Source organism: Tenrec ecaudatus, chromosome 18 (genome assembly GCF_050624435.1).
Source record: "Tenrec ecaudatus isolate mTenEca1 chromosome 18, mTenEca1.hap1, whole genome shotgun sequence".
Lineage (NCBI taxonomy): Eukaryota > Metazoa > Chordata > Mammalia > Afrosoricida > Tenrecidae > Tenrec > Tenrec ecaudatus.
This window is the reverse complement of record NC_134547.1, coordinates 10,555,019-10,681,746: the sequence shown is the minus strand read 5'-3', so window position 1 is coordinate 10,681,746 and position 126,728 is coordinate 10,555,019. Positions and strand designations below refer to the sequence as shown.

The 126,728-nt window shown below is 49.0% G+C and overlaps 2 protein-coding genes, 2 long non-coding RNA genes, 3 other non-coding genes and 1 pseudogene across 9 annotated transcripts; 4 read left to right on the top strand and 4 right to left on the bottom strand.

Annotated features, from left to right (window-relative positions):
• Positions 1 to 4,097: 4,097 nt before the first annotated feature.
• EHD2 (EH domain containing 2) lies at positions 4,098 to 29,187 on the top strand. 2 transcript variants are annotated; one of them, XM_075537317.1, is made up of 6 exons: positions 4,098 to 4,255; positions 6,549 to 7,016; positions 8,323 to 8,420; positions 16,741 to 17,153; positions 24,446 to 24,610; positions 27,497 to 29,187. In XM_075537317.1, the coding sequence occupies exons 2-6, from the start codon at positions 6,613 to 6,615 to the stop codon at positions 28,049 to 28,051; spliced, it is 1,635 nt and encodes a 544-aa protein (XP_075393432.1). In that variant the 5' UTR covers positions 4,098 to 4,255; positions 6,549 to 6,612; the 3' UTR covers positions 28,052 to 29,187. The 2 variants fall into 2 exon arrangements, with proteins under 2 accessions (XP_075393432.1, XP_075393433.1); XM_075537318.1 differs by having other exon boundaries at positions 4,124 to 4,255; positions 6,513 to 7,016.
• Positions 29,188 to 31,937: 2,750 nt separating this feature from the next.
• NOP53 (NOP53 ribosome biogenesis factor) lies at positions 31,938 to 41,713 on the top strand. 2 transcript variants are annotated; one of them, XM_075537315.1, is made up of 13 exons: positions 31,938 to 32,281; positions 35,582 to 35,646; positions 37,036 to 37,144; positions 37,497 to 37,696; positions 37,940 to 38,010; positions 38,588 to 38,683; positions 38,779 to 38,883; positions 39,072 to 39,254; positions 39,554 to 39,729; positions 39,978 to 40,044; positions 41,156 to 41,232; positions 41,313 to 41,369; positions 41,642 to 41,713. In XM_075537315.1, exons 1-13 carry the CDS (start codon positions 31,953 to 31,955, stop codon positions 41,646 to 41,648), a joined length of 1,542 nt encoding a protein of 513 aa, XP_075393430.1. In that variant the 5' UTR covers positions 31,938 to 31,952; the 3' UTR covers positions 41,649 to 41,713. The 2 variants fall into 2 exon arrangements, with proteins under 2 accessions (XP_075393430.1, XP_075393431.1); XM_075537316.1 differs by lacking the exon at positions 41,642 to 41,713 and having other exon boundaries at positions 41,313 to 41,373.
• LOC142432961 (small nucleolar RNA SNORD23) lies at positions 40,097 to 40,203 on the top strand. The gene has a single exon (XR_012781034.1). It is a non-coding gene; the product is annotated as a small nucleolar RNA SNORD23 (small nucleolar RNA).
• Positions 41,714 to 77,702: 35,989 nt separating the features above from the next.
• On the bottom strand, positions 77,703 to 77,866 carry LOC142432932 (U1 spliceosomal RNA). Its single transcript, XR_012781014.1, has one exon. It is a non-coding gene; the product is annotated as a U1 spliceosomal RNA (small nuclear RNA).
• Positions 77,867 to 81,662: 3,796 nt separating this feature from the next.
• Positions 81,663 to 106,022, bottom strand: LOC142432314 (uncharacterized). Its single transcript, XR_012780878.1, has 5 exons — positions 105,641 to 106,022; positions 102,189 to 102,263; positions 101,582 to 101,632; positions 99,363 to 99,489; positions 81,663 to 97,939 (listed from the first exon to the last, which is right to left on the bottom strand). It is a non-coding gene; the product is annotated as an uncharacterized LOC142432314 (long non-coding RNA).
• LOC142432887 (U7 small nuclear RNA) lies at positions 90,814 to 90,875 on the top strand. Its single transcript, XR_012780984.1, has one exon. It is a non-coding gene; the product is annotated as a U7 small nuclear RNA (small nuclear RNA).
• On the bottom strand, positions 98,922 to 99,094 carry LOC142432944 (U1 spliceosomal RNA; annotated as a pseudogene).
• A 4,969-nt stretch (positions 106,023 to 110,991) lies between the features above and the next one.
• On the bottom strand, positions 110,992 to 124,491 carry LOC142431541 (uncharacterized). The gene is made up of 5 exons (XR_012780843.1): positions 124,381 to 124,491; positions 123,328 to 123,446; positions 120,771 to 120,826; positions 118,405 to 118,531; positions 110,992 to 113,767 (listed from the first exon to the last, which is right to left on the bottom strand). It is a non-coding gene; the product is annotated as an uncharacterized LOC142431541 (long non-coding RNA).
• Positions 124,492 to 126,728: the final 2,237 nt, after the last annotated feature.

The window sequence follows — 126,728 nt, the reverse complement described above, 5'->3', positions numbered from 1 at the left end:
ACCTTTGGGCAGACAGACACTTGTACGCTGAGTGAAACAAGCCGGGGAGAGGGATGAGCCAGGAGCAGAGCTCCCTGACATTTGAGCGTGATGATAATGGTGGGGGTGATGACTGTCATGTTACAAACGGAGACAGTGATCCTTTGCCACGAGACCAGAACTGAGAGCTGGGGTCAAAGATCCTGTAGGAGCCGCCTGATCTAAAGGTGGAAGAATATGCGGAACAGGATTTCGAATTTGCATGGCATCTAAAACCTTCTGGGGCCTGAAACTCTTGCCCCGAGGTAAACTTTAAACTTGGAGATACCCCAAAGTCTTCTTTTATATCCAACAACAGTTTAGCTAACTGAGTCAGGACTCTGCCTGGAGCACCCTGCCCTTTTAAACAACGATTTCTCTGGGATCTAATTGGCAGGAGCTACTCGAAAGGTTAGATAGGAACCTTCCTGGATATGGGGGAGGGACAGCTCTGAAAAGGAGGGTGAGGATGGCCGCAAATTTATCATCTATCTCTCTGAACTGTACAAGTGGAAACCGTTGAAATGGGATATGCGATGCGTATTTTCAACTACAAGAAAATGAATTATTGTTTTTCCCACTTCATGAGCATCTATCGGTTTGGCAAGTACATAGTTGTGCTTCAAATAGAGACAGGTAAACAGTAGAGTATGTTCATGCCTCTATTTGAAACACAATTGTGTACCAGTGTCTACAGACTCTATATAGTACAGGGTGAGGAGTGCTGGCGGCATAGTGGGCTGCACATTGGGCTGCTGACCACAGGGTAGCAGTTCAAGCCCACCCGTGGCTCCCAGGAAGAGAGATGAGGCTGTCTACTCCCCTAAACAGTGAACATTCTTGAAAACCCATGAGTTGGACTAGAACCAGTGGCAGCAAGTTTGGTTTTGGTCTGATACCGTTTTGGGTTTTACATAGGAGCGCCAAGACTTCTCTAGACTCAGGCACCTTGAAGGATTGAACCCCTGGGCTCAGGGGCGGAGGACCACAATCTCGGGAGACATGTAGGTCAGCGAACATCGCCCCCAAAGACGGGGCTTTGCCTCCTACTGTGGTTTTCAAAGCGAGCGAGTGACTATCTAAGCCGAAACTCTTGCTATCTCTCCGCCCAGAGCAGAGAAGAGTGAAAAAACGGAAAGGCTCACGTTTCCTGAACCAAACTGTAAACATAAACCTGAGTTTCTGACACACACACACACACAGAGAGAGACAGAAGACAGAGGAGGAGGAAGAGGAGGAGGAGGAGGAGGAAAAGGAATGGCACTCGGAAAGTCAAAGCAAATAGAGGAAAGAGCTAGGAGGCAAAGAGCATTTACAGAGGTCTAAATAAAAGCATGTCCATATGTACATATATTTATATATGAGGATGGGGAAATAGATCTATGTGCATATATTTATAGGTTTAGTATTAAGGTAGCAGATGGACATTGGGCCTCTACTCAAGTATTCCTCTCAACGTAAGACACTTTGTTCTATTAAATTGGCACTCCATGATGCTCACCTTTCTGACATGATCACTGAAGACAAAGCGGTGCACAAGCAAATGTGGTGAAGAAAGCTGATGGTGCCCGGCTATCAAAAGATATAGCGTTGTTTGGGATCTTAAAGGCCTGAAGGTAAAAAAGCGGCCATCTAGCTCAGAAGCAACAAAGCCCACATGGAAGAAGCACACCAGCCTGTGTGATCATGAGGTATCAAAGGGATCAGGGATCAGGCATCTTCAGAACAAAAAATCATATCATTGTGAATGAGGTGGGGAGTGCAGAGTGGAGACCCAAAACCCATCTGTAGGCCACTGGACATCTCCTTACAGAAGAGTCTCAGGGAGGAGACGAGTCAGTCAGGGTGCGATGTAGCAGCGATGAAACACAACTTTCCTCTAGTTCTTGAATGCTTCTCCCCCCCCCCACCCACCCACTATCATGATCCCAATTCTACCTTACAAATCCGGCTAAACCAGAGAATATACACTGGTACAAATAGGAACTGAAAACGCAGGGAATACAGGTGGATGATCCCTTCAGGACCAGTGGTGAGAGTGCCGGTACCAGGAGGGTGGAGGGAAGGTGGGTTGGAAAGGGGGAACCAATTACGAGGATCTACCTATAACCTCCTCCCTGGGGGACGGACAACAGAAAAGTGGGTGAAGGGAGACATTGGACAGGGCAAGATATGACTAAACTATAAATTATCAAGGGTTCATGAGGGAGGGGGATCAGGGAGGGAGGGGAAAAATGAGCTGATGCCAGGGGCTTAGGTGGAGAGTAAATGTTTTGAGAATGATGAGGGTAATGAATGTACAGATGTGCTTTACACAATTGATGTATGTATAGATTGTGATAAGAGTTGTATGAGCCCCTAATAAAATGATAATAATTTTTAAAAAGAAATGGAAACTCAAGGAAACAAGTAGTCCAAGGACCACTCCAACCAAGCCCTCCACTCTCCTGAGACCAGAACTGGATGGTGCCGGCAACCTCTGCCGACGGCTCTATCGGGGACCACAGAAGGGGACAAAATAGGACAAAATTCAAACTCATCAAACACAAACGGATTTACGTTTCTATCTTGGGAGCGCTTGATGAAGCCCCAGAGACGGTGGCCCTTGGACAACCTTCAAGCCAGGAACTGCACCCACACACACCCTTAACCCCCCCCACCCCCCATGAGCACGTTCCGTCAACAAGCCCATAAAGTAAACAATAGCAGCGGTAAGGAAGAGCCGCCTGAGAACAATGAACCCTGCATGATCGGAAGGGCAACATTTGCCCCAAATCAAAACTCAGAAGGCAGGTATGGGCAAAGGGCACAGGGAACGCCCCCCCCCACGCTACCCCCCAGAATGGAGTGGGGAGAGGGCACTGTGGGAGGTACAATTGTTAGGACACAGAGGTGTATGAATGGTTGCTTTGAATGCCAGTTTTCTCTGGACACACTGAAACCACAATAAACATACATTCTTATTATTATCATCATCTATTTCCTTAAAGATCATTTTATGAGGGGCTCTTACAGCTCTTATTCTGGACCCTATTTGTACACACATTATTTTCTAAACACTTCCTGTCTAGTTGAGCCCCTGGGATCAGCTCCTCTTCCCCTCCCCCCACCCCATGATAAGTTATAAATCATTATTATTTTCCTGTCTTACACGGACTGCTGTCTCCCTTCACCCCTGTTTCTGTTGTGCATCCCCCCCACATTTCTGTTGTTTATCCCCGTGAGGGAGGGGGGGCTATGTATCAACCATTGCGATCTGTTCCCCATCTTCTCCCCACTCCCCTCTTCCCTCCTGGTATGCTACTCCCATTTCTGTTCCTGGATTCCGTGTGCCGTGAGCAGTTATCTGTACCTGTGCACATGCTCCGGTCTAGCCCGAAGGGAAAGGCAGGACTGGGGTCATGATAGTGGGCGGTGAAAACCTACTTTAAAAAATAATAGTAACCGGGGGGACTGGCAACAGAAAGTGGGTGAAGGAAGACATCAGTCAGTGTACGACATGAAAAAAATAATAATTAAAAAAATCATTTTATTGAGGGCTCGTGCAACTCTTATTACAATCCATCCATACATCCATTGTGTCAAGCACATTGGTACATATGTTGCCATCATCCTTCTCAAAACATTTGCTTTAGTATCAGCTTCTCATTGAAAAAATAATAATTTAAAATTTATCATGGACTCATGAGGGAGGGAGGGAGGAAAACACGAGGAGCTGATACCAGGGGTTCAAGTAGACAGCAGATGTGTTGAAAATGATGATGGCAACATAGGTACCAAGGTGTTTGACCCATGCATGGATGGATGGATTGTGATAAGAGCTGTACGAGCCCGCAGTGCAATGATTAAAATAATAACAATAATTTAGGAGAAGCGGGGGAACCTGAGGTTGGCGGGAAGAGGTTGGGGCGTTGCGCAAAGCCCCCCAGCCTGGAACCACAGGTGCAGACGGCAGGAATCCGTCTTCCCCAGGGTGCGCCACCCGCACTGTCCACCAGGAGGCCCCGGAGGCCGGGCGCCCTGCTGCTGCGGGTGGGGGGGCGGGAGGGGGAGCCTTGTCCCGCCCTAGAGCCCCTCCCTCCCTCCCTCTGCTGGGCTCCCGGCCCCACCCGGCTCAGAAGGCTCTGGACGGGACCGTGAACACAGGCCTCGCCGAGCGGGCACTTCTGTGATCGCAGCGGGACCCCCACTCTCCGTGTCTGCACGCCCTGCCCAGCCTCCGCCTGCGCACCCCTAGGTGAGTGTGCACACTCCGCGCGCGCTGCCTGCGGGAGCCCCCGAGGCTGCCCTGGCTCCAGATCACCCCAAGCCCCTGGGGATCCCCAGTCTGTAACGGTCTCTCCTAGCCTCTCCTGTCCCTAACCAAACCCTCCCAGGCTCCCCAACTCTCCCTAGCCCCTTCCAGTCCCAGGCACCCCCAGTATCCTTCCCCCTCACTTTCTCCTCTCCACTCCTGATGGTCCCCAATGTCTCCCAGTCTCCTCAGCTTCCCTGATCTCTCTCAATCCCACCCACTTCTCCTGACTCCACCACCCCTTTCTAGCACCACCCCACACCTCCACCCTCAGCCAGGGAGACCACCCCCCTTCCTTAGAAGTCTCCCTTGACCCTGCTTCATTCGGACCCTCCTAGGGCCCAAGAGCTTCCTACCTCATGGCTGCCCTTCCAGCTTACCCCCAAGCATCCTCTCTCTGAGATGTCCCCCAGAGACTCCCTACCTGGGGGCCGCCCATGGTTCCCTCCACAATCCCAGGAGGCCGCTCTCGCTTCTGCACACCTCACCAGCCCCTACTCCCCCCCACCCCTTCATCATGATGATTTCAAAGATTGTAGCTATTGTTTTTGATGCTCCCGTGAGCCCATCTGGGAGTGAGCCCCGTGGAAGCTCCTCAGTATCAAATCCAAGCTCACCCATTCTTTCCTGACCCTAGCCCTGGAATTGGCTGATTCTCCAAGGAGCCCTGGCTCCTTTTAGTAGGGAATGGTGCCTAGAGACTGCAATCAGACCAAAGGCTGATTCTTTGAGAGAGAGAGAGAGAGAGAGAGAGAGAGAGAGAGAGAGAGAGAGAGAGAGAGAGAGAGAGAGGGAGGGAGGGAGGGAGGGAGGGAGGGAGGGAGGGAGGGAGGGAGGGAGAGAGAGAGAGAGAGAGAGAGAGAGAGAGAGAGAGAGAGAGAGAGAGAGAGAGAGAATAAATAATATTAGACCTATCTTCTAGGGCCCTTATAAAGAGAAAACGGGTTAATTCGTGCAAAGTGCTTGGATCAGTGTCTGGCATGCAGTAATCACAAATGGGTGTTATTATTCTTGTTAACGCCCAAGGCTTCCCATGACCCGGGTGCATCCAGGCAACTGCCTCAGACGCCCGTCTCATTCTTCTTTGGCCAGCATGCCAGGGCCTCTCACCCCGCCAGCGCCTGGAGAGTCACATCTCTGCCCAAATGTTTCTTTTCCTGCCCACCCTTCACAGAGCAGCTCATTAGTCAGCCCAGCCTCAAGCTTGGCTGGCCCTGTGGCTACTTCGTGTTGCCCTCTCTGGGTTGCCCACCTAGTCACTGCTCGCCCTCTCCTAACTGGGGGCTCTGGGGGAGTCCGGGGCCGTCTCTGGTCCATTCCTGACTTTTGTCACACTTGACACAGAGTGACTTGGATACACATTTGTCAGAGGATGGAACGGGGAGTGGGGTGGAGAAGGGCCGGAAGGAAGGCATTTCTTCCAGGTCGGTTCTGCCAGCTTTCCCTTGGTCTCCATGACTCCCCCTTTTCTTTTCTTCCTCCGGTCGGTCACCTCTTCCGCTTCTGCAAGCTGGTTCATGACAACCTCCTCTTTCAGCTTTCCACCATTTCCCCCGCCCATTCTACCACCAGCGAGTGCCCCGCTTCTTACCGCCCATCCTACCGGTCATGGTCTCCTCCTTCCACATCATCTACTTGTTCCACCCTCCAGCATCCCTTCCAACCCTGCCTCCTCCAGCCCTGTTCTCCACCCAGGCCTCCATCTTCCTCCATGCGCCCTCCCTTCAGTGGCCCTCCACCTCTGCCCCCTCCCCCATCAATGTTCCCTCCTTCCTCCCCCATCCCGCCCCTCCGTCAAACCCGTCACCTCTGCCCATTTACCCAGCATGCTCTAGCTCCTCTTCCTCCATCCGTCCCACCACCTGGGTCCCCCGCCATCCTCCATCCACCCCCACTTGGTCTCGCTTCTTGCTCCTTTTCTTGTCAGTCCACATTGTTGTCTGCTTGGCCACTGCTCCTGGGTCCACCCCACCACCCTTGTCCCTCTCCCTCTTTCCCATCCACCGCCCTCTCCCATCAAAGCCCCCAGCCTTTCCCAAACATTCTACCTTCCCTCTCCTTGTTCTCCTCCTCCAGGCAGCCCACCACTGCTGCCCTCTCCTCCCGCTCCAAGCATTTTACAAACCACATTCCCATCATTCTGTGGCCATCTCGCTGTGTCTCTGTCTCTCATCTCTCTCCTTTCCTCCTCCTCCATCAGGTAGCCCATCGCCAATGTCCTCCCCTCCTCCCACAGGCAGCAGCTCTCCACTCACCTGTCCTCCCTGGTCGGCGAGCCTAGCGGGCAGCGAGCGGCCACCATGTTCAGCTGGCTGAAGCGGGGCGGGGCGAGGGGCCAGCAGCCCGAGGCCATCCGCACGGTGACCTCGTCCCTCAAGGAGCTGTACCGCACCAAGCTGCTGCCCCTGGAGGAGCACTACCGCTTCGGCTCCTTCCACTCGCCGGCGCTGGAGGACGCGGACTTCGACGGCAAGCCCATGGTGCTGGTGGCCGGCCAGTACAGCACGGGCAAGACCAGCTTCATCCAGTACCTCCTGGAGCAGGAGGTGCCCGGCTCCCGCGTGGGCCCCGAGCCCACCACCGACTGCTTCGTGGCCGTCATGCACGGCGACGCCGAGGGCACCGTGCCGGGCAATGCCCTCGTGGTGGACCCAGAGAAGCCCTTCCGCAAACTCAACCCCTTCGGGAACACTTTCCTCAACAGGTGCACACACGGTCGCCCCAGGCTCGGCTTTTCCGCCATTGCCCCCTCTTCTCATGCTTTCCTCCTTCCTGTTTCCCTGCTTGGTTTGCCTCGAGCCCAGTCCCATCAAGCCCACCGCCATCGAGTCGATGCCAACTGCTAGCGGCCCCGCAGGACAGAGTAGAACTGCCCGGCCAGGTTTCCCAGGCTTTAAGTCTTTAGGAGCCACCTGCGGTGCATCATTCTGGTGGGTTCGAACTGCCCACCTTTTGGTGAGCCACCTAGTGCTTTCACCACTGAGCCTCCAGGCTGGGTTCATTTCCTAGCTCTGCTGCTGGCCAGCGGGATAGCCTTGAGCCAATGGCTTAACCTCTCTGTTATCCTCATCTGGAAGAGGAGGGGGATCATCTGCGCCTCCTAGTGCTGCTAGAACAGATTTACCAAAAGGGGGTGGCTTTCAGAGACAGTTTATTTTCTCACAGTTCAAGGATCTGGCCGCCTGAATTCAGCATGCTTGCTCTAGGGAGGCTGTCTCTGTCTGCTCCATCTCGGTTTCTCTAGCATTCTTCTCTGCGATTCTTGGACTCCAGCTCATAGCGACCCCACAGAGGGTCTCTGAGGCTGTAAACCTTTTTTTTAAAAAACCAACAGTCTTATTAGCACTTCATCCACACGTCATACAGTTCAGTCACATCAAGAAGAATTGTGCAAGGATCACCACATGCAGTTCTAGAACATTCTTTTTCCATGTACTCATTGTTATTCATGTAGGTCTTTGGTTGTTTTTTTTCTGATTGTGGCAAAAAAATGAGGCTGTACATTTTTTTTTGAGGCTGAGTACTATGTATTTTATTGAGGGTACATGACAAGGTGGGGCTCTCTAAGCCCCTCCCTCCCCTTCCTTCAGGGGCTCTGGATGGAATATTCTCAGTGTGTTGGGGGATTGAGTTTGGACCAAAGACCCCGCAGCAGCTGAGGGCCTCCCTTCCTCTGAGGCTATACATCTTTCTGGGAGCAGACAGCCTCATCTTTCTCCCTCGGAGCTGCTGATGGTTTTGAACCGCCAATCTTGTGCTTAGCAGTCCATCCAGCGCTGACACAGCAGTGCCATCCGGGCTCCTCCTGCACAAAGGAAGGGCTCAACAAACACTCGCTGTTATTTACTATTATTATTACTATTAATGTGCCATCTTCATTCTAAACTCTGAACTTTTCCTTCTTCCTCTCTCTGTCTCCGAGTCTCCTCTGTCGGCCTTGATGCCCCTGCTTGGGTTTCTCAGCCTCTTGCCCCGCCCAGCGTTGACCCTGACCTTCCCTCGGCCCCCAGGTTTATGTGCGCCCAGCTCCCCAACCAGGTCCTGGAGAGCATTAGCATCATCGACACACCGGGCATCCTGTCTGGCGCCAAACAGAGAGTGAGCCGCGGTGAGTGAGGCCGGACTCTGGGGTGGGGGTGGGTGTGTGTGTGGGTGTGTGTGTGGGGACAGTCAGGGCTCCTGGATCTGAAGGAGGAGGGGCAGGGTTTCGGGACTCCCCAGACCTTAGGACCTTAAATAGGAGGGGGCCAGGGCCCAGGACACCTGGGTCTGAGGGAGGAGGCTGTGTGTATGTGTATGTGTGTGTGTGTGTATACACTCCTGAGTCTGAGGGAAGAGGGTGTGTGTGTGTGTATACACTCCTGAGTCTGAGGGAAGAGGGTGTGTGTGTGTGTGTGTGTGTGTGTGTGTGTGTGTACACTCCTGAGTCTGAGAGGGTGGGCCAGACTCCAGGATCTGAGGGAGGAGGCCACCAAGGCCCAGAGCTCCCAGGTCTGAGGGTGGAGGGATTGGTTTGGGGGAATCCTGAATCTTAGGGCACAAAGGGTCTGAAGGGGCAGGGATGGGTGGGTTAGAGTCAGACTCTCCATTTAAGGGAGGAGAGGACTGGGGGCTGGGACTCCGGGTTCTGAGGGAGGAGTCACTGGGGCTTGGAGCCCAACGAGATGGTGAGCTCCCTGTTGGAACAGAGAGGGGGAGGCCCGTCAGCGTGTCCGGGCTGGCTGGTGGAAGGATGGAGACACAGAGATTCAGAGGGCGAAGCTGCTAGGCCACAGGGCGAGGAGAACCCCAGCCTGGCAGGGAGGCTCCCCAGGCGCCACGTCTGGGGCACAGATGTACCGGAGGGGGGTCTGGGCTGGGGGCCAAGGCCGGGCCTGGAATTTATAAACAGCTGTGCAGGGGGAGCGGCGGGAGGTGCATTCCAGCGGGGCCTCCACAGGGAGCCAGCCCCACCCTGCTAGGGTACACCCAACCCCCCCACCCCAAACCTGCCCCCACTCCACCCACCCTCCGGCCCTGAGGTCAGGAACTGGGGCAAAGGAAGCCGCAGAGTGGGGCAGAGGGGACCAAGGAGGCAATCACGGGGGCAGGAGCAAAAAGGGTGACATGTCCCTGGCTCCTGCCCAGCAGTTGGAGGCCAGGAGAGGGGAGGGGGGGTGGTGTCCCGCGGGAGAAAAGCAGGAGGCAGCTGGCAAAGTGATTGGGAGGGCAACTGGCCAGCCCTCCAAAGGGGGAGCGAGGGGGGGTTAAGGGCGGGTCTGCAGCTCCCGGGGTTCCCAACCAATGGGAGGGACCTGGAGGTGCTGGAGAGGACGGGTTTCCAAGCCAAGGGAGAGGGCGGAGCTTCAAAAAGTTCTGGAAAATGGAATTGAAAGACATTGAAGTTTGCTTACGGCTTTTTGAAATACGTGAGTGAGTATGTGTGTGTGATGTAGCAGTGGATGCACATGCACAGGTCTCTCCAAAAACAGAAAATAAAACCCCAAGTCCAGGGACTCCATCCCGACTCAGCGTCCCTGTGGGAGCGAGTAGATCGGGTTCCCAAGGCTCATCTTTGCCACCGCAAGTGAATGGCTTCCTCTTTCTCCCTGGCTGGGTTCGAACCACCGACCTGTCCTTGGCAGCCGGTGCTAACTTTAACCCCTGCGCCACCAGCCAGATCTAGGGCTCTGTCCCTTTTAAGCTGTGGGACCTTGGGCAAGCCACCTAACCTCTCTGAGCTGCGGTGAACCGGGGGTCGTTTGAGGACCCGTCTCCCCGGGCTCCCTAGTAGTTGGTGCAAATGCCCAGTTGCTAGCTGCAAGGTCAGCAGTCGCAGCCCCACCCAGGGGTCCCACGGGAGAAAGACCCGGCACTCTCCCTGGCTCCTGTCTGGATGGCAGCTGCAGGGGGAAGCCCCACTCCGTCTTGGACGCCACACTCACAGCCCTGGAGGTGATGCCCACTCCTCTTGCCCCTCCAGGACCGAGGAGAGCGGCACTGTGGGCTCCTAAGGCTGCATCTTTCCCCCTGGGCTCAGTGGGTGGGTTCGTACTGCTGACCTTGCGTTCAAACATCTCACAAACTCTCTGCCATTGAATCGATGCCCACTCACTTTGACGCTCTAGGACAGGCTAGAACTGTCACCGAGAGTGACTGAGACGGTAACTTTTTTTTTTTTTTTTGAGATGGTAACTCTTTACGGGAGTCGAAAGCCCCGTCTTTCTTCCCTACCTCGATTAGGACCAGTGGTTTCAAACTGCTGACTCTGAGGCTGCTGGCGGACCACGAAGCCGGGAGGGCTCTTCCTAGCAGCCTCCGAGCTTGTTTGAAAACCTAATGAACTCCCTTGGCCTTGGAATACACCCTGATTGGCGTCAATCCCTTGTGTTCTGAGAGGGGCCGGACTCAGTGGCTTGCCCAAGGCCCCACAGCTAAAATAAAGTCACAGAACCTAGATTTGGTGGTGCAGGGGCTAAGTCATCCCCACACCTTTCTGCAAAGACTTTCACTGAAGGATGAAATTCACCGACCAGGGATGACAGTCAGTGCGAAGTAGCTCGAAGTTTGTTTTTCTCATTGGACATCACTTTGGTCACATCTTACTGTGGTCTAGATAAAGGTTCACAACACATCAGCTTGCTGTTTAATCATTTATACACATTTTGTTTGTGCAAGCCCCTCCGTGGAACCGCTTTGTTCTCACTTCCTCCCTAGAGCCCCGAGTTTCCACGGGTCCCTCTCTCCTGCCCCTTGCTGCCTTCTGGACTGCGCTTTGGGGCCCTTTCTGGTCTCTTAGAGCTGATTGCTCAAAGGTACATGTTCTTCCTGCTAGTCACTGTTCACTTGCTAGGCCTGTCCACTCTCTAGCTTTGAAGGGCACCGAAGGGCCATCGGCTCAGGGGTCCCACCAGTCTCTGGCAGACCAGAAGGTCTGATTTTTTTTTTTCAAAAGGATTTGGGTCTTCATTTTTCTCTCCCTCTATCCAGAAACTTCTCTTGCAATCCCATTCAGAGCATTAAGTGACGGAAGCCGGGCACCATCTAGTTCAGTGGTTCTCAACCCAGCAAATGCCGCGACCCTTTAGTACAGTGCCTCAGGTTGGGTTGACCCCGTAGATGGGCGTATCTGCATGTGGGTGGAACCATCTGGAGACAGATAGATGAGCGGTGTCCAGGTTCCTAAGACCATCGGAAATATGGTCTTAGGGGACCCCTGTGAAAGGGTCATTTGACCCCCCCAAAGGGGTCGCAACCCCCAGGTTGAGAACCGCTGATGTAGTTCTTCTGGTCTCCAGCTAGTGGAGGCAATAGTAGGTGTGGTCCACACTAGTCCTTTGGACTCTTATTTTTTCGCACTTTTTCTTCACTCTTTTTTGCTCAAGATGGAAAGGGGCCAATCGGCGTGTCTCGGATGACCGCTCCAATACTTTTAGAAATCCCAGGATGTGGGACATAATCTTTTATCGACCATGTTCTGCTGCTTGACCCAGCTGGGCCCCAGGGGCCAAGTAACTTCGAATGGTGATCCAAGTAATTATTGGGTGCGTTCAGGGCTTCATGTACGTCTGAGTCGCTGTGTGCAGGGGCTGGGTGGGTCTCTCTCTGCCAAGGCTCTTTCCCATGATGACTCAACCTGCCCCCCTTCCCCCTCCCCTCCTGTGCCCCGTGAGACACATTTTCCAAATCTGGGCTGGTGTGTGTGTTTGTGTAGGCATTTGGAGAGGGACCTCCCCAGCTGCTCTGGTGACCTGGCCCTTCCTCCCCCAAAACAATACCCTCCACCCCCAGCCTGTCCCTCCCCCAGGGGCCCTGGAATCAACTGCTTCCTTCTCCCCCTCCTCCCCTTTCTCCTCCTCCTCCATATCCTGAGACCAGAGGACCAGCTATGAGACTCTGGAATCTGGAATTTGGATTCCAAGCCCGATTCTGGCATCTTCTTGTGTCCTAGGTTCTAACCTCTCTGGGTCTGTTTCCTTGCCTGGAAAATGGATTTTTTTTTTTTTGAGGGGGAGCCCTGGCAATACAGTGGTTAGAGCGCCCAAATGCCAATCAACATGGGCAGTTTGAATCCACTAGACGCTTTGAGGGACGGAGACACGGCGGCTTACAGCCTCAGAAGCCCCGTGGGACCCTTCTGTTCTGAAACACATGGCTGCCGTGTCGCCCGGCGTTGGGACCGACTCCACGGCAGCGGGTTGGGGCTTGGAGCGTGTTTGTAAAGATGGCACAAGAACCCTCAGAGAGACTCCTGCAGAAAGTGTACCCTGAATCAGCAGTGCCTCCTGTTTTCCAGTTGTCTCCCTCCCCAGGTCCTAACAAGGCATTGCCTCCTCCAGAAAGCCTTCCTGGGTTGCCCCCACCAGCACCACCTCCACCCACTGCCCACCGCCCCAGACTGGGTCAGACTACCCTGGGATCAGGACTCTGTCCGTGAAGGCCGGCCTCGGGCTCTGGCAGCACTGTCCCCAGCAGCTGGGCACTGCTTCCTCTTTTGTTGACTCATTTATAACCATCTGATTGGCTTCTAATTCACATACCATACATTCAATAGTTCAATCCTAGTGGGGGATGGATGCTTTCTGGAAGCCCAGCTGAGGCCCGCTCTGCCTCGGTCCCTGCACAAACCAGAACTCACCCTGGCTGTTTGCTCTCTCTAGGTGTCCAGCAGGAAATGTTGTCTATCAATTCATTTTTTTTACAGGCATGTAATTCACACTGCATCCAATTCAGTGGTTCGATCTTATGGGTTTTTATACGTACAAACCCGTTCTCCCGAGGCAGCATTTACACCATTCTACCAAAAACCAAACCAAATTTTCTACCATGGAGGCAATTCCGACTCACGGCCACTGCAGAGAAGAGGGCAGAACAGCAGCACAGGGTTCCCAGGACTGGCATCTTCTGGGCGCGGACCACCGCACCTGGCTCCCTCCCGCGGAGGCTGCTGGGTTGGCGCTCCAGCCTTGTGGTGGCCTGCTGAGCGCTTTGGCTAATGGGCCACCAGGCCCCCTCCTCGTTCGATACCGTGCATGGCCTGTCGTAGGTGCTTCATGTCTGTCCAGTCTTTGATGTTCTTTTCATGGTCCCAGCTGACTTGTGAAGTCATTCCTGCGTGTCCTGAGTCCGTTTTCACAGAAGGGGAAACAAGGTCAGAGGGGTGGAGGGATTCGCCTAAGGGGGCACAGCACATGAGGGCCAGGGCAAGGATTCAAACCCAGTTCCCCATGGCTGCCGAGTCAGGGCTCTTGAGGGCTCCTCTCCACCTCCCCCAGCTCCCCCTTTTCCCCACCCCACCCCCACGCCCTGAAAAGCATTGCAGAATGAGAGCCTGAGCCCCTGATGGCTTGAATGAATGAGAGCTAGAACGTGAAGGGGAGAGGAATAAATGAATGAATGAACACAGGGGCCAACCACCGTATGGGTGCCCCATGAAGCAGAGGTCTTGTCAGTACCCTTTCAGCTGACCCCTCAGCACCCGGGACAAGGCTGGCACCAGAGGGGTCCCAGGAAACACTGTTAATTGGGAGATAATGTTCCAACCAGGGCTCAGCATGAGCGCTTTCCATGCTGGATTGAGATGAAATGTGTGTGTGTGTGTGTGTGTGTGTGTGTGTGTGTGTGTGTGTGTGTGTGTGTGTGTAGCAGTGAGCAATACCTATTTGCAGTCATCTAGGAGAACCCTCGACCCCTGGTGGGGTAGGGACCCGTTAGGCTGCGATCTGCATGGTTGGCAGTTCAAAACCACCAGCAGCTCCACCGGAGGACCATTGCGCATTCTACTCTTGTGAACAGTTCAGTGTCTCGGAAACCCCACGGGAGGTCGCTATCAATCAGCAGCACCTCCACGGCAAGGAGTCTTGTTTGTTCTTAGGAGAGCTTTGGTGGCGTAGTGGCGACCCGTTGGGCTGAGACCTGAGTCAGAACTGACTCGGTGCCACCTAACAGCAGCACCAGGGACCTCAGGAGGAGCCAGGTGGGGCTGTGGGCCACCAGAGCTGGACTGCCAGCTGTGAAGTTAGCAGTTCAAACCCACCAGGAGCACTGAAGCTATCTACTCCCATAAAGATGGATCGTTTCCAAAACCCTATGTAGGGTCACTGAACAGCCCTGATGGCAGGGTGGTTATGGGCTGGGCTGCTAACGCAAGGTCAGCAGTTTGAAACCACTAGCAGCTCCATGAGAGAAAGATGAGGCTTTCTACTCCTACACTTGATACTAACCAAAGGCCAAGAAATGAACAGGCTTTTCTACTCCTGTCAAGAGTTACAGTCTCGGGAATCCACAAGGGCAGCTCTACCCTGTCCTACACAGTCACCGTGAGTCAGAATTTACTTCATTTTTTTTTTGGTAAAATATCATTTTATTGGGGGCTCTTACAACGCATCACAATCCATACATCAATTGTATCAAGTATGTTTGTACATATGTTGCCATCATTCTTTTCTAGACAGTTACTTTCTTTTGAGCCCTTGGTATCAGCTCTTTTCTCTCTCCCTCTTCTCCCCAACCTTGTGACCCCTTGATAAATTATCAGTTATTTTTATTTTCATATCACACCCTGACTGCTGTCTCCCTTCCCCCATGGTTTCTGTTGTTCATCCCCTGGAGGGTGTATGTGTGTGTGTGGTTATGTGTCGATCATTGCGATCTGTTCCCCCGTCCTCCCCTCCTCTCTCCACCTTCACCCTACCCTTCTGGTATCACTGTTCCCATTCCTGTTCCTGGATTCCATGTGTTGGGGGCTTAAATCTGTCCCCGTGTACATGCTCTAGTCTAACCCGCAGTGAAAGGCAGGACTGGGGTCCTGATAGTGGGGGGTGAGGAAGCCTCAAGGAATCAGAGGAATAATGTGTGTTTTATCGGTGCTTTACTGCGCCCTGGTTGACTCATCTCTTCCCTGTGACCCCTCTGTGAGGGGATGTCCCACTGGCTACAGATGGGCTTTGGGTTTCTGCTACAACCCCGCTTGATCTCAACAATATGGTTTTTGTTTGGTTGGTTTGGGTCTTCTGATGCCTGTTAACCAATCCCGTTGACACCTCATGATTGCACAGGCTGGTGGTGCTTCTTCCACATGGGCTTGTTGCTTCTGAGTTAGATGGCTACTTGTTTAACTTCAAGCCTTTAAGATCCCAGATGCTTTATCTTTTGATAGCCGGGCACCAACAGCTTTCTTTGCCACGTTTGCTTATACACCCACTTTATTTTCAGCGATTGTGCCAGGAGGGTGAGCATCACAGAATGCCAGGTTGTTAGAACAAAATGTTCTTGCATTGAGGGAGGGTCATGGGTCAGAATTCGACTGGAGGGCAGTGAGTTTGGCTTGGTAATTCAGGGTCCCTGTAAGCTGGAATTGACTCAATGTCAGTGGGTTTGTTTTTCATTCTTGCTCTGAGGACCTCTTAGGAAACCCGGTGGCCCACTGGTTAAGTGATCGACTGTGAACTGGTGGTTCGAACCGATAAGGCACTCTGGGAGAAAGTTATGGCAGTCAGCTTGGGTAATGATGAGCGATCGCCTTGACTCTTCGCGGCCGTGTGTGTGAATGTGCATGAACGGAAGGGGAACAGTTCAAAGGAGGGTGGGGAGGGGCGCACAATTCGAAGGGGGTCGATGTCCCTGAAGATCACATATAGAAACTGCTGAAGGGGTGTATGTCTGGCTGGGTATAGTCTCAACAACATTATATTTGAAATATAATACCATGGAACTCTATTAAAATGATATATGTATGGAGAAGAGATTAGGAGCCCTGGTGGTGCAGTGGTTACAAGTTAGACTGCGTAGTCGACAGTTCAAAACCACCAGCCACCCCTTGGGCAAACAACAGGGCTTTTCACTCCCGTGAAGTTATCAGGTCCCTATGAATCAGTATGGCAGTGGAAAAATACGCACATTTTATATATGATTTTACTTAATTTTATATTGCATATGATATAGAAATACATCGACATATGATGAAATCATATATAATCATGTTATGTATATGTATTAAATATCTATTTATACAGATATACAGAGAGAGCCTCATGGGCAGTTCTAGGCTGTCTCATAGGGTCATTAGGAGTCAGTTCCAATGCCCAGCAACGGGTCTTATTTGGTTTGTCCAGGGGCCACTTCCGACCATCCATCACACACCGCTCCTATCTGCTGAATAAGGATGAGAGAATGGAAAAGGGGAAGGCTGGGGGCTGGCCCCCCCCTTCCCTAGCCAAGATGGTTTCAAGAGCTGGGGGGGTGGGGACATTCGGGGGGGGGTGTCTCGGCCAGGGCAGTGGGGCACACTCGGAACCTGGGCCGTTTTCGTGTAGAAAACAGTGAACACCCTGACCATCCGTCCGGTGCAGAGGTGGTCAGTCCGGGGGGGGCGGGTGATGCCCGCTGGGACGGGCTGGGGGCGGGGCTTGGGCGGCTCCCTAACCCCCTGTGTGCTCCCCGCCCCGCAGGCTATGATTTCCCGGCCGTGCTGCGCTGGTTCGCCGAGCGCGTGGACCTCATCATCCTGCTGTTCGACGCCCACAAGCTGGAGATCTCCGACGAGTTCTCGGAGGCCATCGGCGCCCTGCGGGGCCACGAGGACAAGATCCGCGTGGTGCTCAACAAGGCCGACATGGTGGAGACGCAGCAGCTGATGCGCGTCTACGGGGCGCTCATGTGGGCGCTGGGCAAGGTGGTGGGCACGCCCGAGGTCCTGCGCGTCTACATCGGCTCCTTCTGGTCCCAGCCGCTGCTCGTGCCGGACAACCGGCAGCTCTTCGAGTTGGAGGAACAGGACCTCTTCCAGGACATCCAGGGCCTGCCGCGCCACGCCGCCCTGCGCAAGCTCAACGACCTGGTGAAGCGCGCCCGGCTGGTGCGGGTGAGCGGCGGGCACGCCTCCGGGGGCGGGGCCAGCGCCGGGCACGCCCACAGCCCGGCGGGCGGGATGTTATTGGTCCCGGGGGTGGCGGGGCGGGGCCTGCGGGGTCTTCTCTCCGCCCCTTGCGTTGGAGGCCTGCGTGGATGCGTGACGGAGCGGGCTGTGCGTTGGGCGCTGAGCACAAAGCCAGGAGTTCAAAACCACCCGCTGCTTCCGGAGAGACAGATGAGGCTTTCTACCACCCTAAAGAGTTAGGGTCTTGGGAACCCACAGGGGCAGTCTTACAGGGTCACTATGAGTCCGAACTGACTTGAGGGCACTGGATGGGTGGGTGGGCGGATAGGTTGGAGGGGCACAGTTTGTGCTCCGCTACGGCAGGGCATCATCCAAAGGTGGTGGAAAAGTGGGTCCCTTGGAGCCCGGCTAAGGTGCCCAGGAAGAAAGGCCTGGCAGTCGCACCTACAAATCATGGATTGATTTCCTGGCAGCCTCGAACTGTGCTCCTTAGGGTCGTCGAGGTTGGGACCAATCACAAAGCAGATCACCTGGGCAATCGGCTGCCTTGGAAACCGTTCAGGACAGCCCTAACGCTGCCCTGGAGAGGTGCTCCGAGTCAGAATGGACTCGATTCTTGCTCACGCAGGCCTGGGCGCTGTGCCCAGTACATAAATTCACTCCTGCCTCAGGACCTTTGCATGTGCCGCTCTCCCACTCTTGGAACCTTCCTCAGCTCCTGCGCCAGCTCTGGCTCATTCCTCATCTCCTTCAATCATTCATCACTTAGATGTCGGTATCCCGGGGAGGTCTCTCTCCTCCATCCACTCGCAGCTCTTATGACTATCACCCTCTCCCACCACCTGTCAGCGCGTCCATGCTGACTCCTGACCATCCTGCAGAAGGAGCGTTGTGCTGCTCACCGCAAGGTCGGCAGTTCAAAACCACCAGACAACTCCTTGGGAGAAAGATGAGGCTTTCTGCTCCCATAAAGAGTTACAGTCTCGGAAACCCACAGGGGCAGTTCTACCCTGTCCTGTAGAGTCGCTGTGAGGTGGCATCAACTGGCTGGCCATGAGGGTTGGGTTGGACTGTCCTATAGGGCCAAGCAGGACCGTCCCATAGAGTTTCAGAGGCTGTGGGTCTACACAGGAGAACACAGTCACATCTTCCTTCCAAACACCCTCACCGGGCCTAGCTGCCCTCCCGCCCCTCGCCCCATTCCATTTTCTTCCTCATCGTCATCCGTGCTGTGTCAGTCTGGGTAGACTAGAGAAACAAATCCATGGACACACATATGTGTATAAGGGAGAGGTTTATTTTCAAGAGGAATTGAACATGGAGAAATCATCCCAGCCCAGTCCAGTCCAAGACCATAAGTCCGATATTAGCTCATCTGCCTGACAGCAATCTATAAAGTCCTCTTCAGACTCACAAAACATGCAATGACGCCGAATGTAGAAGATCACAGGCCAGTGGGTGGAAAGTCTTTGGTGGTAGAAGCATCTCAGCGCTGGCAGGGGTCTCCACGTGGCCATTCCAGCACCCAGGGCTGCATCAGGGTAGGTCCATGTGGCATCTCCTCAGGGATATCTCACAGGAAGTCAACCTTGTCAGTAGTGAGTCTCCAAGGGAATGAACCGAGAGAGATAAGTGTCTCTTGCCTCCAAGAAGGAAGTAACAGATTTCTCAGAATTCTCAGGAGAAGGCCACGCCCACACAGAAGTCTCCTTGGCTATCTCCAGATTGACAGCCTAGCCTCCACCCCTACACTCTTAATCCTTCAATTGACACCAGATCAGGTGACTACCATACCTGTGATCACCTTCTCTGTCCAACCCCCAGAGGGCCCTTTGTCTGCCTCGATCCTTACTGTTTCCTCTGCACCTGCAAGAGTGCGTGACACAGAGGAAAAAGGCAGCAACAAAGCAAACAACCTCACTGTCATCCAGCACATCCCACTCATAGTGACCCTGGAGGGCAGGGTCCAATTGCCCCTGTGGGTTTCCAAGACTGTGCCTCTTTAGGGTAGTAGAAAGCCTTGTGTTTTCTCCCAAGAAGCCAAGATGCCACCAGGGCTCCTGGGCACAGAGAAGGTGCTAGGTAACTACTGAATGGATGAATAGCAGCCAGCCAGCACTGACGTTCAGCAAATCCTCCTCCCTACCTGGTCCTGTGCTGGGTGCTGCTGGAGACATGGCAGTGACTGAGACACCCTGTGGGGACCTCCAGTCCAGGGGAGGAAACTAGCCTGTCCCTGGATAGGGATGGCCCAGCCTGGTCAGGGAAGTCCAGGGGAGTCAGGGAGGGCTTCCGGGAAGGGAAGGTGTCTGGAGGGCCAACTAGAGGATGAGGAGGATGAGGAAGGGGCTAGGCAGTGAGACCAGCCAATTCGTGGGAGGGAGGGGAGACCACTGCCCATGAGCAATCGGGGGTGAGGCTTGGTTTTGTTATTGACTCGACTTGGGTGGGGGTGAGTCACCCCAAACTGGTGGGCAGTACTTGAGGGTACTGGGGAACCATGGAAGGGTTTAGAACAAGGGAGAGGCAGGGACAGGTTCTAACCACTTTTTTGGAGGGTGGACTAGAGAGGGCAAGATTGGAGGTAGATTCAGGAGGCTGGGGGTGGGGTGGGGTGAGGGTGAGAGGGCAGCGAGGATAACTGGGAGCAGGGAGGCTTCTGGTCCAGGACAGGGTCTGGGGATTAGGTGGGAGCTCAGGAGGGTGGCAGGGAGGAGGTGGGGCTGAGGGCTGGGCAGGCAGAGAGGCCCAGGAGGTTCTTGAGCGTGGAGGAGCCCGAGGTGTTGGCTTAAGGAGCAATTGAGAGGGGGTGAGTCAGTGCCCCCCTCCACACCCCCTCCTTGGAATGTCCCTTGGGAAGGGAAAGCCTGTGAGGCAGGGCAGTTGGAATTCACTCTGCTCTGGAGGTCCTTTCTCCGCTCTCCTCTCTGACTCTCGCCCTCCAAGTCTCTCTCCTTATCTCTGTCTCTCTCTCCATCTTTCCCCCACCTCCTTTTCTCGGTGAGCTCAGGGCCTGGGAGCAGAGAGGCGGGGTCGCCCAGACACCTGGAGCCCCCGCCAGGCAGGAGGCTGGCTCCGGAAATCTGAACAAGCTCTGAGTCCGGGCCCCCAGCCCAATCCGCCCTGCCCTCTTATCTCTTCCTGGCACCTTCCCCTGCTTCCTCCCTGGAAAAGTCATTACCACTGCGCCCTGCGCCTCCCCTCTTCAGGGGTCCCCCCAGGGACCGCCCACGGGCCCTGACTCCTCACCTCATTGGCTAGTTCCTCAGACCCCACCCACCCGCAGGGCCACGCCCCTTCCCTCCTGGACCTCCCAGACCTACTGGTCATTGCCTCTTCCGCTGCCTATGCCTCCCCCCCTGGCCCCCCCTACCCCGCCCTCCTGGGACACGGGCGTTCTGGGCGTGGCAGCCGGGGTCCACTGTGACCTGGCCCCTTCTCCCACTCAACGCTTGCACTTACAACTCTTCCACACTTGATCTGGTCACGGCTCGGTGGCCCACGCACGCCCTCTTATCTTCCAGGGCGTTTGGTGCCTCAGTTTCCCCGTCTAACTCTGCCCATCGTCGACGTGAGAGCTTCCTAGAGGAGTGCTTCTGCGAGGCTGTCGTGTTTGTTGAGGGGTCCCAGGGTGGAAAGTTAAGGGTGCAGGGTCCAGGGCTGCTAGTTTAAACAGTGCTGGTTTGAACCCAGACGCGTGTGCATCGAAAGAAAGGCCTGGCACTATAGAAAACATCAGCCTGGAGCTCTGACACGCCTGGTGTCCTCTTCGTTGCTCTCAGTCAGCGCTGATGGCAGTTAGTTCTCAGGGCTTTGAAGCCAAGAAAGAATCCCAAATGGCTGAGCCTTCCGCCAAGCTCAGCACCTTCAGTGACCATGCAGGGGAGACAGCGGGGCGCAAAGAGTCGTCTTCTCATAGAATTGCATTCTCGGGGGGAAATGGACATAAAAACAAGCGCGGTGTTGATCATGTATCGAATGCGATCAGGAGCCCTGGTGGTGCAAAGGTTGAGCACGCTGTCTGGTTTCCGGGTCAATCTGGAAGTCCAAACAGCTAAGCATCAATGCTTACCGGACAGGGGGGGGTCTCCATCGCATGCTTTAAAAATGATCATGTATTCCCAAGTGCCTCGTGTCTGGCTGGATTTAAAACAGCCTCCGTATTAGAAGCGAAGCTAGAGATAAGCCTTAGCCATGTATCGACTCAGCCTCCGTTTCCCGGGGCTCGGTGCCCATCGCCCCCCACATCTCAGACTGGAACTGAGCTCCGCCGGCTTTTCCATGCTACCCTTTCATTTAATAGCCCAGCTCGTTGACTCCTGGTACCGCTCAGAAACCAAACCCAACCCCCCACCGTGGAGTTGATTCCCACTCACTGTGACCCCACAGGACACAGACCTGCTCCCTAGCATTTCTGCGGCTATAAATCATCAGGGAAACCCACGGTCTCATCTTTCTCCCTTTGGAGAGGATGGAGGGTTTGAACCACCAACTTTTGGGTCAGCAGACTTAACACTTTTTGACTCACTCCACCACCAGGGTTCCAATCTCCAGCTCACACCTGGTTGTGTGTGTGTGTGTGTAACGTCTGGAGTGTCTGGCTCGTGGGAGGTCAGTAGATTCGGATCTTGGGTTCCAATCTCCAACTCACAGCTGGTTGTGTGTGTGTGTGTGTGTGTGTGTGTGTGTGTGTGTGTGTGTGAGAGAGAGAGAGAGAGAGAGAGAGAGAGAGAGAGAAACGTCTGGAGTGTCTGGCTCCCTCCAAGTCAGTAGGTTCGGATCTTGGCTCCCCGGTCTTGTTTGTTGTCCTTGTCACGTTTGTTCCTTCCGTCCAACACCACTCTGGTGGAAAGTGAGGGGAAAGAGGCAAATCATACCTGAGCCTGAGGAGCCCCGGTGGCTTCGTGGTTACCTGCTGGACGGCTAATCGAAAGATTAGCAGTTCAAAAGCACCAGCCCTCCTTGGCAGAAAAAGGAGGCTTTCCAGTCCCATAAAGAATTACAATCTTGGACACTCACGGCAGTAGTTCTACCCTTTCCTTCACGGTGCCCACGAGCTAGATTCAACTGGCCAGCAGTGAGTGTCTATTGTTAAAAAGGAATCCTGCCCAATAAAAGGATTTTAAAAAAAGTAAAGAGATGGATTGAGATGAAATAAAATTCGGTACAAAAAAAAAAAAGAAATAAAATTCGGTATAGCAAGAAGGGGGGAAAAGTTTAACCAAAGCATCTTAATGCTCACAATGTTAATACTTGGTATCACTGAATTGACGTATTTTTGCCTCTAATATGTAGCTCTTAAAAACCTATTAAGTAAATCATTGAAATCATGTGGGGGGGGGGGCTGGGAATCCTGGTGGTGTAGTGGTGAAGCACTTGGCTCCTTGGATTTGAGCCCCCTCCACCCCCCCCCCAGCCCTTTGGCTGGAAAAATCCCTGCACTCTGCTTCTAGAAAGATTATAGCCTGAGAAAAGCCCAGCGGGGCAGTTCTACTCTGTACCAAATGGGGTGGCAACAGGTTGGCAATAACTCCATGGAAACAGGTTTGTTTGGTTTCTTTCTTTCTTTCTGACTATTGAGCTTAAGCCAAATCCCTGGGCAGTACGAACGGTTAAGAGTTGGCCAACTGAAAGGGTTAGCAGTTCACACCCACCCGGAGACACCCCGGAAGAAAGGCCGGGCAGATCTTCGGCCAAAGGGACCACCAAGAACACCCGCGGGGCGGTTCTTCCGGGTCGACGCTCGGGGTCGCCAGCAGGGGGCGCGGTTCCAGTGGGTTGATTTCATCTTTCCGGAAGCAGGTCGCCCGGCTCCACTTCCGGCCGTGGCACCGCGGGGTGGCTTCGAACCGGCCACTCTTAGGTTCGTGGCCGAGAGCAAGCTTTTGCTGAGGGGTCGCCAGCAGGGGGCGCCGTTCCGGTGGGTTGATTTCATCTTTCCGGAAGCAGGTCGCCCGGCTCCACTTCCGGCCGTGGCACCGCGGGGTGGCTTCGAACCGGTTACTCTTAGGTTCATGGCCGAGAGCAAGCTTTTGCGGAGGCCCAGGGACCCGCTCCGAAAGAGCGCAGCCGCTGGGATGAGTCTCGCGAGAGCAGAGCTCTGCTCCCGGCGCGCGCGGAGGTTGCCAGGTGCTCAGACTGGGCGGGACGGGTCAAATGTAACCCCCATCATGGGAGGGCCGGGCCCGAATTCCGGGCAGGGTGGCACACCCTGGAGGTGTCAGGAATGCGGGCGATGTGTTCTGCTCCCCGGGCAGGCCTGGGCTGGTATGTCTGATGGGGAGTGGAAGGGGCGGCGCCGTGGGGGACCGTTTGAAGCCCGGAGCTGCCGAGATCACTTAGCCCAGGCGACACGGGGAGTGGCGGGGAAGGACGGGACACCGGGCGGGGACACCGGGCAGGAGGTGGCCTCAGTGTCCCCTCTCACCGTGTGCAGAAGTTGCTGTAATGTTGGCTCCCCACTCGTGGGCCCCCACCCGTCCCCTACCCAGGTTTGGCCGAGTAGAACTTGCGCCGTAGGAGGCTTTTTTTTGTGTGTGTGGGGAGGTGTTGTTATGAGGAGGAGCCCTGGTGGCGCAGAGATGAAGCGCTGGGCAGCCAACCGCAAGGCCTGCTGTTCAAGCCACCCCCCACCCCCCAGCGCCCTTGCTGCGAAACCACGTCTCAAGGAGCGTCCTTACAGATAACGGACAAACCAGGAGCTGTTCTGGAATTACAAGTGGAATTTCTTGTGAGACCAGAAAGCCCTTTCTCCCAAGGAGCGGGCTAGTGGTTTTGAACTGCTGACCTTGCGGGGAGCAGCCCAATGCATGACCGCTGGAAGCGTGCGGGGCCCTACTCAGCCAACCCCTCCTGGTGATTAAACCCCACGGTTGGTGCAATCGACCAAGCTGGACGGGTGTGGCCTCTGGCCCTTCTTTGTGATCGATCAAGGCCATTTGCTCGGTCAGGTGGGCAAACGCACACGGGTTTCTGAGACCTTAACTCTTTATGGGAGTAGAAAGTCTCATCTTTCTCCCACCGACCTGCTGGTGGTTTCCAACCGCTGACCTTACGCGGAACCACTCAGCCACGAACTGCGCCTGACGATGGAGTAGGGGTGGGGGTGAGAGGTAAAGGTAGGGGTTACATTTGGATCTCAAAACAGGTGGTTTTGTTTTATGGGCGTGTCGGGGTATCCATGCACCCGGCGAGGGGGCTCTGTGGGGCATAAGCCCCTCCAGTGTGTCTGCAGCAGGCTCAGGTGAGGACTCACCCCCTCTTCCTCCCCGTCCCAGGTTCACGCGTACATCATCAGCTACCTGAAGAAGGAGATGCCGTCCGTGTTTGGGAAGGAAAACAAGAAGAAGCAGCTCATCCTCAAGTTGCCTGTCATCTTCGCTAAGATTCAACTCGAGCATCACATCTCCCCGGGCGACTTCCCTGACTGCCAGAAGATGCAGGTGCGAGCGTGCTCAGCAGGGGGCGGGCGGGAGCACCGGGCCCAGGGCTTCTGCGAGCGTCAGACTGGGGGACCTGGGAAGCTGACCGGCGGAGCAGGAGATTCTAGAAAGCCTGTCTTTGGGCCATTGGAGGGGTGGGGCTTTGTGAATGAGGATAACCGAATGAAGAAAAACAAACAGAAATACCCCACTCCCCAAACCAATCCACTGCTGTTGCCTTGATTCAAGACCCCCATAGGGCGGAGCAGAACTGCCCCTGTGGGTTTCCAACCATGAAGGGAGCTGGCTGCCACATGCTTCCTCTCCTGGGGGAGCTGATGCGTTCTAACCATGGGCCTTTCTGGTTATTCGTGGATTGCTTAACCACCGTGCCACCAGGGCTCCTTAAGCATATGGAGGGAAACCCCCAAATAACCGGGTAGCACACACAGTTTTGCAGTTGGAGCATTGTGACGAAGGTCGCTGGTTTGAGTTCCCCTGAAAGACCCTCAGCACAAAGACCTGGCGATCCATATCAGAGAGGTCACAGCCACTGAAAAATCCTCCAGGGGACACAGCATGACTCCGACACGCTTGGCGTCGCCAGGGTGTTAGTGTTGGGTGGGTGGCGACTGGCATCATGACGATGGAGGGTGACTTTTCTCGCTCACCAAAGTCCCGGAAGGTCCTCCAGGAGTATTTCTCCATCTCTGCCCTTTGGTCTTAGAAACACCTCACCGAGCGAAATGGCTGTGGAAATTCCAGCCCTGGCATCGGAATCCCAGCCAGCAAGAAGAGGGAGGAGGAGGGGAGAAGAGGAAAGGGGATGCCCCTCTCTTGAAGGGGACTTTGAACGGGGTTGTTCAATTGTACTTTTTCACAGGGATGGAAATAGTCTACGTTGCATTGACCAATAGGGCAAGCCTTGATGGCTCAGTGGGAGGATACTCACTCTCCATGTGGGGGACCCCAACTCCATGGCCAGTCAGGGCCCATCTGTCACTGGAAGCCTGTGTTGTTAGTACAAAGCTTGAGCGGGTTTCAGGGGAGCTTCCAGACTAAGACAGACTAGGAAGAACGGCCTGGCAATCTACATCGTAAAATCAGCCAGTGAAAACCTCGCGGATTGCAAAATTCAATGAGAGGACTGGTCATGAACCTGGGGAGGCGCAGGACCAGGCAGTGTTTAGTTCCATCAGCGTGGAGTATGCCAGCAACTGCCACAAGTGGCTTCTGAGCTCTGCGCTTCTGAAGCTTAAACTTTATTTAGTTTTAATTAATTTTAATTCACGCAACGAAAGCAGCTAAATGAAGCTAGTGGCTTCAGTATTGAGCAGGCCACGTTGTCTTGAATGGCCCCATGGGCTTGTGCTTATAGCCTATTGACCAGAACGTGGCCACCTGACTGGCTGCAAGGAACACTGGGAAATGTAGTCTTTCTCAGGGAGCTGGTGCCCTGGCAATGTTCAGGGATTTGTGTACAAAGGAAGAAGGTACCAATGGATATTTGGAGGGGGCGGGAGACCTTGGAAGGCTCCCTGTGTGTTGCGGGGAGGTGTTAGATGTGGCCTCCTGTTGGAAATATCATCAGAGCCAGAGACCCAGCTGGGTTTCAGGCACAGGGGCCAGGCCTCTGCTATCAGGCTGAGAAGCGTTCATACGTCAAATCTGTAACTTCTGCGCCTGAGAAAGTTCCAGCCCGTGATGCAGAGAGATCATGGGAGAGTGAATTCTGCCCCAGCCACTTCTAGCTCTGTGAGGATGGATAAGCAGCTGGTCTTCTCCGAGCTTCCGTTTCTTCATCTGGAAAGCGGGTGCCACAGTAGGATCTAGCTTTGGAATGGGCACTAAAGCGGCAAATATTCACCTCTTCCTTCGGATGAACTGGTGTGGGCACGGATGGTACGAGTGCTTGGCCCTTGACTACCAATCTACACGCTTGAGGCTCAAGCCCACCCAGATGTACCACAGAAGAAAGGCCAGGCAATCTGCTAACAGAAACATCTTAGTCGAGAACCCCCCATGGGGCAGGTCTACCGTGTAGGTCACTGTGAGTCAGAAGCAATTTGAAGACTAGGGGGGTAGAAAGTGCCCGCCAACTGCCATCAAGTCAACGCTAACTCATCGCGACCCTCCAGGACAGAGAACTGCTCCCAAGGGTTTCTGAGAGGGGCACTGCGCAGAACAGGCCGCCCTGTCTTTCTCTCCTGGAGTCTAATGCACGGCGCCACCAGGGTGAGGTCCTTCGCCTTTCGGTTGCCCACAGCTGTGGTGTTGCCTCCCACACATAGCCACCTCATTTAGGCTGATTCTAAGTCAAGGCTGTAAGTCTGTGCTGGAGCACCTGGTTGGCCCAAACTGCTGGCTTCAGAGCCCGTCATGCCCCTAGGGCTCCTGAGGGTTCCACCCCGACCCACCGAAACCTCACTGCGATCAAGTCAATGCTGATTTAAAAAAAGATATTTTTAATGAATGCCGATTCTTTGGGACCCTATAGAACAGGATAGAATCGCCCCATCCCAATGTGAGTTTCTACAACTATCACTCATTATGGGAGTAGGAAGCCCCATTTTTCGCCTGCGAGGTGGCTGGTGGTTTTGAACTGCTGCTGTTAGGGTTAGCAGCCCAACTCTTAACCACTACACCCCAGGGCTCCTTGGGGAATCCCGCCCAAGAACCCTCCTGCATCATGCCCCCAGGCTTTTCCCAGTGCATGTCAGCTCTCAGGTGGTCCCATGCTTCTGCAGCTGTTGAGAAGGAGCGCCCCTGGAGTTTACCCGGGGGTCCAGGCGCCATGGTGCCCCCCAACCCACCCCCTGACTCTTTGATGCTCCCCCCTCCCAATGCCCCTTTGCTGCTCTCCCCCCTGCCCCTGACTCTTTGCTGCTCCCCACTCCATCCCACCAGGAGCTACTGATGGTGCACGACTTTACCAAGTTCCACTCGCTGAAGCCAAAGCTGCTCGAGGCGCTGGACGACATGATGACCAACGACATCGCCAAGCTCATGCCTCTGCTGCGGCAGGAGGAGCTGGAGAGCACGGAGGCGCGCGTGCACGGAGGCGCCTTCGAGGGCACCCACATGGGCCCCTTTGTGGAGCGGGGGCCCGACGAGGCCCTGGAGGACGGCGAGGAGGGCGAGGATGAAGACGAGGCCGAGTGGGTGGTGACCAAGGACAAGTCCAAGTACGACGAGATCTTCTACAACCTGGCGCCGGCCGATGGCAAGCTGAGCGGCACCAAGGCCAAGACCTGGATGGTGGGCACCAAGCTGCCCAACTCCGTGCTGGGCCGCATCTGGAAGCTGAGTGACGTCGACCGAGATGGCATGCTGGACGACGAGGAGTTCGCCCTGGCCAGCCACCTCATCGAGACCAAGCTTGAGGGCCACGGGCTGCCCGCCAATCTGCCCCGTCGCCTCGTGCCGCCCTCCAAGCGGCGCCACAAGGGCTCCGCGGAGTGAGCGCCCCCCCCAACCCCCACTGGCCTTCCTCCTGCCTCGCTGTGGCCCCCCAGCTATGGTCAGCTGCACGCAAGCCTTCTTCCCTGGCCCACATGCCCCCCCCCACCTCCCCACCCCCATCTGCTGTAAGGACCAGGGGGTCTCCCCCACTGCCAGATGCAGGTCGGGGTCCTCACATTTAGTGGGGACCACGGGAAGGGCAAGGTGTTTGCTCACCCTTCCAATTTTTCCTTACACCGCCATCCTCACGTACACTTAGGCACATCGTACCCCCCTCCCACACACACACGGAGACACCCAGGCATTCATTCCGCATGCATTCAAGTATTTATTGAGCACCTACTGCGTGCCTGACTCTCTTCCGCGTGCTGGGTGTCGGAGCAGAGAACAAAACACACCTATGTCTACTGCTGGAACTGACCGGCAGCCACACACAGGCAGGCGTCTCCAAGCGCACCCACACAGCATCCTAACCTGAGAAGACCCACTTGTCCCTCCTGCCCTTGAGCGGCCACTTGGTTGAAATGACTAACAGGTAAGCCCCCTGCCCGCAACCACCTCACCCATTTCCTCCAGTCCAGCCAGGCAAAGAACCTGCCCCCCTCCCCCCCCCAATCCGAGCCTGGCCACACCCATTTCCCTAGATTGTCGTCTTCCCTCCACTGGGCTTCCCGGCCCCAATGAGTCCCCTTATCCACCTGGCTTGGAGCTACACCCCCAAGCTGTTTCAGGGGGGGGTAAGGGTACCCCCTACTCTCCCCTTTAGCTGCTGGGACGCAGTCTTTGGGGGCTCCGACGTCAGTCCGTATTTAAGCAGAGCCTTATAAGATCTACTAGGCTGTTGGTAGATCGGTCACCTCCTTTCTGGACTGCCAAGCGGGGTGGGGTTTCTCGGTGCTACAGCCCGCCCCTCCCTAGAGGGAGCTCGGCCCCCACCACGCTTTTTCCTGCCTTCCCCACCTTCTGGTGCTCCAACGGGGGTGGGGGTGGAGGTGGGGACGGGGCCTCCAGGGACCGACCAGTGAGCCCAGCTTGCTCACGGACTCACACAGCCACCGGGACCCTCACTCCCCATGCCCAGGAGGGGCCTCTCAACGAATTGCAGCCCCACAGTGAATAAAGCCGTGTTCCTCCCACGTCTGAGCCCGACGGTCTTGGGGAGGGCTGTAGCGGGGACGCGCCCCGCCTCCCCGGGAAGGAAAGCCCTGAGCAAGTGGGGGCCGGAGGGGCTCCCCTCCAAGATCTCAGCGCAGGGGTGGAGGCCGTGACTCAGTGCAGTCGTGCCTGATGACTCAAGCCTGGGCTGGGGGCCAGACCGACATAGTTTCCGAAGAGAAGTTGCTCAGAGGCGCTCCCGGCGGGACAGCCCTCCCTCCCTCCCTCCACCGGCGCCCGGGCCTGGGAACCGAGGTCCGCGCAGGAGGCTGTGCGCGCGCAGAAGAGCGCGCGAGGGCACCAAGTGCCACCCGGGCGCGCGCCTGTCCCTCTGCCGCCCACCCGCTGGGCACGGCGCCGCGGATGCACACCGCCTGGACCAGCGGGCGCCTCTGGGCGGGAGCGCGCATCCCTGGCTCAGGGACTACTGTGGGATCGCCCTCGCGCGGGCACCTTCCCTGGCAGGCGGCGCCCAGCGCGCGCAGCCACACCCAGGGCGGGGCCCGCGGGCTGCCCCAAGCCCGGCCGGTCCGCGGGCCCCGTCGCCGCCTGGCGGACATCGGGAGCAGGACAGGTCGGTCGCTGGGCCGTCTTCCCTCTCTCCAGGCCCAGGGCCTTTCCAGGGATTCCGCAGCCTCTGCAGTGGGACCCTCTCGTGGCGCCTTGGGTCTCCGTGCCCCTTTCCTTTAGGAGTCGAGGACTGGCCTTCTTGAGGCCCTGGATCCCTTTGGACGGTTGCCTGGGCCCAAGGGCCTCTGAGCTTCCTTATTTGTAAATAGCGACGATAAGTTGATTCAAACATGAATTCCGAGCGGGGTGGTGGTTGGTCAGGCAGTAACAATAGCTACTATTTCGATGACAAAACAATACTGCCTCCTTTATCGGCCATCTAGATCTTTCTCCCAAGGCACTGCTGGGCGGATCAGAACCGCCATCCATTGCAGCCAAGCCCTTACCTTTGGTGCTATCAGGCCAGGGTTCCTGATTTGAGGTAAATGTAACAGTATACTCCCACTTCACAGCAAACGGCCCTGGGGCAAGATACCGGGTTTTTTTCCCCCAAGATTCACGATGGTCTATACTTTTGGGGTTCTCATAGCAAACATTCCTAATATCACTTGAATAGAAGGTTCTGTGTTGCCAACCTGAGCATTCCTAACATTCTTTGACATCTAAGATTGGAACAAAGCCAAACGTTCCAAGATTGGAAGGGGCTTGCGCTTCATCTGCAACCGAGGGTTCTGATTTCCCTCGACGTGCCAACAGGGTTGCTTTTTTTAAACGATATAGATTCACTGCCAGCCAGTTGATTCTGGCTCACAGCAACCCTACAGGAAAGGGCAGAACTACCCACGTGGCTGTCAACACTATAACTTTTTTTTTTAATAAACCATTTTATTGGGGCTCATACAACTCTTATCACAATCCACATATACATCAATTGAGTATAGAACCCTTATACATTCGTTGCCCTCGTCATTCTCAAAATTCGCCTTCCACTTGGGTTCCTGGAATCAGCTCATTTTCTTTTTCCCTCCCCTTCCCTACCTGCTCCCTCCCTCCCTCATGAACCCTTAATAATTTATAAATTATTATTTTCTCTTACACTGCCCGGAGTCTCCCCTCACCCACCTTCCTGTTGCCCATTCCCCAGAGAGGAGGTTACATATAGATCCCCGAGATCTGTTCTCCCTAAGACTGTAACTCTTTATGGGACTGGAAAGCCTCCTTTTTCCCCCAAAGAGGGCTGGTGGTTTCAAACCGCTAGACTTTCAGTTAGCCGTCCAACATGCAACCACTAAGCTACTTGGGGCTCCTTTGAATCGGATTTTTCTAAAACAATGAACATTGTAGAGTAAAAAGAAAAAAATTTTTAAAGTCTTTTATTGTGATTGGGGTGAAAGTTTACTGAACAAATTGCACTCCCATTCAACAGTTCATCCACATTTTTTTGTTTCATGACCTGGTTTGCGGTTCCCAGTACGTAAGAGCACTCTTTCCACTTCCTCCCGGTGTTAACCATTTCCATTCGCCCTTTTTAAAAAACAAAGTTGTCACTTCAATCCAATCCTAGCAGTAAGAGTTGTCCATCCTTCTTTTCGACCCCCTTCCGCCTTCTGAGCTCTATCCCTAGGCAAATGCTGCCCTTTCGATGTCCTGGTTAATTTACCTATGGAGTGCGGATCTCCCTAGAAGCAAGCCCACGTTAGTGTTCATCTTGTATTTAAAAAGCAACCCAGTCGTGGGTGGCGTGGGTCCAAAGGGACAGAGAATTGCTTCCCTAGGGCTTCTTTCCAAGGCTGGCGTCTACGGAAGCAGGTGGACAGATCTTTGCCTCGAAGAGGGGCGGATCCGCACCACCAACCTTTCTGTTTGGAGTACTTAACCATCGCGCCACCAAGTCTCCTTCGTTCACCTTCTCTCTCTGTTATCCTCACAGCCTAGGAGGATATCCTCACAGCGACTCTCTTGTTCATCTGAAAGTTGAGCGCAGAAGCGATTCAGTTCCAGACCTGAAGGGTGAAAATATATAATGATCACAAAAAGGAATAAAGCCAATATCTATTCTAGGAGCGAAGAGAAAAGGCCGCCAGGAAAGGTGTTTTGCGTAGAGCGAGAGTCGAGTCCTCCAACCTGGGGCTGCGAAGCACCTGCAGATCCCGTGGGACAAATGGGGAGGGGTCAGTCATCCTTCACCAGGAAGACAGCCTTCCTGCTCCCACGCTGCCCTCGTCACTTTACCAATATGGCGCCCTCCGGAAATGCGTCACGGAAGTGGGCGGGCGATCTGCGCGCGCACGCCCCCAACCGGATGTCGGGGCGCGCGCGGCTGGGCTCTGCCTTTGACAAGATGGCCGCGCCAGGTGGTGCCGCTGGTAGCCGGGCGCGTTCCAAGAGCGCTGCCGATTCCGGCTTCCTGGGGCTCAGGCCCACCTCGGTGGATCCGGGTCTGAGGCGGCGGCGGCGCGGCCCGCGAAATAAGAAGCGGGGCTGGCGGCGGCTCGCGCAGGAGCCGCTGGGGCTGGAGGTGGACCAGTTCCTGGAGGACGTGCGGCTGCAGGAGCGCACCACCGGGTAGGTAGGGCGGGACTTCCGGGGCCCAGGCCGCGGGCTTCTAGCGCCTGGGGGGCTTTTTTTGGGGGTGGTGGTGGACTAAAAGCCGGAACGCTAGTGGCACGGTTTTGAGTTGAGCTCCTAACTACTAGGATAGCGGTTCGAGACGGCTAGCTGCTCCCCGGGAGGAAGGGGAGGCTCCCAGTTCTGTGAAGGTTTACAATCCCGCAGCCCCCCCCTCCCGCGGGCAGTTGGACCTACAGGGTCGTACGAGTCCCACGTGTGCCGTACTCGGCAGGACTCGGCTGTAGCCATTTGGGCGGCTCGGAACCAGCAGCTGCTCAACGGGAGAAAAAGGAGACTTTCCTCCCCCGGGATGAAGGAAGAGTCTGGTTACCGGCCGCCCCGTGGGGCTCCGTGGGTCGGACTCGACTCGGCGGCGGTGCGTTCGCTTTTCCTGCAGGGCGCGTTGGGTCGGGGTGCCCACCCCCCCGCCGCTCGAGAGAGAGCGGAGGAGGCTAAGGGTGCCGGCTCTCGGAACCCTACACGGGCTCGGGATGAGGGAGACGACTGGGTTGGGCGGCAGTGGGCCTGGGGGGTTTGTCCCTGAAGGGTGGGGGTAAGCTCGCCTTGCCGAGCATCGCGCTGCGGAGGACTGGGGGCTCGGTGGGAAGTGGGGGGACCTCTGCCGGGTTTGGCAGGGGTTGCCAGATGTAGCGAATAGAGGCACCACGTGCGGGGTGAAATTTTGAGTTTCCCGTAAACTGGTGATTGTCTTGAAAACAAGTAGCAATTGACGCATGTATCTTGCATATTTCCCTATCTGGGTTAAGCATGTTCCCAACGGAAGCGAGGGAAAGTTGTTGGTGGGTGGGGCCCCCCACGTGACAGAAGAGCCCCACTGGGCTTTCTAGACCGAGACCCTGGTGGCGCAGCATGTCAAGCGCCGCGCTACTAACCCCGCAGTGGTTGGTTCAAACCCACTTGTGGCACGAGGGAGGAAAAAGATGAGGCAGTCAGCCCCCAGAAAGCCTTAGGGTCTCAGAGACCCTAAGGAGCCGATCATCGCGGAACCACAAGCAATCAGAATTCACTTAGTGGCCGCGGGGGGGGGGGTGTTCTCTTTGCTTTCTCCATGGAAGGCGCCTTGGCGGTGTAGAGGTTCACCAAAAGATCAGCAGTGAAACCCACCAGGTGGAGTCCAGCAAAGGTGGCGGTGCGATTGCAATATATCCTGTCTCTCTATATAATTGCTGTAATGTAATCCCAACAGAGTAATCACACGCCATGGAATGTAAAAATGTTACGTTTATTAGAGCAGGCTTGCGAGGGGGCTGTCCCCCTGAACAAAGCAAGCAGGGGTTTTATGATTCCGAGGAGAGGGCTGTCTGAAGGGGAGGGATTCATTCTCAGGCTGGCTGGGTATGGGGGGGTGCAGCTAGGGGGAACAACACAGCTGCAGGTGATAATTCAGTGCCACTGGAAAGTTGACATTTCTTGCTATTTGGGCAAGTGGAGTACAAGGCATTTCGAGAGTCAAGTGCAGGGAGGGGGAAAAGGGGGAGCCGCTTGCTAGTGGGACAGTTTAAAACACCAAGGAATTTCTTTCAACAAGCTGGGTTACTGCACTAATCAGGCAGTCTCTGTTCCGTAAGTCCACAGCAGTGGGCGTTTGCTTTTAGAATCTTGGTGGATAGGTTAAAGCAGCAGTTCTCAACCTGGGGGTCGCAACCCCTTTGGGGGTCGAAAGACCCTTTCACAGGGGTCGCCGGCTTCATCACGGTAGCAAAATGACAGTGATGAAGTAGCCGCGAAAATAACTTTTTGGTTTTGGGGAAGGGGGTCACCACCACATGAGGAGCTGTATGAAAGGGCTTTCGGAAGGTGGAGAACCACTGGGTTAAAGGTTGGCAGGCCACACAGCCATCCATTGGATGCCCTATAGGACAGCAGAACTGCCCCCGTGTGTTTGAGGCTAACGCAGCCGGGGTAGAAAGCCCCATTTTTCTAACTCGGAGCAGCTGCAGATCAGAGCCCAGCTGGGAACCACTAGGCCACCCATGCTCCCGCAGTGACCGCTGAAGAGCGATGTGAGGCTCCGGGTTCACTGTGTTGGATCTGACAGCTCTCCCTTGCTGTGACTTAGTGTAAAGCCCTGCTAAACTGAGGGGGTCGCCCCGATGGTGCAGCGTTCCCAAGGTGGTTAGGAGCACCTGGTGGCCAGAAAGCACAGCCATTGGAAACTCCACGGAGCCCGGTTCTTCCGTGACACCTAGGGGGCGGCAGCCGGCCCTTTCTGGCTGCTCTATTAGTTCAGTTCAGTTCTCAAACAATCCCGCGACGCTGATAGCGCGGCTTCTCGCGGTGCAGCCATTCCGGCTTCCTCCGCCCCCCTAAACGCACAGCCCGCCATCTTTCAAGTGGCTCTGGCCCTTTGAGCCCACAGAGGTTATTCTTTACCCTGCTGGGTCACTCCTTGGGTCAGGAGTGGGAACTCGCCGAGGGCGGTGCGGCTGCCTCGCAAACATTGGCAGGTGCAGAATGGTCGGCCGCCGTGAGTTAGGAGTCTGTCCTGGAGGCTCGGAGTTTGTTCAGAGACCTTAAAAGATCTCTATAATCAAGGCAGGTATTTTACATTTTTAAATGACTTTCCTGGAAACAGGACGGCAGGGTAAGGTGGGGGTGGGGTTGCCATCCAGTTTCCTGGATCCAGCGAGAGGTTGGAGAGGAGGCGCAGAAGGAGATGAGGCTTAGTCAGCAATAAGAAGTTAAGAAAGGTTATGTTGAGGCAGAGAAAGAACTCCCGGGAAGAAAAGGAAAGCAGAGAAAGGGATGGGGCAGGAGCCTCTGGGCGGTTCCGAGACCCAAATAGCTAGGTAAGTTAAGTCAGGGAACTCAGCAGCTTGTCGGAGAGGCGGTGGGAGTTAAATAGTTAACACATACATACATAGTTAACAGAAGGGAGAATCTATTACTTTATTGCTTGCAGCTGCAGGACCTTAAGTCAGGATGTGACCTGTGGGAGGTCATCTTGTTTGCAGACCTGCTCTTTGAAGCACTGGGGGAGGGGGCTATGCAGATCGACCTGGGAAGGTAGACTGCTTCCTGGGGTGCGGTGTGGCAGGAGTTGCATAGTTCAATAGGTCCTGAGGAGCCAGAGAGGAGGTGGGGGCTGCCTGATCCGTACTGGCCCAAACACCCAGAAAGCTTCCTTTGGGCACGAAGTCTGAAACTGAGGGGAGGGGGGGGCGGGGGGGGGCGTGGTGTGAGCAGCTGTGTTGGAAGCGGCTTGAGCCTGACGCTCTGCATTTTGTCTCCCAGTGGCTTGGTGTCAGAGGCGCCCGACGAGAAACTCTTCTTCGTGGACACAGGCCCCAAGGAGAAAGGTGAGTTGTTTGGGAGAACACCCCCCCCCCCTTGAGCGCCTGCTAAACGTGTAGTGTGGTTTGCCTAGTTAGGCTACACATGTAACATGCAGGGAAATGGGGGCGGGGTGTGTGTCTTACTCCCATAGTGGCTCTTGTTTCTTCACGGGTGTTACTTTTGAAAAATTACAAACAAAAAAAGTAATGAAATGATACAGGCAAAGCTGAACCTGAGTAGAACCTACAGGTACCAGCTTCCTGCTGTTCGTTTGAATGAGAGCAAGTCCAGGCCCATTTTAAGGAAAGAAACTGTTAGCCAGTGAGACCTTTCATTTATTAAGAACAGAAAGATCTACTTTACAGTTCGTGGGCAAGAAACTAGTTACCACCGGCTTGCTTTATTTTGCCCCCAAACTAAAGCCGGGACCTGCTGTAACAGGGAGACAAGAGGCAGGTGTCGGGATCATGTGAGGACATGTGAGAACAAACTTGAATGGGGGTTCAGAAACGAGGAGGAATCCTAGGTGGGACACACCTTCACTGCCTGAAGTCCAAGGGAATCCGGGCACGCTCTGTTTTCTGTGGCAGCCCTTAGCATGCTATGTGGTACAGCCCTGGCACATTGAGGAGGGCCCCCCTGGTGATGCAGCGTGTCACACGCTCAGCCGCTCACCCGAGGCTGGAGCTCACCTAGAGACACCTGGGAAGGAAGGCCTGCTGCTCTATATCTCCACCTCCCCCCCGAAACTCAGCCATGGAAAGCCCCCTAGAGAGCAGAGTTGGACTGTGACGCAGTGGTTAGAAGACACAGAGCCCTGGTGGCAGAGTGGGTCACCCACCCCTCCGAGGGAGGAAGATGAGCCTGTCCGCTCCCGTTCAGTCATATAAAGGAAACTGCACTTATTACCGCATCCACTTCAGAGCCTAGCATCCTTTCATCCTTTTTCTATGTTTTGTTTTGAGGAACGTGAACAGAACAAATTAGATTCCCACTCTGTTAGTAGAGTGTAGGGTACCATATTCATGGGCATTATCCCTTAGTTTGTGAGCCAGTGCATCATTTTGCTAAAAGGTGGCCTTGGGGATGTGTCTGTTCAGGGGGAAAGTGTCTTTGGGGCCATCGTCTCTGGGAGCCCTTTAGGTTCCGCTGAGTCCAGTAAGCCTGGACAGCTTAGAAACATGAGTTCTATTCCCTGGTCTTTCACCCTTATCAGCTCTGCCTGTTGTGGTGGTTCCAGTGTAGAATACGGCTGTGGTTCTTATCATGGGTCACTCCCGTGGACTAGTAAAACCCCAATATCCTCAGTGAGCAAAGTGGCCCGAGCTGGCATGAGATCAGCAAAGACCCAGCACTGCTCCCTGGCGCTTAGTCTGGGTGGCATTGAGGCCCTGGTTCTTCTTCTGCTGCAGGCTTGAAGAAGAAGAGGGCCAAAGGTGGGAAGAAGTCATTGCGTCTCAAAAAGCCCCTCCGGATCGACCGCACCCTTGAGAACACATCCTCGATCCCCGTCCCCAAAGAGTGAGTATTTGGGCAGCCCCCCACCCTCCCCGTTTGCCTGCCAGGCTGTGGGGCCCCTTGTGCCCTTCACCCCCAGTCCAATGCTTCTTGATCCCATGGGGGGTGGTGTTGGGGGTGTAGATGGATGGGACTGGCGCCTGCGTGCTATGGCCAAGGCAGGGCAGCGTTGGAAGGCTCCCTGGGTGGGAGAGATGGGAGGGTTTGGGTTCAGAAGTCTGTGCTGGCGCATCCACCCAGGGCCCACGTGATCTGAAGCTGAGGGTCCTAGGGAGTAGGAGTGGCGGTAGTGTCTGGGTATGGCTGGCGGTTCCTAACCCCCCCTGCCTGACTCACATGCCTCTCCCCGACCCAGTGTCCTCGCCCACCAGGTCCCCAATGCCAAAAAGCTCAGGCGGAAGCAGGAGCTATGGGAGAGGCTGGCCAAGCAAGGCAAGCTGCCCCGAGAGGTGCGGAAGGCCCAGGCCCGGCTCCGCCAGCCCCCCACTGCCAAGGCCAAGCCTGGGCTCCCAGACACTGCTGAGCGGCCCTTCTATGACCTCTGGGCCCCTGACAGTGAGTACCAAGCTCTCCCTTTAGGGCGGGGCCAAGGGGAGGATGGGGAACCACAGGCGGTTGTGCAGGCTGTGCACTGACCACCGGACAGCACAGCCCTGTGCTTTGACGGGGAGCTCTCCACCCTGCCCTCAGCCTCTTCCTCCTTCCAGACCCTCTGCACCCATCCACCCTCTGAGCGATGCTTAATGGACGGTCCTTTCCTTCTCTGCACGGCCCCCACCACCCCTCCTGTCCCCACAGACCCTCTGGACAAGCCGCTGGTTGGCCAGGACACCTTCTTCCTGGAGCAGACTAAGAAGAAAGGCGTCAAGGTGCGAGGCCACCCTGCCCAAGGGGCACTGGGAGTGCGTGTGACCAGTCAAGGCCATGGGGGGAGGAGGTGAGGGTACTCAGGACATGGACACGATCAGGCCAGGGAGCCCTTGTGCGGGAGAAAACCCACCAGTGCGCCCCAGTTCCACTGGGTTGGCAGTGGCTGTCTTCTCAGGCCTTTCTTCTGAGGTGCCTCTGCGTGAGGGCATGCTGCCAGCCTTTTGCCAACGTCCCGGGACTCCTACACCTCTGGTAGCGGGTCAGTCAGGCTGTGCTACCAGCTCCATGGGGCTTGAACCTCTAGCCCTTCCTGCTGCAGCCGAGTACCAGCCAGGGAACTCTACCCTCTGAAAAGAACACAGTGCAACCCGGGTTAGAGGCCAGGGGGAGGCGAGAGCCTACCAGGTCATATCCTGGGCACTGGACAGGCCTCCTTCAGGACACTACTGAGCCCCAGGTAGCTCTGGGTAAGGGGCATGGGGCCAGTCTGTGGCCCCAGCCTGGCGTCCTAGTTCAACCAGCGAGAGGACTTTGAGACAGCGGCCCTCACCATGCTCTGGCCTTGTCCTTCTCCAGCGACCTGCACGACTCCTCACCAAGCCCTCCCAAGTGCCTGCCCTGGAGGTGACGCCGGCTGGAGCCTCCTACAACCCGACCTTTGAGGACCACCAGGTTATGTTGAGGCAGGGGACAGGGCGGACAGGAGGGTAGGGCCCTTGACCAAGCCCCTCACTGGCCTTGTCCTCTCTTCCCCCACCCCATGGCAGGCTCTGCTCCTGGCAGCCCATGAAGTAGAACTGCAACGGCAGAAGGGGGCCGAGAAGCTAGAGAGGCAGTTAGCTCTGCCCACCGCTGACCAAGCTGCCACCCAGGTGAGCCCTGACTGTCCCCTTGTCCCCTCCATAGCCACCTTGCCTGCCAACCTGACCCTCTCCCTCCACCTTCAGCAGTGGCCCCGGCTCACCCCACCTCCTGGATTCCCTTGCCTGCTGACTCCCCCATCCCTAGGGGTCTCCCCACCTCCAGGAGCCCTTACCGTGCTGACTCTTTCCATCCCCAGGAGTCCACATTCCGAGAGATGTGTGAGGGACTGCTAGAAGAGTCGGATGGGGAAGGGGAGCCAGGGTCAAGCCAGGGGCCCGAGAGCACAGGAGACCAGCCCTGGCCTCGGCCCACCCGCCTGGCCCCGAACCAGAAGAAGACAGAGCAGCAACGGCGCCGGGAGAAGGCTACTCGGACCCTGGTGAGTGCTCCTGCCACCCCCAACCTGCTTTCCAGTTCCCCGACACTTGTGCTCTGGGATTCTTGGAGCTTTGTCAATGGGGTGATTCCCCAGCATCCTCCAGGTGGCCACTAGGCACCACCTTGGGCTCAGGCTCCTGAAGGGACCCACTGGAGGAGGCCCCTGCTGGGGAGGTGAGGCTTCCAGACCAACTTAAGATGGATACCTCTTATGCAGAAAGCAGCTCGGGCCCTGTGTGGCAGGAAAGGCCTCCTGACCACAGAGGCGCTCGCTCACTGACCCTCTGACCCTCCTCACAGCGGGCAAAGCGGGCTGCACTGCGGGCCGCTCAGCTCAGGCACCAGGAGCTCTTCCGGCTGCGCGGAATCAAGGTCCAGGTGGCCCAGCGGCTGGCAGAGCTGGCCCGGCGGCGGGACAGGCGGCAGGCCCAGAGACTGGCTGATGCAGACAAGCCCCGCAGGCTGGGGCGACTCAAGTGAGGCCTGGGGGGTGAGGTGGGGTGCGGGGTGGAGGTGGTGTGGGGGTAGAGTTCTCTAACGGAGGTTAGGAAGCCACTTTAAGGGGCTCTACTGTCTGATTCGGGCCCCAGGGCCATCTGCCTTTCCAGACTCTGTAACCCCAAGTTAAAGCACCTGGCTTTCCCGACCCTGCTGGGTAGTAGAGGCCACACTGGCACAGTGGACTCTGCCCAGCGCCAGCCCTAAGCCCCACTGTGCTTCCCAGGTACCAGGACCCGGACATTGATGTGCAACTGACCTCGGAGCTGGCAGACTCCCTCCGGACCCTGAAGGTGCCTGCTGGATGGGAGCAGGGGTGGGGGCGCTGGAGCTGTGGAGACCCTGTGCCCGCTGATGATCCCATCCTTGCTCCCCAGGCCCTCCCGGGCGGTGGGCGACACTGTGGCTCCCCTGGGCTGGCCGGTTGGGCCGATGCCTGGGGGCTGAGGGCAGTGGCTCCAGAGGCTGTGGTGGGTGGACGGGGGTGGGGTGCTCAGACCTGGACTCTTGGGATCCCCCCCACCCCCGTCTTCCAGGCACTGCCACCTTTACGTAGTCACATCATCCTGATAGAATGGCGTCAATGTCCCGTGTCACGGTTCCCACGGCAGGCAGGGTCCAGGTGCCCCAGCTTTTCTGCTCCCGTAGTGGGTCATCTTTAGCTTCAAAGGGGCTCTCATCACAAACAGATCGCTTTTTAGGAGAGTGCCACTCTGCCAGCTTGCCAAAGGTGGCCGAGGGATAGTTTTGGTTCGGGGTTCAAAGCGAGTCTCAGGGTCATCTGTGTCAGGAGGCTCTGGTTTCTGCCGACCCAATTAATCTGGTCCTTTTGGTTCTCTTATTCCTCCCCCTCTGTCTAAGGCCAGCCGTTGAGAATGGTTGGTGGAGGGAGTCGGGCACCATCTCACTCTTCGGGTCTTGGTGGATGATGCCTTGGTTGGTGCGGGCTCTCAGTCACCATGTAGACATAATCCTTCTCTGAGTCCTTGGTTTCCTTCGCAGCCTTTTGTTCCTGACAAGAAGTAGCCACCAGTGAGATAGTTTCCCCCTGTATGGTGCCACGCTCGCTACCCTTGAGTCAATGCCAACTCTATAACACGCCCCTGTAGGAAGGGCTATAATTGGCCCTGTGAGTTCCAAGACTGTCTACAGGAGTAGAAATCCCCAGTGTGTCCTCAGGAATCTTCTGGAAGCACAGACTCGCCCCTCTCAGTCCACAGAGCCTCCACTGGCTCCTGAGAGGACCCTGTGTTTCACTCCCTGGTCTCTTCAGGAGACTGTGCCCCCCTGCCCACTCCCCCTACTATCCCCTACCCAGGGTTGAGTCCCTGAGTGTTGGGCCAGCAGGCCTAGGGACATGGCCAAGCAGGCTCTGATCACTGTGACACCCCCCTTCCCCCATAGCCTGAGGGTGACATCCTCCGGGACCGATTCAAGAGCTTCCAGAAAAGGAACATGATTGAACCGAGGGAGCGAGCCAAGTAAGGACAGGCCTTGAGGGGCTGGGGGGTTGGGTGGGGGGTTGTACTTGTTGGCTACTGACCACCCATCTCCTCTTCAGATTCAAGCGCAAGCACAAAGTGAAGTTGGTGGAGAAGCGAGCATTCCGAGAGATCCAGTGAGTGCCTTTCCCTCAATGGGGCCGTAAGCACAGCTTGAATTCACTGAAACCAAAGAGAAAGGGAGCCTTAGGGGGTGGGGTGGGGTAGGGGTGCTCTGCCAGCCCCTGAACTCAATGGCTGCAGAGCCACTCCAAAGTGGCCAGACCCAGAGAGTGAGGAGGGGCCGGTCCCAGAGGCTCCAATAAAGCCCGCCTCAGAGGAGAGTGGGCAGGAGTGAGGGGCGCTCTCTCTTCTGGCCTGGCCTCAGTCCCCTCTCCTCTGTCCCCAGGTTGTGAAGGCTACTGGATACCTGCGTCTCCAGCCTTTAATAAACCCAACTCTTGAGGTTGTCCTGCGCTGTCTCTGGTGTCTTCCCTCCAGTTTCATTACCCTGAGGACAGATGCAGCTCGGCCAGCGTTCATTGCCAGGGGCCAGTCAATCAACACACATACCCTAAAAACAAACAAACAAAAAAAACCCCACTGCCCTCAAGGTGATGCCTACTCTGTCTCCATGGGTCTCAGACTGGACGGCGCAGAAAACCCCCTTCCTCCCAAAGAGCCAGGTGATGATTCTGAGCTGTTGACCTTGCAGGTTGCAGCCCAACAGATAACCACTATGCCACCAGGACTCCTACTTCTCAGCTAGGTTCCAGGATTTGTTCTTAGGGCCACACACAATTAAGGACTCGTAAGGGAAGTGAAGAGAGTAAAGAACAGGTCATCGGGTCTTCCCCCACAGAGCACTGAAATTTGGCTTTGAATTTCCCGACCTTTCAGCAATTCGCAGAGTGCTTTGCTGCCCACAACCCCACTCTGTTCCTTGAGGACATTGAATAGTATCCCACCTGTTGCCATGGAGTTGATCAGAGCCCTTAGCAACAGAACTGCTCTTTAGGATTTCCTGAGACGATGGTTTTATCAGCCACTAGGGGGCGTTGAGTCCCTAATTCTTAGATTGAATTTTAACACAGATCTCTTCTATCTGTTGCACAACTTGCCCATCATTGAGGGAGAGGGCACTGTCAGCCCCAACAGCTCCACTTGATTCAGCTTGGGTCCAAACCCATGGGCCGGTAGAGCTGCCCCACAAGGCTTCCCAAGCTGTAAACCTCTGTAGGAGACTGCCCCAGTGCCCTCACAATGCTGCCTACCCTGAGAGCTGGTAGTGCCCTGCCATGTCCCCCCGACTACACCCACAAACCTGTCCTGATTCACTGTTGTGTGCCATGGCATACGGCTATGTGGGTCTGAAGAGGGGCTCGGGACGAGCAAAAGCCTAACCCAATTCAGTTGGACCGCACCAAAAGTTCCGTAATATAAAGCTCTCACACAAGTGTCCCTGGATCTGTTTTGTCCAAACAACCCAGTCTCACGCCATGGTTATGGGTGTGGTGATTTTAACGTCGGAGGTTTGTGGCACCCTGAGTTAAGCAAGTCACCCAACATGTTTTCCAACAGCCTGTGCTCGCTTCATGCCGATCATATTTCAACCACTCAACATGATGTCAAACATTTGTCTCCCGTGCTGTTGCAAACCTCACAGACAACGGTATAAGGTCACCATCACTTTTGTAGGCATGGGTTCAACATAAGCAGCCTCTTGTCACTCGAAAAGTTTTTTCTTCTTGGTCATTGTGGCACATACATAGAAAACAGCTTTGGCCAGTTGTGGAGGCAAAGAATGCAGACTTGAAGGGTCTTCGGCCCACTACATTCAGTCCAACCAAAACACATGGAACATTCTCAAGAATAGGCCACAAGTCATGCTTCAACAATCCAAAAAAAATCTAAATCCTACAATCATCTTGGACCACAACGCTATGAAACTGGAAATCAAACTGAGCAGAAACGAAGCAAACACATGGAGACTGAACACAATACTAAATAATGACTGGGTAATAATGAGAGAATGGTATCAAACAACATACCAAAACCTCTGGGGCATAATGAAAGCAGTTAATCAGACCAATTTATAGCTATAAACACGAGAAAGAAAACACCTTCACACAACACCTCCCAAAAGCTGGAACAAGGTCAACACAATCCCCTCAAAGGATGGAAGGAGAAGGGTCATAACAAATATGAAAAAATGGGGTATGTGTGAATCAATGGTTCTTTAAAAAGATTAACAAAACAGGACTGGCAAGTTTAAAGGAACAAAAGTTGAAAATACCCAGAATGACGTGAAAATGGTGACATAAAAATACTACTATGAAAAACTTAAAATTCTACAAATTTACTAGAAGAAATGGACAGATACCTAGAAACACATCTGTTAGAGTTCTTTAGGGAAACAACCATGACACTTATGGTTAAATAGATACAGCACAAAAGAATATAACAGCTAGTTATTCCACACAGCAGTGCAGAGGGCTCAGTTCAACTCAAGTGGGCTGCTGGGTCCAAGGTCAATGAAGCAGACAGCTGAGTCTTCCCTCAGGCAGCAAACAGAAGGAAGCTCTAGTGATATCCACAGGTAGGCAGTCCCACAAGTAGAGTAGCTTACAAATTGAGGCAGAGAACTAGCTAAAGCAGCCACAATGGCCTGATCACCAGAAAGCAAGAGAGAGGTGGGGCTTGCCAAGCCATTTACCTCTTTGCCCTCCAAACTGACCTTACTAATCCCACATGTTCCTATTGGCCAGGTTGGCACAATAAACCTACCTATCACCCACTCAAATTGATGCAAGCAAACCCATAACAGAAGAAACTACCAACCGAGAAAACCCCAGGACCAGGTTTCATAGAGGAAATCAATCAAATATTCAAAGAATATTTGACACCAATACTATGCAAACTCTTCCAGAACATAGAAAAAAACACGGTTCTTGAAGCCAGCAGAACACTGATCCCCAAACCAGGCAAAAGACGCCACAAAGGTTGAAAATTATAGACCAATATTCCTCATGATAGAGATGCTAAAATCCTCAACAAAATCCTAGCCAATGGAACACAGCAGCATATCAAAAAGTAATTCATCATGACAAAGTGATATTCATTACAGGTATGCAGGGATGGTTCGATATTTGAAACAATGTAATCCACCACATAAGCAAGGCAAGAAATAAAAGCCACATGATCTTACCAATAGATGCAGAAAAGGCAGTTGACACTATTCAACACATTTCAGTTCAAAACACTCAAATAGCAATAAAAGGAGAACTCTTCAACATAATAAAAGCCATGAATGAGAAACCAACACCCAACATCATGCTCCACGGGGGAAAAGCGAGAAACCAGGCAAGGATGTCCTCCATCACGGCTCTCATTCAACATCCTGCTGGAAGTCTTAGCTAGAGCCACCAGACAACAACAACAAGGCAAAACAATAAAAATAGGGAATAAAAATAAGGAGAAGTGAAACTCTCACTCTTTGCAGATGATATCCTATATACGGAAAACCCCAAAGTGCCCACAAAGAGCTGGCTGGTAACAATTGAGAAACTCGGTAAGATTGCAGGATACAAAGTTAACCAGAAATCAGATTGCTGTGTGCCAGTTAAGAGAACTATGAAAAAGACATTGAGAAATCAATACTATTTTGTCAGATGAAACCAGCTTCCAACAACCGAAGGGCCAGAGGCGTAAATGTACGGCGATAGAATATGAAGACTGTAGTAAAGTCACAGAAGATAGTAGAGCGTAAAATACAGGTGTCAGACACGTTTTATAGTAGCATGCTCACATCAGCTCCTGACAGAACCTTTACTATCTTGGGACATTGATAGGTAGTCATAAGACATGCATATTCAATGGTTACATGCATCACAAGGTAGGTGGTATATCCATTAAGGTCCCTGAGCTCACAAGTGAGGAAATCTAATACCTGCATTGGGGAAAGGTCATGGCAGGAAGAGAGAGCAAAAACATAATGTTTGCTTCTATAGGGAGATGTAATCAATCATGTACTTACTTTAAGGCAGCAGAGCTGTAAGGGGAAAATCTGTGGGAATGATATTTAAAGCAGGATAATGTACTTGGACTTTAACTTACCAAAGTGGAGGCTTTCCTGTGGAACACCAGCCTTCTTGATTCCCTTTGTCACAAGTTAGGGAACATAAATGAATAGCTCCTCCCTTTGGGCTGTTAGCAACCTAGAAACAGAAACAGGGTTAAGATGGAGTGGTTTCTTCATCTTTTCCTTGTCCATCTTTCTCCACAAGTGGTTCTAAGGGGATTCAATCAGCTTTCTTCTGCAAAAACATAAATGCACAGACCCTCCTACAGGTGATAGCGGACCGGGATCCCAAACGCAATTTCCATCTTCCTGGGGACTTCTTAGGATCAGTTTTTTCTGTAGAGATGAAAGTGTGTTTAACTGCCCTAATTTTGTTAGAAGCTTTCAGTAAGGAGAAAACTTTTTTTTTTTAAAAGACCAAATGAAGTTTTTCAGACATAAGATTTCTTTTCATCAACCCCTTCTGTTTTAACAATGGGGATTTTAAGGCACCATAAGCAGTCTCGGTTTTCAACCTGTTAAACTGCATAATTAGACTTTATTTTTATGTGAATTTGGACTCCTAGCTAACAGAGATTCCAGAGAGTTTATTAGCTGTAGAGGGAACTTACAAAAAACTGACATCAGATGGAACCACTGAGTCTTTTTTCAAAACATGAGCTTGAGCCTTTTCTTGGTTAGACACGGTTTTTACAAGTTTGGTTACATCCCGCCCCTTACTGTAAACCTGGGGGACAGATGTGACTGATGTTTAAGGGTTAGAGCTGAGCCTTGCCTTCCATGTCTGCTGGGGGCGGGGAGAAAGGGGTGGGGCTTGGAGCAAGCTCTGTTCCCTATTTCCCTGCTGAGTAGGGTTTGCTAATGGAAGTCCCTGACTGCTGAATCTAGTTTCACTTAAATGAACTATGAGTTCCCTTCCTGCAGCGGGCAAAATCCAGGTGGTTTTGAACCTGACCTCGGTGATCCTGACGCATGTGTGGTGCTGGCCCCAGCTCACTTTTCGTGGCTAGGCTGATTGGCTTGCACTGCTGGCATTCATGACCCATCTTCCTGCTGCCACATTTCCCTTTAGGCAAGGTGTAGTTGGCCATAGTGGCGGGAGGCTAGAAGGGCGGCCTCTTAAGCCTCAGATCCTATTCCCCAGCAAATCTTAACATAGTCTAAAAGCGTGCCCTGTTCCCTGTATGGACATAGGCATTCTTACAGTCCTCATTAGCATATTAATAAGCTAGCTTGTGAATTAGATCTTCTACGGCCTGTACATTCTGACACTTGTGCACAGCTACCTCTAATCAAGACACAAAGTCTATATATAAGACTCACCATTCCGCTGCTGTATAGTGGTGTGACTGGGCTGTTTCCCTCCTGATGGTATTTTTACCTAGGCCCTTAAGCAAACCTCCCGTACCCCTGCGAATGCATGCTCAGTAAACTGTAGTTGTGACTCAGTTGTGACTCATCCCCCCCCAGCAACTAATGAATTCCTATATCTATTCCATCCCTCAGTATTTCTACCAGCTTGTACATTCACTGCTTCATTCCACCAGATCTGAGATTGCAAAAATTCTGGAGAGGCATGCGTTTGTCAAATCTCAGACTCTGCCCAAGATTTTATCATGATAGTTTCAAAATGGGAGCCTGGACTGTAATTAGAGACCACCTGCTTGAGATCTTTAGCAGCATAATGGGGAGGCATTGTGATGGTGTTCCTGAACTCCTTGTGGGTGTTGCGCATCAGACTGTCAATGACATGAACAGGAAAAGGCATCCTAACTTCTAAATCTCCTTCCTGTGCCGTACCTTTTCCTACCTGTGGAAGCAAAGGTGCCTTTCTACACTTTGCCTCTTTACATTTATTTTCTATGTTGGTTTTCTTGACTGGTAGACCGCTAAACCTCACTTCCTGAACTTCATTTTGTGTGTGGGCTCTCTCAGATGGCATTTCTGTGGGACTAATCTCATCTTTACCTCCTGCACTGGCTTGCTTTATTGTATCACGATCCCTAGGCTTTTCTACACTATGGGGGAACAGATGCTTTTACTATGATGTCCCCTTCTGATTCAGTGCTGTCTGTTACAAGTTAGGGAATACAGTCCTTGTCATATTTCCCTCAGTGTTAGTTTCCTACACCATTTACAGTAACCACACCAAAAAATGAAAATACTTAGGAATAAACTTAACTAAAGAAACAAAAGCATATACAGAGAAAACTGTACAAAATTACTACAAGAAACTAAAACGGACCTACAAAATGGAAGAATATTTCCCCATGCTCACACACCGGCAGACTTAATATCGTGAAATTGACAATACTACCTAAAACAATCTGTAGATTACAATACCAATTAAAATCCCAAATAAATTATTTAAAGAAATAAGAGAACTAATTATCTATTTCAAATGGACAGGTAAAAGACCCAGGATAAGGTGGACGAAATAAGACAGCAGTCGGTGATGTTAAGACATGCCAAAAAAAGAGAGAATGATTTATAGATTATCAGGGGGACATGGGAGGAGGGAGCAGGGGAAATGAGGAGCTGATGCCAGGGGCTCAAAAAGGAAGGAAATGTTTTGAAAAGGATGATGACAACATATGAACAGATGTGTTTGGCAGAGTGGATTGTGATGGGAGCCCCCAGTTTAAAAAAAAAAAAAAAGAACCAAATAGGAAGCCTGACCTAAAAACACAGCCACAATAGTCAAAACAGCCTGGTACTACTGATACAATGAAACATACATAGACCAAAAGATCAGAACAGAAACCCCAGGCATACATGCATCAGCCTACAGGCATCTAATCTTTTACAAAGGACCTTGAAATGTCCAATGGGACAAAGACTGCCTCTTCCACAAATGGTGTTCGGCAAATGGGATTTCCATATGCAGAAGAATGAAACATGACCCATATCTCTCTCCGAGCATAAAGACAAACTCAGGATGGATTACAGACCTAAATGTAACTCCCAAAGCTTTCAGGATCAAGGAGAAGGTTGAACAAACTTAAAGGCCCTACAGCAGGGCCTACAGAGATTGCCAAGCATACTGGAGGAGGCACACATGGCAGAAGACAAGACAGACGACCGGGACATGCTGAAAGTACGTCACTTATGCACATCAAAAAATACCGATCTTTTTGTTTTTCATTTGTTTTGAGGACTACCAACATTCTGAGGTTTAGACTTTGTAAATTCCAACCTCCAATTATTAATGCTTGCAGCTCATATTGAGTCATGCTCCATGGACATGCAAGTATAGAAGGCTTTCCTGCTCCACGTCACTTGCAGTCCTTCTACTTTGAGAAGGCAACGCTTGCTCAAGGATGCTTTGACTCTTCCAACCTGAGGGGCTTATCACCTGTCACAATCTTCTGCCGCTCTTCATGAAGTACACTGCATCTGACAATGGACCACTGCTTCTGAGAAAGCTTTCTGTGGCTAATTCCTCAAAAGTGGACAGTCTATTCCTTCTTTATAATGTTTAGTCTGGAGTCTCTGCTGAAACCTGCTCACGGGTATGACCCTGCTGGGATTTGATATACCAGTCACATAGCTTTCAACAGGCCAGAAGCATGCAAGCCACCAAGCTACACCAAATTCCGACAAGTGGTAGGTGGTCAGAATAAACCTCCTTAATCTGGTCCCAGCCTTGATACAACTGAGGGAGCTTTTCTTCAGTATGACCTAGTCTTAATGTAAACGGACAATGCATGGAAGCTAAGTGAATTCTACTGCTGGATTGAAATCCTGCCTCTAGTTCAATTGACCTTATTACATCGCCAGCTGATCCCAGAAGCCATCAGAAACTTGTGACTTTGGATTCATTCTGTGGATCTCACATTCATTCAGCTCAGCATCCACCAGCCTGAGGTCTCACTGCTTCATCTTCCTGCTTCCTCGCCACTAGGCCTGCAGCTGCAGGAGTCAGGGGAGGCCTTCGGTTTCCTCCCGACCCACAGACTCGAACCAGTCTGGATGAACCCACTTCTTCAACTGCGTGAGCCATTTCTTCTTCGACCTTCTTTCTACGTGCATACATACACAAGCCACTGGCTTTGTTCTCTAGTGGGTCCAGCCTAACGCAACATATACACAAGAGGAATAAGCCATTAAAACACAAAGCAAGCGGTGTTGCAAACGACAAGCATAGTTTGAGCCCTGGTTACTGTATATACTTAAGTATAAGCCGATTTCAGATCAGCCTATGCTCGAGATTATAGGTACTTTTTTTTTTAAACATTTTATTAGGGGCTCATACAACTCTTATCGCAATCCATACATATACATACATCAATTGTATAAAGCACATCTGTACATTCTTTGCCCTCATCATTTTCAAAGCATTTGCTCTCCACTTAAGCCCTTTGCATCAGGTCCTCGTAGGCACTTATTTTTAATGGATAAGTCACTCTTTATTAATTACAATGGATGTAAGTGCAGTAAATGCTCCAATGGAAACAGAGGATTTGAATGGGCTTGAAAACATCATCTGACTATAAACAATTTCCCCGAGACATTCCACAGACCCAAGCAAATAGGTTGAATGGGATAGGATGGACCAAATACTCACGTGTCATAACCAAAAGACATTCAAAGACAAATCTCAGTATCAGACAAAGTGGGCTTTAATTCAAAATCTGTTAGGAGAGATACGTACATATTACATAGTGATAAAAAGGTCAGTTCATCAAGAAAATTGAGCGACAATATGCATATGCCTTCAACAGCACAATACGTACTATGAAAGCAAATATTGATCAACTGAAGACAGAAATCGATTATCAATACACCCCTTTCAGCATTAGAACATCTAGAGAGAAGGCCAACAAAGACAGGGCAAACATCTAGGTCACTTTAAGAGCAACGCTTGCCCTGTTCTCCATGCTTTCTGCAGGCAGCTTGATTTTCCTGGAGTTCTTGTTAGTGTATGGTGGGTTCTGAGCACGATAGGATTCATTGACATTCCCAGCAACCACATTGGAGCATGATCGATTTTGCAGAAGTAGTTTTTACATTTACCATTGCATGCTTCAACTGTTTCCCAAGGGTTCAAGCAAGAGTGTGAAACATTAATTCCTCGATCAATCCTACTTGGAGCTGCATTGACTCCTTCAGCTTTCGTGATTAATGTAGGAACAATAAAGGGAAATTTGGATTCTAAAATTCTTTATGTATTTTGTGGGCTGGTATGTATTTTATTGAAAGGAGCGTGTGTGTGTGTGTGTGTGAGAGAGAGAGAGAAAGAGAGAAAGAGAGAGAGAGAGAGAGAGAGAGAGAGAGAGAGAGAACGAGCGCTAGTTTGTTCCTTAGGGAAACAGGACAGGACCAGCATATTTCATGGCCCAAGATTGCAGAAGGCAAACAGTTCATCCTGGGGAGCCAATGAAGTGGCTGTTGGTGTATCTCTGAGAAAAATGGACACTTTGCCGCCAACTCTCTGGCAAAGGCTGCAGAAATCAGCCACCTGAAATTTATCAGTTACTGCACTTTCCCAAGCCCCATCCTCCCTTGTCTTTGAACAGCCTGGCCTAAGGAGCTAATGTTTCTTTGAATGCCTCAAGAATGGTGAAGCGCCTTTGTGTAATCCTGGCATGAGCGTGCTATGTGACCTATGGACTACAGAAGCTCACCTCTAATAAAGTTCTGGGTTCTGGAGTATCTATGCTGCAGCGACCCCTGTGCCCTAAATTTTTGTCTGTCTCTTTTGTATATAAATTTCTACTTGCAGATCATACCCCTCTCAAACCTATTCAATTTGTAAGATAAGAACTTTACTTTCTTGGCCCAATCAGAGAGGTCTATCCACATACCTCTTCCCCACACCTCCTTGTCACCAATTTTCCAATCATGGTCCTTCCAATTCCCTGACCATCCAGCCAAGCCATTAGCCACAGCCCATGAATCAGTATATAGTCTCACATCTGGCCATTTTTCCTTATATGTAAACTGAACGGCCAGGTGCACTGCTCGAAGTTCTGCCCACTGGGAAGATTTCCCTTCACCATTGTCCTTTAGGGAGATCCCAGAAAGGGGCTGTAGTGTTGCTGCTGTCCACTTATGAGTGGCACCTGCATATCGTGCAGAGCCACCCGTAAACCAAGCATGACTTTTTTGGTCTTCACTTAAAGTATGGTAAGGAACTCCCCAGGAGGCCATAGGTGCAGACTGGGAGAAAGGAGGCAATGAGACAGGAGTGGAGACTGTTGGCATTTGGGCCACTTCTTCATGCAGCTTACTTGTTCCTTCAGGTCCTGCTTTGGCCTGATCTCGTGTATACCACCTTCCATTTAACAATGGAGTGTTGCTGCGCACGTCCATCTTTATGATTACGTGGGTCAGACAATACCCAGTTCATGATAGGTAATTCAGGCCTCATGGACTGCCAAAGAATATACATCGTATCCTGGAAGAGACACAGCCAGAATCCTCAATAGAGGCAAAAATGCCAGATTTCATCTCATGCAGTTTGACTATCATCAGGAAAGACCAGTCTGTGGAAGACATCATGCATGGTATAAACCAGGGGCACTGAAAGGAGTTGGACCCATGAAAACATAGACAGACACAGTGGCTGCTACACAATTGTGAGGATGGGGCAAGACTGGTGGTGTTTCTCTCTGTTATCACAGGGTGGTTACTAGTCAAAACCAACTCCAAGGTACATTTTAAGACTTATTGCTCACATGCATGCCCTGAGTGCTTAAGAAGGTTAAAGAAATATATGAAAATATCGACTTAATCCCATCGGTTGCACCAAGGTAGAAAGGCGTGGCGGTCTGCATTAGCAAACATTCAGAGCTTGGGAGCTTCAATGGGTCGTTCATTCTGACTGCAGGGCAGGTGGGATTCTCAAGGCATTTTCCTGATTTTCTCTATGAAGGGAGGAGAATGTTAACACCTGATGTAACAAAAGAGAGGGAAAGATTTAGCTGAAAATTGCCTATGATGCTTCACCAGAGAATACTTCTCCAGCAAGCCCACTGAACACTGAGCTTCAGAGGAATAGGACAAGCAGCATACAGACCAGCCACCTTGTATCTCCTGCTACTCCGCCCAGTGGGTTTCAGTCCTTACCCCACATGTTCCACCTGACCATCAAAGACATGGCCCACACCAGCCAAACCCACACTCAACCGAGCACAAGCTCGCCTTCTCTATCGCATCCACCAGCAGAGAGGGAAGGCGTACCTAGAACCAAAGCAACGTACAATCATCCATTACATACAAATACGCCGCCACCACCACACAGCTGAAACACAGGACAACTTCAGTCGGAACAAAGCCACGGAGACACAGTGACTTCAACAAGTGATCTACACGCAGTCAGAAAGCCTTTCTGAGGAAGAATGCTCATGGAACTACCTGGCAAGGAATTCTGAAGAATGTTCAGTCTCCTTCAATGGTTCTAGAAAAAGACTGATGAAACAATGAAACGAGACACAGACAAAACTTCAGAAGATGTGGGGAAGGAAACGACAGATGTAAAATGGAAACCACTTCAAACCAGCGAATGAAATTAGACGAACCCGATTTCAGAAAGAGAAGGTACAATGGAAAGACAAAGAAACCACTCAGCAGGGAAGGATGAAGTGGCTTTCACACTGGAAAACAATCAGAAAAAAGCAGCATAAAGTCTGAAGAAAGCTCAAGAATTACACGGGAGACCATCGAGAGGAATGACTTACCGCATATACTCGAGTATGAGCTGACCCAAATGTCAGCCGAGGCACCTAATTGTACCACAAAAACTGCATTAAAAATGTGCCGAAAAACTCAGCTTACACACGAGTACATCAGCACATGTCTACACAAATGCAGAACAGGAAAGGTTTTTATCATTAAAACGACAACAACGAAACAACCCACCAACAATGTAGAAACATTGCTGGCCAAAATAAGATATGCAACCAAGAAGCTGGACAGAACCCTGAAGAGAGGACAGATTCCTGAAAGGCAACAAATTATTGAGGTGGCTCTTCAAGCCATCATCCTTGTACCTTCCATCAAAGGACCGCTCCCTGAGGGTCTAAATAAGGGAAGGTGAGGAGAGACAGTGAGAGGATTCAGTGGTGAGGGCTGGTTAACAGGATTCACTGTGATTGCCCTTCTACTGCACATAAGAAGAGCTCTCAGAGGCTGCACGGGGAATCTGACTACCAGAAAGAGCCAGGAGTAGAGCTTGTCCTGCACGTGCACCTCCTTGACCCAGAAGACAGCGGTGACAGCAGAGGGGAGGAAGAGGAGCACCAACAGCAACACAACATGAGACATAGTGATGGACTTCTCAGCGCACAGAGCAAGTAAAGCCCAGGCTTTGGGGCATGAGGCTGGGTCCTTAACTGGGAAAGGAGAGCTGGATTTGTTGAGCCAGAGAGCTAGAGTAGAGAGCCTCAGTCTCAGACTTACAGCGGAATGGCATGTACTTTGGACCATTTATTAAAGGCCCTGAAAGAACTTTGTAACTTACCCCAACTGAACAGTTCTAGCGTGAGCAGTATTGACCTGCATTGTGACCTGTTAACTTTTCCTAGACACCCTTTGACCCTAAGCTTAAAAGAAAACAAAACGAAAAATAGATGTGCCCCAGAGATATGGCAGAATGTCCCATAAGGATTCTGTGGCTGTAAATCTTTAGGGAAGATTTCCCCGAATTTCTTCATTACAGCTGCTTGGGGTTTCAAACCTTCAACCTTTCACCTAACTCCAGAGGGCTGCCGGGGCACATAGTAGATGATCAATAAATAGCTATGGATTTAAGGAAGGGAATGACGAGCTTCACATCCTCACCCAATGAGAGCAGACTCCCGTAAATCTCCAGCATCACCTCCTTGTACAGATCCTTCTGCTCAGAGCTCAGTCTCCTCCATTCTGCCTTTGTGAAGACGATGGTGATGTCCTCCAGTGTAACAGGTTCCTAAAATGAACCAATGAACACGGAATCCACATCACCTTCCCCAGTACAATGAGTTTAAGACCTGGGTCTGGAGTAAGCCTTAAGAGAACACGGCTCTCCGCAGAGATTCTGCTGCACATGGCTGGGCCCACGGCCTTGGGACAACATCTATGGGGAACATGCATGATACACAAACCACAGCCCGGGGTTGGAATGTGTGTGAGGTCACAGACAATTTTTCAATAAATCTGACACCATTAAAAAAATAAAATTATTGTACAAGCCCCCAATAAAATGATTTAAAAAATTAAAGCCATTGAGTCGACTGGGACTCAAAGCAACCCAACAGGGCAGGGTATAACAGCTCTGTGGTTTTCCAAGACTGTAAATCCTTATTGGACTAGAGAGCCTTGTATTTTTTCCTCAGAACCACTGATGAATTTGAACTGCTGACCTTGTGCTGTTAACAACCCAAGTATAACTCTGGACAGCACCGAGGCTTTTCTTCCTAAGGACATTAGACAGTAGAAGGTCATTTCAAGATTGATAATGGAGGGATTCAGTAATGGGAAGCTATAGGATGGGAGAATGGGAAGATATAGAATGGGCTAGAAAGAATGGAAGGCATCCTGGAAGTGGGCCCTGTGCTAGGTGGGAAGAAATGGTGAGGATTTCAAGAAGATGGAAGGAAACTTCCACTAGAGACATGTGGGCGTGCACAGAGGGGCCTGTGAAGAGTTATGCTGAAGAGTTCAGGAGACTCAATGGGATCTGTAGATTCAGTAACTTTATGAATTCGAATGATCTTTCCTAATAAAGGTCTCAGCACCTCAATCAAAATGCAGAGTGGCAGCATATACAATAAATTAAAAAAACCACATGACCCAAATAGCCGAAATATTCAAGATCAAGGACATTCACAGACAGTTGTATTGCCATGCTTGGGGTCACCCATGAGCCACCCCCATCACTCCTAGTGGGGCCGGGCAGCAGGACACTGCACACCTGCACAGGTGCACAGTCCCAGGAGCTGCCCACGGCTCCTGAGGTTCCCCATTGGCTAAGGCTGAGAGGTCCTTCTCAAATGGCAAATCTGCGAGCCCCTGGTGTGCAGTCTTGCCAGGCTGTGTGTGACGTGTGTGTATCTGTGGGAGAGGTTACTACAGCTGGATGACAAGTTATCGCTGGAGCACAGTCTGAGGGGATGAGGCGATGGGCCCAGGTTCCTTTTGGTATCACCCCCTCTGTACTCTTTTATCCAGTACCATTGTAGAGACAACTGAAGCTGCAGAAATATCGACACCTGAACCGTGGCTGCCGTGTCCATTCGCTCTCACAGGGTTGGCACGATCCAGAGGAGAATCAGCGGCTGTCAGTCCTTCAGAAGCAGATGTCCTCCGCTTTCACCTGCGCAGCTGATGGTCAGTCAGCTCCACTGGCTGCTTCACAGACATCATGCTGGGCAGCGCCGCAACCAACCCGAACACCAAACACACTCCCACACGTCACTCCTGACTCATGGCGACACTGCCGTGGGTTTCTGAGACCGGCACTGTTTATGGGGGCAGAAAGGCCAGTCTTTCTCCCGCAAAGCTACTAGTAGGAAACAGAACGGGAAGAGAATGTCTATGGATGAATCCTTTATTCTCAGATATTAAGGAGCCTGGCAGGCTGGGTTTCTGGGGGTGGAGCAACCCTTGTGAGTTCTCATAATTAATACTGTTCCCCACTATAGCCTCCCATGAGAGTGCTACCTTAAGGTTACCTCTTACAGGCTGCGATAGTTTATTGTGCCAGCCTGGCCAATAAACACAAGTAGGATTAATTGAAGGGCAGAGGGATAAATGGCTCGGTGAGCCTCACCTTGGTTGTTCTGTGCCTCAGTTTAAAGGGGTACACTACCTGTGGGATGCCTACCCTGTGGACTGTGTCGCTGTAAGTTAAGGTCCCTTTAAGCCCACACGATTGGAATGTTCATCTCTGGAGCTGGGGACCGACAGTTGGTGACAGTTGGTGACCTGCTTTGCTGTTTGCTGCCTGGGTATATATAGCCCATCTCTCTACAGAAAGGGACTGGCGGCCCTCAAGACTTAAAGGACTGCTAGTGTCTCACTGCTGTATAATTTAATGGTTCATTTCCTGTGTTATATATCTATCTTTATAAATATATTTATGCATAATTACTAGCAATCTGGTTTTGTCTCTCTAGAGAACCCTGTCTAACACACAGGCACATGGCTGATAGCCATCTAGCCGGCAGCTTTAACTATAGGCGCAGACACCTGCTATGGCTCTCTAGGCTCTGAGGACAGCCATGCCCCCTTACCTGCCCGGGGCACTGCTGTCAAGTTACTCCTCCAGGGTCCAACTCAATTTTATTAAGCATAGGGTTACCCGAGAGCAGTGGTTCTCAGCCTTCCTAATGCCGCAACCCTTTCATACAGTTCCTCATGTGGTGGTGACCCCCAAGCAGAAAATTATTTTCGTTGCTACTTCATCACTGTCATTTTGCTACTGTGATGAATCATCATGTAAATATCTCATGGGCAGGATGTATTTTCACTGTTACAAATTGAACATAGCGAAAGCATCGTGATTCATCACAAAAACAATTTGCCATTCCATATTGTAAAATATTTATTTCTAATGACAAATCAATGAAATGTTGTCCTGAAGCATGGTGTAGCATGGGTAACAGTCTCCCCGCTGGGTACTCTTAGGTGGGCGTATCTGCATGTGGGCGGTCCAGCCTGGAGAAGGATAAAGGAGCAGTGTCTGGTTCCTAAGACAATGGGAAATATGTGCTTCCCGGTGGCCTTAGGTGACCCCTATGAAAGGATTGTTTGACCCCCAAAGTGGTAGCGACCCACAGGCTGAGATCCACTGCCCTAGAGTATATACGCCTCTGTTGGAAATAGATTCTCTCTCTCTGCGCGGACTTGGCTCCTGAAGTCATGACTGCGAAGGTGAGCCCCTCATGCCTTGTCTCATGTCTCTTTATTTTGCCCCTCAGTTACACAACTCCCCTTGGACCCATTCAATTGTGGGGGTAGTACCCCACACCTACTGGTGGTTTCGAACTGAAGACCATGCAGATCACAGGCCAACACACGACAACTACACCTCCATGCCTCTTAGGCAATGGAAAAAGTCAATTACATAAAACTCTTAAGCCCTAGACAAGAGAGACTGGGTAAATGGTGGCAACAATGCCATCAAATCTAACAAGTGAGAGGATGGTGCAAGACTGGGCAGTCTCTTCATCTTTGTAGCCATGGGGGCCCCAGTGAGTCGGAGACAACTCAAGTGGAACTAACCTCAACAGAGAGAGTTCCAACTCACCAGGATTTGGAGGGTTTCTCCATTTCCTCTTGGGGACAGTCAGGCAGAGAAGACAACCCTGACCCCCCCCCCCAAAAAAAAAAACAACCCAAGAAGATGTGTAAGGAGGACACCAGCCACTGTGTCCTCAGTGTAGCTTCTCTAACTTGAGACGGAAAATGTAGCCAATTGACTCAGATGTGCCCACTGAGGTAGTTAGTTTATTGTGTCAACCTGGCCGATAAACACATGTGGGGTTAATTGAAGGGCAGAGGGATAAATGGCTCGGTGAGCTTCACTTTTCGAGTTCTTGGGTCTCTTGCTCTGTGATGGTCAGACAAGGGTGCAGCTGCCTTAGCCAGTTCCCTGCTTCAGCTGGCAAGACTCACTTCCTGCAAGACATCCCCGAGGAGAAGCCACATGGACCTACCCCGATGCAGCCCTGGGTGCTGGAGCAGCCGTGTGGAGACCCCTGCCAGCGCTGAGATGCTTACACGTTCACTGACTCGGCTTTCCTCCTGCAGTTGGCATCAGTGTGTGTTTTGTGAGATGGAGGAGGACTGTGTGGATTGGTGTTGGACATATGGGTTAATGTTGGACTTGAGGGCTTGGACAGCATTGGGTTGGGATATTTATTTTATTTTATTTTTTTAGTGAGAGTGAGTTAGTGAGAGTGAGTGAGTGAGAGTGAGTGAGAGAGTAAGAGTGAGTGAGAGAGTGAGTGAATGAGTCAGTTGGGATATTTTCTTGATGTGCACTTAATCTTTATGTAAAACTCTTTCTTATACATGAATTTCCATGGCTTTGTTTCCCTAATGTACCCAGACTAATACACTCACCAATACATCCAACCTGAACCAGGAGCTTTGTGTCCCGTCCCCCCCCCCCACCCATTCCGCAGCCCCTCACCTTTTCCCTGATGTCTCTGAGTCCGCTGTTTCATGGTTTCCAAGCTTTCTCTGTGCTTCGAGGAGAAAATCTTCTCCCGTGCTTCCTGGTCCGAATGGAACAAGCGATGCAATAGTCTAAATCCAGTCCAGTGACTGCCTTAAAATCCGGCCTCTTGGAACGTGTTTTATATCCAGCAGCATCTCTGTTGCCTGGGGTAGCTTCTTCACACCGCACCCATCAAACTTCCTCATTTTCTCTTCATCGAAGACACATGGAATGGAAACGCAAGTGAGGCGTTGGATCCTCCATGTGTGCTCTACCCTCAGGCCTCTTCAGCAGCAACCCTGTCCTCTCACACCCTCCTCAGCCGTCCATCACAGAGGCTGAGGGCAGACAGGGGCTCTGGGGTTTCCACCTTGATTCATTTCTAATCTAGAAGCCTTCCAATCGGTTTCCCTGACATGGACTTTTTACCTGCCCACCTTGACTGTGTCTGTAGGTCCCCACATCTCAGGTTCCATTGCCAGGTCCCAGATCAGCGACCTGAGCTGCAGAGAACTCAGAATACGGCTCAATGCCTTTGGAGAAAGAGACTCTGAAACGCCCAACAGACGAGCCAGGTCACGAAGAAACAAGCCTCTGTCTCTGAGCTCAAAGCTCCTCTTTTGTTCAAGTCCCCAAGGCCTGGTACTTGAAGACGCTTTGAGGCCTGCAGCAGGCCACCTCTAGTCACTGTGTCGGAGCAAACTGTCTTAAGACGGACTGTAAGAAGTACGTGTGAAAAGTCTGACAGCGGAGACATGGGCGCCAAATTCTCTTAACGCAGGGTACCTGGAGCAGTACATCGTCTGGGCTTCTGTGCAGCAGAGTGAATTAATGGGACGGGGTGAACGTCTCTAAGTAAGACGGGGCTGTTACCCGTTCTGATGCACAGGGTGGTCTGACTTCTAAGGTAAGTGTACACTTTCCCTCCTGCTCCCAGGAAGGCGGCTGAAACACAGAACTTGATTCTCCCTGCTCCTGCCTTTCTCTTTCGCTGGTTTGTGGCCCTATTGGCTCATATATGCATGTTCCTTTGTATGCCCTCAGGGAATTGTCACCAGTCCCTTTGTGGGGGAGCTTGTCACCGGTATAAACCTGCTTTGAAGAAAGCTCGGGGCTTTGGAGGGTCTTGCCTCTTTGTGCCCCTCCCCCCCGGACTTTGTAGCGTTGCCTTTTATCTCTTATTCGCTCTTTCTCGGTTGCAGACTGCGCCCCTCTCCAAGCCTGTCCGCTGGAAAGAGCTGGTCTTGTTAATCTCACAACTATGACTTCTCCCAGGACAACCTACTAGTGTGAGCTTGTGTGTGTCACACGATCCCCTCACAGTCCTCCACTCACTTGGTATAGGAGGTGGTTTTAGAAGGCAAGGCCACTTTCGGAATCATCGCGGGTGCACTGCCCAGGACATCCTTTCAGTCCACCTTGGTGCTGCTGTGAACTCCCTGGCATCAATTCTAATTTAATATGTGAGGACCGAAGTGGGCCCAAAGTCAAGTCTGTGATCGCTCGGTACCTGAAGGACAGGTTTACCTTCCAAGCCTTCTCCGTGTGGATTTGAAATGACCACCTTTCAAAAAGCAGTTGTTAAGAGCCTAATTGTGTGCACTGCCCGGTAGTCCACATTTCTGCCTCCTGAAGGCACCCAGTCACGGGATTCAAGTTAATTCTGACTCACATCAGCCCCCCAGGACTGAACACACTGGTCTTTAAAGTTTCAGTCCCTATAAACCATTATCAGGGCACACAGCATCATCTCCCTACCACAGAACAGAGGATTGGCATGAAGTGTGCACCGTGTGGTTAGCAGCCAATGCTTACTGAATGTGCCACCAGGGCATCCTGGGAGATGGGTGAAGAGGGTATCTATTGAGAATTGGCCCAGCACTAAAATTTCTAGGAATATTAAAATCATCTTAATCCCTACAGCCTGTATTAAACCAAGTGGATGAATAATTCTTGGGTTTAACTTGAATCAACGATGTGCCTGATATGGTCCCCACAAAGTACACATGGGAGTTCAGATTCATGGGCTTCTCCCACACTAAACGAGACTGCTAGAATTCACATCACTATCATTACAAGCCTCATGTGTATAAGCTAAAAAGATTCAACTGGCTACCTACCTACCTACCTACCTACCTACCTACCTACCTACCTACCTACCTACCTACCTACGTTTGCTACCTTTCTTTTCTCCCACGTACACATCGTAAGATTACCGAGAACCATGCAGAACCTATTCCTTTTGCTAACAACTGAAATCGTACAACATCACTAAGCATGCACAAACTAGAAGGTGCTATTTGTCCCAGTCTTCAGGAACAATCAGAAGTAAGGCAATCATTTCTTCAGTATAAATTACTTTGCAAGAACAAATAATATTGGAGAGGGGGAAAAAAAAGAGGACCTGATGCAAAGGGCTTAAGTAGAGAGCAAATGCTTTGAGAATGATTGGGGCAGGGAATGTATGGATGTGCTTTATACAATTGATGTATGTATATGTATGGATGGTGATAAGAGTTGTATGAGCCCCTAATAAAATGTAAAAAAAGAAAAGAGGAAAAAAAAATGATTAGGGCAAAGAATGTACAGATGTGCTTTATACAATTGATGTATGTATATGCCTGGATTGTGATAAGAGTTGTATGAGCCCCTAATAAAATGTTTTTTTTTTAAAAGAACAAAGAATATTATTCCTCTTCCTGATATCAGAAATGGGCAGGGATTCTCTGTACACTACCTGGACATGCATTTGATGTAGCCCATCAGAATAATTAGGGAAAAGCAACAAGGACAAGCTCATTATTTGGAAAGGACCTTAGTTACATGGCAGGAACATGGATGACTAAAGCTTATCTTCCTACAGTGAAAGTCTCCGCTGTAATCATCTGAAATATTCAAAAGAAAAAGAACGAAAGGAGACCACCAGGTGAACCACCAGGTGAACCTACGGGTGAACTATTTAAAAGAAAGACCTGGCCTAGGTTGCTCTTTCTTAGTAGGACTTTTTCCTTGGTGGGAAGAGCAATCTGGACCTTCAGTCAAACAGGGAAGAGCACAGATCCGGAGATCGCTAATGGGTTAGCAGCCCAACAGAACGCAGTCACCTGCCTTGTCAAGGTACTGCTAGGGACATGTCTGTAGACAAGGAAGAGCCAGGAGGAACTGGTGCCATGACTAACACCACTGAGTCCGCAGAAGCAAATGCCTCTACCGAGGGAAACCGAGATACTGACATAAAAAAATTTTTTTTTTAAATAAAGATATTGACGTGATTTTCCAGAAGCAACTTGCTTCCATTCACCGTCACCCTCAACACAGGAAAGATCAATGCCATCAAGTAGATTCCCACGCACACTGACCCTAGATAAGGCTTTGGAACGTATACATCTTTAAATAAGCAAATTCCTCTTTCTTTCCCTCACAGAATAATTTTAACACAGAGGGTGACTCCCAGAACTCCTTGAATGGCCATAAATAGAATCATGTACACGGAAAGCAGTCACGGTGCACACTGTGTCAAGATCACTTCTTCAGCGGGCCTTCATTTAAAGCCGGGTAATACCACCGATGTGACCGAACCACACAATACACCTCATCATATTCCAGAACCACAGGTGAAAGAGGCTAAAGTAATCGAGACTTAGAGCAACCCACTAGGGCAGAGTGATACTGTCCAATACAGGTACCAAGGTCACACATTTTATAGACACTGACTGGCATATCTTTCTGAGGAGCTGTTAGGTAGTCAGAACAAGGATCAGGGCGTCCACCAAGCATGCTCAAAAATTTGGGCTCCAGGCCAGGAAGGGGTGGTGCACCGAGGTGGGTGGGCAGTACACCTGGTTGGGCCCCAATCTGGACCAGGTGAGCTTAATTCAGCCATTGGGATCAACCAGTACAGTTGATCATGCCTCTCAGCGGAGGTCCTGAAATAGCCAGAATGCAGGGCTTGAGTCCCCTTCTTTCTCAAGCTGCTCCTCCATAGTGGGCCATGCAGCTGTCTCCTCTGGCCTCACGCGGGGTGTGAAGTGCCCTGAAGGTGCCTGTGTGAGCCACTGAAACTCCTTCTATCCTTTATAAAAACTCACTCGGATCACAGGCCAGGCTTCAGAGTGAATGCTTTCTCATAGGAAGCCAAGGACTGAGGCATTTCTCTCCCAAGAAACTTAACAGAGCCACTGTGGGGTCAAAGGCCAACATTTTGGTTACCAGTCAGGCAATTTACATACTCATCCACAAAATGCAAACCTGATAAAATCCCTCTGGTGCTCAAGGGATCTCAAATCAGCATCAAGCTCACTTCCAACACAAGCAACAAACCAAAGTACAGACGATACAGAGACAAGAGTCATCCCCCCCCCCCCAATCTTGTTCCAGCTCCAGGATCACCTGGGGTGGATCCTAAACCTACACACTGCCTCTCCGTCCATTCAGACTCAGCAATGCTGTTGGAAAAAATACAAAGGGCCGGTAGGATTTCCAAAGCTATACATTATTAAGGAAGCTCACCACATCTCTATCCTTTGGAGGGCAAGGGAGTTTGAACCCACCGACTTAATGGGACTAGCTGAGAATTCATTAAATTCTAAAACAGTACAAATGGCTCAATGCAACTCACTCCCGTGAGACAGTTGGGAGACACTGGCAGCCCTTCAAGTCTTGAGGGGTAGTCCTCTGTAGAGCAATTCAGGCTATCTGGACACAAGCAGCAAACACCAACAGTCAGCCAGATGACAGGTTCCGATAGTCCCCAGCCCAAGAGATGTAAATTCCAATGGCGTGGTGAAGCAGGTCTTGAAGGAACCTCAAATTACAGTGACACACTCCACGGGTTAGGTGTCCCACAGGTAGTGTAGCTTGCAAATGGAGGCAGAGAGCAAGCAAGGCAGCCGCACACATGATCAAAGAGCAAGAGACAAGAAATGCGGGGCTCGCTGAGCCACTTATCTCTCTGTTCTTCAATTAATCCCACGTGTGTTTATCAGCCAGGTTGGCAAAATAAGCTACCTCACCTCGAGGGCCTAGAAGTGCAACAAAAAAGCATTCCCCACCCAGAACTCTGGGATTTTATATCCTTAGACACATCCCCACCAACAGGGTTACATTAGGCTCTGCTCCTGGCTAAACACATCCACGTGGCACACAGTGTACTAAAGAAAGTAATGGCTGTAAAGATTAACATCACTCAGGAAGCACACTGTATGGAGAAATCACAGTGCCTCCAGGGGATGATGTGACATTATAAAGTAACTCTGGAGAACTATAAAGTCTGAGCCTCAGCTGTTTTCCACACCGCCAACTCCCCCATCTTTAAAGACGACCAGGTACGATTCATTAAGATATGGACACAGGCTATTCATGATCACTGCAGCATCTATAAAAGACTAAGCATCCTACTCCAGTAAAGAGTTCCCATCTTGGAAACCCACAGAGCAGATCTAACAGATCCTACAGGGACGAAGAGTTGAAATCCACCCCAAGCAGAGGGAACATATCTAAAATGGTGTTGCCGGCACTAACCAGTGCTTCGAACTGAGAGTAAAGGAACTGGGCATAGGCCAACTAGCCCAGACACTCTAGTTACACACTTCATTGTGATTTTCTTTTCTCTCTTTTAAAAATAATTTCCATCCATCCATCGTGTCAAGCACATTTTTACATATGTTATCATCATCATTTTGAAAACATTTTGTTTCTACTGGAGCCCTTGGGATCAGCTCCTCATTGTTTCCCCTCCCTCATGAACCCTTGGCAATTTATTTATTTATTTGTTTGTTTGTTTTTATGGGATCAGCTCCTCATTTTGATTTTCAAACTCTAACTTGGATCCATCATCAAAATGCCTCACTGAAAAATTCATGGACCAGGAAGGAGCTGAAAAAAATGGTTCAGGGATGAATAAGTTGCCGTCGTGTATACGGATGCATTTTAAAAAAAAAATCATTTTATTGGGGGCTCATACAACTCTTATCACAATCTGTACATACATCAATTGTGTCAAGCACATTCGTACATTTGTTGCCACCATCATTCTCAAAACAACTGCTTTCTAACTTGAGCCCTTGGTATCAGCTCATTTTTTCCCCCTTCCTCCCTGCTCCGCCAGGATGCCTTATTTTACTGTTTGGCCAACATGACTGTTTCAGCCAAAGACCCAGACCTGTTGGATTCACAAAATTCTCATTGATTTCTTCAAGTGCTTTAGAGAGGAAACAGCAGGGTCTACAAATTCCCACACAGCTGCAAAAACTCAATGAAAAGCAAGCAAGTTTTATACCCTGCGTACCAGGCTCCAGGCGATGTTCAACACTTAAGAAACAATCTTCCATTAGGAGTCAAGCAAGGCTCAGGTTCACTGGGACAGGAGGACATGGAGGGGGGAAAGGAGGGGGTGTCTCAGGATTCATTGTGATTCAAAACGCCCTCCCACCCCTAGATCGATTTTGTTTGCCCAAACGTACTAAGTTTCAAAGGAATTTTACCGCAAAGGAGGGGCTGTTACAGGTCAATTTGTAGGACGCTGGAGCCCAATCACCCTACATCTCCAACACTGGATGCACAGCTGGCTAACTCTCTCTCCCTCCATCAAAACCACAAGGCATGCCCCCACCTGAAACCTGGCTGGAGAACACATACCGAAGACTGACGGAAATAACAACCCTCCAAAGCCTTTTACCACTAAGCTTCCAGAGACCCTGCAGAGTTTGGAGCAGGGGTCCTCAAACTTTTTAAACAGGGGGCCAGGTCACTGTCCCTCAGACCGGTTGGAGGGCCGGATATAGTTTAAAAAACAAACTATGAACAAATTCCTATGCATACTGCACATATCTTATTTTGAAGTAAAATAAAAACAGACTGGGCAAAAAACACCCAGCGGGCCGGATAAATGTCCTGGGCGGGCCGCATGTGGCCCGCGGGCCTTAGTTTGAGGACCCCCGGTGGAGCGCCTCCATTTGACAGCATTACAGAGGCACGGTAGGATTAGGCCCGCCTCACCTGCGGGCGTTTCTCATTTTATAAATGCCTTAAGGCTGACTCGCGAGTCTTGTTGCCCCACCGCCTCACCTGCCTCCCTGCGAGCACGCGCCCCCCGAGCGTGAGCCCAACTCCGGAATGGCCGCCCCCCGACTCACCGCTAATCTGCCAACCTTCCAAGGCCCTCGGGCCGCCGCTCCAAACCAGGGGTGGCCGGTCAGAGTCGCGCCTCCGATCTGAACCCCATCTCAGGGTCCCCGTGCGCGCCCTGGGGCCGCGACCCCAATATCCACACCTTCCCGGAGGCTTCCTCCTTCCGCATCTTCCTTCGCCCAGACGCCACCGGGCCTGGGCGCGCGTCCGCGCTCACCAGGTGGACTTCGGGAGGCCGGCCTTACCTCGTCAGGACCACCGCCACACCTGAGGAAAACGTCACCGCCGGTCCGAGGAGGGCTTGCCACCCGGGTCCTCCCACGGGAAGGCAGGGTCCCAGGCACTTCCGGTTGCCGTACCTGAAGGGCTGAGCCAGGTGGCTACCGGAAGTGGCTTGTAGGCGCTGCTGCCACCGAATTGAGCAGATTTCTTGGGTTTACACAGAAGGGGAAAATTAGACATTCCGGTGTTCGCCGCTCGGCTGCTTAGAGACCCCGCAGGCGCCCACCCTCCCCTCCGCCTAAGGTGCCAGGTGCTATGAGCGGCCCTCCGCTCAAAACTCCCGCGGCGCACAGATAACCCCGCCTTCTTCAGTGACCACGCCTTCTACTCCCATAACCCCGCCTTCTTCAGTGACCACGCCTTCTGCTCCCATAACCCCGCCTTCTTCAGTGACCACGCCTTCTGCTCCCATAACCCCGCCTTCTTCAGTGACCACGCCTTCTTCTCCCATAACCCCGCCTTCTGCTTCCGTAACCCTTTTCTGCTTCCATAACCACGCCTTCTGCTTCCGTAATCCCGCCTTCTTCGTCAGTAACCACGCCTTCCGCTTCTGTAACCACGCCTTCTGCGTCAGTAACTTCGCCTTTTGCACCCATAACCCCACCTTCTGCTTCCATAACCATACCTTCTGCGTCAGTAGCCGCGCCTTCTGTGTCGGTAACCACGCCTTCCTCTTCCATAACCATGCCTTCTGCTTCTGTACACAACACTGGCTAGAGTCCGCACCTTGAAAAGCAGTGCTCACTTCTGCTTTGGGCCCAGAACCTCAGAATGCGCGTTCCTCCGCGTCTCGTTCCTGTGCCAGAAAGTTCCCAGTAACAACACATTTGTTTGGTATTCAACGAGGGAAGAAGAAAAAAGGATGACTTTCCAAGGCAGTGGTTCTCAACCTTCCTCATGCCGCGACCCTTTCTTACAGTTTTTGTGTTGTGGTGACCCACCAACCATAAACTTATTTTTGTTGCTATGTCATCACTGTCATGTTGCTACTGTGATGAATTGTCATATAAATATCTGATATGTAGGATGTACTTTCATTGTTACAAATTGAACATAATGACCCCCCACTACCATGACCCCAGTGCTGCTTCTCCATTCAGACTAGACCAGAACATGTACACAGGTATAGAAAGGGATGGGAGCTCACGACACACAGAATCCAGGAACAGGAGTGGGAATATTGATACCAGAGGGTAGGGGGAAGAGGGGGAGAGGAAGGGAAAATGGGGGAACTGATCGCAATGATTGACACATAACCATACACCTCTCTACAAGGGGAAGAACAGAAAACATGGGGGAAAGGAGACAGCGGTCAGTGTGAGATAAAAATGAGAGCAACGAATTCCCCAGGGAATACCAGAAGTAGACTTTAGGACCAGGTCTTGGCGCCCCAACAGACTTGACAGGAAAACACTTCTAAAGGTCAACAAACAGTCCTTGAACTAACTACAAGCTTTTCTTTGTTGTTGTGTTGTGTTTTGTCATTGGCTTTTTGTTGTGTTTTCTTTTATTGCTTGTTTTTGTGCGTGTTATTATCTCCACGGGTCTGTCTAAATAAGACAGGCTGGATGAACAATCTGGAGGAGAAAACAACAGGACTGACAGTTCTGGGGGGACATGGAGGGGGAGGGGGGGGAAGGAAGTGGTGTTAACAAACCCAGGGACAAGGGAACAAGTGATCCAAATCAGTGGTGAGGAGGGTGTAGAAGGCCTGGTGGGGCATGATCAAGGGTAATGTAACCAAGAGGGATTACTGTAACCCAAATGAAGGCTGAACATGATAGTGGAACAAGAGGAAAGTAAAAGGAAATAGAGGAAAAAGCTAGGAAACAAAGGGCATTTATAGAGGTCTATATAAAGACATGTACATATGTAAATACATTTATATATGAGGATAGGTAAATAGATTTGTGTGCATACATTTATGCATTTATGTGCATATATTTATTAAGGTAGTAGATGGACACTGGACCTCCACTCAAGTACTCCCTCAATGCAAGAATACTTTGTTTTATTAAACTGGCATTTCATGATGCTTACCTTCCCGACACGATTGTTGAAGACAAAGCGGGTGCATAAGCAAATGTGGTGAAGAAAGCTGATGCTGCCTAGCTATCAAAAGATATAGTGTCTGGGATCTTAAAGGCTTGAAGGTAAACAAGCTGAGAAGCATCAAAGCCCACATGGAAGAAGCACACCAGCCTGTGTGGTCATGAGGTGTTGAAGGGATCAGGTATCAGGCATCAAAGAACAAAAAATCATTATCATTGTGAATGAGGCGGGGTGCGGAGTGGAGACCCAAAACCCATCTGTAGGCAACTGGATATCCCCTTATGGAAGAGACAAGCCAGTCAGGGTGCAGTGTAGCAATGATAAAACATACAACTTTCCTCTAGTTCCTAAATGCTTCCTCCCTACCCACTGTCATGATCCCAATTCTACCTTACAAATCTGGCTAGACCAGAGGATGTACACTGGTACAAATAGGAAACACAGGGAATCCAGGACGGCTGATCCCTTCAGGACCAGTGGTGAGAGTGGCCATAACGGGAGGGTGGAGGGAGGTTGGGGTAGAAAGGGGGAACCGATTACAGGAATGCACATATAACCTCCTCCCTGGGGGACTGACAACAGAAAAGTGGGTGAAGGGAGACGTCAGACAGTGTAAGATATGACAAAATAATAATGTATAAATTAGCAAGGGTTCATGAGGGAGGGGGAGTGGGGAAGGAGGGGGAAAATGAGGAGCTGATGCCAGGGGCTTATGTGGAGAGCAAATGTTTTGAGAATGATAAGGGTAATGAATGTAAAAATGTTCTTTATACAATTGATGTATGTATGGATCATGATAAGAGATGTACAAGCCCCCAACAAAATGATTTTTTAAATAAATAAAGAAAATAACAATGTATAATCTATTGGGGGTTATGAGAGTGGGGGGAAGACAAGGGGAAAGAGAAGATACCAAGGGCTCAATAGAAAGTAAATGTCGGGGGGAGTGGAGAGGGAGGGGAAAAATGAGGAGCTGATGCCAGCGGCTTAAGTGGAGAACAAATGTTTTGAGAATGATGAGGGCAATGAGTGTACAAATGTTTTTTACACAATTGATGTATGTATGGATTGTGATATGAGTAGTATGAGCCCCTAATAAAATGATTAAAAAATAATAAAAAAAGAAAACAAATGCTAACCAAAAAGGAAAAAAAAAATTCTTCAGGGTCAACTTGAATTTACATGTGAGCAATTGATCGCTTCCACAGTACACCCCTGGCTTGTCTTCAGCTGACGATATTGACTTCTCCATTGCCTCTTCTCAAAACAGAGTCAATTTGATTCCATCTGGAAAAGTCTCTGTGTCTAGTACCTCCTTGTTTGTTTTTTAAAAAAAAAATTTTATTTAAACAATTTATTAGGGGCTCATACAACTCTTATCACAGTCCATACATATACATACATCAATTGTATAAAGCACATCTGTACATTCTTTGCCCTAATCAAGTACCTCCTTGTTGAAAGAAGGTATTTGCTGTGAAGTTGCCGTTGGTCTTCCAAATGTCTACCATGTCATCGCTAGCTTCGTTTCTATCACCAGGACATATTTTTTCCGTCAACCTCTGGTGGTTACATAATTTCTTGTGAACTTGTATATAAATGTGAGGGTGGTGTTCAATCTGTCGGTCAGATCACAGACTAGGTGGCTTCCTGAGGGAGTACCCTTCTCATAAGGAGGAAAACCTCTCTCTGCGTGGACTTCTCCTGCGTGCTGATCTTGACAGATGCAGAAAGCCTGAGTTGTTTTCACCGACCTTGAATCTAGGCAACTTTTCAGGAACCGACCTATGATCTTCCTGCATTCTGCATTGGTGCATGTGACTGTGTGAGTCTGAAGTGGGACTTACCTGAGTTGGACTGAATTGAGACTTTTTCTTGATAATTACTTCCTGGTGCAAATCTCTTCCTTAAACACGAGTGTCACTGGCTTTGTTTCACTAGTCAGCCAGCCTAGCACAGACCCTTCCTACCTCTTTGTGTCTAACCACTGTAATCCAATTGCCAATAACCACCAAAACATCTCGGTTGCATGTTTCAGCAACTTCGGACTGAAGACATCAATTTATTCCACGTCTTCATAGAGAGTTTTTGAATTGAATGCATCAATTTGGTCGTTGTAAGGTAGGATGTGATTGGCTATCGATTTACCTGATCACAGAGAGCCTTGTATTCCTCAAGATACATCTGGACAAGATCGGGTGCATTCAGGGGGGTACGGCCGTAGACGCAATCTTGAGCTCTCCGGATCTCCCTTTTGACTGAATGGGAGACCATTGCTCTTGAGTTTTGTCATTCCTGGCAATAAGAACTCAGTCTCTGGCTGATTCCAAATGACCAGTAGCATTCCATTTCACCTCACTAGCTTCTCAGGTACGGACTTTTCCGCTTTCCACTTCTTTTTTCACAACTTCCAACTTTCTCAGATTTAGACTTTGTACATTCCAACGATCAGTTATTAACATTTACGGCTATTTCCTCTCTTTCTGAGTCATGTCCGATGCCAAGGCAAGTCCAGAAGGTTCTCCTCCCACCCATGTCTTTGGGGTCACTGTACTTTGTGGAGGCAGCTCTGGTCCAGCGATGTGCTGAGACTCCTCCAACCGGAGGGGCTTGCCATGTTACTATCCCTGACAATATTCTGCTGCTGTTAGTATGCTGTGTGTGACGATGACCTGCTGCTATTCATAAAGTTTCCTGTGGCTAATCCTCCAACGTGGACAATCTATTCCTTCTTCATAGCATATTGATCTGGAAGCTCTGCGGAAACGTGTTCACTTGGGGTCGCCCTGCTGGGATCTGATATGACAATGCCATTGCTTTCAGCAGACCACAGCACACGGGACGCCAAGGTACAGCATATTCAGACAAGTGGTAGGACGTCAGAAGAGACCTCCTTAATCTGGCGACAGCCTTGGTAAAATTGAGGGTGTTTTTCTTCCGGTTATGCCCTAGTACAAACTGACACATATGGAAGCTAACTGATTTTATCTGCTGGATTGGGATCCTGCCTCTGATTATATCACCAGCGGATCCCAGAAGCCACCAGGGAACTGTTGACGTGGGATTCTGCTGATCTCACATTCATTCAGCTCAGCATCCACTGCCTCATCTTCCTGCTTCCTCTCTACTAGGCCTGCAGCTGCAGGAATAGGGGGAGGCCTTCGGTTTCCCCTGACCCACACACTCGAACCAGTCCGGATGAACCTACTTCAGCGGTATAAGCCGTTTCTTGTTATAACCTCTTTCTACATATGTACATATACGAGTCTCACTGGATTTCTTCATTACAGGATCCAATCTAACACAAGACACCCACAAAAAGGAACAAGCCCTCAAAACCCAAAAGGAGGAGTAGCCATGGAAAAGGACAATTAGTGAAGGACAGTTCACTAATTGCTACCATGGAAATTGGAATAAGGTTAAAAATATTATTGTATTACAGACAATATCCCAGAGACATTCTGTACACCCAAGCAAACAAACAGGGTAAATTGGATAAGACGGATAAAATACTAACATAGATAGAGCATAACCAAAAGATGGTTGGGGTACAAATCTCACTATCAGACAAGGTGGCTTTTATAAACCTACGTATTCCACAGCGATAAAAGGGTCAATCTATCAATCAAATTGAACGATCATAAATGTATATGCCTACAACACCACAGCATATATTTAAAAAGCAACTACTGATCGGTTGAAGGGAGAAATTGATTACACCATAATAGTTGAAGTAACCAAGACGCCTTTGTCGGCATTAGCACGTCTAGAGAGAAGGTCAACAAGGACACAGGACCGAATTCTCGATCAGGTCACCGGCAGTGTTTTCCCTGTTCTAGATCGTCTTCCGAGTCCAGCTTGATTTCCTGGAAGTTGCTTGTTTATGTAGAATGTGGGTTATGAGCATGATGACATTCATGGAATTTTCCAAGGACCACATCGAAGCACCATCGATTTTGCCAAAGTCCCTTTTTAAACGAGAGTGTGGAATATTAATTCTACACGAATCCTCCTTGGAGTTGAATTGGCCTCTTCAGCTCTCATGCTTAATGTAGGAATAAGGGGAAATCATGAAAAACAGATCTTCAGGTAATGGATTATAAAATTATTTTAATGTGTTTTATGGCTTTTTTTGGTGGTCTGCTAGGTATTTTATGGAAGAGACCATGGACTGCCGAAAGAATACACAATATGGCTGGGAAGAAACACAGCCAGAATCCTCATCAGTGGGAAGAGATGCCAGATTTCATCTCATGCACCTTGGGCATGTCGTCAGGCAAGCCCAGTCTGTGGAGAACAATATGCATTAACAGAAAGCAGGGGCATCTACACAAAGGAGGACCCATGACGACATACATCGACACAGTGGCTGCAACAATGGGCTCAAACGTAAGAACGTGAGGCCGGGGCAGGATGAGGTGGTGTTATTTTCTGTTACCCACAGCGTGGTTAGAGTGAAAAGCGACTCCAAGGTGTTTCACACGTGTATTTTGACTGATTGCTGTCATGCATGGACTACGTGCTTCAGAGGGTTAAAAATATACACAAATATTGAGCTATGAAACACGTGGAACATCCACTAACCCACCTGTTTCTCTCAGATGTTCTCTTAGCTCCCTTCCACCAATAAAAGGCTTAGTCCACTTTTCTGTTCCACTTAGCATATTTGTTAGCCTCTCTTGCTCTGGGCATGTGCCTCATACATAGGGGCACGAGGCTGCTAGCACTTTAAAACGATCTTCAGGGGATTTTCTTCTTTGTGCATTCGTAATAGAGTGCGTGGTGATGGTGGATGCCGAATGACTTCATAGGACTCTCTGAGCCACACTCTGATTTCTACCGAATGACTGGTGAGAGCGAAACACACGTGAGGAATGGGCGGCCCACAAAAGAGGGTGCTTTGTTACTCATGTGATTGACGCCATTTGGCTTCCCACATGGGCTTCGTCCCCAGGTTGGATCTTCTAGTGGATGAACTTGGACTTCTCAAGAAAGGCTAGGTCACACTCCTTGCACACTCCTTGTCACCTGAACGTCTCCTCTGGTGGTCAGGAAGGTTTGACTTCTGCCTAAATGCTCACCCACACTCCTTTCACCCACAGTGACCTTTCCCAAGTGTCTTTTCTGATGTCCGAAGAGCTGGGAATTCCAAATAACACTCGCCACACTACTTGCACTCAGATGGCTTATCCCGTGTGTGTGTTTTCTGGTGAATAATGAGACCTGATTTCTATTTAAAGGCTCGCCCACACTCCTCGCACACATGTGGCTTTTCCCCCGAGTGTCTTTTCTGGTGCATGATAAGCTGTGACTTGAAATGAAAGGTTTGCTCAAACTCCTGATACACATGTTGCTTTTCCCCAGAGTGTAGCCGCTGGTGGTGGATGAGATGTGACTTCTTGTCAAAGGCTCGCTCACACTCCTGGCACACGTGGGGCCTTTCCCCAGAGTGTATCCTCTGGTGGCAGATGAGATGTGACTTCTGGATAAAGGCCCGCCCACACTCCTCACAGACATGCAGCCTTTCCCCCGAGTGGATCCTCTGGTGGCAGATGAGATGTGACTTCTGGATAAAGGCCCGCCCACACTCCTCACAGACATGCAGCCTTTCCCCCGAGTGGATCCTCTGGTGGCAGATGAGATGTGACTTCTGGATAAAGGCCCGCCCACACTCCTCAGACATGCAGCCTTTCCCCCGAGTGGATCCTCTGGTGGCGGATGAGACTGATCTTCTGGATAAAGGCTTGCCCGCAGTCCTGGCACGCATGTGGCTTTTCCCAGTGTGCATCCGTTGGTGAAGAAGAATGGATGACTTCCGGCTACAAACTTGCCCAGACACTCTGCACACATGGGGTTTTTCCTGAAGAATGGGTCTATGTCTTGCGTTGACATTTGTCTTCTGGGCGTGGTCTGTTCTGTTCTATGGTTGACTGCTCCAAACCTGGAGGGTTCCAATTCCTTCAAGACTCTCTCTGTTTGCATAGATGAAACGCTTGGGCATGAGTTGGGCTCTATATCTGTCCTTGGGTGGCTCTCTGTAGGACGTGCTGACTGTTCCTGGGTTGGACTGGAGGGTTCCATTGAAGTCTCTCTGCCCGCTGTCCTCACACGCAAGCCTTTAGGGGCGACGTCTTTCTCCTGACTCTCAGTGTTTTTGCCCCAGCAGCTCTGATCACAATCCTGCTGCTCTGGTTGTTTCTCCACCCTAGGATGGAACCTTCGGGATGGAAGTGATGTTTAGTACACAAGCCTTGGGAGACCTGAAGCACATGTTGGCCGACGACTTGCTGACAAGGGAGATGTAAAAGGCAGGAGGCATAGGAGAGCGTTTCTTCCTTTGTTTCTGGTGCAGAGAGAAAGCTTTTCATTAGAACAGCCAATGGTCAGTCTACATGGACTGTCAGCCTTCCCTCATGACACACAGCCTCTGACTGAGGGATTCCTTGGGTAGGACAAATAGATAAAGGGAAAATAACTAGCTGTAAGGTTATTGGTTCTGCAAACAGGCCACCCAGTCACCTGATATCAATAGGACACAGCTTAGGACACTCCTTGGAGCGGGCCTCTGGGTGTATGTGTGGTCATCCTGGGTCAGAATTCATTTAACAGCAAATAGCCATGATCTTATGCCACACTGGAAATTAGGTAACCTATAGAAAGACAACTTGTCTCTCAGCAATGTTTATAGTCTCCAATCTCATCAATGAAACTTTCTATTGAAATCCCTAAGAATCTGGTGACTCATGTGCTGACTCACTCCACTACTGGCACCTGAACGCCACCCGTTGCACCAAGCTAGAAAGGTGGGGCTGGGGGGAGGGCTGAGGTGTGTGGGTCTGCTTTAGCAAAGATTGAGAGCCTTGGGTACTTTGTTGGGTTGTTCTACTCTGTGAGGAGTATAACTCCAACTCGCAGTCATTTGGACTGCAGTGTGCGGGATGGTCAAGGCATTTTGCGTGTTTGCTTTCTCTCTGGAGGGCCAACGAACGTTAACAACTGCTTCAGAGAAAGGAAGGGAAGGAGTCGGCAGAAAATCAATGCTCTTGCTGATGTCTCTCCGTAAAGAAGACTTATTTTGACGGAGCATCAATGGTGCAGGACTGGGCAGTTGTTCTTTCTGCTCTACAGCAGGTTGCTATCAGTCTGTGGGAAACAGAAAGATTTCTCCCAAGTTGTCTCCCCCAAATATATGCCACACTTAGCTGCTTGCTACACTTGGCAAATGACTGTACACTTGGAGGTCAGCAGAAGTAGGTCAGAGGTTATTCTCCCTAAGGACTATCAGCCATCTCGAGCAAGAAGACACCCCTGCTTATCCCACACTAAGTGGGGCTCACTCCCTTCTGATAAGGCTAGTAGTAGATTGTTTCCCTAAAAGAGCGAACAGGGAGGTCAAACCCATTCAAGGGTGACCAAGGTTAGGCTGCCATCATGAATCTAGGTTCTGCCCATCTTGTCACATGTATACTCCTAGTCCCTCCCCTTCTTATCATGTGTACACCCCTAGCTCATCCCCTTCCTGTTACACTTGTGCCCATTGTATATCCCCCTCCTATTGCTTGTATCGTCTGTTACAACCCCTTCCTGTGACGTATGTCTTTACCTGTAATTAGGAGGCATGCATGTCCCTAAAGATATATAAGCCTCAGTTAACAATAAATTGCTCTCTCTCTCTCTCTCCTGCCCTCTCTGCTGAGCTGTGCTTGGACCTGTTGAGATCATGGCTGTCCAAGAAGTGAGCATGCTACCGTGAAATGTGTCTGACTCCTTTATTTCAATCTCTCTTATTCTCTATGACTTTACTATAACCTTTACTTATTGTTACAGTACAATTTCACCTACCGGACCCGTGATGATTTGTCAGGGGCTGGGTCTCCTGACATCAGTCAGAAATGGCTCCAAAAAAAAAAGGAAAAAAGAAAAAAATAGCTCGACTGCATTTAATGACTACATAGAAGAAAAATCTTCAGGCATAAACTTCAAAATTCTCATGTACCTCTTTCCTACTAAATTTGCTGTGCAAGTCATAAAATTTTTTCCTTTTAGTTAATTGTAAAAAAAAGAAAAGAAAAAAAAGACACACTTTACCTGTCCAAGATTCTCAGTTTAGGGATGACTGGTTGTTATGATGGCTTCCATAGGGAGGGCTTAGGTTACAAAATAAAGTGACTTCTTCTTTTTTTTTCAAAATAAAGTTTATAGGTTTTATTTGTTAAATTCTAATACAGTCTTTGAAGTCTTCTCATATATAAGGCTTAAGTGGGAACAGGTATTGTTAGCATTACCTTTTCTTTAAAAAATAATTTTATTGGGGGCTCATACAACTCTTATCACAATCCATACATACATCAATTGTATAAAGCACATTTGTACATTTGTTACCCTCATAATTTTCAAAACATTTTCTTTCCACTTAAGTCCCTGGCATCAGCTCCTCATTTTTTCCCCTCCCTCCCTGTTCACCTCTCTTTCATGTACCCTTGATAATTTATAAATGATTATTTTGTCATATCTTACACTCTCCGATGTCTCCCTTCACCCATTTTTTCTGTTGTCCGCCCCCCAGGGAGGAGGTTATATGTAGATCCTTGTAATCGGTTCCCCCTTTCCAACCCACCCACCCTCCCAGTATCACCACTCACACCACTGGCCCTGAAGGGATCATCCGTCCTGGATTCCCTGTGTTTCCAGTTCCTGTCTGTACCAGTGTGCATCCTCTGGTCTAGCCAGATTGGTAAAGTAGAATTGGGATCATGAGCATTACCTTTTCTTACCTGTTCTCATTGTCTACAAAGTTATCTAGTACATAAAAGAAACAAAGACCAATAATGCTCAAAATACCAAATGAGTTGCCATCAAGTCCATTTGAATTCAAGGTCAACACCTGGGTCATAGAGAATGGCTTTGCTCTATCAGATTGCTTCTCTGTTGATTTAGTTCATGTTACTTCACCCACAGGGCTTGATGAGTCCTATACCTGAATAAAACATCGCACCATAAAGTTTTCAATGCTGCCACTGTTGAGCTTTGGATCACCAGCCTATACTAAATAGTGGAGTGCATTTGTTAGCCTCCCACAGGAACCTTTAACAGAGAAAACCAAACTCACTTGTTGCCCTCACATAGACCGCTCCCCGGGGACAGAGAACTAGGCAGCCATGCTACACTGACCATTTCTGTCAAAGGCAGGTGTGATTAGGTTTGAATTCTGGAACCCTGAGCTTCAGAGGAAAAGAACAACCAACCAACAGACAAGCCACGGTGCAACTCCCACAGGGTAACCAACCGGGTCTGGGCCCATAATCCTTATGTTCCACCTCACCATCCAAAGACATGGCCAACACAGCCAAACCCATACTTAGCTGTGCTGCAGGAACACAGAACTGTGCACAAGCTCACACGCTCTATCATGTCCACCAGCAGCGAGGGTATGAGTACCTAGAACCAAAGCAACATACAAACATCCTTTAAATACAAGCATGCCACCACCACAATACCTCTGAAACAAAGCGCCATGGCAGTCCACAGGAAGCAACAAGACAGGGCAACTGAAATGAGTGATCTAAATGGAGTCGGAAGCCTTTTCAGAAGAATGGTACAAGAAGGACCTGATAAGCAAAATCAGAAGGATGGTGTTTGGTATCCTTCAATAGTTTTATAAAAAAGACTGATGCAACAGTTTATGGATCGATTAACAATAGAAAGAAATGAGACATGGAAACATTCTTTATTTTTATTTATTTATATATATATTTTTAATGCAGGGTATATATTTTAATGCAGGGGAAAGCGTGAACACAGTCCCCCACTGCCATAAATTGTGCAGTTGAGCTTTCCACATTTGTAGAAATCACAGGGGTCAGCGCAGCCGGAATGCAATGGATAAGCCTCGCCCTGGGAAAACCACCTTCGTGATTGTGGTATCTCCCCTGCCAGGTAAGTATGGAAAAACATTTTTTTTAGAAGAATTTAGAGGCGAAAAAAATTTAGGGAAGGAGGCTAACCATGTCCATGGCCATTTGTCAATTCTTCCTTCAAGGTCGGTGCCACTTTGGAGACCAGTGCTGGAATGAACATCCTGGGGCCAAGGGACAGCACCAACCTCGTCAACAGCCCTCAGGTAATAACAATGTGGATGTGAAGCCTCAAACCAGAGGCACTCTGATGTCAACCAGCCACCTAGTTTCTCCAAATATGCGCCATGGGGGTGGGGAGGTGGGGCGGGGCACCAGAGATCAAGAGGTGTCATCAGTAGGATCTTTTCCATTTGGAGACCCGGCCAGCTGTACCAGCAGAGGTAGTCCCTGAGGACACATTAGCATCACTTAGCACTGATGAGCAGAAAGATGAAAAGAGAGCTTTGGAAGGAATTGTGAAAGATGTGGACATTTGTGAATCTTCCGGGCAGTGGATTTTTTCTGTTTATTCACCAATGAAAGATCAACCTCATATTGCAGGCACTTATTGCTATGGAATTCTCAACAATGACACCCAAAAATTAGTCTTAAGTGTTCTGGATGGAATAAAGGAAAACATGGGGAAAATTTTAGAAGAATTTAAAAAAAAGAATAGAAGAACAAACTAAGGAATTTAGTAAGGATATAGAAACTTTAAAGTGCAACTAGAAATTCAAAAGTTTAATAATGAAATAACAACAAAAATAATAATAGTGAAACAACAGAAATAAAAAGTGACTTGGTAGAATGGAAACCATAGAAGGAAGAATCAGTGAACTAGAAGACAAAGACTCTGAAATTACTCAGTTTGAAGACCAAGTGGAAGAAAATGAATGGGGCACAAGGGTTCTGTGGGACTACATGAAGAAAAACAATATACACATAATAGGAATACCAGAAAGAGAAGAGAGGAAATGAGGTCTAGAAGATATTTTTAAAGAAATAATCAGAAAATTTCCCAAATCTGGAAAATGAGATGATCATCCAAGCTGCTCAACAAGAGATCCATATAGGTTCAACCCTAAGAGAAACACCCCAAGGCATATCTTCATCAAACTCACCAGGTACAAAGATAAAGAAAGACTGAGAGTAGCACAAGATAAGAGAAATGTCACTTACAAAGGAACATTAATAAGATTAAGTGCTGAGATCCCCACATAGAGGGGTTTAGGAGAGGAGATGGGTTAATTAGGGTGCGAGGTAGTGCCGATGAAGAACACAGCTTTCCCCCAGATCCTGGATGCTTCCTCCCCCCAACTACCATGATCCGAATTCTACCTTGCAGGGCTGGATAGGACAGAGGCTGTACACTGGTACATATGAGGGCTGGAGGTACAGGGAATCCAGGGTGGATGATATCTTCAGGACCAAGGGTGTGAGGGACGATGCTGGGAGAGTGGAGGGTGAGTGGATTGGAAAGGGGGAACTGATTACAAGGATCCACATGTGACCTCTTCCCTGGGAGAGGGACAGCAGAGAAGGGGGGAAGGGAGACTCCGGATAGGGCAAGATATGACAAAATAACGATGTATAAATTACCAAGGGCACATGAGGGAGGGGGGAAAGGGAAGGGAGGGGAAAAAAAAAAGAGGACCTGATGCAAGGGGCTTAAGTGGAGAGCAAATGCCTTGAGAATGATTGGGGCAGGGAATGTATGGATGTGCTTTATACAATTGATGTATGTATAAGTATGGATTGTGATAAGAATTGTATGAGCCCCAATAAATTGTTAAAAAAAAAAAAAGATTAAGTGCTGATTTCTCACCAGGTAAGAAGGCAAATGGGGTGACATATTCAAAGCCTTGAAAGAAAACAACTATCAACCAGAAATACCTTACCCAGCAACATTATCATTCAAAAGTGAGGGTGAATTTAGGATTTTCCCAGATAAACAGAAATTAAGGGAATTTGTAATCACCAGAGTAGCCCTGAAACAAGTGCTAAAGGGAGTTCTCTAGAAAGAAAACATGCTCTCAGCCCAACAATCCAAAATGTCGACAGTAAATAACTACCAGAATACATGCAATAAAGTAAATTTACAATGAAATGGGGGGATGTCTGGCCTACACAGGTGTAATCAACAAGAACAGAAAAATAAAATGGAGGTGACTGGTATAGCTTTCAGGTGTTAAAGGGGATCTGAGTGATTTGGAAATAAAAATCATTCAAAATAAACCAATAATAACAAGGGAAAACATATATTCCTAAAAAGAACTCGGCTTTGAAAGTAGAGAACAAAAAATGCCATCAATCTCATCAGGAGAAGGGGTGGTAGGAACATTTAGCAAAATGTTTGAAGTAAATTCATCTCTGTTAATATTAATTACAGTGATTATAAGTGGATTAAACATTCGAGTCAAGAAACAGTGGTAGACTGGACTACAAATATGACACATCTGTATGACAGCGGGCATACCTGAAGCACAGGTGAATAGATAAAGTGGGGGTGGAAGATACTTGACATAATAAGGAGGCAGTAATACAAAGTGAGCAATGTTTAACACACGGCAAGTTTTAAGTGAAAATTTATTATGAGACAGAGAAGGATATTATATGAAACACCTCTGATGATGGACAGAATCATTGTACAAGGGACTAAAGAAGACCTGTCTAATAGTAACCATTTCAACTTAACAGACAGAGCAGCCCACACCCCTCAGCAGCTGCCCGGTGCACACTCTACTTCGTTGCACAGAGGTTTGGTGTGGACTATTTTTAGACACAAAGTAAATTTCAGTAAGTTTCAAAAAGCTAAAACTTGAAAGCATCTAATCTGAACAGAATGAAGCTACAAGTCAGTAACAAAAAAAGTACGGAAAGCTAAATAAATGTATGGAAATTAAACACTATTAAAATAACAAATCTAATGGGTTATCAATAAAATCAGGAGTACACAGACTCTTAAGAATATAGTAAAAAATATATAGTGAAAGGGTAAAAATCATTAATTTCACTGAGCCTTGATCCTACAGTACACATCATTTTGTAACCTATGTGACAAATTTGGAGGCATACTTAATGGGCTCTGCTGTAGACCACTGCTTATCCCACAGTAAGTAGGGCTCACTCCCTTCTGATAAGGATAGTAGTAGATTGCTTCCCTGAAGGAGAGCCCAGGGAGGTCAAGCCCACTCAAGGGTGACGAATGTTAGACAACCATCATGAATCTAGGGTCTGCTTATCTTGTCACATGTATATTCCTAATCCCTCCCCTTCCTCTCATGTATACCCCTAGTTCATCCCCTTCCTGTTGTGCTTCTGCTCATTGTATAGCCCCCTCCTATTGCATTGGCTATTGTACAACCCCTCCCTGTGACCTGTTTTCACCTGTAATTGAGACATGCACACCCCAAAGATATATGTCTCGATTAGCAATAAATCACTCTCTCCTGCCCTGTACCACAAAGAGGAGCTGAGTATGCTACTATGAAATGTGTCTACCCTGTTTTCCTGAAAGTAAGACATCCCTGGAAAATAAGACCTACTTACAGTTTTACCTCTCACTGAAATATAAGGCATCCCCCGAAAATAAGGGTTTGGATTGTTATGATGTTCCAGAAGATGACATGACTGTCATTGAATAAATGAGTAAATGTACCATAGATTGTTGTACATGGAAATAATGGTAGTAACAAGAAATTCTTGATACTGTAGGATTCATAGTTTGTCTGGTTACGCTGGTTTGTAATGACAACTACTACCATATCGTATATAGGTAATAAATTTCCTTTTTTGTTGTTCAACAATAAATGTGTACTGTATTCTTCTTCATGGAAAAATAAGACATCCCCTAAAATAAGACCTAGCACATCTTTGGGAGCAAAAATTAATATAAGACACTGTCTTATTTTTGGGGAAACATGGCAACTTCACTTTACTCTCTCCTATCTCCCTTACTCTCTATGACTTTACTATCATCTTGACTTATTATTGCTGTACAATTGCGCCTACTGGACACATGATGATTTGTTAGAGGCTGGCTATCCTGACAATACTGGATCAAAAATGGCAGGTAAGAGGAGTCAGAAGGAGCTAGAGGGGCTAAGGAGATGACTGGAGAGGGATTATAAGAGGAGGGAAAACTGGGGCAGATGAAGGAGGCGGAGGAGCCGCAGATGCAGGTGTGGGTGGAGGGGCATGATTGGATGGACTGAAGGAAGATTCATTGACGGGGTTTTTCACAAGTCCTTTGGAGTAGCCTACTAGGCCTTCATTAAGCGCACATGACTCTTGACATAGACGGGAAGCCTTATAAAGGAACAGTTGACACCGAAGCGCAAGTTACTTGCATCCAGAAAGAAGCAGCTCCCACTCATGGAATCGTCCTGCAGGACCGCCCATTAGAGGAATTGGCGGTCAGATTACTTCTTGGCAAGTCACCCATCCCCCTCAGTTGGACAGACAAGAAAGGCCATCCGGGGCATTTCCACCCCTAGTTCTGGAAAATATCCCTAACAATTTGTAGGGTCGTGATGTACTGCACCACATGGGTGTACAACTAAAAACAGATCATCACCCCAATTCTAATGGCTGCTGCCCCAAAGGGATCCCATTTCCTATAAAGCTCTCATGGCGTTCCGAAAATCCCATTTGGGTGGATCAGTGGCCAATGACTCATGAAAAGCGAGCCATATTACATCAGTTGGTCCAGGAGCAGTTAAATCAAGGCCTTATAGAACCATCAGTTAGCCCCTGGAATTCTCCTGTTTTTGTTACCAAAAAGAAACCTGACAAGTTTCATTTTTTTTTTGCATGATTTACGTGCTATTAATGCAATTATAAAATCCATGAGTACCACCCGGCCTGGTCTGTCTGCATTGCCTATGACTTTATATGAAATTACAATTGATACACAAGACTGTTTTCTCTCTACCCTTACATGACCAGGATAAGGAAAAATTTGCATTTTTCGATCCCTTCTATTAATTGTGCTACAATTACGAGATTTCAGTGGAAATTCTTGCCCCAGGGCATGAAAAATAGCCCGACCACATGTCACCTATATGTTTGGCAGGCATTAGCAGAATGTCCCTCTCGATGTTGCCTCACCCACTGTGGATGCCATCCGAATAGGGCATGAAAAATAGCCCGACCACGTCACCTATATGTTTGGCAGGCATTAGCAGAATGTCCCTCTCGAGGTCACCTCACCCACTTGTGGATGCCATCCTAATAGGGCATGAAAGCCCGCCCTGTTGTCCTACAGTCCTTCCTAGAAATATCACAATGGAATTACATTTTCGAGGACTTTGTATTGCAGAGGAAAAAATTCAAAACCAAGAGCCTTGTTTATTTCTTGTACACTACTTAACCGGTAAACTGCTAAGCTCCATTTATCTTTTCCTTCTGCCCCTACTTTGGCGTCTCTGCAGCAATTCTTGGGCCACATAGCATGAATTCGCCCGGCTTTACATGTTACCACTCAACAATGTTCACCTTCATTTTCTCTGCTTAAAGGCCCTTAACGACCAGAGGAGAGTATTAACATTTCTCCAGAAGCCCGAGAGGCCCTGCAAATAATTAATCAGGCGTTGAATGAGGTGGCACTCTTTCCTTACCGACCGGAGGCACTTTTACTAGCTCGGTGCTGCCAAGGAAAGGATTTCCCATAGGATCCCTTTTTCAGGAAGAAACAGGAGTGGTCTATTGGGTCCATATGGCTTACTCCACCTCCCCCACTGAAGCCCCTTTTTTGAACAATGTTTTTATTATGGCAAGAAAGATATTGAAGACTGCGCAGCATCTCCTTGGCAAGGGGGCTGATGCGTTGGTGCTCTCACTAGCTAAAGATTTGGTTGCTTGGGCATTGGATGAGTTCCCTTCGGCACAATTAGGGTTGTCTACTTATCAGGGACAAAGTGATAATCATTACCCCAAGCACAAAATTTTACCCACCCTTCCTTGTTTCTCAATGGGACACAAACGGATTTTGGCAACTAAGCCTATCCCACATGCATCATTGGCATTTATTGATTCTTCTAAATCTCACTGATTACACAATAAAAACCCAAGAAAATCCTCATGTTATTTATACGTCTTGAGTTCTGTGGGTCTGTGCAGAATGGAGAATGATTGGCCCTTTTGCGTAATTTTCCTAACCCCGTCGATGTTTTTTCTGCTAGCCAGTGTACTGTCAATGTTCTTAACCTTCCATTTGCGGTCATTAAGCTATCCCAGATGCTCTCCATGCCAAAACGACCTCCCTGCAATTGTTGTTGGACAGAGAAATCGCCTGTCGAGGTGCAGCATATTCGCTCCCATCAAATGTTGCCCAATCCCTTGTCTGTGGGCCATCAGAACAACAAACGAGTGGTGTCCACTTATTAAAAGTTAGCTCACTGTATGCACACTCAGCGCCACCATTTGGTTGAGGCCTTGTAGCATCTATTCCCAGGGTTATCTAAGGCAACATGTAAACATTTGGCTCGCACTTGTTCTACTTACAACCTTTACTCCCGTTGGGCCCCCTCCAACCCATAGGTGTAAATCCCCGTGGGCTCTGCCCTAATGTCCTTTGGCAAGTGGGTGTAATGTATATTCCCCAATTTGGCTGTTTAAAATTTGCAAATTATAGTTCCACTTTCTTCATATATTTTTGCTTCGGCCTTGTCTAAAGAAAATGCAGCAGCAGTGATTTCTGCAGTCGAAACTGTCATGCTTGTGATGGGCATTCCCTGTACTATGAAAACTGATCACGGGCTGGCTTACACTAGGTCCTCTTTTGCTTCATTTTGCGCTTCTTGGAACATTTCGCATACTACAGGTATTCCGCATAATCCGCAAGGACAAAGTATTGTTGAGCGTGCTCATGCAGTTCTTAAAAAACAATTGGAAAGCGTGGACCACATAGGAGGAAAAAGACCACAGGAGAAGTTAACAGTGGCATTATTTACATTGAATTTTATAAAAATTTAACAAACAACGCTTTACCCCAGCTTACAAGCATTGTGGCTCAATGTTGTCATGAACAACTTCATTACCTTTGGTCAAATGGAAGGATCAATCAATGGAAGGGCCCTGATCCTATGCTAACCCAAGGGAGCGTTTTTGCTTGTGTCTTTCCAGAACGAGCAGAAAAGCCAATTTGGGTGCGTGGCCGGCTGGTGTGACCCTACACAGATGGATCCTCTGCACACAGCAATGGAGAGCCTGTCGCTGAGTGAGGATGAGCCTGACGAAGGAGGGCCACCGTCAACAAACCCCTGAACACCGGGAGGACCACAGCGTTCATGCAGACATCATCACAGAGGCCCTAACCAACAACCGCCAGTAACGTGGGGGGCACTGAAGGCCCTAGCGACTCAAGCAATGTCTCCTGATAGCAGATTGGACCATATACCTTATTTTTGTTAATGTGTGCCATTATTACTGCCAATTCACAAGTGGTGCACGCCTCGCCCTTCCAATGGGCGGCAGTACAGCACCCCCCAGTTCTTGCTTCAGTTACTTGGCGGTCCAGGATACCAATGACCTTTTCTACCAATGGCACCATGGGAGAGAATATGTTCCTTTGAACAACAGTTATTGGGCATCCTCTGCAGATGTGTTTCCTTTGTCAAATGACTATTTTTATGGGGTTCCAGCTTAAATGTGTCTGATTGCCCTGGACAATTTGTTGTGCTCAGTGATGTACAAACAGATAATTTTGCCCCTCATGAAAAGGACTGGTGCAACCCAGTGAATGGAGCTAACAGAACCATCGTCAAAGAATAGCATAACCAGAAATTGTGTACTTTGTGAAAGCTGGGGTTTTCGTGACAGTCTAGTCTCAGGGATGTTTGTTTACATCTTCTCCCCACAAAGTGGGCCAAGATGTCCATTTTTGGGGCCGATTTTGGTTTTAATCATACGCCCCCATCCCCTTATGCCTCCTTCTTTTAGCGCCTGCAATCCAGCTGAGCAGGACGCTGGTTGGGAGCCTTTTTCAGTTTGGGGACTACCATTCTTGTGTGGTTCCTTTTCTTACTTAGATTACAGGCCTTTTGTTACTTAATGGTCTTACTTACTCTGCCATCCACAGTGTAATACAGGTGCAGCACTGGGTGCAACACAAACACCCTCTACAATCCCCACTGAGAACAAGTGTTATGAAGAAGGAAATTATTTTGGAAAAAAACAAAACGGCTAAGGTTCAAAATACCACTGAAGATTTTTGGTCTCATACTTTGGCTACCCTTTGGATATACTTAGCTGGTTCCCACATACTCTCAGCAGGATCAGAACTTCCCCCTTTTTAAATGAATTGTTCATTGCTTAATTGTACAATTGGCTCTTGTTGGAATTGGTGTTATGGCTTAGTAGCCTCCCTAGTTCATTTTCCATCTCTGTTATGGTTCCTGGTGAATGCTACTGAAAGATGGCAAGGAGATTTAAAGACAAACTTATTCTTTAATGCATCTTGATAAAAGAGATCTTGGAATTTCGGTAGTAATTGTGGCCAGAACTGTGCAGCAGCTACGGCCACGGCCACCATGGTTGTGGCTCTCCAACAGTCAATACAAACCGCACATACTTACAATTTTTTAGTACAGCTCAAGCTTGTCTACGCAGTAACATGTAAATACCTTGTTACAAGCAGGCTTATCCTCACTACAGCATCAAATTGGGCTTGTTTCTAAAGATGTGGAAAATTTGTGGCAGTTAATACATGTAACCTGTGACCAGCAGTATTCAGGTATGTTTAACCCAATACCAAACTCATTTAAATTCAACACAGGCCTTAATTGTTCAACAACAGTATTTGCATCTAACATGGAATCAAACTATTATTGGTCTTCTGCAACAAATGTCTGAAGAAATTGTTCGTGTAAAAACAAGAGTAGAGATTTTAAATATATAAAATACCTTGAATTCCCTTTTTTTCTGATGTGCACAGTAAGTTCTTATCATGGGTTTTCTCCCAGTAGTCTTATATTTGCGCTTTGCACTTTGCTTACTTTCTGTACATTACTGTAGGAATGTTTCCTGCGCTTATGCGCAAGAATGGCTATGACTAAAACATTTATTAAGCCTTGAGTTAAAGGAAAAGGAGGAATCTGGGGGGTAATGGCTGTGGAGTTAGACTGCAGAGGAACAGCGTAGTAAGCACAGAATGTTGCTCAGCGGGCCTGAGAAATGGCAAACCGTTTCTCTGTAAAATGGCTCCCAGCAAACAAATGAGACAAAATGCCTCCGAGAACTACCATGCTCTGTAAACTTCCGCATTCCTCTCCGTTCCCCTGGCCAAAGCCTGCAGCCTCTTCCTCATTAGCGGAATTTCATAACCATATAAGGATAAATTTTAGAACAAGGAAGTAAGCATGGTAACATTTGATTGGCTTATGCGCGCTATATAAACTGCTGAAAGACAATAAAATAGATCTGCACCATCAGAGCCTGGTCTCCAGAGTCTGTGTGCACACAGACTCCGTCTCCCTTGCTCCCCTCCGGGCTGGACCTGTTCCCACAGTTGGACAGTGTAAGATATGACAAAATAATAATTTTTAAATTATCAAGGGTTCATGACGGAGGGGGAAGCAGGGAGGGAAGGGGAAAATGAAGACCTGATACCAAGTGCTCAAGTAGAAAGCAAATATTTTTAGGATGATGGCAACAAATGGACAAATGTGCTTGACACAATGGATATATGTATGGATTGTGTTAAGCATTGTACAAGCCCCCAGTAAAATGATTTTAAAAAACCAAGCAAGGGGTTGCAATCCTAATCTCGGACAAAATTGATCTCAAGATGCAAGCCATAACAAGGGATAAGGAGGGGCACTAGATAATGCTTAAGGGCATAGTAGACCTAAAACCAGTAAGCATAATATATACTCGCCCAATGAAACCAGCAAAATTCACTAATCAAATGCTCCAAAAATAAATCACAGGCTCAACAATCATTGTAGGTGACTTTAATACACCACTCTGAGAAAGATAGATCACAGGGAAAGAAGCTTAACAAGGTTGCTACAGGTCTAAACATTACAACTAGACAACTTGAAATTGAACTTTTTGAATTGAAATTGGATTGAAATTTTCAGAGTTCTCAATCCAAATGGAAAAATATTCATTCTTTTCAAATCCACATGGCATACTTGAAGATAGACCATATGCTGGGACACAAGTCAAACCTATGTAAATTGAAACATAGAGATCATACAGACTTCTCTCTTCAACTACTATGCCACAAGGCTGAAAACGAAATATAGAACAATTAAGAAAACAAGGGAAAATAATTGGAGGATGAATAACTTTCTATTGCACAAGTAGTGGGTACTGGCCCAGATCAGAGAGGAAACTAGGAAGTTGCTAGAAACAAACAAGAATGAGAATACAACAAACCAAAACTTTTGGGACACAGCAAAGGCAGTTATCAGGGGAAGTTCAATAGCAATATATGAACACATGAAACAGGAAGAGAGACATGATATGCTGACACAAACACAGCAATTAGAGCAGAGTAAATAGGACAATCCTACTAATAGTAAAAGAAAAATAATAAAAATTATGAGGGAAAACAAGAAAACCATGACAAAAATTAATGCACCTACAAGTCGGTTCTCTGAAAGTATTAACAGAATCAACAGACTGCTGGAAAACCTAACCAAAGAAAGGAAGGAACAAATTTCAATAGCAAGGATGAGGTGATGAAAAGGAGACATTACAACAGACCCTAATGAGATCAAAAGGATAATTACACAGTATTCCAAAGGCCTGTACTTCAAATGAATTCAACAACTTGGAAGACATGGACAAATACTTGGAAAAACAATCCCTCCTTAAACTATCCCAAATGGGTGTCAAGAATCTCCAGACCCTGAGCAATAGAAGAAACAGACAAGATTATCAAGGGATTACCAATAAAAAAATCCCCAGGGTCAGATGACTTCACAGGGGAATTCTACCAAGCATTCAAGGAAGAATTGACACCAAATCTACATAAATTCTTCCAGTACAAAGAAAAAGATGGCAAACTCCTGAACTCTTTCTATGAACGTAGTATAACTCTGATACCTAGAGTGGGCAAGGATCCCAAAAGAATTGAGAATTACAGAACAATATCCCTAAGAACATCGATGCAAAAATCCTAGCTAATAAATACAAAAGTATGTAAAACAAAATAATTCACCATTACCAAGTGGGATTCATACCAGGGTTACAGGGATGGTTCAACATATGAAAGACCATTAGTATTATTTACACATTGACATGAAAAATTTTAAGAACCACATGATAACTATTGATAGATGTGGAAAAAGCATTCGACAACATCCATTCATTCCACAATATAAAACAAGGCATATATGAAAAACCAACATCAAAAGTGGCAGCGAATGGAGAAAAGATGAAAATCCCACTGAAAAAGGGAACCAGACAAGGATGCACCATGTCTCTAATCTTATTAACCACCATACTGAAAGTCCTAGCTAACAACATAAGGCAAAGAAAGGACATCAAAGGTATTCACCTGGTGAAGGAAGAGAAATTATTTGCAGATGATAAGATTTTATTTATGGAAAATGACAAAAGCTCCACAAGGGGCATGCTGGAAGCAATAGAGAAATATGGCAAAGTGACAGGATACAAGATTAACAAACAGAAGTCTATCAGACTACTATACACATCGAACAAGACTACGGAAGAAGGGATAAAAATCATACACATCAAACAAGACCACGGAAGGAGGGATAAAAAAGGCAGTACCTTTCACAATAGCAAAGCACATATTGAAATATCTAGGGATCACTTCTCAGCCTTTTGGCTAACATCAATTGTGAAATAACTAGGATATACCTGACTAAAAAAGCCAAAAATTTGTACGAGGAAAACTACAGAACACTATTACAAGAAACCAAGAGTGACCTCAACAAATTGAAGAACATCCCATACTCATGAAATCAGAAACCTCAATATAGTAAAGATGTCAGTTCTGCTCAAGGCACTATACGATTTCAATGCTATTCCAATATAAATAACATCGTTCTTCAAAGAAATGGAAAAACTGATTAACAACTTCATATGGAGAGGGGAAAAGCCCATAATTAGCAGAGAACTCCTCAAGGATAGAATGGGAGGGTTTGGTTTACCTGACTTTAGCACCTGATACAGCCACAGTGGTCAAAACGTGGTTATTGGTATAATGACAGACACAGACCAATGGAAAAGAACTGAGCCCAGAAGATAATCAGCATACAAATGATCTTCGATAAGGGCTCAAAAAATATCAAATGGGAAGCAGACACCCTCTTCAACAAGTGGTGCTGGAAAAAAAAGATACCTATATGCAGAAAAATGAAGCAAGAGCCTTACCTCACTCCATGAACCCACAAACAGCTAGGGTCATCAATAAGGGAATTGAGGCAAACCTGAGAACTTTGGCGCAGGGAATACAGAGTATTGAAAATAGGGAGGGACACAAACAGAGTAGACACAAAGAAGAGGCAAGCCAGTCAGGGTGCAGTACAGCACTGACGAAACATTCAACTTTCCTCTAGTTCTTTAATGCTCCCGCCCTCCCCCCAATATCATGACCCCGATTCTACTGTACAAATCCAGCTAGACAAGAGCATGTACACTGGTAGAGTTAAGAGCTTGCAACACAGGGAGTCTATGACAGATAAACCCCTCAGGACCAATAATGACAGTAGATACCAGGAGGGTAAGGGGAAGGTGGAGGGAGAAAGGTGGAACTGATCACAATTATCTACCTATAATCCTCCAGACAACAGAGAAGTGGGTGAAGGGAGACACTGGTCAGTATAAGACATGAAAAATATTAATTTATAAATTATCAAGGGTTCATGAGGGAGGATGGGTAAAAATAGAGGAGTTGATACTAAATGCTCAAGTAGAAAATGTTTTGAAAATTATCGTAACATATGTACAAATGTTTGACAAATGGGTGTTTATGTATGGATTGTCATAAGACCTGTATAAGCCCCCAATAAAATGATAAACGTTAACAGCTCTTTTAGAATTTGTCTAGCAGGTTTTCTGGTTTTCCAGGAAAACCCCCACACACCAGAAAAAAGTAAAAAAAAAACCTTTACTGGATCCAGTTGAACATGGTATCACTTGCTTCAATGATCCAAGGACTTAGCAGATTGAATGATGTAAACTGCTATGAAAAGGCATAAAATTAGAGCTTATAGAAGGTAAAAGACACGAGGTTACTCAATGCAATCATCAAAACAATGATTCTGTGGGAAAAAAAAGGGATATTGGATAGGCAAATGTAATGACTTAAGCGCAGAGGTTGTTCTTTTGGCAGGCTGTGGTAATTTGTCTTCACAGGCACAATAAATCAAATGCACCCATTCTTCATTCGGCGTCCTGACTTAATATGCAACTTGCACATGTGTATGATGGCGATTGGAAATGCAATTTTGGGGCCAGATGCAACATAGCCCTCAATGTCACACCCTTGCTCTCCAACACCTTACAGAGGTCTTGTGCAGAAGTTGGCCACATGCAATGGTTGGTTTGATTTCCTGACGGCTGCTTCCATGCGAATGGATTGTGGTTCCAAGCAAGAGGAAATCCTTTGATAGCCTCAATCTTTTCTGTTTATCACGTGATTTGTTGGTCCAGGGTTCAGGAACCTTGTTTTCTCTACATTGAGTTGAAATCCATCCCAAAAGCTGCAGTTGCTCTTCATCAGCAAGTACTCCAAGTCCTGCACACGTTCACAATCACAGCTTGATACTAAGCCTTTCTCCAATTAAAAAAAAAACTTTTAACTATTCATTTTATTGGCGGCCGGTGTGTGTCTTATAAATCTTAAGAATCCATCATTCAACTGTATTAAACACACTTGTACATATGCTGCCATCATTCCAAAACCCTTTCCACTTGAGCCCTCCTTTCTCCAATTTTGATACCATTAAATTTTTTTTCATATTTTTTTCTGTAATCCAAATTCTCTGCTTTTCTTCAACATACAGACTGAGTGAGAAGATACAACTCAGGTGGCACACCTTACCTGATTCCCTTGTTCAGCTCCCATAATTGCCTCTTGACCCATGTTCACATTCCCCATGATTACAATGAAGTGTTCCAGTATTGCTTTCCTTCTCAAGGCCATCCATAGTTGGGTTTGGTCCACACAGTCAGATGACTTTGCATAGTAAACACAAGGAGACATCTTTCTAGCAGTTTCTGTTTCCTGACACAGTTCAAAAGACATCAACATTCATATGTTCTCTTCTGGATGCGGCCTGAATTTCTAGCAAAACTTTGTTGCTCTCCGGCTACACTTGCAGAAGTGTTAGCAAAATTTTACTTGCATGTACTATCAGTGGTATTGCTCCATTCTTTGTGCATTCTGCCTATAAGCATGGATCTCTTCGAGTCACTTGACCAGTCTCCATAGTTCTTTGGGTACACGAGTGCTTCCAGAGCTACACCACCTTGTTGTAACTTTAAATGGTATCACAGAAATTCCTGGAGCCTGTTTTCAGCACACCTTGGACTTCTGCCTTCAGTATCATTGGTTCTTGGTCATGTGCTACCTCTCACAATGTTTGGATGTCAATTATTTTGCTTACACTGTTTTTTTATTCTCTTTTGATGCTTCCTACATGTTTCAGTATTGTGCCCACGGAATCTTTCAATATTGCAATACAAGGCTTTTGAAATGTTTGTTTCAATTTGAGATATGCTGAGCATGTTCTTCCTTTTCGTTTTCTAACTCTGGGCCTTTCAAAAATTCATTGTAATATTTTCCTTTGTCTTCTCCAGTTGTTCAAAGAAAATTTCTATTTGTGGGGGACCAGTCTCCAAAACTGAATGGGTCCTAAGGGGCATTTGTGCAATTGAAGTGTAAATTAAATCAATAGCAGAAAAGACATGCAAGGACTTACCTCTTTCTTGGATGCTGGAACCAGGGGGGTTGTGTGTGAGTGTATTCTCCAACAGGTTTATATAATCACTGGGCACGCAAGCTAAGTAATACACGTAGGTTAACAGGAGGGCATGTATTCAGGTCATACACCTAATAAAAAGGGGAGGTACTAGGGCATACATGTAACAGGAAGGCCTAACTAAAGGATGGGCAGGTCCTAAGTTAAGATGGCGGCTTAACCCTGGTCATCCCTGAGCTGACTAGTTAGGGGTCCCTGAGCTCTTTCCAGGTGAACAATCTGTGCTCCTTATCAGAAGGGAGTGGGTTGAACAAAGGGTGGGGCAGACAATAGGGTCTGATTGCTCTCAATGGCAGAAAACCTTCACACAGATCACTTTCATGTAGATAACCTTTAAGTGTACAGGAAGCAACCATAAGCTTGCAATAATCTTAAGATTGGCAGTATTGAGTGGGGACACTGTGGGAGAGATAACTTTAGTTAGAACGACTGGGTTTCATTTCCAACTCACAAGTGCAAAGATTCTCCTCCTCCAGAGCCTCAAGTGTTTATCCATAATTAAGCTGGGGCTAAGAATCCACCTGCTTGTCCGCAGGATATGCATGCCTCAGGTTTACTGTGGTGTTTGTGATTATGACAAACCAACTAGCAGACAACAAGACAAAATATAGACGGGAAAACAAAAACCCATTGGAATATGAAAGTAAATCCTTGCCAATCAACCCTGTGGTGTAAGGTGATTTGCATTACAACATCAACCTTTCCAATGAGACCTCACTGTGGACTCTGTAGGTATGAGTCTATGCAAATACATTTCCACAGTCAGCCGCAACCCGAGTTGTTGCTCCACACAGTTTGATCTCCCATTCGATTGTGCCGTTTTACCCTAGGCATGGGGATAAGTGCCAGGGGGAAGTTTCCTGGATCAGTTCTTCCAAGTTCAAATCTCTACCCAACAGCTCAAAACAGCTATGTCCCTGCAAGGGGGGAAAGGATGTCCTAAATATATGGTAATCCTGGGTCCTTTTCCATTGGACAAACACCCAAACCAGGGGTTCCCTTGAGGTTCGATGACTGCCACTTCCACAGGGCTGGGGCGGTCACGTCTCTTCTTCTCTCATTCGAATGCCAAGTCCTCAGTCCTCGGCAGGGCACTGTTCATTCTGCAAGTTCCTCTATGTGAAATCCTTCTGGTGTAGACCTTGGGTTGTACCATGTTGCCCTCAAGGTCAGGATCCAAGGTTGTCATTGTGCTTAGTTCATGGTGTATTTCACTGAGGATTAGTTAGAAACATATTCAGTGTCTATCCAGGAACATAAAATCTGGATCATTAACACCCCCCCTACAAATCCAGATGTGCAGCTACTCTTTCCCCAATGACCCACCATATTCACCAACAGAACGATCAATGTCTCCTACAGGATGTAGATGCTTCTCTCCCCTGGTCTTAGCTTGATTTTCTGGCAAGGTTCTCCTTCCATTCCTGTGTCTACTGTTTTGCTCCAGCCTTGTCTTGGTGTTATATAGTACACAACATCACTGCATATTCTCAACCTTCCTAATGCCATGGTCCTTTAATACGGTTCCTCATGTTGTGGTGATCCCCACAACCATAAAATTATTTTCGTTGCTACTTTTTTTTTTTCCCGTTGCTACTTCTTAACTGTAAGTTTACTACTGGTTATAAATTGGGCGACCCCCGTGAAAGGGTCATTTGACCTCCAAAGGGGTTGCGACCCATTGGTTGTGAACTGCTGTTGTATAGCCTCAAGATCGGTGGTCTCTTTTTCAGGAGTGACCCCAGACAATGTGAGGTCTCCTCCTTCAGTATTGGTGAGCCATTACTTATTCTAACTCTCTACATATATACATATGTGTGTATATATACATATACGTCTCAGAGATTTCTTCTCTACAGGGTTCCAACTGACATAGCATGTACACAAAAGGAATAAGTCATCAAAACACAAAAGCAGTAATAGAAAAGGAAAAAGACTGAGCCACTTTCTTTGGACCTAAGTCACTCCTTATCAATAATTTCAATGGTCATAAACTAAATGTCCCACAGGAAAGAGAGTATTAGAATGGGCTCAAAAGCATCATCCAACTATATGTAATTTCCCTGAGACATTCCATAGACCCAAGCCAACAAATAGGTGGACTGACATGAGATGGATAAAATACTATCAACCAAAAGACAGCAGAGGGACAAATCTGTTTCAGACAAAGTAGGTGTAAGTATAAAACCTGCTAGGAGATAAACACATATATCACAGTTATAAAAGGGCCAATTTACAAACAAAACGTATCATAAATACATATGCCTTCAACAACAGCACAAACGTAGAAAGGAATATTGATCAATTGAAAGAAAATGAGTACACAGTAATTGAAGTTATCAATACACCTCTTTCAGCATTAGAACATCTAGAGAAGGCCAACCACATAGGCACAAAATCTAGCTCACATCACCAGCAATGTTGCCCTGTTCTACATTCTGCTGAACCCAGCCTGGTTTCCTGAAAGTTCCTTGTTAATGTATTAAGAGCAAGATGACACTCACTGAAATTTCCATCAACTTTGCAGTTTTTCCATTTATCATTGTATGCTTCAAGTTTCCCACGAGTTCAAAGAAAACTGCAAAATACTAATTCCTCCATGAATCCTATTTGGAGTTGCATTGATCCCTTTAACCTTCATGTTTTATGTAGGAATAAGGGGAAGTCATATGAAAAGGAGATCTTAAGGGAATGTATTACATAATTCATTATGTATTTTATAGTTTTTTTCTTGTGTGGCCTTTTTAATTGAAAGGACTATGGGACAGAATATCCACATCACAGGTTTCCCGGAATATGTCTTCCAAGTACAGCCAGAATCCTCAATGTAGGGAAGAGATGCCAGATTTCACCTCATGCAAGTTGGACATGTTATCAGGAAACACAGGTCTGTGGAGGACATCATGTATGGTATAAAACAGGGACTCCCAAATAGAGTTGAACCCATGACACAGTGGTTGCAACCTTGGCTTCAAACACAGAACAACTGTGAGGACTCAGGAAGTCTGGGTGGTGTTTCTTTCTGTTGCCCATCAAGTTAGTTATGAGTTACAACCAACTCCAAGGTACTTAAAACATGCATTTTAAGATATTGTTCACACACATGTACTTTGTGCTCAAGAATGTTAGGAAACACTTCCACCAGCCTTTTGGAACTTTCAGGAAATTTTTGTTGTGCATTCCTAAAGGTAGATATTGAGTGACTTTCTAGGAATCTTTGAGACTTCTACCAAATGAGTGGCTAGAATGATACAAATATGAGCTATGCGTGGCCCACAAGAGGCAGCTTGCTAATAATGAAAATGATACCATTTGGCTTCACATGTGGTTTTACCCACGAGGGGATCCTCTGGTAGTCACAAAGATTTTACTTCTGCCTCAATGCTCGCCCACTCCTTTCATACATGACTGTCCCCAAGTCTTTTCTGATGTGTGAGGGGCTGTAACTGTCAAATAGTTTGCCCACATTACATGCACACAGATGGCTTTTCCCCAGTGTGTGTTTTCTGGTGTTTACGGAGACCTGATTTCCACTTGAAGGTACACCCACACTCCTTGCACATATATGGGTTTTCCCCAGAGTGTCTCCTCTGGTGTTCAAGGAGCGATGACTTCCACTTGTAAGCTTGCCCACACTCCTTGCACACATAGCGTTTTTCTACTGTGTGGGGGGTCTGGTGGGTGATAAGATGTGACTCCAAAATAAAGGATTGTCCACAGTCCTCCCACACAGGTGGCGTTTCCCCAGTGTGTCTTTTCTGGTGGTGAATGAGATTTGACTTCCAAAAAAAGGCTCGCCCACACACCTGGCACACATGTGTTTTCTCCCCAGAGTGTCTTTTCTGGTGCATGTTAAGATCTGACTTAAAAAGAAAGGCTCGCCCACACTCCTGACACACGTGTGTTCTTTCCCCAGTGTGTCTTTTCTGGTGTGTGGTAAGCTGCGACTTCAAAACAAAGGCTCGCCCACACTCCTTGCACACGTGTGGCTTTTCCCCAGTGTGTGTTTTCTGATGGTGAATGAGATTTGACTGCCAAAAAAAGGCTCGCCCACACTCCTTGCAAACATGGGACTTTTCCCCAGAGTGTCGTTTCTGGTGCATGATAAGCTCTGACTTAAAAAGAAAGGCTCGCCCACACTCGCTGCACACGTGTGGCTTTTCCCCATTGTGTTTTTTCTGGTGGTGAATGAATTGTGACTTCCATTTATAGGCTCGCCCACACAGATTGCACACATGGGGCTTTTCCCCGGTGTGTGTTTTCTGATGTTTAATGAGTTCGGAGTTCCATTTATAGGCTCGCCCACACTCCTGGCACACATGTGGCTTCTCCCCAGAGTGTGTCCTCTGGTGGAGGAGGAGATCCGACTCCCTGCTGTAGGGTCGCCCACATTCGTGGCACACATATGGCTTGTCGCTAGAGTGTATTTTTTGGTGTCTGGTGAGATCTGCATTCTCTTTAAAAGCTCGTCCACACTCCTGGCACACATGCGGCTTTTCCCCAGTGTGTGTTTTCTGGTGGTGAAGTAATTTTGACTTCCATTTATAGGCTCGCCCACACACCGTGCACACATGGGGCTTTTCCTCGGAGTGTACCCTTTGGTGTTGGGTGAGATATACTTTGTAAATAAACGCTCGCCCACACTCCTGGCATACATGGGGTTTCTCGTGAAGCACGGACGTCTGCAGTGTGTTGATTTTCTCGCTGTAGGCACAGTCTGGTCCGTGCTCTCCATGGTTGACTGCTCCAAACCTGGAGGGTTCCAATCCCTTCAAGACTCTCTCTGTCTGCAAAGCTGAAATCGTTGGCCATGAGTTAGGCTCCACACCTACTCTGGTGTGGCTCTCTCTAGAACTTGCGGAGTCTTCCTCAGTTGGGCAATAGGGTTCCATTAAAGTCTCTCTGCTCACTGGACACACATACAAGCCTTCAGGGGTGACGTCTCTCTCCTGACTTTCCGGGTTTTCACTACGGCAATTCTGACCAGAATCTTGCGGCTCTGGTCGCTTCTGAGGCCCTAAGCTGAAACCCTTGGAATGGAAGTGATGTTCACCACACAAGTCTTGGGCCACCTGAAGCAGATGTTGGCTGAGGACTTGCTGACAAGGGATATGTAAAAGCCAGGAGGAATAGGAGCACATTTCTTGATTTGTTTCTGCTGCGGAGAGAAAGTTTTTCATTAGAACTGCCATGAGTTGGCCATGCCTGGACTGTGCGCCTTCTCTCATGACACACAGCCTCTGACTGCAGGAGTGCCTGGGTAGGACAAACAGATAACGGGAAACATACCTAGCTGAATGGGAACTAGTTCTGAAGACAGGCCTGAACATCTGATATCATTAGGCCACTGCTTAGAAAACTTTATGAAGAGGCCCATGTGGTCAACATGGGCCAGACTTCACTTGAGAGCCAACAACAATGATCACATGCCACACTGCAAATTAACTTAGAAAAACAACTTGTTTCTCAACAATGCTTTTATTTTCCAATCTGATTGACTCTACTTTCTACTGAAATCCCTAAGCGCAGTGTGTGTTGGCTTCTCAAGGTAGTTTCTCAGTTTTCTCTCTGAGGGCCAAAGAATGTCAACACCTGCTTTAGAGAAAAGCAGGGAGAGCTTTAGCAGAAACTGCTTATGATGCTTCCTAAGATGACCAAACGTCCCGATTTTTAACAATTTTTCCCGCATCCTGCGGAGTTTTAAAAAGTCCTGATTTTTGGAAGGAATGTACGACAAGCTAGGGTATATGGTTTCCGGCTGCCAAGTGGCTATTTCACCAGGATATGAGTTTTATGAACGGTGTCCCGCTGTACCAATGTTAAAATCTGGTCACCTTATGCTTCACTCAAAAATACTTCTTTGCCCAGACAATGCTCTTGCTGAGTCATCTCATTAAATAAGACTTTCTTTGATGGAGTATCAATGGTACGTGACTAGGCGGGGTTATTTCTGTGAGTCGGAAATAACTCAACCTCAGTTAACAACTGCAATAGCGAGGTTAGTTATTAGGTGAGGGGAAGCCCCCTTCCTTTGAGACGCACCACAGAATGGTATGTGCATTGGACATTTACTAATAGGCCTGGAAAACTTTGCAACACATCCTAAGAAAACAGCTACACCTTGAGCATTAATAACTTGCATGGTGACCTGATAACTTTTTTTTTTTTTTTCCCCCACTACCACAAATTATGCAGTCGAGTTTCCCACATTTGGGGAAATCGCAGGGGTCAGCACATCCGGAGTGCAATGGATAAGCCTCGCCCTGGGAAAACCACCTTCGTGATCATGGTATCTCCCCTGCCAGGTAAGTATGACCTGATAACTTTTTAAAGAAACCCTTTGATCATACACTTAAAAGAAACAAACTAGATTGTGCCCCCACGGAAGTCCTAGAAGACTTTGTAGAATGGCCCATCGATTCTGTGGCTGTCAATCTTTAGGGAAGAGCATTTCCAGAATGTCTTCCCATACAGTAGCTCGGGGTTTCAAACCTTCAACCTTTCAGGGCTTTAAGGGCACACAGATGATCAATAATAATCTACGGAATTAAAGGAGGGAATGAAGAGAGACACATCCTCACCCAATGAAAGCAGATTCCCGTAAGTCTCCAGCATGACCACTTTGTACAGATTCTTCTGCTCAGAGCTCAGTCTCTCCCATTCTGCCTCGGTGAAGACGATGGTGACGTCCTCCAATGTAACAGGTTCCTAAAATGAACCAATGAACATGGAACCCACATCAGCTTTCTCAGTAAAATGAGTTTTAGACATGGGTCTGGAGCGTCAGGATCTCCAGGAGGTCATCTAAGCCTTTCAGAGAACACAGTTCTCCACAGCGATTCTGTTGCACATGGCTGGACCACGGCCCTGGGGCAACATCTATGGGAGCAATGATGCGCAAACCTCATCCTGGGTCTGGAATGTGTGTGAGGTCACAGGGAATTGATTTTTCAATGACTCTTACAACGTTAAAAAAATAAAACAAAACACCCAATTTGTAGAAGGCTATGAAGGGCAGTGGGAGCCCCAAACCCATCTGCAGCGTACCTAGCCTGATTAAGCTGCTGGCATAACCTCACGAAATTCTTCTAGGTGGGAGCTTTTCTTTATTTTTTTGCGTATTCCACAAAAAAAAAAAAAAAAAATTCTTCCCTGGTCTTTTCTTTCTCATCCACTATTTATATTTCTTTCTTGAGATTATTATAATTTTATCCTTACCACTTCATTTTTTTCTGGTTTTGGTTGGATTTTCCAATAGGCCGAGCACAGAAAGAATAGAGGCATAAAGGTAAGAACTGATGTAAAGGTTTACAGGGGAGGTAGAGGTGGGGATTTCTAAGACTGAAAATCCTTCTTAGACATTTTAGAACTCCTCCTACACGCTCACTGGTGAATTCGAACTGCTGCACCGGTGCTTAAATACCCAAAGTACAACCTTGGACAAGGCTTTTCCCCGAACAACATTAGGCAGGGTGAGGGGTTTCAGAAAGCAAACAATGGAGGTTGGGGGAGGGAGCGGTCTCTAGAACTGATTATGATTATACAGCTCCTATGACAACTAGGGGTGGGGGGATATGCTCTAAAATCAATAGCGGTGATGATAGTACAATTGTTATGACTGAACTATTGCATTGTGTGATAAGTGGATTAAATGCCAATAAAACTGGGTATAACAGCCCCGATAGGTTTCCTACACTGTAAATCCTTATTGCACTAGGAAGCTTCATTTTTCTCCCACCCAGCCACTGGTGAATTCGAATTACTGACCTTGCACTTTATATCCCCACAGAATAATCCTGGACCAGCACCCAGGCTTTTCTTCCTAATACCATTAGGCAGTATAGTCAAAGAAGTACATTTCACAGGATTCGTAATGGAGGGATTCCAGCAGGGGAGCATATAGGTTGGGCTCCAAAGAATGGGAAGGCATCCTGGAATGGGACCTGTGCCAGGTATCAGGAAATGGTGAGGATTTCAAGGAGAAGATGGAAGGAAACTTCCACTATACAGAAAGGTGGGAAGGAACAGAGGGACCTGTGAAGAATTAAGCTAAAGAATTCAGGAGATTCCATGGGATCTGGATATTCACTATCTTTCTGAAGTTTAATCTTTCCAAATAAAGTTCTCAACCCTTCAAACCATGCAGAGCAGAAGCCCATAAAATATAAACCACATTACACGAGACAAAAGAAAATTCAAGTGGAGGGAGGGCATTTACAGACAGCTGTAGCACTCTGGTTGGGCTGCGTGTGTGCTATGTGTATCTGTGGGGGACAGGGGCTACTGCTGGACGCCGAGTTACTGCTGGAGCACAGCCTCCTATCAGCTCCGTTTCCTTTTGCTATCACCCCCTCCGAAAGGGCTCGCCCTGTGGTTGCCCTCAGTTATCCAGTTACCGTTGTACACAGACAACTTAGTCTGTGGAAATCACAACGAGCAACCGAACCATGGCTGTGTCGTCCGTCTGGACTCAGTGTTTCCATGATGCAGAGGGGATTCAGAGGCCATCGATCTTTCGGAAGCAGACTCTCCACCTTCTACCTGCACAGCTCACGGTGCGTTCCAACGCTGTTTCAAAGGCATCAGGATTGGCAATGTAAAAGGTCACCGAGAGAAATTTTTTGAAACGCTAGAAAAGACAGGCGGACTAAGTGGTTGCAACATTAGGATCAAACTCAACCATCGAGAGGATGTGGGCAAGGGCTGGGCAGTATTTCCATCTGTTGTCCATGGGGACACATTGGGTTGGAGAGGAGCCAAGGGCATGAACCTCAACAACTGAGGTCGTTCTAAAACTTACCATGCTTCTCCTTCTCCTCCAGGAGCCAGTCAGTAGACGTAGAAGACAAATCTACGAAAAAACACACAGCAGCTGCGAGAGTGGACACCACCCACGATGCCCCCACAGGAGCTTGTCTAGCTTGGGCTACAAGGAAGCAGTCAATTGACTCAGCTGTGGCCTCCTGTCCACTCCTCCTCAACTTGGAGTTCTACAGACCCACAGCAACTCTCAACTTTGCCCTTCCAGCTCTGAGTCCTTGTTTCATGGTTTCCACAGTCTCTTGTCTCTAAAGATAAAATCTTCTCAAAGGTCTGCTCTTCTTGGACAGAAAGGGCCAGGCAATGTGATGGTCTAAATTAAGTCAAATGACTACTTCAGATTGCTTGACGGGAACACTTGGAATTGATTTCCTTTCCAGATGGAATTCTGTTACCTGTGGTGACTTCTTAAAACCCTAGTTGTAAAGTTGTCTACAGTTGTAGATCCTTTGTGTGGGCTCTACGCTCAGGCCTCTTCTCGTCCTCTCACCCTCCTCAGCTGTCACTCACAGAGCTGAGGCCAGGCTGAGGTGGCTCTGGGGCTTCCACCTTGATTCAAATCTGTTCCCTGGAACACTCCTTTTTACCTGCCAAACTTGACTGTGCCGGTTGGTTTCTACATCTCAGGTTCCATTTCCAGGTCCCGGATCAGCTTCTGCGACCTGAGCCAAAGAGAACACAGAATACAGCTCAATGCCTTTGGAGAAAGAGACTCTGAAACGTCCAACAGACCAATCAGGTCATGAAGAAACAAGCCTGTCTCACTAGGCTGAAAGTTCCACTTGTGTTCTACTCCCCAAGTCCTAGTACTTAGAGACATTTGGGGGTTTGAAATGAGCCAATCCTAGTCACTGGGACTTCTACAAAGATAACCTACCAGTGTCACCATGTGTATGTCACCTGATCTTGTCACAGTCCTCCACTCATTTGGTCTAAGATGCAGTTTTAGAAGGTCATGCCATTCTCAGAATGAGCTCAGATATACTACCCAGAAATCACTTCGGTTCACCTGGTTGCTGGTGTGAAGTCCCGTGGAGTCAATTCTAATTTCAGATCTGAGCAAGAAGTGCTCCAAAAGTTCTCCAGTTCCTGATGTCTCAGTACCTGAAGGCCAGGCTTACCTTCCAAGCCGCCTGTGTGTGAATTTGAACTACCCACTTTTCAAAAAGTGGTAGTTGAGTCTAATTGCGTGTGCACTGCCTGGGTAGGTCTCATTTCTGCCCAAGACACCCAGTCACTGGACTCAAGTCAACTGAGACTCACAGCAACCCATCAGACTGAGCACAACTGCCCTTTGGAGCTTCTGTCGCCACAAACCAGAATCAGAGCACACAGCCTCATCTCTCGAACCGAGGACCGGTATAAACCGTGCATCTTGGGATAAGGAGACTAGTGCTTATTGACTGTGTCATCAGGGCATCGTGGAAAAGCATAGTTCAGGGGGGTGAAAAGAGCATCTTTTGAGAGTTGGCCCACCACCAAAATCACCAAAATTTCTAGGATACTGTCCCGTACAGACTGCAAGGACATACATTTTACAGAAGCTGACTGGCACACCTTTCCCCTGAGGAGCCACTTGTTGGGTAAAGGCCAACACATTGTTTACCAAACACTTTGCACTCACCCCGAAAGACTCCTCCAGAAAACCCACATACGATCAAATCCCTACAGTCCCCCAGGGATCTCAAATCAGCAACATACTCACTTCCAGCCCGACCCACCAACAAACCAAAGCACAGAAGATCCACAGGCATCAAGCCTGCCCATCTTGTTCCTGCGTCACTAGCACCTGGAGTGGCTCCTGAACTTACTCACTGCCTCTGAGTCTATTCAGACTCACAGCAGTGCTGTTGGAAACAATAAAGGGGGCCCAGAGGGTTTCCAATGCCATATATTATGATAGCCCACCCCATTTCTGTCCTTTGGAGTGTCAGGGCGTTTGAAACCACGGACTTGCTGGGACTAGCTGAGAATTTAACCAAGGAGCCACACGGTCTCCTTTTGGGTTGTATTCAGCTACCAAACAAATCAAACATACCTTGATATGCAAGGAAGACCTGGATTCCCTTCAGGACCCAGAAATGCAACAAAGCATTCCCCACCCAGAACTCTGGGATTTTGGATACTGTATATACTCATGTATAAGCTGAGCTTTTTTCAGCACACTTTTAAGGCAATTTTTGTGGTAGAATTAGGTGCCTTGGCCGATGATCAGACCGGCTTATACTCAAGTATATATGGTACTTATCCACACCCACCAACAGAACTGCATCAGTCTCTGCTCCTGGCTAAACACACCCATACTACATACTGTATACTAAGGAAGGGCTGGTGGTTACGATCAATGTCACTCGGGAAGCACACAGTATATGGAGAAATCGGTATCTCCAGGGGAGATTAACAGACACTCACAGGATGAGGACAATGTGACATTATAAAGTAACCCTCTGGAGAACTATAATCTAAGCCTCCGTTGTTTTTTCCATATCACAAACTCCCCTATCTCTGAAGACCAGACATGATTAATATGATTAAATATGATTAAGATAGGTGCACAGGGCTACTCATGACGGCTGTAGCATCTAAAAAACACTAAGCTTTCTACTCTGATAAAGAATTGCAGTCTTAGAGAAACACAGAGTAGCTCCAACATATCCCACAGTTTCAGTATGAGTTTATATCCATTCCAAGAGAGAATATATCTGAAATGGCCTCTCCAGCACTAACCCGGGATTCAAAGTGAGATTAAAAGAACTGTGCACGCGCCAACTCCACCACACTCTAGTGACAGACTTCGTTTTGACTTTCAAACTCCAATGGCTGCATTCTGAATGCAATCCACTGAAAAATACATGGACCAGAAAAGAGGTGAAAAACTGTGCAGAGGTGAATAAGTTGCATATAAGGTCCAGGATGCTCATTGTTTCAGCCAAAGGCACAATAGGCCTGTTGGAGTCCCCAGATTCTCAGCTTACTTCTTCAAGCCCTTTACAGAGGAAAACAGCAGTCTTACACGGGGTAAAAATTCAATGACAACACGGAACCTCTGTGCACCAGGCTCCAGGTAATGATCAACACGTTAGTGTTAATACACGGTCTCCATTAGGCGACAAAGAAGGCACGGTTCACAGAGAACAGGAGGACAGAGATTGCTCCCTAACGTCTCAGGATTCATTGCGATTGAAAATGCCCTTCTCTCCCTAGATGGATGTCTACCGAAACTTACCAAGTTGCAAAAGGAAGAGCTGTGACATTTCCTTTTTTTTTTTTAAGGAAGCTCGAGCCCAATCCTGCTCATCTCCACCATTGGACGAACAGCTGGCTAACTCTCGCTCCATCAAAACCATTGGGCTGCGCACTGTGCCCAAGAAACACATACTGACTGAGGGTGGGGTGGAAAAGGGGGACCGATTACAAGGGTCTACATATAACCTCCTCCCTGGGGGTTGGACAACAGGAAAGTGGGTGAAGGGAGACGTCGGACAGGGCAAGATATGACAAAGTAATCATTTATAAATTATCAAGGGTTCCTGAGGAAGGGAGGAGCGGGGAGGGGAAAAACGAGGAGCTGATGCCAGGGGCTTAAGCCAATGTTTTGAGAACGTTGAGGGCAATGAATGTACAAATGTGCTTTACACATTGATGTATGTATGGATTGTGAGAAAAGAGTTGCATGAGCCCCTAATAAAATGATTAAAAAATAAAAAGAAACACGGAGCTAACAGCCCTTCCAAGGTCGGACGAAGAGGCTTCCAGTCTCTATGGAGCGTCCCCGTTGGAGACCACTGGGTCCCGCCTCACCTGCAGGCAGGCGTTGCACGTTTAATAAATGCCTTTTTGCCATTTTGAGTGGTCGTCTTTTTGCCCAGCCCCGCCCCTCCCCTAAAGCTGGCTCACTCAACCACGTCCCTTCTGGAATCCAGAAGTCCGGGCTGCGTCCATCCAATCACCAAGCCCCCCCTCCCGCCCCGAGGCCCGCCCCTCCCCCCAAAAGCGACCCCAACCCCCAAACCCTTTCAGAGTGCTTCCGCCTGCTCACAACGTGGATTTCTGCCGCAGCAAGACGTTCACAGAGCGGACCACGGCCGTGACCGAGGAGCACGTCCCTCCGGGGCGTCCGCGGCCACGATCCCACGCCGGGAAAGCCGTTCCCAGGAGGGCTGCCCACTCGGGTCCTTCCACGAGAAAGGCCCGTCCCGGGCGCTTCCGGTTGCCGGGCCTGAAGGACAAAGCCGGCCGGCTACCGGAAGTGGCATTGCCGGTCTTGTTCGGCGGCGTGGCGTGGATTTCTCGGGGCTTCACCGAAGAGGAAAAACCCCAAAATTGCTGTGTTCGCCGCTCGCGCCGAGCGAGCCCGCGCCCCCCACCGCCCCTCCGCCCCGGGCGCCGGCCGACGCGAACAGCTCTCCGCTCAAAATTCCGGTTGGCGCCGGATGCGTGGCCCCGCCCCTACGCAGATGGGCCCGCCCCCTACGTAGATAGATCCGCCCTTACGTAGCCGGCCCCGCCCCTACGTTGATGGCCCCGCCTCCTGCTGCTTTAACCATTTTCGATCCGGAGACCAGCGCTTGCGGCGCGCAGCTCGCTGCTGACTCGGGGTCCGGAAGGCTACGAGGTGATTTCCTCTGGGTCTCCGGCGAACTATATCCTCTTTCAGTCCAAGATTGCCCTCTGGACATGCCCTCGCCGGAAAACTGCTGTCACACTCGTGTACGTGGGCAACGTGGGCAGAGCAGGAGAGGAAGACTCGGGAGGGAACGGATGGATCCAGTACCTGGAACCGGGGCTCAAACCACCGTGGTGAGGATGGCGCAGCAGGGAGCAGTGTCCCAACGGACTCAGTCATCAGACACCCACTCTCTGGGAGGACTGTCAGCTTCTCCCGGTGCAGGAAGATGAGGACTCTCAGGTTTCCTAAACTCCTGACAGAAAGTGCACTGCAGGGAGTCTAGGATTTCTTGGTTGAATTAGCCTTGGAACAGAGCTACTGAGGCTTTGTTTTGTGACAGGCAGGCACATCTACTAGAGCTGCTGGCCAATCCTAGGAATTCACTCTCATGAAGGAAGGGGCTCTACTGGCCTTCATGGCTATAGACACTCCAACTGGCTGTCCAGAGGCATGTGTTTGCAACTAGTGAGTTAATAAGACAAAAGAAAACAAAACATTGCCATCATGTCTTACCCGACTATATAATACAGATTCTAGGACAGAGCACAGCTGCCCCTTTGGGTTTCCAAAAATGTCCATCTTGATAGAAACAGCCTCATGTTTCTCCAAGAGGCAGCAAGTGGGTTCCAACTTCTGACCCTGGGACAGGCCTCCCTATGCTATCCCAGTGCAACACCGGGGCTGCTTACACATCCCAAGATTCCAGACTCACGCGGTGTATCATGTCATAGGGTCCTTCTGTTGAATGCCATCCTCCCAATTGGTTGGCCAGGTTTCCAACCCACTAGGCTTAAACCGAGTCATCTCACCAACAGGAAGGTTGGATTTCAGGCCCGCCAAGGAGAGGAGGGAGTGGAGCATGTCATTGGCCACTCATGATCGACCCATGATCAAGGTGTTGAGAAGCTTCTTGACTCAGGACACAAGGACCTAGAACACTTTGCTGAGACCGTGAGAAACAGTGGAGGGATGGCAACAAGTGCTGGCAGAGAAACAGCAGCACTCGAAAGGGCAGATGGTCTGGTGACCCACTGACTGGGAACGCTGAATGTCTTTCAGCACGTTACTTGCTTTTAAGTGTGAGGGCTTCTGGAGACTGGTTAGTCCATGGATGGGGCTGGAGTTGAGCACCTTCGGGCTGACGTGGAGAGAAGTGGAGAGCTTCTAGGGACGTAGAACCACAGCTAAAAGATATTTGTAACATTTAGTCGTGAAGGTCACTTGCCAAATTGCCCCGAGAGGCATCTTGGGCACTGCTGAGTATCGGTTCTCATGATTGAAGAGTTATCTCTGATCAATAGTAACCTAGTACTTCCTGATGAATCCCAGTCTCGTGAATAATATCTCATTTCTCTGTAGCATCCCAAGGAGCGTCCCAAATAGGGAAAATAAGAGAAGACTGCCATGGTAGGGATGGTTAAGTGTCCATATTGGTAAAAATATTGCATGGTGAAGGCATGTGTGACTTTCATCTCATTGAAGTCATGGGCTGTTGCAGTGGATTCCCACTCTACCCCCAAAGCTTGTTGCTGTCGAGTGCAAGCAGCTCAAGTAAAATTGTTTGCTTCCTTCACCACCACACCCACTATCTGCACCAAGCCTTGATACAATTGAGGGAACTGTTTTTCAGGGTATGACCTAGTCTTGGTGTAATCTGGAAGCTGGTGATAGCGATCCTGCTTCTGATGATAGCCCTAGCTGATCCCAGAAGCCACCAGGGAACTGTTGACTTTGGAGTCATTCTGCTGATCTCTCGTTCATTCAGCCCAGCATCCACCAGCCTGTGGTCTCACTGCTTCATCTTTTGGCCTCCTCTCCATCAGGTCCCGCAGCTACAGGAATCAGGGGAGGCCTTCAGCTTACTCCTGACGCGCGGACTCGAAGCAGTCTGGATGATCCCACTTCTTCCACTGTGCGCGCCATTTCTTGTAACAACCTCTTTCTACACATACCCAGATCTCACTGCCTTTGTGCTTTCCTGGGGCCAGCCTAACGGAGCACACTCAAAGGGAAGAAGCCATCGGAACACAAAATGTCCCCAGAGAGGCTGGGATTAAGACCTGTGACATTGTGACTAGAGATGCAGGCCAAGTCTGCTGGGACTTCCTGCTGTTGAGAACACAGAGGGAACGTTGGGGTCTGTTTTGGGGGGTGAATAATGGAATGCCAAATAGTGAGGCAGGGCAGTCACTACTTCTGTTGCTGGGGGGAAAGTTTAGCAAGGGAACCACAGACCGTGAAGGGCGTTGGAGGGAGGCACAAAGGAAGCAGGATGCGTCATCAGGGCTGGCATGCACCTGTGGCAGGAGAGTTGCAGGTTTAGAGAGGGAGGTTGGCGCAGGCCTAAATTAGGATTCTCAAAAAAAAATAATAATAAAGGAGATGGATTTCCTGCATCCAGCCTAGAGGGAGCAGAGAGAGGAGCGATGCTACAAATGATCCTGAAGTCTATGTGAAGAAAGTGTTTGTGGGTCGCGGGGAGATGAGCCAGTCAGGGTGCAGTGTAGCAACGATGAAACATACAACTTTCCTCTAGTTCCTAAATGCTTCCTCCCCCACCCCCACTATTATGATCCCAATTCTTCTTTACTAATCTGGCTAGACCAGAGGATGTACACTGGTACAGATAGGAACTGGAAACACAGGGAATCCAGGGTGGATGATCCCTTCAGGACCAGTGGTGAGAATGGATACCAGGAGGGTGGAGGGAGGGTGGGGGGAGGAAGGGGGAACTGATTACCAGGATCTACATAAACCCGCTTCCAGGGGTATGGACTACAGAAAAGTGGGTGAAGGGAGACCTCGGACAGTGTAAGATGACAAAATAATTTATAAATTATCAAGGGTTCATGAGGAAGGGGGAGCGGGGAAAAAATCAGGAGCTGATGCCAAGGGCTTAAGTGGAGAGCAAATGTTTTGAAAATGATGAGGGCAATGAATGTAAAAATGTGCTTTACATAATTGATGTATGTATGGATTGTTAGAAGAGTTGTATGAGCCCCCAATAAAATGATTAAAAATAAGGTTAACTTGAAGGCCTCCGTGGTTAATGTGGCTGCAGCTACCAGAGCCCGGAAGCATGGTTGCCGCCCTCAAACCGTCATGTCCAGTTGCTTGGGCAGGTATGCAATTGGAGAAGAAGGCGGTTCCAGTGGCTGAACTAGGACTAGAACAGTCATGTCCTGTTTCGCGTCAGTAAACAAAAAGGAAGGTTTGTCAGGGTTGGGGAAGTGCAGAGGTGGGGCCGCACAAGAGCTTCTTGAAGCTTGCAAAAGGCCATCCTGACTGCCTGAGGAGAGTCTAGGCTGCTGGCAGGCGTGGCCTTCACAGCCTCATATAGAGGTTTAGTCAGAAGGGAAAAGTTAGGGATCCACTATCTAAAAACCCCACAAAACCTAAAAAGGAAAGTATCTGATCTGCAGTCTCGGGGATTTTCAATTTTTCTATTGTGCATCGCCCATCAGCCGTGAGTTCCCTAGCAGTGGGGGTTTGGCGTAGCCCTTAGTAAGTGACAGAGGTGCAGGAAAGCTGGGCTTTGGAATATAAAACCCGATAGCCCTTAGAGGCCAGGAAGGTTAAGAGTTGTACTGTGTGCTCCGCTGAGCTGGTCAAGGAGGAGTTTCACAACAATACATCATCCACATACTGCAGAAGGGTGGATGGCGGTGTGTGCAGCACTGCAAGTCAGTGGCAAGGGCCTGGCCACAAATGCTGGCATTCAGGGTCCAGGGGAATGGTGGAAAAGGCATCCTTGAAGTCAAGGGCAGAGAAATAGCTTTTGTCGGGGGAATGTGGGACAGTAAGATAGAAGGATGAGGGACCACCAGATGGATGGGATCAACAGCACAACCAAAGGCTTTGATCGTTTACTATCCCCATAACCAAGACCTGGGAAGGGGAGGTTGGGCCTGAGCAGGAGGGCAGGACAGCAAAGGCACGGAAGAGGTGGCTGCAGTCTGGAGAGAATTTCCCTTTGAACATTCCACTGCAGTCTGGGCGAGCCTATATAGACTTCAATAGTGCTGATTGGACTTGTGGTGGTCTTTTGTTATCCGAACTCGCAACACCTTCAAATAATAAACTTGTTCCTACCCCTTCTCTGTTCCACTTAACAGTGGTATTCATTAGCTCGGACTCCAGGCACAAATCCAATCTATAGGGAAATTGTCTTCTGTGCATTCATCACAGGTATTTTCTGGGTACTGAAGGACTTCACAGAACTCTTTGAAGTCGGTCTTTGCCATTTGTAACAAATGACTGGTTAGGTGACACAAATATGAGGAATTTGTGACCCGCTAACAGCTGGCTAAGAATGTAAATGAGGCCACTTGGGATCACACATGCCATTTGTCCCTTGCGGATCCTCTGGTTGATGAACTCCTCTGGTTGATGAACTGTAACTTCCCAACAAAGGCTCCATCACACTTCTTGCACACGCGTGGCTTTTCAGTGTCCTCTATGGAGGTCACACAGATTTGACCTTTGCCTAAATGCTTCGCCTGTTGGGGTGCTGGTCACCAACAGTTGAATGGGTCCTTGGGAGTGACTTTGAGACCATGGAAAAGACAAATAGACAGTGGGGCACAAGGGCTGCTTGTTCCCAAGAGGGAGAATGTATTTTCCAATGGGTATGTATCATCATGGGGTTTACAGAGCTTTCAAAAGGCATACATGTAATATGTGATCACATAGCCCAGTCAATGGGTAATAGCATACTCGGGGTAACAAAACAGGCAACGAAATGACTCAGTGTCTTGACCTAGTGCTAGTTGACCTTGAACCTCCTCCCCCCCTCAAAGGTGCAAACGATCATCAAGTGATGTCAGAAGAGGGTTTGCCACATTTTAAGGAGGGTTGGGCTATCGAATCCGATTGCTCTTATTTATGGATCACTTTCAGGCATAGTGAACAGCCCGAGGCAGGAATAATTCATCTTTTATGGTAGCTTCTTTCTCACAGTTCCCTTTGGGAGGGGCTGTGTTCATTCATGAGAATGTGTATTAAGGCTTATTTGCATTTCATTATCTTGAGGCCTTCCCCGACTGGACTTGGCATGCCAGAACCGTAACTGTGAGCATGAAGGATGTATCTGCATTGCATTCTCATCCAGTCCCTCAGTGTACCACAGCCAGGGCAGGGGGGGGATCACAAAGATTTGACCTTCGCCTCAGTGCTCGTTCACACTTTCACACATTAATGACTTTGCCCCAGTGTCGTCTCTGATGTCTGCTAGGCTGTACCTTCCAAATGAAGTCTAGCCCACACGACTTTCCCCAAGTCTTTTCTGAGATCTGATGAGCTGGAACATCTAAGGAAGGCTTGCCCACATCTGGCTTTTCCCCAGTGTGTTTTCTGGTGTATAAGCCATGACTTCAAAAGAACGGCTTATCAACACTCCTGGCACCCATGTGGCTTTTCTCCAGTGTGTCCTCTGGTGTACTCGAAGGTTTATATTTCGGCTAAATGCTAGCCGTTTGCATACACAGGACATCCCCCCCCCGTGTGTGTGTCTTGTGGTGTAAAAGGAGTACTGACTTCCAGCGAAAGCATCGCCCACACTCTTGGCAAATATATGGCTTGTCGCTAGAGTGTATTCTCTGGTGCACAATTAGATTTGCGTTCCGGGTAAAGGCTCGCCCACATTCCTTGCACACATGCGGCTTTTCCCCAGTGTGTGTTTTGTGATGTTGAATGAGGTCTGAGTTATATTTATAGGCTCGCCCACACTCCTTACACACATGTGGCTTCTCTCCACTGTGTGTTCTCAGATGTCTGAGAAGCTCTGACTGAAATATAAAGCCTTGCCCACACTCCTTGCACACATGTGGTTTTTCCCTGGAGTGTCTCCGCTGGTGTACACACAGAATTGACTTGTGGGTAAATGCTCGCCCGCACTGCTGTCAGATGTAGGGCTTTTCCCCATAGTGGGCCCCCTGGTGTGAGATGAGCTGTGACAACCAAGCAAAGGCACGCCCACACTCCTTGCACACATGTAGATTCTCACCAGTGTGAATTCTCTGATGGGTATGGAGATCGGACTTGCGGAGAAAACCTCGCCCACACTCTTGGCACACATATGGCCTGTCAGCAGAGTGCATTCTTTGGTGTTTGATTAGATCTGCATTATCGCTAAAAGCTCTCCCACACGCCTGGCACACGTGTGGCTTTTCTCTAATGTGCATTTTCTCATGTTTAAGAAGATCTGACTTCTTAACAAAAGTTCGCCCACACGCCTGGCACATGTGTGGCTTTTCTCTAATGTGCGTTTTCTCATGTTTAAGAAGATCTGACTTCTTAACAAAAGCTCGCCCACACGCCTGGCACACATGTGGCTTTTCTCCAGTGTGGGTTTTCTGGTGTCTCATGAGAACTGACCGCCATTTAAAGGCCCGCCCACACTCCTTGCACACATGATTTCCACCAGCATGTGTCATCTGGTGAATACAAAGCTTTGCCTCCCGGCTAAATGCTGGACCACACTCCTGGCACCCATGTGGTCTTTGCCCAGAGTGTATCCTTTCGTGCTTGATGAGATGTGCTTTCCAAATAAAAGACTGTCCACACTCCAGGCACACATGTGGCCTTTCCCCGGTGTGTGTGTGCTCTGGTGTTGGATGAGATGTGACTTCTTAATAAAAGCTCGCCCACACTCCTGGCACGCATGTGGCTTTCCCACCGAGTGTACCATTTGGTGTTGGAACAGATGTGACTTACAAATGAAAGCTCGCCCACACTCCTGGCACACATGGGGCCTCTCCCCAGAGTGTGTCCTCTGGTGCTGGATGAGATGTAACTTCCAAGTGAAATCTCGCCCACACTCCTGGCACACATGGGGCCTCTCCCCAGAGTGTGTCCTCTGGTGTTGGATGAGATGTAAATTCTGCACAAAGGCTTGTCCACACTCGCTGCACACAAACGGCTTCTCGAGACAGTGGGTCCCCTGATGTCTGATGAGATATGACTCAGGGCTCAGCCCTCGCCCATACTCACTGCAGCCATGGGGCTCCTCCAGGAGGAGGGATCGCTGGTGTGTGTGGACATTTGCCTTATGGGTACAGTCTGGTGTCTCTCTACGGCTGACTGCTCCAAACCCTGAGGATTCCAGTTCCTTCAAGACTCTTTCTGTTCCCGTTGGCGAAACTTGTGGAGATGAGGTGAGCAACATACCCACCCCTGGGTGGCCCTCTGTAGGACTTGCTGACTGTCCCTGGGTTGGGCTTGGAGATTTCCTTGAAGTCTCTCTGTCCACTGTCCCCAGACACAAAGCCTTAGAGGTGACGTCTCTCTCCCGACTCGCAGTGTTCTCGCTTGGGTAGCTCTGACCCGAATCCTGCTGCTCTGGTTGCTTCTGAGGCCATGGGAGGGAACCTGCGGGATGGCGGTGATGCTCAGGACACAAGGGCTGTGACACCTGAAGCAGATGTTGGCTGAGGACTTGCTGACAAGGGATATATAAAAGGCAGGAGGAATAGGACGCATTTTCTGGCTTTGTTTCTGCTGTGGAGAGAAAGTTTTTCATTAGAACTGCCATGAGTAGGCCCTCCCGGTCTGTCCACCTTCCTTCATCAAACGCAACCTTGGACTCAGGGAGTCCTGGGTAAGACGAACAGACAATGGGAACATGACTGGCTCTAAGGTTCTGAAAACAGGCCTAGCCATCGATTGCAATAGGACACAGAGAATTAAATGGAGCGGGCCTCGGCTGTGTGTGTGTGGTCATTCACCATGGGTCTGAATTCACCTGACAGCAAGTAACAATGATCATAGGCCACCCTGGAAATGAACCTACAGACCGACAACTTCTTTCTCAACAATGCTTTCCTTTTCCAATCTCATCAATTATACTTTCTATCGAAATCCTCGAGAGCCTGGGCAACACGTGTGTTGGCTCACTCAATGACTGGCTCTTGAAAGCCAGCAGATGCACCACGGTAGAAAGGTGTGGTGGTCTGCATTAGCAAAGAATGAGAGCCCTGGGACCTTCACCGGGTTGTTGTACTGTGTGGGGAGTAGAACTCCAAATCTCAATCATTTTGGCTGCACTATGTGAGACTGTCACCTCGTTTTGTTGGTTTTCTCTCTGGAGGACCAACGAATATTAACATCTGCTTTAGAAAAAGGTAGATCCCCCCAACTATCATTATCCGAATTCTACCTTGCAGGACTGGATAAGGCAGAGGTTGTACACTGGTACATATGAGGGTTGGAGGTACAGAGAATCCAGGGTGGATGATACCTTCAGGACCAAGGGTGTGAGGGGCGATGCTGGGAGAGTGGAGGGTGAGTGGGTTGGAAAGGGGGAACTGATTACAAGGATCCACATGTGACCTCCTCCCTGGGAGATGGACGGCAGAGAAGGGGGGAAGGGAGACTCCGGATAGGGCAAGGTATGACAAAATAACAATGTATAAATTACCAAGGGCACCTGAGGGAGGGGGGAGTGGGGAGGGAGGGGGAAAAAAAAGAGGACCTGATGCAAAGGGCTGAAATGGAGAGCAAATGCTTTGAGAATGATTGGGGCAGGGAATGTGCGGATGTGCTTTATACAATTGATATATATATATATATATATATATATATATGTATGGATTGTGATAAGAGTTGTATGAGCCCCTAATAAAATGTTTAAAAAAAAGAAAAAGGTAGAAAAATCAGCAGAAAATGTTCTAAGATTCTTCCCCACGGAGTACTTCTCCACCAAGACAATGCTCCTGCCGATTTCTCTCAGTAAATAAGACTTAATTTGATGGAGTATTAATGGTGCAAGACTGAACAGCGTTTACTTCTGTTTTATATAAAACTGCTCTGAGTCAGAAGTAGCTCAATCCCAGTTAACAACTACAACACCAAAAGGAAACGACTAGGCATTAACTTCACAGTTCTCATTTACCTCTTTCCAACTGAATTTGCTGTCCAAAGTCATAAAAAAACAATTTCCCCAGTTAATTTTGCCAAGAAAAAAAAAAAGTTCGTTGACACATTTGGTTGTCCTAGATTCTCAGTTTTAGGGGTGGACGACTGGTGGTTATTACGGCTTCCCTAAGGGAGGGGGACAGTTAAAATGTGTAGTTCATATATTTTATCCGTTGAATTCCAATAGCTTTTTGAAGTCTTCTCATATCTGAGGCTTCTTGGTTCTACTTTATCATTCTGTACCTGAAGGGAGAAGCCAAGCAGGACCCACTTCTCTAAGTATTACCGTTACTTATGTGTTCTCAGTGTCCACCAAGTTACCTGGTGCATGAGAGAGACAAAGACCAACAATGTTCAAATATCTAAATGAGTTGGCATCAAGTCAATTCCAATTCAAGGCCTACACCTGGGTTTCCGAAAGGAACTGCTCTGTAGGTTGCTTTATTGTCGATTTACTTCTCATTGCTTGACCCCCCACGGCTTAATAGGCTCTATTCCCGAATGAGGCCTAGTGCCCCAAGTTTTCCAGTGCTGCCACAGGCGGGCTTCGAGTCACCAACCTAAGCTTCATGTAGTGCAACTGTTAGCCTCCCGCAGGAACCTTTCACACAGAGAAAAACAAACGGACTTCTTGCCATCGAGTAGAATGCACCTTTAATGGGGGGCGGACAAGGCAACCACACTAAACATAGCATTTCTGTCCAAGCAGGCATGACTAGATGAGAATTCTGGAAGCCTGAGCTACAGAGGAAAGGAACAAGCCACAAACAGACCACCTTGTACCTCCTGCAAGCTAAACAACTAGGTTTTGGCCAATACCCCGAATGTTCCACCTGACCATCAAAAGACAGGGCCAACACCAGGCTGACACACACTGAGCTGCGCTGCAGGAACACAGAACTGAGCACAAGCTCGCGTTCTCTGTCACATCTACCAGGAGAGAGTGCAATCACGCATGAGATACAAAAACAGCCACCTCCACAATACATCTGAAACAAAGCATACAGCTAGATCACAGAGAGCAGCAAGAGAGAGTAACTTAAATAAGCGATCTAAATACAGAGTCACAAACCATTTTGGGGGAAAATAGCTAATGGAACTGCCTGCTACGAAATGCAGAAGAATGGTGTTTGGACGCCGTCAACAATTTTGTGGAAATGACGGTTAAAACAGTTTACAGAACGATTAATCAACGAAAGGAAGGAGATGCAAAGAAAACTTTAGAAGAATTTTGGGAAGTCCTTTCAGAGGGTCGCCCAATTCAGAACAGTAGCAACGTTACAGTGATGAAGTAGCAATGAAAATAATTTTATGGTTGGGGGTCACCACCACATGAGGAACTGTAATAAAGGGTCATGGCATTAGGACGGCTGAAAACCACTGTTGTAGATGGTCAGGTATGCATCTAAGAAGGTGAATAGAATCCGGTGGCAGTTACATAATCTCTTGTCAACTTGTGACAGGGTGGAGTCTAGCCTGTCATTTACGTCACGGCTGGATGACGTCATCTGGAGGCTCTAAGGAGAGAAATAGCTCGCTGGAGGCGGGACACACATTTATTCCCTGCAAGGCATTCCTGTTGACAAACCACATGGAGCATCACTAGATCCTTGGAGTTGAAGGAGCCATGTGGAGACCCATGCCAGCACTAAGATGCTTCCAGCGCCATTGGATCCACAAGACTTCCCACCCCCTGCCTGTGATCTCGCACTCAGCATCATTGATTGTGTTATGTGAGTCTGAAGACGAATTTACCGACTGAACTGGACATATGGGCTAATATCAGACTTATGGACTTGATCTGGACTGGGATGGGTGTTTTTTAACGTACAATTACTCTTCATATAAAGCTCTTTCCTATACACACATAAGTGTCCATGAATTTGTTTCTCTAGTCTACCCAGACTAACACAAATCCCGAACAGGACAGACTCCTGCAGGGCATCCAATTACTGAGGTGGCTCTGCCAGCCATCATCCTCGTCCCTCTCACCAAAGGATGAAGGTCTAAATACAAAAGGGTGGGGGGAGAGTTACTGAGAGGATTCAGTGGTGAGGGCTGGTTAATAGGATTCACTGTGATTGCCCTTCTGCTGCCTATAAGATGAGCTTTCAGAAGCTGCATGGGGAATCTGACTAGCAACAGGAGTCAGGAGTAGAGCTTGTCCTGGGATGTGCACCTCCTTGAGCCAGAAGACAGCGGTGACACCAAAGTGGAAGAAGGGGAGCATCAACAGCAACACAACCAGGAGTCTCAACATAAGAGACAGTGGTGGACTTCTCAGTGCACAGAGCAAGTCAAGTCCAGGGATTTAGCGCACGAGGCTGGGCCCTTAGCTGGGGCCGGGGAGCTGGACTTGGTGAGGCAGAGTTGCAGCGGAGCCCCTTTAGTGTGAGCCTACGTGGAAAGGCATGGGATTTGGATATTTATGAACTAGTCTGAAAAACTACTGCAACATAGCCTACCTGAAGACCCACAGGTTGAGCATTACTAAACTGCATTGCGACGGACTGCAGTAATCCACCCCACTTAGCGCCAATGCAACCAAAGTGTATTCATTACCGGTAACGTAGGTGTGGCCATTTTGTTAATATAACCAGACTGTGTTAATTAGCCTGGGGCCGTTTTGTAGTGACCCACGAGTGGCCACGTAGCAACTAATGCAACTGCGGAACCATCGGCATTCAGTATCGAAATTGTTGATGTTGCTTGAAGTATCTCCTTTTTATATTTATAAGTTATCATTTTTCCATATAAAATGCCACCATGAGCCATTGTGCTGTGTATATTCCACAATATAAACCCCCCCTCTTTTAAGTATTTGGGTTGAGCTTGAATTGGGCTATCATTGCCTCTTGACTGAGGGCCAAAAAAGGCTTATTAATCTTAATTAATCTTGTGTGTGGTTGATTTATCCTCATCCAGGAAGAACAGTGACCTGTTAACTTTGTATAGAAACCCTTTGATCATAAACTTAACACAAACCAACAAAACCAGATTATGCCCCATTGCACTCCTATGAGACACTGTAGAGTGGCCCATAGGGATTCTGTGGCTATAAATATTTAGGGAAGACCATTTCCAGCCATTTCTTTCCATAAAGAAGCTGAGGGCTTTAAACCTGCAACCTTTCAACTAATTCCTGAGAGCTGCAGTGGCACATAGTAGATGATCAATAAACATTTAGGTTTCAGGAGAGGAATGAAGAGGCACATCCTCACCCAATGAGAGCAGACTCCCGTAAATCTCCAGCATCACCTCCTTGTACAGATCCTTCTGCTCAGAGCTCAGTCCCTTCCATTCTGTCTTTGTGAAGACGATGGTGACGTCCTCCAGTATAACAGGCTCCTAAAAGGAATCAATGAACACGGAATCCACATCAGCTTTCCCAGCGAAAGGCGTTTAAGACCTGGATCTGGAACTTGAGGATCTACGGAAAGTCATCTAAGCCTTTCAAAGAACACCGTTCTCCACAGAACTCCTGCTGAACATGGGAGATCCCTGGCCTTGGGCCAACATCTGTGGGCAGCAGTGATGTACAAACCACAGCCTGGGATGGAATGGGTGTGAGGTCACAAGACAGTTTGTCAATGAATCTTACAACATTAAAAAATTAAAACACATTGCCACTGAATTGTCGGAAACTCACAGCGACCCCAAAGGGCAGGGTCTAACAGCCCAGGTGGGTCTCTCCAAGATTGTAAATCCTCATTGGGTAAGAAAGCCACTCTCTTCCTGCACAACCACTGGTGAATTCGAACTGCTGACCTTGTGCTGTTAACAACCCAAAGTATAACTCTGGACAGCACCAAGGCTTCTCTTCCGAATGACATTAGGCAGTAGAAAAATAAGTGCGTTTCAGGATTGATAATGGAGGAATTGAAGCAGGGGAAGATATAGGATGGGCTCGGAAGAATGGAAGACATTCTGGAAGTGGGACCTGCGCTAGGAAGGAAGAAATGGTGAGGATTTCAAGGAGAAGATGGAAGGAAACTTCCACGATAGGGGGGCCTGTGAAGGGTAAAGCTACAGAGTTCAGGAGACTCAATGGGATCTGTGTAATTCAGTATCTTTAAGAATTTTAACAATCTGTCCTAATAAAGGTCTCAACACTTCAATCACCACGCAGAGTGGCAACATATAAAAAATCGCATGACATAACAGAAATATTCAAAAGGAAAGACCTTTACAGACAGTTGTATCACCACGGTTGGGGGTCACAGTGAGGGGGTCACATGGTTGGGGGTCACAGTGATAAACACATCATTTATCCACTCCCATCACTCCTGGTGGGGCCAGGCCACAGGACACTGTGTCTATTCAGGCGCAGAGGAAGCCAGAACAGCCCCATGAGCTGCCCACAGCTGCCATTGGCTAACGCTGAGTTAAATGGCAAATCTGTGAGCCACTCGTGTGCAGCCTTGCAAGGCTGTGTGATGTGTGTGTCTGTGTGGAGGCAGGCTACTGCCGGATGACAAGTTATGGCTGGATCTCACTGTGAGGAGATTGGCTCGGGTTCCTTTTGGTATCACCCCTCCAAAAGGGCATGGGGTGGGCTCTGCACTCCTATCCACAGCTAACCAGTGTCACCGACAACCTAATCTCTGGGGATCGCAATAAGCCCCTGAACCATGGCTGACTAGTCCATTCGGCCTCGTAGGGTTGTCATGGTACCGAGGAGACTAAGAGGCTGTCAATCATTCTGAAGCAGACTCCCTCCTCTTTCCCTGCACAGCTGATGGTTAGTTCAAATGGCTGTTTCAAAGGCACCAGGACGGGCCATGTAAGGGGTCAGTTAAAGACTCTTTTGAAACACCTTAGATGTGGGATATAAAAAGACTGGTCCCCAGCTCCACTCCCCGCCACATGTGTCAGTCCTAGGGCACTGCTTGCAACTAATGGTAAATGATCGTCATGCCCTACTGATAAGGACTGTCATTGTTTCCACGGAGCGCCAGAGAAGTGGTCAAACCTGCTCAGTCGTATCCAAAGTTAGGCTGCCTCCTGAATCTAGGATCTGCTCATCTTGTCACATGTGTACCCCCAACTCGTCCCCTTCTTATTGTGTGTAGATCACCCTCTCCCATTATTGTATTACCTATAGTATAAGCCCTTTCTGTGCATTATGTCTTTACCTGTAATCAGGAGCTTGCATGTCCCCATAAGATATATAAGCCTTGGTTAGAAAACAAGCTCTCTCTCCTGCCCCTGCTCCACCCACACGGTGTGCAGACCTGGCTGGTGAGATCATGGCCGTCCAGGAGGTGAGCATGCTACCATGAAATGTGTCGGACTCTTTTATTTTACCATCTCTTCTATCCCTCTTATTCTCTAAGACTTTACTGCAATCTTTACATATCATAACTTTGCAATTGTGCCTATCGGACCCATGATCTAGTTGTGAGGGGCTGGTTTCCTCCATACTTAGGATAGGACAGGACAGAACGGTTGCAATATTTGGATCAAACTTAACAATTGGGAGGATGGGGCAGGGCTGGGCAGAAGTTCCACCTGCTGTCCACGGGATCTCAGTGGGTTGGAGTTGACTCCAGGGAAGCTAACCACAACAATAGAGTTCCAAACTCACCATGATTTGTGGCTTCTCCTTGTCTGGGAGCCAGTCAGTAAGCTTAGAAGACAAACCTATAAACAAACAAACAAACAAACAGAAGCTCAGAGGTTGGACACCGCTCAGAATGCCCCCACAGGAGCTGCTCTCGCTCGAGCTATAGGGAAGTCCTCAATGGACTCAGCAGTGGCCCCGCAGTTCATTCAGCCTGAATCTGGAGGATGGGTCTCTCTTCCCTTCTGCACACCCTCAGCAACTCTCCCCTTTTCCCTTACAGCTGAGTCTGTTGCCTCAGTTTCTATACTTGCTCTGTTCTTGGAAGATACACTCTTCTCAAAGCTCTGGGAAGAATGCACCAAGCAATGTAACGGACTAGATGACGGGCCAGTGACTTTCCCAAAGGCCAGGAACACCAGGTGTGGATTTCATTTCCAGAGAGATTTCCACTGCCTACAGTGACTTCAAAGCACCCGAGTTAGCAAAGCCCCTAGCTTTCTGCACCTCCAGGACCTAGGGAGAGAAAGAAGGGTGGGCTGTTGGAGCCTTTGTGTGCTCCACACTCAGGCCTCTTCAGCAGCCATCCTGTCCTCTCAGGTTCTCCCCAGCCCTCATTCTCAGAGGCTGAGGTCAGGCAGAGGCTCTGACGTTTCCACCGTGATTTATTCTAATCTAGAAACCTTTAAGTCACTTGCCCGGCAAGTTCTAACTTTACCTCTCCTGTCGGTGCCTACAGCTCAGGTTCCATTTCTATGGGCCCAGATCCGTTTCTGTTCTCGGAGCCCAGGAGAAGACAGAATACAGCTCAATGGCGTTTGAGAAAGAATCCCTGAAGTCTGCAACAGACAAGTCAGGCCATGAAGGAATAAGCCTGTCTCCCTCTGCCTAACATTCCAGTGGGGTTGCACTCTGAAAGTCACTGCACTTGGAGACAGGTGGAGGCCTGATGTGCGTGACTCCTCGTCATGATGGCTTCCAAACAATAACCTGCTAGTGTGTGCTAGCGTATGATCCTGTCACCGTCCTCTCTACTCACCTGGGGTTTCAGAAAGCAAGACCCCCTTCAGAATGAGCTCAGACGGACTAGCCAGAACAGCAGCCCACTCCACCTTCCGTATGGTGTTGGCTCCCCTGGAGTCAACGCAATGGAAGATAGGAGGACAGAGGCTTCAAATTTGCTGTCTCTCCTTTCCTGTATTCCAGGCTTAGCTGTCTCAAGTCACGTCTGCGTGGGTTTGACCTAGCATTCAGCAAGCAGTTGAGTGCAATTGTGTGCTCCGCCTTGGGGGGGGGGGTGTCTACATGTCTCCCTAACTGAGACAGACGCCTGGCACTGGACTCAAATCCACTCTGACACACAGGTACCACTCAGGACTGAACACAAGTGGTTTTTAGATTTTATGTCATTATAGACCATTACCAGATCCATTAACCCACAGGCTACTTCAATGAAGGCTAGTAAACCTTCATGAGCCGGTGGTCTAGAGCATGATTCTCCCGAGACCCAGAGGGCTGAAAGTGGGAGCTTTTTCTATCAGGGAGAGGACAAGGGGTTACGGGAGGGCTAGCCTCCCTAAAAATCCCAGCGCAAACAGCTCCATCTCTCTCCTACAGAACAGAGGATTGGAATGAACAGGCACCTTTAGGTTGGCGGGCAAATGCTTACTGAACGTGCCACCAGCATGTCCTGGAAAAACATTGTTCCAGGGGGTGAAGAGGGTCTCTTCTGAGAGCTGGTCTGCTCCCCAAAGCACAGGAATCTCCAAGATCACTAATACCATCTCAATCCCCACAGCCCTTTATGGAACTAACTTGATCAGTAATTTTCGGGAGCCCCATCATGCTACCTCACCCCCATTTGATGAACAGCTAACTGTCTGTCTTAGGAGACAAAGAAAGCGGGGTTCAACAGGGAACAGGAGGGATTCCTGGGGTTTTCCCTCACTTCTCAAGATGTATTGTGATTCAAATACCCTCCTGTTGTGCTGGGAGGAGATCAATTACCCCACAGGCTACTTTAATGAACAGTTAGCAGTCCTTTATTAGCGGGAGGTCTTGGGGCAGCTAGAGCCTAATTCTCCCAAGATGCAGAGTGCTTCAAGTGGGAGCCTTTTATATCCGGGAGAGAACAAGGGTTAAGGTAGGATTAGTGTCCCTTAAAGCCCCCAATCCCACGAAAGCAGTCAGGCAGGGTCTATCAAGGCAAAATCCCTATCATGTTTTTCAAGCTGCAAAGCACAAGACACCAGGTGCATCCTGTCCCCCCCCCCCTGATTAGCCCAGCTGATTACAGAAACGAAAAGTAGCATCAGTCTACATTCACACTCTGGAACCCACCCGTGGGGCAGAGTTCTGGAAAAAGCACCAGGACAACTTGACTTAGCAAGCTACCAACAGGGCTGTGGGCTTCAGGAGATAAGTGTCAGAGCGGAGAGCCGCTGACACATCATCCCAGGTCCGGGAGGCGCAATTGTACAGCGACAATAAGTAAAGATTATAGTAAAGTCATAGAGAGCATGAGAGAGAGAAGAGAGGCTGAAATAATGGAGTCAGACACATTTCACAGTAGCACGCTCACCTCAGCCTCACTTGATGGTCCATGCGGAGAGACTTATTGCTCACCAAGGCTTATATAATCTCTGTGGATGTGCAACCCCTCATTACAGGTGAAGACATACATCACAGGAAAGAGTTGTGCTATAGGTAATACAGGAATGGGATGAAGGAGAGGTATTAGGGGTACACATTTGACAAGATGGGTGGATTCTAGATTCTGGGAGGCTGCTGAATTTTGGATGATACAGAGCTGGTTTGGCCTGTTCTCTGGCTCACTATAGAAGCCATTATCAGTAGGGTGTAAACCCACCAGGGACCAGACTGATGGGCACAAGCCTTTAGGGAGAAGTAACCCATTGACCTTAACAGCAGTGACTGGGCTCCACCTGAGGGGGGGCCCAGTCTGGCAACTGACTGCCTTCAGGGAGGATGTCTCTGAGTATCTGACCTCCCACCATATGCTGGCAAATAGCCTCTAACATTTGGCTTATCTTTGGGGGAGACAAAGCTGGGGCAAAGTCTCTTTATAATCCCACCGACATGACCTTAAAGCAAGATGGCATCCCCTACACTTCCCTGGGGCGTCGGCCAGAATATTGGGGGTAGGGTGCAACAGGGGTACCCTGACTTGGAGAAAGGGGAACTTGGATACAAAGGCATAGCGCTCAGGTGAATGGGAAAAGGGGAACTTGGAGCCGAGGGTTTAGGTACCTATCAGCAATTTAAAAAATAACTGACACCGTTCAACACTTACAGAACGCAGAAGTTTCGAGAGGAATAGCCGAATTAATTTGTAAAGTGGCCTTCCTTGGGTCAGTACAGATGGGTATCATCATGCTAATTAACACATTATGGTCACATTATTAAACAGGCAACTACTACATCATGGTTACACCCCTTGATGGCGTCGTCTGCCTAAACTTACTAAATTTCAAAGGAATTTTACTGCTAGGGAGGGGCTACCTGTGACATTTAAATTTGTAAAAAGCTACAGCCCCATCAGGCTACATCTCCCTCCTCCAAATCCAGACAAAATGCCCTCACCCGAAACGTAGCCCAAGAAACACATACTGACCAACAGCCTTTTCCTAGCGATCTTCCAGAATCCCTGCTGACCCCGGAGCGTCTCCGTTTGAGATCACACCGGAGGCACGGTTGTCTTCGGTCCGCCTCACCTGCAGGCGTTGCTAGTGCAAGAAACACCTGAATGTCACTTGGAGTCGCTGGTCTCTTGGACCAACCCCCAGGGGCTAAAGCTCGCTCGCTCACCGGCCTGGCTGCGAGCACGCGCCCCCTGAGCGTCCGCTCTCCGGGGCACGGCCGCCCCCAGCCTCACCGTCCCCTTCCGAAATCTGCCAGCGCCCAGGTCCCTCGGGCGACCGTGCCCAGCCGGGGGTGGCCGGTCCGAGTCGCGCGTAGAAACTCTGGGAGTCAATCAAGGCTGTGTCCGCTCCATCCCAGACCCCCGCGCCCCGCTTTCCCCTAAAGCGACCCCAGCACCCAAGCCTTCCCCATCTCCCTCCGCCCGTCCGCGGTCACCACGGGGATGGACATCTGGAGCCCGACGGGAACCGCCCGGAACCCGCACCGCGAGCAAGTGCCCGTCCAGAGCCGCACCTCCGACGAGAAACTCGGGGTGGGGGGACCCGGGAACGCCTTTCCCAGCGGGGCCTGCGCCCCGGCTCCGTCGGCCGGAGCCCTCCCCGGCGCGGCCAGGGCGCGAGCGCACGGACGGACGGACGGACGGACGGAGAGGCGGGCGGCCGGAAGGGGACTTCCGCGTCCAGGTTTTTTGGGTTTACACACCCCCCAAAAAACGCTAGACGTTCCCGGGGTCGCCGCCCGGCCTTACGGATCCCGCAGGCTGCCCACCTCTGCAAGCGCCTGGAAATTCAGGTTGGCGACGGCGGATTGCCCCGCCCACACGCGCAGGTGACTCCGCCTTCCGCTTCTTTAACCCTTGTGGATCCGCGGCCCAGACCTTCAACGTTATTCCAGGCTTGCTGGGCTCCCGAAAGCCACCATGCGACTTCCTCTGGGTCTAGGGCTAAACAAATCCTCTTTCCATCTCTCCAAGATTGCCTCCTGGTCATTCCCGCGCCAGAAAATGGCTATCACGATACGTTGCATTGGTGTTCCACGTGGTCCCAGAGCAGGAGAGGAAGACTCTGGAAGACTCAGTCATCAAACACCCCCTCCCAGACACCCACTCTGGGGGGGGAGGGCCGTGTCAGCTTCTCCAGATGCGGGAAGACAGGATTCTCTGAGTTCATATCGTCAGGACAGAAAGAGCTCTGCCGTATTCCCAGGGTTTCTTGGCTACAGGAGCTTGTCTCTGAGAGCTGCAGAGGCTTTGCTTTGCTGCAGGCAGGCGTCCTGGAGCTGCTGGCCAATTCTAGGAATTCCCCATCATGAAGGAATGGCTCGACTGCCCTTCATGGCCATAGACACTCCTACTGGTTGGCCAGAGGTATGTTTTTATAACTAATGAGTCAAAACGACCCAAACCTGCGAGCATGTCAAATGCAACTCTGTAAAACAGACTCCAGGACAGAGCACAGCTGACACTCTGGGTTTCCAGTAATGTCCATCTGTACAGAAACAGAAAGGCTCCTATTTCGCCAAGAGGCAGCAGGTGGGTTCCAACTTCTGACCCTGGGACGGGTATCCTAAGTATCCCACGGCAACACCGGGGCTGCTTGGAGAGCCCACTATTGCAGACTGATACACTGTATTATGTCTCAGGGTCCTTCTATTGAATGCCATCCTCCCGATTGGTTGGCCAGGTTTCCAACCCACTGGGCTTCAACTGAGTCATCTCACGAACAGCAAGGGTGGATTTCAGGCCCGCCAAGAAGAGGAGGAAGTAGTGGAACATGTCAGTAGCCCATGATCAAGGTGTTGAGAAGCTTCTTGACTCAGGACACAAGGACCTAGAACACTTTGCTGGGACCGTGAGAAATGGGAGAGATGACTAGGAGGGGTGTCAGAGTCACAGCAGCACTTGAATGGGCAGATGTTCTGCTGGCCCACGGACTGGGAACACTGAATGCCCTCTGGCACGTTCCTTGCTGGAGGCGTGAGGGCCTCTGGAGACTGGTTAGTCCATTGATGGGGCTGGAGTTGAGCACCTTTGGACTGACATGGAGTGAAGTGGAGAGCCTCTAGGGACTTAGGACCACAGCTAAAAATTATTGGTAACATTTAGTCGTGAAGGACACTTGCCAAATTGTCCTGAGAGGCATCTCGAGCACTGCCGAGTATCGGTTCTCTTGACTGAAGAGTTCTTTCTGATCCTGAATAGGAACCTAGTTCTTCCTGATGAATCGCAGTATCTTGAATAACATCTGATTTCTGTGTCGCCGTCCCAAGGACTGCCCCATAGAGGGAAAATAAAACCAGATTGACATGGCAGGCATGATA

What these genes read in the sequence shown, in the direction of transcription:
- EHD2 (XM_075537317.1), top strand. Translation starts at nt 6,613, where the DNA reads ATGTTCAGCTGGCTGAAGCGGGGCGGGGCGAGGGGCCAGCAGCCCGAG. An exon ending in GGGAACACTTTCCTCAACAG is followed by an intron (nt 7,017 to 8,322) that starts GTGCACACACGG and finishes CTCGGCCCCCAG; the next exon opens with GTTTATGTGCGCCCAGCTCC. An exon ending in CAAACAGAGAGTGAGCCGCG is followed by an intron (nt 8,421 to 16,740) that starts GTGAGTGAGGCC and finishes CCCGCCCCGCAG; the next exon opens with GCTATGATTTCCCGGCCGTG.
- NOP53 (XM_075537315.1), top strand. Translation starts at nt 31,953, where the DNA reads ATGGCGCCCTCCGGAAATGCGTCACGGAAGTGGGCGGGCGATCTGCGC. An exon ending in TCGATCCCCGTCCCCAAAGA is followed by an intron (nt 37,145 to 37,496) that starts GTGAGTATTTGG and finishes TCCCCGACCCAG; the next exon opens with TGTCCTCGCCCACCAGGTCC. An exon ending in TGACCTCTGGGCCCCTGACA is followed by an intron (nt 37,697 to 37,939) that starts GTGAGTACCAAG and finishes CTGTCCCCACAG; the next exon opens with ACCCTCTGGACAAGCCGCTG.